A 144,179-nucleotide genomic window follows, 5' to 3' on the forward strand; every position below is an offset into this window, starting at 1 on the left:
AATCTCAAATTAACTTTATGAGGCCATTTTAGGAGAGGTTTAAAACAATGCCATACGAGAAGTCATACTTTTGCAAAAGAAAATGTATTCTATAAAGGCTTTAATGAAGGTATTTGACCTTTCTTGCATCTTGGATTAGTTTAAAATTGAAAGCTACTCCTTAGCTTAGTTTCTAGAAACAGTCCTAAATTGAAAGCTTTACACACATTAAATCCACGCTAGTACTGCCAGGCAGACCAGTGCAATGTGAGAGATCGTCAGGAGTGACACCTGAGATCGTCAGATGTGCTGATACACAAAGCCTGAAGGCGGATGATACCTTAAAGGTTGACTTGCAACAAAATTCACATTACAGTTATTTGGTATCAAAAGGTTCACCATGTCTTACTCTGCTGTGTTGTAAGTGCCGAATATGTGGAAATGTGACTACAAGCTCTTAAAAGCTCAAAAATGAATAGTTAATTGCAGCCTTCACGAAAACGCCATAGATTGGAATCCCTTTGTTTCGACACAAAATGTTAAAGGTTAACTTGCAACAAAATTTCCATTACAGTTATTTAGTATCAAAAGGTTCACCATGTCTTAATCTGCTGTGTTGTAAGTGCAAAATATGTGGAAATGTGCTTACAAACTCTTAAAAGCTCAAAAACGAACAGTTAATCGCAGCCATCACGAAAAAGCCATAGGTTGAAATCTCTCTCCAAAATGGCTCAAATGGGACGTAGTTGAACACGATGTGCTTCTGTTTCACCCTCATTCAACCACATTCATCAAAATATTTTCACAAATATACTTCACGCATTCAATAAAACCGTGTCTATTGACCTTACACACTTATTTTATTATTATTGTAATGCTGTAACTTTGAGCACTGATATCTCAAAACATAGGCTAAAAATTAGTTTAATTTTTCAACCTAAGCTCGAAGGAGTGCATATCATCCGTTCATAAACATGAGGAACCTGTTGGTCCTCTGTGATAGTTAAAAAATGCTGCAGAAGTTGTTCGTGCCGTTTGACGGAAAATATGGATCACATGATCAGATTAGGACTAGATGATTAGACCAAGCTGAAACGAAACTGTAATGTAGCGAGCATCTATATTTGATAAAGGCTTTTTGGTAGAGCCCGAAGTGTTTGTCATAAACTAGTGCTACGAGAAGTGTCATATTGAGCCTTTAATTGGCCTTCCAATTTACGTGATAACATCATGTGTCAAAACAACAAACACATCGAGTTGAATACGTCATCGAAATAAAAGGATTCCAACCTACGGCCTTTTTTAACTATTCATTTTTGAGATTTTAGGAGCTTGTAATCCCATTTCCACATATTTTGCACCTACAACACAGCAAAGCAAGACATAGTGAATCTTCTAATACCAAATAACCATAATGTAAATTTTTTTGCAAGTCAATCTTTTAGGTTTTAGAGTTTTGGGTTAGTAAGCTGAATATAACAAGTTCTAAACCTGCAAAAAGCAAATTTTTTCAACATCTTACTATGAATTCAAATAAACAAACCGACAAGGCTTTTATTGTCGTAATTGGGATATAAAACATGTACAAAAGGAGTATAATATGCGTATTTCTACTTGATTATACAATCGCCTTAAGTTGAAAGCTTGCATCAGATCACTCTTGGCTTTCCAGACGCGCGAAGGATAATGTTATACCTGTATAGCTAGACTATGCTTAAAAATGGGAGTCAACTGACTTTGGGCCACCCAGTGTTCACAGTAAACTTAGGTTATGGTTTTTTAATTATGTGAAAGCAAGCGGTGAGTTTTGATATTAGATATTCGGCAGTCACAATAAATCGAAAATATCTCCCCCCTTGTAGTTTATGATGTCTATAGAACTCCATGAATTTTAATTCTAAACAGAATGAGCTGAATTGTATTACTTTACTTGTAGTTCTATTAATATAATTATTATCTTATTATATTTAAAATATAATAATATATCTTAATATATTATTATGTCTTAGGTATTAAATATCAAACAAAATGTTTCTGTCATGGTGGCACTTAGCATCACTGATTTTACACTGATCCCTACAATCCTGACTAATCTAGATTGTTGGGTGGTCTGCTGCTACTGTTGCATTGTGGTCTGCTTTCTACTGTTGCATTGTGGTCTGCTGCTACTGTTGCATCAGCACTGTTTCAGGATATTCAACTGAAAAAACCTGAAGTCTCACATTTGCTGCCCGGAAAATCACATTCTATAACCACCGAGTTCAGTTCTGATAAAATTAAAAACTAGTAAGGCACTAGCCAGCAGAGTAAAAGTATAATGAATTGGTTTTTTATATAAATATTGTTCACTGAAAAACTATTGCTATAAAAAGTAGTTTTAAAAATTATGTTGATGAGTTATGTTAATTTACAAATTTCATTGCATGTTACCTATATGTTGCCACTGAATTACTTACTAAAACCAACATGTCAATTGATGGTAATAAACCAAGAACTATAAGTTTATTTAATAATTAGCCCTTAATATTATTGCTCAGAAGAAAGCCGACGATTCCTAATTCTACTTCTATACCTTCTAAGAAGGTAATCATAGAATGTGACAACACTAAATTAGCTAGCTTGTTATCTCCGTGATAACAAAGCGCTCTTAAGCCATTAGACTAAGTTTATAGGTTTGTAAATGTACAGTTGTGCAGACTGACAGACCAAGATCAAAGAAGCTGTGCAGTCTGGCAGACCAAGATCAAGGAAAGGTGTTATTATAGCCCTATATTACAAAACAGGCTCACAACTAAGCATATGGAAAACTTCCTTAACTAGCATATATTTTAATAATATTAACAAAATTAAATAGAATAGTTTATGTAAATATTGCTATAGCTATTTATTTTTAACGCAATTGATAAAAGGTCTACAAATATGGTAACATAGTTTTCGGCCAGCAGTAACGATCACAGTTTTAGCAGGTCTGCCAGGAACACAAGCTACTGACTGGCGTATGAAACTTCCTTGATGTACTATTTACTGAAAGAAAATTAGAACAGTTGTATATGTATATACTGTATATAGTTCCAACTTTTAAACAATTTAGCTTTGAATGAGACACCATCAACTCTACAAGATATAAAGCTTTCTCTTTCTCACCCTCTTTCTCTTTCACCCTCTCCCCTTTTTTCTCCCACTATCTCTCACCCTCTTTCACACTCTTTCTTCAGTCGATAGTTTTGACAATGACTGTCTTATGGTTTTGGCTTTATCACTGACTTCCATGCTGATCTGTTTTCCACCTTCTCGTACCATCTGTGTGTGTCTAGTTCCCTCAACTTCATGTTACTCTTAGCTACATCTTTGTATTTCAACCTGAGTTTGCCCTGATTTTACTTTCCTCTGTAGAGCCGTGATTATAAACAACAGTACGTAGGTGAGTCAAAAAAAAATTGAATACATGTATATTGTTATTATATATATATTGTTATTGAATAAATAAAAGTATAGGTAAGGTAAACCATAAGTGTTCATGTGTAACTAAGTATCAACAGCAGAAACCAAAATAAAACAAACCTTTTAGCCCTTGTTTAGTAGCTTGGTAATTGGTATATATGGTTGACTGCTTTCTTGAGAATTCATATTACCTATTTTACTGCAAGCTTATCCTGTCCTGATGGCTATATTTAAATTACTGGGCTGAATACCAGTATTTTTCGACTATGGGGCTTTTAAAAAAATTGTTTACTTTTTCCTAATTGGGCAGCAAACGTAGCAGAAATTAACTTGGAATAACCACAGGCTGAAAGACCAGCAAAGGATGCTTCTAACTGACCATCTTTATAAAAAACATTTTACAAAACTATGCAGGGTAAATAAGGAGAATGCAGTCTGCTAGGCCACCTCTATTAATAGTAGATTTAAGTGAGGAAATGAGACAGCTTCCAACGGTTAGTTTTTCAGAGGACTTTTGCACTATAGCAGAAAGTTCATTTTTTTGCAACAAGTCAACAAGCAAGCAGGACATTTTTGGACTGGAGTTTGTATACTCACAAATTTGTGACTCTGTACAGATATGCCAAGTAGCTTTGGTTCATCTTTGCATACCGAGTGTGTTCTTAATGCAACCTTTTAAAATGAAATCGGGACTGAAATATTATAGTTTATAAACATTAACATAAAACTAAACTTTTCAACCTTTGTAATAGAAATAATTTTGATACTATTCGATTCTTCAATAGCTAGTTAAACCCTATATCTATACACATAATTATATTTATATATATAAAATGTATTTAGAACTGTAAACTTTAAAAACTGTTCATTTGAAGTTTACAGTTTTTACTACATTTTATATAAATGCTCTATTTAAATATTGAGCACTCTGTTTCTAGTGAACTGCAACCTTCTTCATCAGTGTATCTATATATATATATTATATATGTAATTAACTATGCAATTATATATGATGACATAATTGCGTATATAAGAATACATAGTTATACAGTATATACGCATATATCACAAAAAAACATAATTTTTTTACACAGCTGATTAAAAGTATAGAAAATATGTAGCTTAATTACTCTAATTGCAGACTACTTATACTGTGCTGACAACTCCAACAATTACACTCAAAGTATAGAACTTCTACAGAGATCAGGCAGATATGTAGGCTGATTTATGCAAATCAAGTGTTAAATGATTGAACACTTCACATTAGACTGGTAAACAATAACAAGGGGAGACAATTGCATCTATACATGTGTTAACATTATTCGTGTTGATCGAGCTGGCCTGCAGCACTACTACACCTGTCCTAGGTATAGCATAATTCTTCGGATATAAATAATACAGTTAATAATACAGTAATTATAGCCTCTTTAGTACAAGTAGGTATAGACCATCAAACCATTGAATTTTCTTATTTTATTGAAACCTAATGGTGTAAATGACGAGGTATTACCGAAGAATATACGTATATCTCTTGTTTACTGAAAGATAACTGTAGGTGGTGTTGGCTGCTTTTGTTCGGGATATAGACCAGCTTGTTAGAATTTGTTGTCATAAGTGCAGCTATCTTAACTAATCTGTAGCTGGCACAAAATTAATACAGCAAACCAAAAAAATTAAACTTTTAATTTGAATTTTTTTGTTTTCTTTGATTTTGTTAGCCATTAAGTTTTTCATGATATAAAAAGAGCTGACCTTTACATATATGCATGGACTCTGGTGAAACTAGCCTTAACAGATTTTCTAGCAAAGTGGTAGCTTTTGAGGTGACAGAAGAGCAGCAAAGGGAAATGGGAGGAAGTATGCACCGCAATACTGGTATTACCTTTACTCCCCCTAGTTTTACCTTTACCTTTATGACTGGTGGGGGTCCGTAACTGATTAAATGATTCATTGAAACCCACATTTGATCGGATGACGCAAAATATGTAGCATAAGACCACAATACTTAATGCTTGACTGCGACTCCAACCACTATGTGCACAATTACTGCTGGAATTCCTTCGAAACAACCCAGACTTTGCACACATACATGTATATACAATGAAAAACATGTAAATTATAAAATATACAATAATCTTCAGACATGTAAAAACTTATTCAGCACTAAATATATTTAGGAATTGTCCCCCTCTTACGGGACATGTTTTTATTCCTATATAAATAGCGTAATCGTTTGTTCAAGTCCTTTGCCAGTCGTGGTTTCAAAGCAGCCAACTTCTTGCCTGTGAATTTGAGGCGTCGTAGTGTGCGAGCATACTCATGGCCATAGAAGCCCATCAGCCACCTTGGCCCATCATGCGTTTCATAGGGTTTGATGCTGCCATCACCAAGAATATCTGAAATCGAGAGAGACATGACTGAGAGAATGGTTGGGTAATTTGTCTTCTGTGCACTGGGCAGTGCTATATAAAAAGTTTTTCCTTTTCGCAATCAAGTTTTATCGATTTAATCTTGAAACATCCTGGCAGTCAGATCATCTCAAATGTCAAGAACAGTCGAAAATGATCAAAAATACCGATACATTCTGATAAAATCTGCTAAAACTTTGTGTAGGCTCATCGTTAAGAGATGTGCCAACAGAAGACCTATGAACAGTATGGAATTAAAAGTTTTTTTATTATAATCTAACAATGAAAAATAAACGGTTAGCTATTAGACAGTCTGTCATGCTGTCTAAAGGTTTTTTTTACACCAGGATAATTTATGAGTGTTGCTTCCACAATGGCAAAGTCTGTTGCAAAGCAAAATGTTTTTTTTTCTATCGCTAAAACACGCCAGCGATAATGATTGATGCTAACGCTTGTACAATCTGAATGTGACTTCCTAGAGATTGAGTTTACGCATGATCCTAGGAACACGAGGTGGAAGAGTTGCAGCGTGTCACCAGATATTGTTTAATATCTCTCACATGCAAATGCAATTGTCTGCCCTATGTGACATGACAAGTCTCATCTGATAACAGTTATGAAGGAAGGGCTTCTACACATATAACTACCATGATGGTTGAGGACCTCCTGCTATTTATACCCATTTTTAACAAAGAAACGGTTGTACACTTCAACTATATAGCTGTTAATTCTTAGAAACCAATTTATAGAGTTAAATTCAGTTAATTCATAGAGCTACTAACTGAGGGGATGGGAGTGAATAATCGTTAAAGGTGAACTTAAAGCATTGAATTGATGCAAATGAAAATAGTATCGATATAAAGCTAAGACATCAAGTTTATTTTGATTTACTTTTTGTCCTTGTAGACCTACCCAGTCAAGAAATATAAAAGTTTGAAAAAGATCCTTGCTTGGAACACCGGATCTGCGAAGTGCGATTATGCCATCTATAGTTGCACCATGAGAGAGACTAAAAGAATAGAGGCGCGTAACTTAAACGCAATAGCTGATATCAATAATGAGAGAAAGACAGGCAATAGCACAGCTACTAACAAAACTTGATCGCGAATAAAACGCTCAAAAGTAAAATACGTGCCAAAAATTACTTTTGAGCGTTTTTATCGCGATCAAGTTTTGTTGATTTTAATCTTGAAACATCCTGGCAATAAGCGCATCTCAAATATCAAAAACAATTGCAAATTTTAGAAAAATACTGATACTTTCTGATAAAATCTACTAAAATTTTCATTTGTAAAGACGCAAGCAGCACATTAATAATGTAGTCTGAGTCGTGCCGTGACCAGCAAGCAGGCACATTAATAATGTAGTCTGAGTCGTGCCGTGACCAGCAAGCAGGCACATTAATAATGTAGTCTGAGTCGTGCCGTGACCAGCAAGCAGGCACATTAATAATGTAGTCTGAGTCGTGCCTTGACCAGAAAAAATAGCTCAAAACAGTCAACCTCTCACACCATGTACTAAAGCCAAGAACAAAACTTAGTTTGGTTATTAAAGTGGTACCTTTGAAATTATTCTTTTTTGTCACATCAACACGTTTTATTATAATAAATAACTTTCTCAAAATGGTGTGCAATATAGCTTCTAGTAAATACATTCTAAATCTCGTGAACCAGAGTTTTTGCATTGAAGTAGCAACCGATTGTGGAACTCATATAATTCGTTCTTGTACCACCTTCAAGCCTAGTCTTGTATATACAAGCGGATCCCCTCATCCTAGACTATACTAACAACTGTCAATCAACTTTGAAAGCACTTAGGATAGCACAACTCCCTGTAAAGCTCCAAGTTTCTGTAAAATATATTAAAAATTACAGAAATCAAATAGAATAAATATTTGTTATTTCACTTTTAAAAAAACGTGATGCTTTAGATGGAACACAATGGGTTCAGCACACCAAGTCTGATAGAACATAATGGGTTCAGCACACCAAGTCTGATAGAACATATCTGTTACAAATCCTATCCTAACTTGTTCAGAAATTTTAGAGCGCTTTTGGTAATTATGGGAGACTAGCTGAAATATGCTTTGTTTATATTGAATCTTGTTGCATTAGCTAAATATATAAGTAGGAGCGTTCCAATGTATGTCCACTGTGACCACTCATTTCAACGAATCAAATATAGATAAATTATTTTTCATTCAGCTTATATTTTGTAATGCATGTTTGGACACAAGTCTAGTAGATTTCTAGTGAATACATCAGATTTTGCCAAATCTGATGTATTTATTATGAATAGAAAAGCAAATAATTTTAGTGTAAAGATCTTGTAGCTGAGGAGAAGCTTTCTAGCTTTGTCTATTTTTGATCCTCATTACTAAGAATTTCAATCACTAGAAACTAATGTTCTGTTGGCAGCCATTTTTCCTTTCTCAGTCGATTAGAAATACCTCAGTATTTTGGCGATATATCGATAATCGTCCAATCAGCTTAAAACTTCAGAATTATATTGAGAAGGTATCACACACGAAGCGATCAAAATTTCATTATATACAAATCTCAGTGGTTGCCTCACTGTTAAACCCTGTGTCCAGTTATAGCAATCAAAATCTAGCAATTAAAAATCCGCATGGCACTGGATTTGATCTCGGGACCTCCAGATTTAGAGGCGGCAAACTTAACCATTAAATTACATGGAATACAACGAATTCATGGGGCAAATAGTCATTACATTGGTTAAAATACTCCCACTTAAATCCCTTGCGGGGTTAATAACTCACACTGTTGACCATTACGCATAACAATTATTAAACTGGTCCCAAACGCTGGTATTGTTTTAATGAAAGTTTAGAAAAGTCAGATATCTAGCTTTCCCGGTAAGTTACTCAAACTCATTAGGTAATTATTGTAAATACTAATACTAATTACTAATACGCAAGCAACTGGCATTCAACTAGTATATCTATAGATGTGTATCTCAGTGTTTGTCTGTCATTCATCTGTCCAGTTATAGCAAGACAATTATAGCAACAAAAATTCACCTTGGTAATGGACTTGAACTCGCAATATTCTAGTCACAAGTCTACTAACTAGTGTGTGTAACCACTAGGCTACGCCGTTCTTATCACTCCCATCGCTCTTACCATGTGCTGTATATCCTTTTCGCGATTGCACACACCAAATATGCCCTTTTTATTGTTAATTAATATTACCATTTGCGTTTGTTAATTTTTTGAAAATTTGTTTACAAGCTAATTTTTTTACCATTGCATACTATTTTTTATTGTGTAAGTTTCAAATGTGCTGTTTCAATTGCAAGTGTGCCGTTACAGTCATATTTCCGGTTTCAGTAAATCTGTAAAAGCTAATGCTTTTCACGTGGGCAATTGTGATGCCTGGAGTAAGAACTGCTTCTATATTCCCTCTCCGTTTGGTCAGACAAAGTATCGGACAAAGAAATTCTGATAGCTCATTTTTACGTTTTTACCAGTATCGAGAGGTACCAGTATCGTCCATCAAAACTTTCAACACAATGAGCTTTTGCTGCAACAGTGACCTTGCTTGTACACACACTTGCACAAGCTCATTGTTTATTTTTTCTCGTACTCCATTTGAACTGCACAAAAACACTTTTCTCATGATAGGAAGTTTAGAAGTTGCAGTTGTTTAACCTTTGTTTAACCTTAAGCTTGAGAACCTTTACAGATGTTCTATTTTTTCTCTTTATTTATTTGAACTGCACAAAACACTTTTTCTTGATATGAAGTTTGAAAGCTTGAATGTTAACTCCTGTTATACAAAAATAAATTTTTTTGTAGAAAGAGTTTTTCATTATAATTATTTTTTATTATTGAATGGCGGGCATTGCTCTAGTCTTACAAAACCGGAAATGAAGAAAACAAACAGAAACTACGCAGCCGAGTTTTCTTGGGCGTAACAACAGATGGGAGAACAACTCTCCAAATTATCTCAAGCCTAGAGTTCAAAGTGTTAAGAGGACATTTTAGTGAATTCAAACCACCTAATAGCATGTGTCAGTTAGACTAGCGCAGTGCGAGCACATCCCTGCCAGCAAATAGCTTGTACCTAATCAACTACCAACCTATGTAATCATTTTGTCCATATAAAGCTCTCTTTTCACTCCAGGCATCCTTCGGTTTGTATTCAGGAAGAGACTTGATTGGTAGATCTATACGAGGAAGTGGGCCTGAAGAAGAATCCAGAGTGTTGAAGCAGACAAGCCAATGAATCAATTACATATTTTTACAATGATGATGGCACACGAATGCACAGGGAAAAGTTGATCACAGAGTTTCTAAATGCAACCAAAAAAGAATTGACAACCAAACCTGTTTTTAATATTGCTTTAACACCAGAGTTTAATAAGTTAAAATGGAAAAGCTAAAACAAAATAAAAACAAAACGCAAATGGAACACAAAAACAGAGTTATTTCAAGTAAAAGTTAGAGAAAGTCAAGTATTGCTATCACCTCCTCTAGTAGAGCGTCTCTAAAGTGAAGTACAGTAGACGCTTCTATAACGTAAATTTCTGATAACATAAATAATTTACGGGAGTTTTTGCTTCGCACAACCCAAAAGATTTTATACACCGTAAATTTTTCAGTCGGGCGAGTTCTCAAATTCGATTTTAATGGTAACCTATCTCACCGCCTATAATATATACAACTTCCTATAACATAAACGTTCCTAGAACGGACTATTTACGTTGTAAGAGCATCTACTGTAACAATGCTTGTACAGCTTTGTTAATTTAGCTGTTTTACATAAAGTGTAGTTTTCACAGTTTTACACATTTTAATACTATGTGTAATTACCTGCAGTATTTATATATGAGTTCATACAATAATAGGTTTATGGTCAATAGAACAAATTAAATTAATTACTGTGCATTCTAATAGAAATATTTGCTCCGACGTAAAACGGTTTTAATGTACGAAACAGATCTTGGAATAAATAGACATTGTATGCAGAGGCTTGACTTACACAAAATTTTAGTAGATTTTATGAGAAAGTATCGGTATTTGTTTATCATTTGCGATAGTTTTTGATCTTTGAGGTGACCTGACTGCCAGGATGTTTCAAAATCAAAATTGATCAAAATGATTGTGACTAAAATGCTCGGAAAAAAAGTGCGTACCGAAATGACATCAATAGTTGCGCTGCTGCCTATCTATCATTATTGATATCAGCTATTACGTTTAAGTTGCAGTATTCTATGCATCTCTATTCTGTCAGCCTCTTTGCTGAAGTGCAACTATATAAGTCATAAGCGCACATTCGTTTGAATATGAGGATTTGAACTGCGATCAAGTTTTGTCGATTTTAATCTTGAAACACCCTGGCAGTCAGATCACCTCAACCATGAAAAACAATCGCGAACACAGATACTTTCTGGTAAAATCTACTAACATTTGGTGTAAGTTTATTTTTAACCACCAAAATCAATGCAAGCTCTAGTCCACATGTGTCAAACTCACGGCCAGCGGGCCAAATCCAGCCCACTATGTAATTATATCCGCCGCAAGATAATTTTACACTATCATTATTCATGCCCCATCAATATGAAGCAATACGGGTTTGGGCTACAGATCCCTTAATGGAACGCTTCAGCTGCCTTGCTGTATACTTTTCTTGTTCAGTCTAGCTATTAAAAGATATTATAAAGTTTGAAAAGTTGATTCTGAAAACAGAGCCTTTAATAACCGATAGGAGAGTGAGAATATGTTTACTGACAATGCTATATAAATTTAACAGGAAATATTTTCAAGAAAAACAAAATATTAAATATGACTTATTTAAAGTTTAAGTCTGTTTCAGAATGACTGTCCTGTATGTTTTTATTCATATTTATGTTCCAAAAACATTCGGTTTTAGTGTGTTCAATACCCGTTTTTTTCATTCGGCCTGTGACCTTCAGTGTGTTTTGAATTTTGGCCCCTTGTACAATTGAGTTTGACATTCCTGATCTAGTCTTTGCTACATCACTACACTAGTCTTTACGACTCCGTATTATAGAAATAAGACATGCACCGATGTTATTATTTTATGACTAGTACGCTTGCCAATCCCATGCGCTGAGAGATCATCATGAGTACTCGCTATGATTATCCCAAGAAGTGGTATGACGACCGAGTGGTGTAGTGGTAACTCGCTTGCATTTGAATCTGAGGCCCCGGGTTTGATTCTAGTGCGAGGTAATCATTTTTTCCTAATGCTCCTGGCGTGGCTTTGGACAGACAAACAAAGCTCTTAATATTACAAATATTTATATTATTATATAGTGATATAAATATTATATTATTATATTCTATGTTGTTATGATAACATAAAAAGATTATGGTATTGTTTTATATGACTTGTAAGTATCTACCGCCATCGAAGTACGTCTTTGTCCATCCATATCTGGTGGGGATAGGGTTGGTCTTATAGATAGTTGGACTCTTGAACTCTCTTAGACCACTATTGTATCTGTCTCTGTGGTGAGATGTAGACACGTCTCCTGTCTCATTACCAGATGATGATGAACTTGTACTGCATAGTCGTGACAAACTGTTGACTGAGGAATTGTAACAATTTGAAGGAATAGCGGTCATTCTCCTGCACAATGCGAACACTGCGGAAACAGCTGCCATCTTGTTTCTACAGCAGGACAACAAATTCGAGCTGTGAGTGATTTAATATGATAGCAAATGAAATACCGATTGCAAAAATTTCATATTAGTGTAACGAATTATAAATTATCACTATACAATTTTAATACACTATAAAACGCCACCTCTTATTGGCGGCCACTATGGGAGAGGGGTTGAAAAATAGAGCGCTACCCTTTGATTGAACGCCACCTCCATTTGATCGCCCCTTTGACATTCTTGGATCTTTACGAAACCATAATAGCAAGCGATCAGTAGAGAAGTGTCCACAAAATCGTATTAATAATGAATCGTTTACATCAATAACAATTAATTTTCTCCTCCAATTAGTCCAACGCCACCTATTTGAATGCCGCCTCTATTTGACCGCCACTATAGAGGAAGCGTTGAAAAATAGACCGCCATGGCATTTAGAGGTTTTACAGTATATTAGAATCAATTATATTACAATTGAGTACAATGTATTATAATTGAGGTAACTACTACTACTACATCAATTATATTACCAATGATGTAATGTGATATGATGCGGGATAAGTTTTTGTTGTTTGCATTCATTACTGCTTTTTATGTTTTGTATGCATAAAAATATGAGCTTGAAAGGGTTTCTATTAAATAATTTGTGTAGGGAATGATTGGCAAAGAAACATTTTGACGATGCTGAGAAATTTCTTAGTCAAATTCGTTGGTACATCGGTGCTGAAGGCAGGAGTTGTACCATGTGTTTCTACCAATTAGAGGTTTGGCAAGCAATAAAAAATACAATTCTTTGCAGCAGTTGTCAAGTTATGCAAATGAGAGCTCAATGCAGTTGCGCAAGATCAATGCGTACTCTTCTGTCATACCAATGCATACAGCCCTGTTGGTGAGGTAGCTAACAGAGAAGAAGCTAATACCACTCAGACTAGCTCAAGTAAGACATTGTATCTAAAGTTTTCATTTTATTCTCTCAGCAAAATTGGGTTGTGTGCCTCAATGCCCCCCCCCCTGATAAAGCTTAGCCTTGATAATAGAGAGCCAAAAACATTGCATATAGCAACTAAAAATTACCAGTACAGTATAGCAGCCACCCTCAGCCCTTCTGGAGTACCATAGAAATTATTTTATCATTGCAGCCTGTAAGATAAAAAGAAGCCCTATGCTGTCGCTGTCTAAACTGCCCCGAGCAGTCGAGCTGTCTTTTTCTTCCCATCGTTAATATGTCTGAAAATTTTGTGCAGGATTTTAAATATTGGAATTACTTTTTTCTCGTTATCCATAAAAACCTCAAACCACTGTTTTGAAAATCGGAGACAAAGACATCTGTAACATACAACTACCTTATTGTATATACTATCACTACTAGTCAAATGAAAAACAACATGAAGGCACCAGTTTATGACAGTAGTTGGTTGGACACTGCACTACTATAAAGCTGTGGGTAAGGAGTTTCAAAACAGCAAAAGTGAAGAAGAGAAACACCCTCACACTCTGGTGAGATAAAAACCACCGCCATTCATAATGCTTACAACATGCAACTTTGAAAGTCTTTGGTTGCTGAAGAACAGGTGGAGTCAGTTAGGTGGAGAAATATGGAAAAGTCAGTAAAATGACAAAATAAAAATAACAAAATCATCTGGGGTGTGACCAGAATGATTCACTCATGGAGCAGGGCTGCAGTGGCTGTATATACTTACAACTCCGCCATGTAACGTAATCATGCCAAAGAGTAAGAAATATTTGAAAGTGTCAGTTAGTCTCATAATACCATGCTCAGATGTAGCTGAGTCAGTGTTGTCATGTAGTGATCATAGCATTACTGAGTTTATATATATATAGAAGAGCATCGAAGTGATAACTTTATGAATAAGAGTGATTGCGAGGCTATAAATTTGCTAGCGCAAATAATTAATAAAACAAATATCGATAAGTACGAATAACCACTGTACAATGGAACCTCGTTTTTCTCGAACACAATCCGTTCCAGAAGGTTGGTCGAAAACCGAGTTGTTCGAGATCCGAAACAGGTTTTCCCATTAGAATTAATATATATAAGTTTTAATCCGTTCCAAGTCGATTTAACAACCTCGGTAAATTATTTTTTAATATTTTGCACCATAAACTGTACTGTAGACCGCATACTATAAATAAAAACGGGTAGATATAGATCGTGTTTAACTTTAATAAAAGATTTTTTATCTATGAGGATGAAAAAAAAAAACAAAAAGTAAACACTTCATACGCTTTGCTCTTAAAACATCAAAAACATTAAAGGTTACGATACAATACAAAAAATTGCAGAAATTGATAATTAAACAGCAAAAAATGCAACAGATCAGTTATGTCAAAAATCATGTGAAAAAGAAAATAGAAACAGCAATGGCACGTTTACTTCACATCTTTGAAGAAGAATCCTCCTCCAAAACAATTTAGGGTAACTCGACTGGAGGAGTTGTGTCCCTAGAAAATCTCTTAGGTAGAGGCGACGTCCTCCCAGATGGCTCCTTTTTGTAAAGAATTAATGACGTGAAACCTCTCCATTTTTTAGAACCTTCCGAAAGTGGCTCATAACAACGTCGTTAAACGTATAAACATGCTGTTTCCAGAACTGTTCCGAATGTTTAATTCAAATGCGCATGGTCCGGTTCGGTCGAGAACCGAATTTATGGTCGAAATCCGAGACGAACAAATCTCAAATTTTTTGGTTGAAAACCGAGTTGGTCGAGAAGCGACGCGTTCGAGAACCGAGGTTCCACTGTATTACTTATTTTGTGTTTTACGCTTTCGCTGTGTAGCATGTACTTGAAATGGCAGTAGCGTAAAACACAAAAGAAGTAATACAGTGGTTATTGTACTTATTAATATTTGTTTTAGCAATCGTTTGCGCTAGCAAACCTTGAGCCTCGCAATCCCTCTTAATCATAAAGTTATCACTTCGATGCTCTCCCATATATATATAAACTCAGTAATGCTATGATCACTACATGACAACACTGACTTAGCTACATTTGAGCATGGTATTATGAGACCAACAGACACTTTCGAATCTTTCTTACTCTTTGGCATGATTACGTTACACGGCGGAGTTTTAAGTATATATAGCCACTGCAGTACTGTTACATCCCTGCTCAATTACCCTTAAACCAATGGAGCAGCATAACTCATGGAGCAAACTAGCAAAAATAATAAGAATTTGTATAATCCATGACCAAGACTGCTTGCATATTGAACCTCACTTCTCATCACTAGACTGCCTGGATCAAGTATATGATGGGGTTGCCCAGGCTAGAAATGGACGATAGGAGAAACGAGAAGGAAAGACAATTGCTGATATTGAATGACCATAAACCAACATTAAAACTTAGTCCGGCAGCAGAGATCTGAGAGAATTGTTCTGGTTCATATTCCAGTCGCTGACACCCGAGAGTGCTGCCCAGTCACTCTAATGCTCACTCAGGCTCTAATACTGAGCTATCAGAAAGTGCACCCCAGTGGTCAGTTTTGGTCCCCACTCCTGCCCTCTTATTAACAATCATTCAAGTTAGTAAATCTAATAGAGGCAACAAAAGATACTTTATAGTATGTTAATAAAAACATATTACGCAAAAATTTGCTTCTAGTCATTGAAGTCTAAATCTCTGACAATTTCAAAAAGTGATGCTTTGGGAATTAATGTATTTTCAAGAGGAAGTTGCAGTGTATACTTACTGATTACAGTTAAATTTTCACACAAATACCCTTGCACTAGGGTTATACTTGTTTGTAAGTTACACTTGTTTCATATTAACATGTATTATCAGTGTATCCCTATTGTTGAGTTCATGTCATTTCTGCTTTTAGTTGTCAAGTGAACTTTATTTTCAAACTAAAGAAAATGGAACTTCCAACTGCCATGCTGATCATAGCTAGCTAACACATGGCGCAGTTGACGAAACTGTAAAATTATTTTTCTTCGCGGGTTATCGTTAGTGATAATTTTCTGATTAGGGTGTAAGTTTAACGGGTGATTAGACCCTTCACGGGCGTGCAGGTGGGGTGACGTGAAATAGGGTGGTGTTGTGAGGCTGTGAGGTGTTGTAGCGGTGAAGTATCAGTGTTGGAGAGGTGTAGATATTTATTAAGTGTTCGGAGGTGAGAATTACATTAAATTTATACGAGTGGGGTAGAGTAAATTTGTGACGAGAAATATAACGTATTATGTTGAAATGGAGAGTGGTTTTCCGAAGCTGGTGTTTGGTGAGCATGGTGATGGCTCGTGGAAAAGATTTATAGAAGAGATGAATTTGTGTATTGAGAGTGCTGTCAAGAGGAGAGGTTATGTAGCCGATGACGATGGCAACAGAGTGCCTATTATAAGTAAAGCTAGGTTAGTGCCACTATTGAGAGCTATTGGACACAGCGGTAGAGAAGCATTGAGGGGGCAGGGTTTAATGTAGTGCTGGGCACGAGTACTTCTTGGTCAACGGGTTTAAACCCGACCCCTTCTGTTCGGGTTTTTCGAGTATCGGGTAGCTAGTAGTGCTAGGCTCGGGTATTTCTTTGCCTACGGGTTTTTCGGGTATCAGGTTTATTGATATGGATTTTATGTTTAAATTTTCTAAACAGATATATCTTCAAATTTACAAAGCAATTATATTTCTTTTCAATTTATTTATCATTTTTCAGTTTTTATTGACTGACATTCGTACTCGCAGCGTTAACAAGTGGATTGTTAAACAGTCAAGATAGTCTGGGGCTACAGGGCATTTTCGTGTCAACAGGTGGCAGAAGATAGGGTCTATGGTAGCTTAATACTTAAGCATGTTCTATGTACCTCTGACCTTTTGTAGATGGTGCTCCAAATATCATAAAAAACTTTACATTATCGGCTTTTTACGTTAGTAAGGCTTGTTGGCTTAGTATAACTTGGTTATAATGAATTATGTAATCCATAATAGCTAGCTGTGGTAATCAATTTAAACAGAGTTATTAAATTTTCACTGCTACTATCAACGCTGATAGCTGTTTCTAACAAGGCGATAGCAGAAACAGACTAAGGACCTATGTGTTATCGGTGATAGCGAACACGCGCCGCATTAAAAATGGCATAGATTTGCTTACGAAGCCGATTTGGCTAATTGCGCAAATAAAATGTGATGTAAGTATTTCTTCTCACCTTTTAATGACAAGTAATCACTGCTTGACTACAATATTTCTAGTAGGCATAGTAAATAAGGTATGATATATTTTATTCTATCTATTAAATTGAAGACTCGTTAAACTCCATTGTCATGCCTCCTTAGCAAAAATGGCACAGAGATGCCCTGTGGTCCCAGACTAAGAGTGCAGGGTGCAATAGACCGAGTTTTTGCTAACACTATCAGACGGATCCGTGTACCAAAACCCGAACTTGAAAGTCAAAACCCGAACTCGAAGGACCGGAATACCCGAAATCTCTATTACCCGATACTCGAGAGAAGATAAACCCGCGAGTTCAACGAGTATTACTACCCGTGCCCAGCACTAGTTTAATGTAGATGGTGCAAATTCTACTTATGAATAGGCAGTAGAGGTTTTGCAGGGTTACTATGGTAGACAAGAGAGTATGTTTGTAAAGGGGCATAAGTTTCTTATGGCTAGGCAGGCACTGGGAGAAAGTGATAAAGAGTACTTACAACGGGTAGAGAGTTTGAGCAGATATGCTGAGGTAGCTAATAATGATGATAGGGTAAGGTTTGCCCTTATAGTGGCGGTTAACGGGTTGAGGGATAGAAAAGTAAGCAGAGATTTGATGAAGAACGCCAATCTTACTTGGGAGTTGTTACATGAGGCATTGAGGGCTCGTGAAATGGCGAACAATTCGGATAGATTTTTGAGAACTGAGGGTAGAAGTACTGATTTAAAAAGTGAGGTTAAGATGGAGGTAGCAAAGGTGTCAGAATTTAACAGCCGAGTGCAGTACCGGAGTAATGGTAGAGATACAAGCTACGATTCAGCGGGTAGATCTTCCCCTAGAAGCAGCCCTAGGAGTAGTAGAAGGTACTATGGTAATGGTAGTGAGGAGCGTGATACTAGTAGGTATAGGACAAGAGGCCAGGAGTATAACGAGGACAGCGACAGTAGGAAGTATAGAGACAATAGCAGGAAGAGGCATGTCTCTAGATATAGAGCAAATAGTAGAGAAGGCAGTGAAGATAGAGCATGCTACAATTGCAAGCGTAGTGGCCATGAGATGAGGAGTTGTCCCTCCATTAAATGTTTTTCTTGTGGACAGCGAGGACATGTATCCCGTTATTGTAGAGATAAGGGAGATGTAGGTTACGACAGATGAGGTAGCAGCAGGAGGTAGTCGTGATAATAGCTATGAGCGATATGGTAGCAGGGATAGTAGTAGGGAAAGGTACAGGGGCTGAGAAAGCCCCCGCGAGACGAGAGACAAGTTGAGTAGGTACAGGGACAACAGCATGGATAGGCTTGAGGGGGAGAGGTATAAGGAGAGGCGCGAGACGAGCCGGTATGATGAAAGGTACCGAGATAATAGTATGGGCAGAAGTGTTAGATTCTCTGGTTCTAGGGATAAATATGATGATGACAGTTGACTAGGATGGAGAATTGTACAGGTTTTAAAAGTCAATGGGGAGAATGTGGAGTTGACGTTTGATACTGGGGCCAATGTGTCAATAATAACTGAGGCAACAGCCAATAAGTTGAACCGTAAGTTAAAGAAACCGTCGACAGTTTTAGAAACTGCTGATGGTAGTGAGTTAAAAGTGGTTGGAAGTGTAATAGTTCATTTGGAAAGTAAACACAGGCATATGGATGCTGAAGTTCATGTGGTGCAAGGATTGAGAACAAACTTCTTGGGCATAACTGAGTTGAAGCAGCTAAAATTATATGCTGTTGTAAACGCGTTATGCGAAAGAAAGTTTGAGCCTGTTAAGGAGTGTAGAAGTATTAAGCCAGTTAAAGCCGTTTTCGTCGAGAACCACTATTGCTGGGTCAAGTTATGTTTCAGATGATGTCAAGTGGCAAAACCTGACAAACAAGTCCGACAGAGAGCATAATGTTAAGAAAGACTTGTAAGGACTTGTGAAACCAAGGGAGTAAAGAGTAGCAGATACGTAGAAATTGGTAGTCAAGGGGGGACAGCCCAAGGCACCAGAGAGGTGCAAGTGTCTATGGGATATGATAGAGAACGCAGTCATGACGAGGTAAGCGAAGGTGCTGAGAAAGTAGCTGAACCAGTATCTGTAATGGATAAAGTTTGCTCTTTTTTAACTGAGGTGTCCAGAAATAAAATGTTAGACAGAGATGGTCATGAGAAAACGGTAGCAGAGATTGAAAGAGGGGAAAAGAAGATGCGGAGGAAGTAGAAGGAGAAATTGGCTAAGCGAAAAGCTATACGTGAGGCAGCAGTCATGGAGTTGGAAAATGCCAAGGCATTCAGGGTAGTTGTGCAGGAGTTAGCCGAGGTTCAGAGGAGAATTACTGGTAGCAGACCTGCACTGGTGGCAGGCGAGGTAGAGCTAGATAGGTCTGGGCCTATGCCAACTCCCAGCTCTGTGGTGCCATCCCCTGTGCAGCCAATTACGGCCCAGGTGGAGACCTCTCACAGGATGCCTGTCGAGTCTGCCTCTTATTGGGGAGAGCGAGGTAAAGACGGAAGAGAAGGAGATGAAATTGAGAAGTCATTACTGACCCAAACAAAAGACTCCAGGCTAGTCGGGGTTGGTGGAAGTAGTGTTGGAGATGTTGGTGGAAGTAGTGTTGGTAGTGACAGTGGTCAAGGTAAAAGTATTGGTAGCGGCGGAGGTCAGGGTGATGGAAAAGCCAGTGCAGACTGGCAATGGAGCTGGCACTAACGAGGAGAGTATTTTAGACGGTGGCACAGGGTCAGACAAGCCAGAGGCATAGCCTATGGAGACTGCCCTAACGGAGTCAGGTAACGAGCAACATAAGTAAGGTAAGTTACTACGTCTGCCTGTTGGTAGTGATGGGGTGGCCCAGAACAAAAAGAAAAAAACAGAAAGGGCGTGTTGTATTATGGGATCTGTTAGGCTCAGGCTATATTGGTGTCTGAGCTCAAGGCAGTAAAGGTTAGGTTCTGGAAGGATTAGTGGCCCATGCAACAAAGAAAAAGGGCATGTTGTATAATCGGGTTGGTAGGCCTACGCTAATGTCTGAGGTCATGGTAGTTACAGGTAGCTGCGAATATATAAACGTGAGGAGAACCAGACCGGGGCCTTCTTCGCTTCAATCTCATGTAAGTGTTATATTTACACAACACTAACAACATAACACACGCTAAAAAACAAAAGCAACAAATCTGTGTCTATCTGTGTTTCAATCGGTTTTCCTATTAATCTAGTACAAGAGAGTTCTTAAAATCACTGAAACACAAAAAATATACTATTTTTACGTAATGCCAGCTGAATACAATAGCGACCCTCAAAGGTTAAAAAATCAAATAATAAATATTTACCAATTATCAAACACAAAATAGCTAATCAAAAGTCGCCAAGTTTAGCCATAGCACCTACATAAAATACGCTGAACACTGCTTAAAATGCGTATAACACGAGAATTTAATCAATTTAAAATTAATATCAGAGTATTGTTTTTGAACTCAATGGCCAATTAAAGTATGCATGACTACTCCATTTTTAAAATTTACATAATTTTAACCAAACAAAATTGAAGCAGTGTTTATGAGTAACATGTAAGAAACTAAAACTCAATTGCCAATATACAGTATATTTTGTTGAGGTTCGCTTACAATGGGCAAAGCTGACCGGTCTTTAGACGATAAGCAGCGGTCTATGCACATGCACCTGTGCTCAGCAACACCATTTCTATGCATTGTGGCCAAACAATACAAACTCTACTCAAGACTCCCTTATCCTCTTCCAGAAGGCGATAATTCGGTAGTAGAATTAATTGACTCATTCACGCATAGATTACGTGCAAGCGCTGCAAGCCAAACGTGATACCCGGCACATTTCTTGTTACTTGTGACTTCGACCTCATCAGGTGAGGTTGTTATTAGCGGTATATTCCGAATTGTTTTCTTTAAAGAAAGTACTTTATATTGCATTACTTACTATTAGAGTTTGACATTACTTTTATGAAATTGTAATTTTAAAAAGTACATGCACGGATCTTTGTATTAATGGATAAGTTAGCAGTCAGGTCGATGAGTATTTTCACCATGTACGATTTTTCAGTTCGTCTTGTCGACCATAAGCGTATAAATGTCTGGCTTTGCGACTTCCTCAAGCCGGTCTTAAAAGTTTGCTAAAATGTTTTTTTCAACTCGTTCGTTTTCTTTCATATTAGAGTATAACTTTGTTTTCATGTCTGATTTAGCGTTTAGGGTAAGTTGTTTGGGTGTTTATACGACAACCTACATCGACTGTAATACAGGAACTGGAGAATGAAGCTACTGTGACACCTTTGGACTTTTTTAACAATTAACTTTGATATACTATCGCTAATTCTATTGAGTTTCGCTAATCGTATTTAGTTACGGATGAACGATAGTTAATAACAGTGCTTAAAATTGTTTACCAACAAGTACAATAGTGAACTGTTCAAGCTGATTGAATAGGGTTATGCACGGATTGCCCAGTCGGCATGTTTGTTGAGAAGGGAAATGTTAACTCTCAGCAGGACGTAAACTTGGCATTAAGCTGAAGGGCACAACTGCCTATTTAATATGCCTAAATATTGTCTGTTACATATGGTTCGTGTATTGACACATTTGAATCTTAACTTTACCGTAACTTGAGTAGCCTATGCCTTTATATGATGCAAATTCTACAACTTCATATCACAATATATGCATGGGTAGTTAGTTCTTTCATAGTAATGGTTTATGCTTAACTTGCCTCGTTATTATTGAACATTAGGCACAATAGGCCTAATAATTAGCATATCAACTTGGTTAAAACCAACTGTACTCTTATAGAATGAATCTTAGTGGGTGTTTATGTTGTTTTCAGTTTCTTAATTCTATATTTAACTTTGTTTGATATAAGCTCATCTTATATTTTGTTAGATCACATCTACCACCTTTCACAAAACAACACAGTTCTCAAATGGGTCCCAAAGTTGGAATCAATGGGTAAGTTGGCAAATACAGATTTACATACTTTGGGTTGCTCTTAGCTTCTTCGAATTTTAAAGATGTCGAATTAGTAATTGTTTGCAAGTCTCATTTATCTTTTGACAGATTTGGAAGGATTGGCAGGCTTGTACTTAGAGCTGCTCTTGTTAAGGGCCTAGAGGTCGTTGCTATCAATGATCCCTTCATTGACCTTGAATACATGGTGAGGCTACAGTACATTTTCGAGAACCTCATTTTCAGATGGCCAACAGCGATTAACCAATTCTTATTGAAGTCATCTGCAAGCCTCCTTACTCCAGTTTTGTGTTTGCCCTTTTCATGCAATTCATCGCATTTGAAAATGCATAAGGTCTTTTATACTTGTGGAATAAGTCTATTGTCTATTCAGAAATTGTAAACCAAATGGTGATTTTGTACCCAATTACAAAGATCCAAAATCCCTACTTTTTGGGCTAAGGAGATAAGTCAAGAGACTTGAAGATTTTGAACAATGTTCATATCTCAGTTTTTACTACTTTTCCTGTACCACAGCAATAAATCGTACAGAAACTTGAGTTTTTAGCAGCACGAAGTGTAATTGAATGTAAAGGGTTTGGTACTATGTTTGTTCTAAAGCATTACTATAGTCACCATAACAGCTATCAGCTATGCCAGGAGGTATTATTTTCAGTTTACCTTCTTTGAAAGTGACAGTTAGAACTGCTGATATTGCAAGCTGCCTCCTAAGATAAGCTTGGCTTTTGGATTTATCTTCTCTAGTCGGCTCTTTTCCATGATATTTCCAACAGACACACGTGAAATGTTACAAATTCTTGTTAGGTCTACATGTTCAAGTATGACAGCACTCACGGCCGCTACTCTGGTGAGGTGAAGGCAGAGGGAGGAAAACTAGTTGTGGATGGAAAGAGCATAGAGGTGTTCTCCGAAAGAGACCCATCCAACATTCCATGGGCAAAGACAGGGGCAGAGTACGTGGTTGAATCAACAGGAGTCTTTACTACCAAAGAGAAGGCTTCGGTAAGGTCTTTATTTTATGAATGACTCTGATTGGTCGGGTTGGTAAGTCTATTAGTGGCTTCACTTATGTTTTATTGCGTGACTGAGAACTAGCAATAGACTGCTGATCTCTGAAGCATAACATCTGTTAAGTTGCTACATTTCAGCTCGATATAGTCTCATTGCTGTAGGAATATCTATCTCATAGGATTTCATTACTAATTATAGGATTTATGAATCGAGTATTATTAAAGATGTTGTGAGACTGTGCATGTCGATTGAGTGGTGTTTGATTATTTAAGATGCTGTATAATAGGCTTCATTAGCTAGCTTCATCTGAATGAGGCCAATCAAAGGTTTTTGTTATATTGTTAATCTTATGTGTGGCTGTTGAATACATCTAGTATACCGTCTTGAACAATGACAGACAATTAAGAACATTTATTTGAAAAGCATGCTTAATCTATTTGTGGTCATCGTTAGGCACTCAACTGGGACACAGTATTAGTGAATATTCCGCATTGACTGTCTCACATTGACTTTGCAGAATAATGCAGAGAGTGGTGGCTTTTAGAGCATCGAGTTAGTTTTTGGGAGTATTCGTAATTTTTTGGTAAAATCACAAGCAAGCTATATGTGCTCTCTATTTTGGTTTGAAGAACGTGGTATAGAAAAAAAATATACTTCATTTTTCTAGAGATACAGTCGGTTTACTGTATTCATTTGTTTGTAGGCACACGTAAAAGGAGGTGCTAAGAAAGTGATTATTTCGGCACCCTCTGCTGATGCCCCCATGTTTGTCATGGGAGTGAATGAGAAGTCGTACAAGAAATCTGATGACATAGTTTCCAATGCTTCCTGTACTACCAACTGTCTTGCACCAGTGGCAAAGGTATGATTTAATAGTTTGATTTTGCATGTGTGGAGTAACATGATCACAGACAGACGCTCCAGACAGATCCTTATTATTGGCTAATAAACATTGAGGGGCGAGTTGTTGATGAGTTTGCAGTCAAAATATCATTTGATGAAATAAGTAGGTCAATCAATCACTAAAAGTAAACAAAGGGCCTCTGATCATGTGACTTGCTGCACTCATTCATTGTTTATTCCAATCTCTAGTCAATGTTTACTGTTTTAGATTATATTTTAAAATTATATACTCCTTCAATTATTATCAATCAATGTTTGTTAGCATAAAATATTTAAAATTATGGTGACATTTTCATCGGTGTCATTTGTGGTCCCCACAATAGAGGGTTGCCAAGAATTGGGCACTTTCAGATTCTTGGCATTATATTCAAGAATCTAGGAGTTGTTTGCTCGCTGCAACACCCAAAGACATTGTCTTGTCATTCATAAAATGGGAGACATAAATAAAGTGGCCTATATCAATATAGGCTTGCCTGCGTGAAAGTTTTTCACTTTTTCGCTCAGCTGTGCAGTTTTACTTGTTTGTCTTGTAGTCATAACTATATATCCATACAGAGATGCTCGGTTTTTGGTGTAGATATGTAGTGTTAAATAGCAACATAGTGATGATCAGGTCATGTCGCTATGTGAGATCATATATAATGTTAAATAGTTCTCTCATTGTCTCTTCTAGGTGTTGAATGATAAATTTGGCATTGTGGAGGGTCTGATGACGACAATCCATGCAGTGACAGCCACTCAGAAGTGTGTTGATGGGCCATCTGGTAAGAACTGGAGAGACGGTAGAGGTGCCTTCCAGAACATAATCCCAGCAAGTACTGGTGCTGCCAAGGCTGTCGGCAAGGTCATCCCCGAGCTGAATGGGTATGTAAAACTAGACCACTCTACGCTTTGTTCTTTGATATGTGATTCCTTCTTTTTACATGGCGGCAACCATTTTAGACTTGCTAATTCACCTGAAATATTCCTATTTGTTTTTTAAACCAAAAGCAAACCAATTTGCTTTTAGTTTAAAGAAAGTAAATCGGTTATTAGTTGGAGGGATTGTCAGTTAAGCTTTTATCTTACACATTGGAGTAATCAGAGACTGTTGGTTCGATAAATTACTTCCAATGAATAGCACATTCATACTGTCTCATCCTTTGCAGCAAGCTGACAGGCAAGGCTTTCAGAGTACCTGTACCAGATGTCTCAGTTGTTGACCTCACTTGCAAACTCGCCAAGGAGGTAAGCGCTGCTTGCTGCCCTCTCGGGTTGAGAAGTCTTGTTTGGTTGTATAGTCTTGTTTGGTTGTATAGTATTGAATTGAGAACAGTGAGAGGTGAAGTTGTGGTTACTACATGCAATATTAATGTACTAACATGAAGTCTACATCTACTAAATGTCTACATTGAGAAATTATTGAATAACGTTACAAATAGTGTTGCTTGAGCTGTATAACATCGGCTCGTATATTGGTTCAAAACGCCATTACTATTCCTTTTACTAGTTGTAACCTTGACCTAAAACAATCATATACCCTAGGACACTTATGTATTCGCCTCATCTAACGTTCACGTTTTCGCGGAGTCATCCTCTCACGAAAATTTCATGAGCGAAACTAAACTATCATAACGAACGAGCGAAAACGCGGAATTAATTAGCTTTGTTCATTGATAGTCCAAGAAACAAATGGTAGCAAGCGATCAAATTGCATTATCGATGTCGCCACACAATTCTACCTGCGGTTCACAATTACAAACTAGTTCCAAATTGAAAAATTTTTTCTTACCGATGAAGCAAACCTGAGGAATATAATTATGTTTGTTCCACTGCATTTATGTTCACATCATTATATTTTTGCACTCATTAGAGCTGCGAAATTAAGTTGCAGCAAAATTTTACTCTGTATGCTACTCACGAAACTAAATACTAGCGAAATATTAGTGTCCTAGGGTATACATGGATATACATATATTATCTATATTGTATGTTATGTATATATTATGTATATTACATATTATATATTACATATTATATATTGTATGTTTTATAGTATATATATTGTTATGTTTATTACGTATATTATGTTTATTATAAAGTGATACGTGAACATTTGTAAAAACAGAGAGAACCAGACAACCTTTTCTTTCATTTACACATCAACTCTACCTGCAACAAATAATTATTCTGAAAACCTTATTCTGGAAACTCAAAAGGAGATCCAAAGTTAAATTATTTCATAAGCTAATTTTAGTTAAATCAATACGCACAAGAGTTGCTTGGGGCTTCATGGCCATCTGTTGGCGTTTATGGACAGGTGTTTGTCATTGTAAAGAGCTTGCTGCCATTGAACTCTACTCTCTTTGACAGATGATGGTTTGTAGCCGAGATACTGTTGCCTTCGTGGACCAACAGACTCAAGAGTCAATTGTTAGAATATTTCAAGCCAACTCAGTATGATTGTATTTATTTGTTAGGCATCTTATGATGAGGTGAAGGCAGCAATGAAGGAGGCGTCAACTGGTGATATGGCAGGTATACTTGGCTACACGGACGAGCAGGTAGTTTCTCAGGACTTTGTTGGTGACCAGCGGTCATCAATCTTTGATGCTGCTGCAGGTGTACAACTTAACGCTACCTTCCTTCAGGTTGTCTCATGGTGAGTAGATCATTTATTTGCATATAATCTTGCTATCGTAGTTGACGAAGTGTTGATCTAAGATGTGGCTGAAGTAGTTTGTACATTTATTTTGCTATGGATGCTGTGGCTCGATAGGTCAATTAGTTTTGTAAACCCAACAGCAGATTATAACAGATACTATTTACTATTTGAACTGAATCTAAAGTTATAGTCACAGAAAAATGCTAATTCGTTGAAGTAAAATAGAGCAAACACTTGTCTTGACATACAGGTTAATCTCTCAGGTATCATAATGGCTAAAGCATGGTTCTACAGCGATCAAGTAGTATGTAACAGCACTTCCTACCTTCCCGTTTAGGTTTAAAATCATGGATCCAAACTACCACTAGTACAAGTGGTAGTTTTGGTAAATGGATGAAAAACACATTTCTTATGATTAAAACCATAAATAAGAAAAATAACATGAGTACCTTATAGAGTGTCTTAGTGTCTTTGGGCCATTTCTTTACAAATTCTAAGGAAAAAAGTAAGTGAGGTAAAAAACAAAGCCTGAAACTAGTGAAAATTAAAAATTATAAAGAAATGCAGTCATAACTCAACATACGAGAAAATCGAGATACAAGCAGCATTTTGCGCAAGTTTCTTCCTTGAGATTCGAGTAATCTTTGAGATGCAAGCTGGTTCTTGATGGCCACTATATGGCCAAGTACATAAGAGGCAGTTTTTGCGAATAGCATCACTCTGTCTTTTTCCTCAGTGTAAAAATTTTTTTAAAGTTTGGCTAAAAGTTAAGGCGAGACCAAAAAGTCAAACTGGAATAGGATAGCAAAAGATTGAAGCAATGAAATTAAATAATTTTAGCATAAGATTAAAACTTACCTTTAAAGGTTTACTTGCAACAGAATTCACATTACAGTCATTTGGTATCATAAGATTCACCATGTCTTACTCTGCTGTGTTGTAGGTGCAAAATATGTGAAAATGTGATTGCAAGCTCTTGAAGGCTGAAAAACGAACGATTAATCGCAGCCATTACGAAAGCGCCGCAGGCTAGAATCTTTTTATTTTGCTGATGTGCTCAAGCCAACTTGGTTGTTGTTTCGACTCGTGATGTTCTCACGTGAATTGAAAGGCCAATAAAAGGCTCAATATAAAACTTTTCATAGCACTAGTTTATGACAAACATTTCAGGCTCTACCGAAAAGCCTGTATCTAATATAGTTGCTCGCTATGTTACAGTTTTGTTTTGGCTTGGTCTAATCATCTAGTCGTAATCTGATCATGTGACCCATACTTCCTGCCAAACGGCGCGAATAATTTCTGCAGCATTTTTTGACTATCACAGGTGAAGAACAGGCTCGTCATGTTTATTAGAGAATGATATGCACTCCTTAAAGCTAAGGTTAAAAAATTAAACAAATTTTCATGGTAGGTTTTAAAATATCAGTGCTCAAAGTGACAGCATTACAATGATGATGAAATAGATGTGTAAGGACAATAGACATGGTTTTATTGAATGCGTGAAGTACATTTGTGAAAATATTTTAACGAATGAGGTTGCATGAAAGTGTAAACAGAAGCCATTTCGTTCAACTACGTCCCATTTGAGCCGTTTTGGAAAGAGATTCTAACCTACGACGTTTTCGTGATGGTTGCGATTGACTGTTTGTTTTTGAGCTTTTAAGAGCTTGTAATCTCATTTCCACATATTTTGCTCCTACATCACAGCAGAGTAAGACATGGTGAATCTTTTGATATCAAATAGCTGTTATGTGAAATTTGTTGCAAGTAAACCTTTAGGTTTGTGGTTAGTAAGCTAAATTCAATTAAGTTAAATTCAAACTTTTTGTTGCGTAGCATCACAAAAGTTTATTGTACCGAACACATTGCTGTCAAGTCTCTCTCTCTCGCCGGTGTTATTCACTACGTCCGTCTCGAAGGTAAAAGCTCACAGTACTCTACTTAATAATGTAACATTTTGTTGCAGATTTCAACAACTAAATAAGTGTTTGTTACTCTGTTGCGTAGGTACTAGATTAAAACCGTTAAAAACACTTTTTTCACCGCAGTATCCTGTTCTATGTGGTTTTTTCATGGTATGGTAACAGAGTAATTTGTATTTAATTATTTTATATAGGAAATAGTGCATTGCGACACGAGTAACCTGACATACGTGCATGTACGTATGTACATGCACGTATGTCAGGCCTAGAATGCATTTTGCGGGTATCTCGAGGTATGACTGGTTTCAATATAAAAACAAAAAAGAGATGAATAATTTATGTTAGGCTTTACGCAGTTTAAGCCAAACTAGCCCTTTGTCTGTATTGCCACCTCTACTCCTGCACCATCCCTCTCATACATCGCCTGGCACTGTGCTCGATACACTGTAAAGGCAATGGGGCTACAATAACATATTCTCATTGATACAGCAGCTCATGTACTCCAGCTATGTAGGGATTTTGATGAAATGCTCACTGTATCCTGCATTATCTATAAGAGGTTATGAAAACAAGCCTACAGTTGTTGAGGTCACAATTCAACCCTCAGCGATGCTGACTTTATCATTGCTGTACCCTGTATCTTATAATATATGTACATAAACAATAATACAGTAACTATAGTCGGAGACCTGTTCCAACATGTTTAAACTGTCATAAGATTGATCAAATATTCCTATAAGAATTCGCTGTAATTTATTCAGTTTGGGCCACAACCCAAAAACCTATCGAAACTGTAATATATACTGCAGATAATTACATTCAGTAATAAACCAAAATACTACGCCATATATTCTGAGATGTAAAGATGTATGTAAACATCCATTATTAAACAAGTAATCAGTACAAATGCATCTGTTGTTACTGTACGTTAGAGATATGTGAACAGAGGTATGGACCAGGTGATGGCATAGATTCTGAGGCAGGTTGATAGAGATGCACAGCATAGCTTGCTCTACTATTATAGACTTACATATACTTTATAGACAGCATAGCTTACTCTACTATAGACTAGTTGAAGTTTAAACTAACCTACCTCATAACATTTTGATAATTTAATTTTTTCAATTTCATTCTTTATTTTTACTTTTAAGCTTTATTACATTTACAAAATTTTGCAAGTCATCTGTTAAAAGTTACTTGGGATATGTAGTCAAGAATTTATGGGAATTTTTCATTGTTTGTCAGAGAATTCAAATTTGAAGCCAAATCGTGAAGCAGGGTAATTATGCTCACATGTTGGAAGGCTTGGTCTTCCATAGTTACGGTTCAACAATGTAAACTACGATCAATTTGTTATGTAGGCTATATCACTCAAGACTCCATCTTTTACAGGTATGACAATGAGTTTGGTTACAGCTGCCGAGTCGTTGACCTCATTGAGCACATGAACAAAGTTGACAACGCCTAAACTACAGCAATTCTTTTCTCCGCTGAAAGAGAGCATCCCTTTGCTGCTGAAAACTGAATTATTGAGACTAGGCTCCAGTTCATTTATGCGTTGTGTCAATATCACCCTTGAACTATCGTTGTGGAAGCCAACCTCTGATGTGGAGGTGGCTTATTTTGGTAGCATTTATACTTGTCTTTGGTACGATGACCTATTTAGTTTGGTATGATGACCTATTTAGTTTGCATTGGGAATAAATGAGGGTTTATGATCAATGGAAGACGCAGTTGATCATACTTGTGTCAATGTGCAGTGTTGACTTTTAACTATTTTAGATCATTGTTAATGTTTGTTAACATTTTAACAACCACATAAATCTTGGATTACAACAAGTTTAGCATGATTGAATGTTATGGTGTTAACATTAGTCTTTTAGGCTCTCCACAAAACCGAATCACAGAATTATGCTTCACTGTTGGATTTAAGCAATTTAATATTTGGTAAACTCGGAATACGGTGACATTAAAAAACTTAGTGTAATTGGATTTCTTTGTTGAATTTGTTTAACATTGTAACTGTGGTTACGCATCATCTTCTAACATGAAGGTTCATAAACAGCTGTGAAACAATTGTGCTTGAAATCCCACTTCTTCTTGAAGAAAGTTCTTAGTGTAGAACCACATGAAACATGCAGCAAACATTTATAGGTAAAAGATTTGTCTCCTTGAGAAAAAAGTAAGCAAATGTAGGTAATCATTAACTAAATGAATTTCTAACAACTGGTAGCTGCAATAGCAGATGCCTGCACTGTTCTGACAGAAAGTTGAAATTGCAACAACATGCAAGTGTGGAATAATTACATTGTGTTGTATATGGATAATGCGCTTTGAACACAAGACCAACAAAATTTACAAAATCTTAAGGAGAACTTTGGTCCAAAAGTCTGATTTATGTAGTTGATATGTCATCATGTTTCGTTTTTTGTCACTTTTTATGTATTGAATGAATGAAGAGCTTCTCTGTAAGGAGTTGCGTTGTATGTGTGAAGTTGTGTGTGTAAGAAAACTGCTGTGAGTTTTGTAACAGCTACTTCATACATAGTTGTTTTTATTACTTCTAATTTTATATACCATTGTGACCACCACATTTAAAAAAAGCCAAAACAGTGTTCTGTATGACATGCATTATTTTATTAAAATACATGTAATAATTATACAGATGAGTAGCTAAACATCCACAAAATGGGAGTTTTGTTACCCTTAAAAGCTGTCATACATTTGCTGAACTTGATCGACTTTTATTGGTCTATTACAAAATATAGGAGTTGTCGGACCTTTAAAAGCAACATTTTTGTCATGTAAGAATAACAGTTTTATAAGCATCGTTAATAATTTCATCATTCTGCAAATGTAGGCTTTCTGTCAATTATTAAATTACTGCATTAAACTGAAACGTTGAATACCTAGATTGCACGTATCTACTTAGAATTTGTACTTCTAAATAATTTAATATAAGAATTCTTGATAGCTCTGTACTTACGCTAGTACAACCTTGCCGTGGTCATTTTCTTTCAATTCGATTACCGCTTGGGAAGTTAAAAATTCACTATAATATTTTTACTTTGGCGACGATAAATTCTATACACCTTCCATATTTAGTGCCGTCGGCTGTTTGTTACGACTTTAACAATGTCGGAATCAGAACAATCACATTTATCGCAACAAGATGTTTCGACATTGGTAATTGCTCCTATTCTCATACAAACAAGATAACTTCAACTTAGCTTTTCATTTATCAAAGTATCGCTTCAATTTTGGTTTACTTTTATGTGTTCAATTTGTAATAAACGTGTTTTATTCTTTAGAATTTCTGCGTAAATTATCATTAAATTTTGATTATCTTCATTTTAACAAGTATTAAAACGAAGCAACATGATAGTTATAATTTCCAATTTTATTTTACTTCATTTGCTTGATATATCTGGCTTTAGATTAAATTATGCAAGAAACTACCTTGAACTTTTTTATTTATAACATGCGATTATTAGCCTGGTTAGGGTAAGTAGTAACCTGGTGAGTGTCATAACACTCATCTTTTGTGAGTTTCTAAAAGCCTGTAAACGGAAAGTGTAATTTATACTAAAAGAGACAACTTGTTAATCGAAGTATTAGTAAGTACAGAAAATATTTTCTATTCGCTCAATAAATAAATGAGAAGGATGTTCTGGATGTGTCACCTGCTTCGTGTCATGTGTTTATCAACTGGGGTGCATAGCAAAAATATCTAAAAATCTCATACATTTTACTGATACCTTAGTAAATATAAACACAATTGTTTTATTAATGTAACTGGTGCAACCATAAACTGCCTTCTTTTGAAGTCAAAGTGATAGTTAATGGTGTAAGTAACATTGAAAGTTATTTTTTGCAGAAACAAAAGTCTACACCCGCCTACAGCTTCTTGATTAAACAAAGTTATAAGAATGTTGTCCAATGTTTGAATGTGTTCTTTCAAAAATCTGAATTTTACTCTAATTGTTAGTTCAGTAAAAGAATTGAGAAAATATTCTTTGTAACTTCTGAGCTGGCAACTCACAGCTTCTGCATCTCAGTATGCATATTCTCTTCGAAGTGCATTTCGGTTCAGAAAAGAAGAGTTTATGATAGCGTTTAATGGAAGCCAAAATTATTTTTACTCAAGTGAAACAAAAAAGTGTAGGTTTTTAATCCTCAGTAACCCTATTAGGGCAACTTACAGATGGAAACATCTAGGTTTTAATTTAACAAGCATTAGTGCAAACTTTTTTGCTGGACTTGGTAATTCCACCATAGCTAATCAATCACTTACCTACTTTAGAAAGTGAATGAGCTAACACCACTTACGCCAGATGTGATCAGCAGACAGGCAACAATAAATATTGGCACTATTGGACACGTAGCCCATGGTAAATCGACTGTGGTGAAGGCTATATCTGGAGTGCAGGTTTGTGCTTGCTCTGCTCATTTGCATTCACTGTCGTCATCAAAATCATCTCCTGCTTATTGTTGAATAATAGTTCATTTGCTAGACATCCACGTTAGTTAATACCAGGACAACTTGTTCTACCTATGCTATATGAGCACAACTGCATATAGGTAAATTTTTCTGAGTACTTGTTCGCAGCTTATTGAACTAATAATTGTATGGTTTGATTTTATTAGTTCCCTGATTTATTATATGAATGGCTATGTCTGACTTTGCCAAGGCCAATCTCATCATTTATTTGATTGTACGAATGTTTGTTTGTACGATACAGTTCCAAAGAAATGTGGTTTCTGTGTACATATGCATGGTGTTTTTACAGACGGTGAGATTTAAAAATGAACTTATAAGAAACATCACAATCAAACTGGGCTATGCCAATGCAAAGGTATGTTTGCAGTTAATATCACATTTGAACCTCATTTGAATACAAAGTTATCCCATTCCGATATTTGCTTTGCCTGTTGGAGCAACTATTCTTTTAAGAATGTGATGAATTTTATTCAATTTATTCTGCAGCAAAATACTTAGCCCTAAAACAATAAATGTTTCAGGTAATTACATATAGTGTTGAAACGGATGCATTATGTAAAACCATATGAAAACTAAATTGTAGACAAGAATCTAAATTGATTAACGTGAAATTCAGAAAAAGTAAGAAAGATTGATCAATAAAAGAGGTTCTTTTTGCTGCATGATATTTATGATGAGGATGGGACTAAAGAGAGACGGTATGTAGGTAGATGTCAAAACAGAAGTAGAGACGGTACGTAGGTAGATGTCAAAACAGAAGTAGAGACGGTACATAGGTAGATGTCAAAACAGAAGTAGAGACGGTATGTAGGTAGATGTCAAAACATAAGTAGAGACGGTGCGTAGGTAGATGTCAAAACAGAAGTAGAGACGGTATGTAGGTAGATGTCAAAACATAAGTAGAGACGGTGCGTAGGTAGATGTCAAAACAGAAGTAGAGACGGTCCGTCGGTAGATGTCACACTAGAAGTAGAGACGGTACGTAGGTAGATGTCACGACAGAAGTAGAGACGGTACTAGGTAGATGTCTCACTAGAAGTAGAGACGGTACGTATGTAGATGTCAAAACAGAAGTAGAGACGGCACGTAGGTAGATGTCGAAGCAGAAGTAGAGATGGTGTGTAGGTAGATGTCAAAACAAAAGTAGAGATGGTACGTAGGTAGATGTCAAAACAGAAGTAGAGACAGTGCGTAGGTAGATGTCACAACAGAAGTTGAGACGGTGCGTAGGTAGATGTCACAACAGAAGTAGAGACGGTATGTAGGTAGATGTCACAACAGAAGTAGAGACGGTACGTAGGTAGATGTCACTGTCTTTGAATTTTAGTTTTTTTCAAATACTGAATTTATTTATATATTACCAAAACAGCCCTCACAAAATCTTCCATTTTTAGCTTCAATAAAATTCAGAACAGCCTAACTTTTTAGTTTATATGCGTATATTATGAAGTACTTTATTGCGTTTTCAGTAGTAGATAGTATTTCAACATAAGATTGGTTAACAAGCAAACCAAGGGAGGCAAATCTTAATTGACATACTACAAGCATGGAAATGTACTACGGTAAAACTTGGTAAAATTGTTGAGTCACATCTTGAAAATTCAACTGCTCTCTTTGTGTTACAACCATAAAACTCTGCATGTGAGTTGGGTAAGAAAATGCTAATTAGTAGGAGATATCCTTGCTAGAGAATGTTTGTTCTCCTGGCACAACTGACCGACAAAATGTTTATCTGCAGATCTACAAATGTGATGGAGCGGAATGCTCTAGACCCGGATGTTACCGAGCCTGCAGTAGCGGTACTGCCGATGTTTTCCCTTGTCCATGTGGTGGCAACTTCAAGCTTGAAAGGTATAGGCATTATTTGTGCATCGAAGCTGGGCAATGGTTTTGCTCGCACCTTACTCACCACAAATAGTTTCCTGTCTTGGATGGAAAGTTGGTTTGCCTTGCTTGTTATTGATACCTCCCACCTCTTCTCTTAGTTATAAAAAAGTGATTTGATTATTGCGAAAGTACATGTGTATTTTAACGTTGTGGTGGAATATAAAATTGCTGAAAATCTTTTTCTGTTATCAAAGTAATGCTTCAGAGTAAGTTCTGACAAAACTTCTCTCCGTTTGTGAGAATCTTCACATAGCATTGAAATGCATGGCAGATGCTTTTGAACCTTTCCAAGCACAACTTGATTGTCATTGAAAGTGTTTAAACCTTTTCATATCCCAAAAAGGAGTCAATATTAAATTTTACTATATAAAGATTTTTACCTTGTTTATAATTTGAAAAACATGTTGCTAAGCAAAGAGACAGAATAGGTGTTGTGTAGATTACCTCTCTGTGAATGTACACTTTTGAATTGTTTATTTCTATGGAAATATGCAAGTAAGATCACAAACTAACCATCAAGGATTTTAACTCGATATCAATAACCTACAAGTAGTTTTAGAATGCTGGTCTGCTTTTAACTCTAAATCAGTTGCTACTTCAGACATGCAAATTTTTATAACTTATTTAACTGAAATTCAAAAGGTTTTCTATCATATTACACACTAGCTGTGCTACCCGGCATTGCCGGGGTATTAAAAATCAGCTTATAAACAATGAGAGGTAATAAGAATTGCCTGCCACTTGTTATTAGTCTGGCACATTGCCTATGGCTAATTTGAGTGAGCTTGCTAATAAGAGCTACGACTTCTCATGACTTTGCGTCCTGACCGAAAGCGTAGCGTATTTGCTCCCATATAGCGACATATATCATCTAGCGAATCTATCAAGATCGTGTGACTAAATTTGTAGGGCGTCGGACTGGCAAACCGGAGGGTCTGAGATCAAATCTGTAATGCAGATTCTTTATTCCAAGATTTTAATAGCTATAGCTGGAAATACACACATATCCAAACACAAACTTTGAGAAATATATATATATATATAGATATACACACCAAATTTATAGACAGCTCCATTCTATGTTGTTCACACACTTTATATTCGTAAACAGCTTTCTATTCTGTTCAGAAACTTGATATTTATAGACATCTATCCATTCTATTAATTTTAGACTTAATAATCATTGACAGCGATCCATTCTTTTTTGCAGACACGTCTCCTTTGTCGACTGTCCAGGACACGATATTCTTATGGCCACCATGTTGAATGGTGCAGCAGTTATGGATGCTGCTTTGCTTCTCATAGCGGGTCAGTTTCTTCTCTCAACCTAAACTACCTTTTAGAGTGTTTGGAGTTGCTTCCACCTGTCTGATGTGCACCTGAATAGGAAGCTACTAGTCAGTTGTACAATAGAGATTAAAAACTTTGGATATTATTTTCTCTTTTTTCGTAGCTCCCACAGTTTAACAAGTGTTTGTGCAAGACATGCAGTACCTCGTCTCCATATTCATGTTTTGCAAATTGAAACCATAAATTTGCTTTTTTAACTGGAATATGCATCTGATCTCTGTATGCGTGTTCTCTGATAGTAGGTTTTGGGTTGATGTGTTTTGTGGTGTGCAGGCAACGAGTCATGTCCTCAACCGCAGACTTCAGAGCATCTCGCCGCCATCGAGATCATGAAGCTAAAGCACATTCTCATCCTGCAGAATAAGATTGACCTGGTCAAGGAGAGTCAAGCCCGTGAGCAGTATGAGCAGATACAGAAGTTTGTACAGGGTAAGAGCAGTCTGTCCCTCTGTCTCTTCCAGGGTTGGCCGATTAAAATCAAATGACTTAAATCATGATTTAAATCATCCTAAAAAAATCAGGATTTTTTGAGTTTTTTTGATGATTTTTTCTTGATGAGTTTTTTTGATGATTTCTTCTATGTCAAATAAGGGACTTATTGAGGGTTTACTGTGAATATGAACTGCATCATGAACTGCACAACTTGGTCAAAGTTAAAATAAAAACAATTTTTAATAAATTAAAGTGATGCAAAGTTGTTTTGTTACGTTGCTAATGTTTTCATGTGGCACACTTCAACCAAATAAAATAATATTATGTTAGCGGTTATAAAAAAGCTGGTAATTGATGTTTTCAAAAGATCTGATTTGAATAAAAAAAATCTGATTTAAAAAATCATGATGTTTTCAATCCTGGTCTTTTCACCCTTAAGGCGTGGTCACACGAGCACCGAACCGACGTAGGATCGGTTTGGAGGCTGGTTCGGTTCGTGGCACATGTCACACGGCCAGCGAAGTAACTTCGCTTCCTAGATACCATACGTATAGAGACAGGACACGGTTTCATTAGCAGTTGTTATGTATTTGAGTTAAATATTTCTATTGTAAACAAAAAAAAACTTTGAGGAACAATTATAAATTATAATTACACAGCAGATTTATCAGAAGATCGTTCGGCTGCTCAAAATAAATCACTCGATACAAATATTTTGCTAACCCTTCCCATCAACATAATTATATTTTTTTATTAACATATGAATGTTTTTCTATGCTGAGTACATAACAAACAAAAACAGTCTTTATCATAGTACTGTGGTTTTACATAAATAAATCAGTCAACGATACTTCATCAGGATGAATATGACACATTACTTATATTCTACACGAAAGAAAATCACAACCATTCCCTTACATTTATGCAAAACTTAAAGTGCAACATCTTACATTTATGCAACCCAATCACAAGTCTGGGTGAACCTTGTCGTAAATTGCTTCATGTTGTTTATTTAACGAAATAAAAGTATCGTCCCATTTCTTTTTTAACTTTACTCACACGCACGTAAGAAGAAATGTGACGCGTGCTCGCTAGAATTCTAGAATTTTAACCAGCCAATAAGAGCAAGGGTTCGGCACGAAATTTCGAGCAGTACCGAAATAGTTCGTTTCGGCCAGAAATGTCCTCAGCCGAACTTTTTAGAGCTGAAAACGACGTCGTTTTGCGTCATTTAGTTCGGTTCGGCGCTCGTGTGACCACCCCTTTAGACACCTCTTTCAGTCTCCATTTCTGACTTCCTATTCGCCTCTCCTTGTTAGACTCGTTTATACATCCTTTCTTACTTGATGTCTTCTTCTTATATTCCTCTGTTATTCCTTCTCTTCCTTCTGCTCTTCACCTTTCTTGGAAGGAATTTTCTGCTGAAAAACAAATAAGAATTGAGACCCTGATTTGATTGGGCAGTTCAACAGCAATATTATTTACTCCGTCAGTTTTGTAAGTCATAGGCAGCTTTTAATCTAATAAGTACAGTTTATAGATGTTAAAGACACAGTTCTTGATCTATTAAATACATATTATAGATTGTAAAGACACAGTTCTTGATCTATTAAATACATATTATAGATTGTAAAGACACAGTTGTTGATCTATTAAATACATATTATAGATTGTAAAGACACAGTTCTTGATCTATTAAATACATATTATAGATTGTAAAGACACAGTTGTTGATCTATTAAATACATATTATAGATTGTAAAGACACAGTTGTTGATCTATTAAATACATATTATAGATATCAAGGAATCTAAACACATCACTACTGCAATTCTGTAGCTGGACACAAGATGTGAAACTTACTCATAACTCTCTATTGTTACCTTTTTCTGTTGATGTTGAGAGGTCAAGGTTAAATAAAGTCAGCATTGTTTTACAGGCACAGTAGCTGAGAATGCTCCCATCATTCCCATCTCTGCACAGCTCAAGTACAACATTGAAGTGATATGCGAGTACATATGTAAAAAAATACCCATTCCTATGAGGGACTTCACATCTCAGCCTCGACTTATTGGTTGGTTTTTTCTATTGTCGCTGTTAAACCTGCTTGCTCTGTCAACATGCCAAGTCATTTTCATTCATGTCTTGCCAGTGTTTATGGGTAAAATTTTCTGTGTTTGTCATTTATTTTGCACTTATATAAAAATTTGTAGTTTATTTCTTTTTTATTGTAATTAAAAAATAATAGTTAATTTGCTAGTGAAAAGTAGGATAAATCCGCTCCTACCTTTTTAGTCAAAGGTCTTAGCTGCAACTTGGCAATCACTGCTTTTCTAGACACTTATAACAGTTGTGACTACATCATTGCAGTCTGTAGACTAAACTACTTAGAATAACTTAACATAGAAAGGTGATTTAGACTGTTATGGATACACGCTGCTTGTTGCAAATGGTAGCTGCTCAATAGGTGCTTGATCACTTATCCTTTCTGTTATACTATGTTCAAAAAGGGTCAGTGTAGTGTGTTGTCGGTGTTGTATCTTGTCAGCGTGGCGTGTTGTCAGCGTGGCGTGTTGTCAGCGTGGTGCGTTGTCAGCGTGGCGCGTTGTCAGCGTGGCGCGTTGTCAGTGTGGAGCGCGAAGAGTGAGCAATGGGAAAAAAGGAAGTTACAAGCAAAATAATATTATTTTGCTTTCATTTATGTAGCATTTATTTGAAAATAGTAATCTTTCAAGACTTTATAAGGTTATGACTTTTTTACTGTCTTTATTTTCGTTGTAAAATTCATTTTGGCAAATTTGGCCCTTAGTGACATCAGCCCATGCTTCCCTGTGCTGACATAACCCTATATCTCCGGAATGTGAAATTGTTCAGCAGAGACGATTTAAGAGCGCTTGTTGTCTAGCCTTACCATATGAATATGATAAAAAAAATTTCTTTCACAATGTTTGTATGATTATCTCAAATATAATTATCAATTGAAATTTTGATTCGAGTTAAACAATGAGATAAACAATGGGATAATTGGTTTAGTGAGCTAATATTGTCATTTGTTGACTAAAATTATGCAGACAAAACCCTTTACCTAGAGATATAGGGCTTTGTCTGCATTTGATTTTCAATTATTTCTGATATTTAGTTATTTCTGATATTTGATGATCTCAGTCAAATATAATCATTATACCACACCAATTATAAAACCTCAGTAACGCTATATAATAATTGAAGGATCACTTGCTTAACATATAGTTATATGGGTCTACTCAAAGTCTGTGACCAAGACTACAGCATTGCTGACTACCAAATTATTCCAAAATCGGTGACGGCTCGGTGGCATATGTTTCTCAACCAGGTTCTTGACCAGTCCCTGCTTCTTCTGCTTGCTTACTCCCCGATGTGCTGACTGCATCAGTCCTCGGTCAGCCGAAGGTTTATACCGTGATTTTAGAAAGTCGAACTCCAGCCATGGAGTGTCATTTTCATGATTAAGTTTGTAAGAGAAGTTTCTGCTTCCTCTTGCAAACTTTATCGCATTAACTTCACTGAGCATTGGACGGCCAGCTGCTTGCAGCTTAGTTTGCAATTGGTGGCTCTTTTAGTTAACAAATTGAGTAACCTCAGGCACTGTAACCTTAACTGAGACTGCTGCCACATACTTTGTGAAGTCATCAAAGTCGTAAACATTTACAACCTTATTCAATATCATGCTGCCTCTTTGCCTCATCTGTCCTCCTACACTTTGGTGTGGTGCCAATATCATTTTGGTTTCCTAAAACGTAAACCATAAATTAATTATTGTCACTGGAATATACTAAAATATGACCAGATAAATATGCTATATCATATTAATATAGGAACAAGTTTATCGCACAAAATTTACTCATGGTGGATGGATCGCAATGATAAAATAGGCATACCTGCTGCTGCTGCTGGAGCTCCGATATCAAGTGGTCCGGCTTCTCCATCCATTTGGATATGAGGAAATATAAATTAAAAGTAGTACTTAGTTGTAAAGTTGAATATATCTGTGAGTTGTAAAGTTAAATATATCTGTGAGCTCTTGCTGTTGGTTGACTAGCACTCACTGGTGAAATTAGTCTGCCAGCAAAACTTATATCACACAACTTCAGACAGTGTGATAGGATTCCATGAACTCAGAATATATTACCATTCTGCAAATCCTATCCATGAAGCCTTGAATTGAAAAATTGAAGAGATATAGGGTTATGTCAACATAGGGCAGCATAGTAGAGTTGTGAACAAGGAGTGACTGCTTGTACACTTGGCACGAGGTGATAACTCCAACCAAACACTAGGTCAACTTACAAATATCCAAATTATGGTTATTAATTTGGTAAGATTTCTTTTTAATCAGAAGGAATTTGTCCATTTGAGATAATAAAGACAGGTGGAGGTTAGGTGTAATTTAGGTAAAATTTTTCTATCTGCCCCAATACCTATTTTTGTGTAACTATGCTGCTAAAACAACAAGCGCAAGATTACATCCCATCAGGTGAGAGTTGCCTCATCAAGGGCTTGCTATTGTTTGAATGGTATAAACCTTTTTATAGCCTTAATCTTAGTGTACACAAAAGATTTGTAGATTTTATCAGAAAGTATAGGTATTTTTCTATAATTTACGATTGTTTGAGGTGATCTGATTGTTAGGATGTTTTAGGATTAAAATCGATAAAACTTGATCACGATTGAAACACTCAGATTCACCGAAAGTGCGATTATGACGTGTATCATTGCAAAGAGAATGATTGAATAGACATGTGTAATGCTGCAACTTGAACATAATAACTGATATCAACTATAGCAATGATAACAACTAGTGACAGCATTTCGTACGTTTTTGTCTCAGTATTTTAATCCTAATCAAGTTTTATCGATTTTAATCTAGAAATATTCTGGCAATCAGATTGCCTCAAGCATCACAAATAATTTCAAATGATAGAAAAATACTTTCTCATAAAATCTACAAAACTATTGTGTAAGTTCATCTTTAATGGATATTATTCACCTTTGACCATGGACAGACGATTCCGAATTCTAATGCTTTCTCTTATGAGCAGGTTTTCCAAAATCGCAGCTACTTTCAAACATGTACGTGTAGTCTCAAGTAGTATCTCTTACAACATTTGTATCGTATGCTTTACAGTGATACGATCATTTGATGTAAACAAACCCGGTTCAGAAGTAGATGATCTTAAAGGAGGTGTAGCTGGAGGTTCTATTCTGCGCGGAGTTCTGGTGGTAGGCCAGGAGATTGAGGTCAGACCTGGCATCGTCTCACGTGACTCTAATGGTTAGTTATTTTCTAGACTCTTTCCTCCGTCTACTTGGCATTCTGGTTAGATTGCTTGTTTACCATAGAGTGGTGAGGCCTTGTCGGTTAACTCATTTGCAACCATCACCAGTATACTCGTGTATTTTGATCGGTGCTTGGTTACCAACACGAGTTATCTCACCTTTGAACTTTACCCATTCCGAGTATTGTCATTTCTAAATTATAAAAAAAAATTTTTGATTATGTAAAATAAAATCTCGCTAATCAGAAAAATCAAAACTTTGTTTCAATGATATTTTCTACACTAGTTATATTGAAAATCTTAAACAAAAGTTGACATCAAACTTAACCGGAAAACATCAGGGCGACTTCAAACTTGATTGCGATGATTTTTCTGTTGAATCTGGAACTGAATATGCAGAATCAGGAAAGGTAAGACAATAAAGGACTGCTTAAATGAATTGAAAAAAGGTTTTTTTTCTTTTTTAACATTATTATTAATATTTAATTCTGCTGATTTGAATTGTTATGTTCTAATAAAAAATGCCCTTTTTAGGGAGTGAGTCACAGGTATCTGGGGTAAATCGCATGGAAATCAGACGATTGCGAATGAGTTAATATATGATAGCCTCCATTTCCTTTCACAATGAGTATTAGGAGGTGGAATAGAATGTTCTACTGAACATTTCTTAGATGGATGTGATATCTTTTGAGTTTTTAGTACAGGCTACTGGCTTTTGTTAACGTTGTCTGCGTCACAGCAATTGTCATATAGGTATCGGATGTGTGTCTCTACAGGTACCCTGACATGCACCCCTCTTCGGTCAAAGATAATCTCCCTCTTTGCTGAGCACAATGATCTTCAGTACGCTGTACCTGGAGGCCTTATTGGTAATCCCTTCCTATACATTTTACACTCTGTTATTGTTCTATGAGCTGGGTACATTTGACTAAACTTTTTCTGCATGAGGTGATAACTCTAACCAAATACTGTAGGCTAGCTTACAAATATCCATAATATGGTTATTAATTATGGTAAGATTTCTTTTTAATCAGAAGGAATTGGTCCACTTGAGATAATAAGGACATTGGCGGAGGTTAGGTGTAATTTAGCTATTAATAGAATTATTTTGGTATTTGTCTTTCGTGAAAAAAGAAAATCAATCGCTCAATCTGTAATGCTATCTACAAGTGAGTGAATTTCTCATGGCTAGATAGAGTAATATGTAATAATATTAAATAAATCATTAATAATAATATATAGTAATATGTCATTATACTCTGCTCTGATTTTGTCAGGTGTCGGCACAAAGATAGACCCTACACTATGCCGAGCTGACCGGCTGGTCGGGCAGGTGTTGGGTGCTGTTGGAGCGCTGCCAGATATCTATACAGAGTTAGAAATTTCCTTTTTCCTCCTCCGTAGACTCCTTGGCGTTAGAACTGAAGGTGATAGGAAAGGTGCCAAGGTTTGTGAGTCGTCTTCTCTTTATTTTCAACCTAGCGCTCTTTGTTCTGACTCTATTGCTGTTCCCTGTTAAAAGCTGTAGCTAATGAATAAATGGTCATGGCGCATCTGTGGTTAATCAGAAGAGGTGATTCCCAACAAACAACCATTCCATTTTATACGAGTTCCACAGCAAGTTGATATTCTTTAGGGTTCACTTTCTAACGGCCAAACCAAGGCTTCACACAATTAACTGTCAGCATTTTCACGTGGAGGAGGTATTTTAAAATACTAGTGTAAATTGCAACTGTTCATGAAACCTTTGAGATAATTCTTCAACTCTTGTCATATCTGTACTTAGACGAAGGGAAACATTTATCTGCATGCATTGAGCCAATAGAAAATATGTTTACAACTCATCCTGAGTGTAGTTTCACTTTGCAAAAACTTTAAAGCTATATTAATGTAGATAAATCGTCTGACCCGGGCATGCTCGTGGTCGTAGTGAAAATGGGCGAAAAAGTGTGTGAGCTCATTTTACAACACATTTTTGTCATTTTCTATGGCATCAGCTGTTGATAAATTTTATGCTAATTAATTTGGTATCAAAATTTTCATAGGCAATTATGGTTCAAAGGTTAGGACGACGTATAGTGCCCTTGTCAAATATTAGGTTTTACTGAATTATGTCCTGTCAGAGAAATTAATTTGGTAGTGAAAGTGTTTGGACTATTAAAAAGGTTTTCTAGTTTGATTTATTTCATGAAACCAGTTTTTTGTACTAGACCGATCTTTAGTGTGTAGCATTTGTTTTAGTGTGTAGCACGTTCTCTTTGTTAAAAGGTGTATCAGTAGAATTATCTGTGCAAACTTCATTGCCATCACAAATTGTAGATAGCCCATGATTTTTGCTTTTGATAATGATGGAAAGTCTAGCAAGGATGTTATGGGAGTATGGATTCTCATTAGGCAATCAAGTCATCAAAACATCACATCATTTAACTTTTTGCGTACCACGAACTGCGTAGTAAGACTTTGGTATTCTTCGTACAAAACGTTTTTGATTAGCGAGTTGTTAATTAGCCTATCATATCTGTACTTAAACGAAAGGAAACAATCGTCTGCCTGCAGTGAGCCAGTAGAAAATATGTTCACAGCCCATTGAGAGTTTCACTTCGCAAAAGCTTAATTTTTTTTCACAATGACCAGCCATGTCAGATGCTTTACAGCTACGAGATTTCACTAATTGTAGATCAATGGATTTCTGGTGATTACTTGTTGAACAATAGTACTACTGAGAGTGATTCATTTATTTTTAGCTATATCATAATAACATAAGCTATAATAATATTGATAACTCTTCTGACTTGGAAATGTTCAATGACTTATTGAACATTAGTACTACTGAAAGTTATTATTCTATTTTATCAGTAGTAATACTGCTGCAATAATATTGATCAATCGTTCGACTCGGACATGCTCACGATCTTTTACAAAATGGTCGAAAAAGTGGCCGAGCACATTTAGCAAATCATTTGTAGCCCTTTTATGGCATCAGCTGGTGTAAAGTTTCACACTGATTAATTTGGTATTAAAATATTCTTCATAGACCTTTTGGTTCAAATGTTGTGACAACTTCTATGCACTCTCATCAAGTAATCGGTTATGCCGAATGTTTAATTATACCCAGGTAAAAGATGTAAATTTCTTAGCGATAGATTTAAAGCAGCAGATGGCGGCTACATACCTCGGAAGCGATGCATTTAGGAGGTATGAGTGACCAAGCCTTTCATATAATGCATTCACTGTAATGCTAACGTGTAGGGCTACCAACAACCATCTCATCCAGAGACTTCATATGTTGGATTACATATGAATTCGCTAACATTTTGCTATCAAACCTTTCTTAAGCGTGTTACATGAGGTCTGTGCAGACGGTTCATGATGCTGTCATGCCTAGCTGAGTGCTTGCAAGTGTCTATTAGTTTTTCATATCAAAGAAATTCTATAGTTTGCTAAGTAGTTGAACATGTTTATTCTTGGTTCCTAAGAACTGTTACATTAAACGTGTTTTCAAAAGATGTATGCGATTTGTAATACTAGTGCCTTCTGGTTTTTAAGATTGAAGTTAATTTGTGCATTGACTTTCACAGCAGAGTGCAATTCTAAAACATTCTTCAGGTTCAAAAGCTCTCTAAGAATGAAGTGCTCATGGTAAACATTGGCTCCCTTTCGAGTGGAGGTAGAGTACTCGCTGTGAGAAATGACTTGGCCAAGATTGGTCTGACAAACCCTGTGTGCACTGAAGTTGGTGAGAAGATTGCTTTGAGTCGACGAATTGACAAGCATTGGAGGTGAGTGCTCATCTTGGACGGCTTCTTATTTGTAATTGACTTGTGGCTCGAGAGTGCTTTCGGATTTCCTACGCATTCGCTAGAAGCCAAGCTTAAAAAATGTCTTTAGTGGAATTTCCTGAATATTCATAAACTTGGATTTATTCTCTCTATATAGCTTTCAGTGATTATTGACTAACTCTCCAGTTAATCCATAGTCAAAGACTGGCGAATGAACCCAAAAAACATTATGGACACACCCTGAGCGTTTTCAGTGACCATAGCCTAAAACAATGATATACAAAGATCTAAGGCTGCACCTTTTGATGATGCTTTGCTTCACATACCCTCAACGAACCATACCCGACTTGGCTGTCATGTACCCCCAATCAAGGCAAAAACTCAATCTCCCACTATCATCTACCCTCTATGAGTAGGAGTCCAAAAGCACCTTCACTTGTGATTTTTGTAACAGGAAAGCAATATCCTTTCAAAACCTGGTAATACAAAACTACTTGAGTGACTATCACCTGTTTTAGCTAGCTGTTGTAACATAGCTGGAGACTGGTGCCCTTGCAATAAGTGAAAATCGCCCAAATAGAAACTAATTAACTCATCTACTAAAGTTTTTATCATTTGTAAACATTTCTCTCTTTTTCTCAGGTTCATTAGACAATTTTAAGGGTCAATAGTGTTTATTAGGCATGATGAAGGGTGGCACAAACATTTTGCACTTTCACTTTTAACAAAACAGCAACCACACTAGGCCAAAAGTATAGAGATATCTAGTTTAGTTTCTTATTTGTAACTTGTTGAATTTGCTTCAATGACTATTTTTCACTCCACGAAGTACTGAGGAATCACTCTTTATCATAATATTAAAAAGATCATAATTCTATTTTTTTACCAGTGTATTAATATTATTAAGGTGAGAAAACAACAACAATATTGTAAGAGTTTCAGATAAGGATGCTGATTGTTCAAATTTTTGATAAGATTGATAAGCAACAAGGAACACATTGATTTCACATCCTTGATGAATCCATCTCACTATTTAGGTTGATTGGCTGGGGACAAATAAGACGAGGTGTTACAATACCACCAACTGAGGACTGGTGACATACCCACCCCACCTCATCTAAGACGTCTGGAACTGAATGGCAATAGGAACTCTATACTTTTTGTCTTTAGCAAAATATCCAGAGTTATATTTATTCAAAAAGGCAAGAGAAATCGCTGCTGTTTTCTATAGATATTTTATATAAAGAGCTCATCACACGTGTAACATCCAATATTTGATGGCTATTAGCAAGATGAATGCAGAGGAAATAAATATGACTTATGGATAGAGAGTAATTTTGCGATTGGCTCAAATGGAAGATATGACATAACAAGATAGTTAACAGCGAGTATGTAAATAACAGTGGAAAGTTTACAAATCTTTGTTGAGTTAGGCGCAGCACGATGTCGCACCCTTGATTACAGCATCCCTGCAAGAGACAAGGGCTATAAACTACAGCGTCATTGCTATGAGTAGGCAAGTTCCAATTTAATGTGATTCACTAACAATTGCTCAAATTATGTTGCTGTCTATGCCGTTGAAAGATACATACACGCAGAAATTTATTATAGCTGCTAGTTTTAGCTCTAGTCTAAACTCTGTCTCTAACAGCAGGTTCAGTGCAAATTTAAGTAGGTGAAGGTCACCGCAACGACTCGTTTTTTGGAAATGTTTACAGCCACACTAAACTATTTATAGTAAAATATGAAATGTGAGTCAAACTGATACATCTTCAATAATGCTAACTAAATCTATCTAAAAAATGTCAAGCGTTCTATTCATTTTAAGTTGGCCAATGAGAGATATGTCATCAGAAAGATGTCACTTATGTTCTCATTGGTCACGAGAGACCAATGAGAAAAAAGATATTGGCAAAAATAAATTTTTTCTGTTTGCACAGTATGACAATATTACGCGGACATTCACATTGAAGTCCAATGCACCAATGATGTTCTGTGTAAAGTTTTAAACTATTAGATGTCCTTGACCTATCCATTGCGAGCAATTTTATTTTACTATAGTTCAGCTATATTTTACTATAGTTAATTTACCAATAGTTCAGCGAGCAATTTTATTTTACAAAGTTGGATGATAATAAACACTACATTATCATAAGGTTAGAATAGTTGTCCTCGAAGAAACAGAAGTTTTTTTTGTTTTATTATGAATTAATTTTAATCGCATCTGAAATCATACCAAGGTTTAAGTAAAAAATCTGCAAGTATCTACCAAAGATATGGTGGAGTATAAGCACACTAGTTATGAAAACATGAAGTTTCATTTCTCAGAGTCGGTAAGACAGAGTTGGCACAGAGTGTGAAGAGTGAGAGAATTTGAGTTGACTGATGATGATAGGTGATTCTGGAGCTGCGTATGTGGTGTTTGCTAGTTGGTAGCTCAAAGTGCGTTAAGCTGTAGCCTGGCCTGTTCTCAATCTAAGTAATTATTGAAACCTTTGTGTGATCAGGAGGTATCTACTATCAAGATCAACGCCAGTATCATGCCATTCCACCAGGAATTACCAATAGAAAAAGATTGTGCTTTTGAGTCTAGTTCCACTGATCGCCATGAATATACCAGATGAGTAGATGTGCAACGCTTGATAAGAGTGGTGCGTAGTATACGAAAACAGAGTTGAAGATGAGGCAGACAGCCACAAGCCCGGATATGAAAATCAGAGAGGAGCGCTGGTATAGATCAGAGAGGGTGTTCAATATGGCTTCTCTACTGTAATCAGCACAACCAAATTGGTATAAATGAGTGAAGCATATTTTGACACTTTTATAACTTTGGATAATAATTTTTTCAAATGGAATTAGATTGGTCAAAAATTATGGAAAAGAGAAAGTCACAAACAGAGTATGGAAAAGCTTGACGTTAGATATTTCTCAACCGAGATTATTCGTTTTGAAAAAGTACAACAATATAAAGCTTGGAATTTCCATTATCTGTTTTTCTTATTTGCGAGTGTTGATAAGCAATTCTCACACTGCTGTGTAGCCAAGCGAAGTCAAGTGTAAATGTTTACACGAAGTCAAGTGTAAATGTTTACACGAATTGAATAGGATCACAAAAGCTTAAATAGAATAAGTCTGAAATGATGCAGCTAATACTTGAAACAAAAAGAAAAAAAACTGACTTGAAAAAAAATTAATATCAACTTTGTTTGATGTCACAAAAACTGATTAGTTGTCAATGAAAGTAATTTGTAATTAAATCAAAATTTGATTCACATAAAAATAATCAGTTTATATACCATTTTAATAACTGATCTATTGTTTCAAGTTCACCATTTTGGGAATATTTAGTGCACCAAAATTAAAGAATGTCAGTGTATTTCAGCACGTAACTGTATATTACATTCGTATGCAAGTCCATTGATGGAACTGCTGGGCTTCATGAGTAATGTCTCTTGAGAGACATCACTCATCATGATTCATGATCACTCATGAATCCAATCATGACTCAAATGATGGCTCTTTCGAATGTCATAAAAGATGGAATATAAAACAATATGAATGTAGGATGTGAACAGTCAGAGGCAAATGACATGAGAGCTAATGATGTCATAAGCCTAGAAGGTCATGATATATGAGATAATACAGAGAGTAGATAGCTGATGAACTCAGCAGTCAAGGATGTAATTATGGTGTCATTTGGGTGGCTGTGTGACCGCTTCATAGATTACTGAAGAACTCTGGTATGTAAATATAATGCTATACCATATACAATAGTAGATATAATGCTATACCATATATAATAGTAGATATAATGCTATACCATATATAATAGTAGATATAATGCTATACCATATACAATAGTAGATATAATGCTATACCATATATAATAGTAGATATAATGCTATACCATATATAATAGTAGATATAATGCTATACCATATATAATAGTAGATATAATGCTATACCATATATAATAGTAGATATAATGCTATACCATATATAATAGTAGATATAATGCTATACCATATATAATAGTAGATATAATGCTATACCATATATAATAGTAGATATAATGCTATACCATATATAATAGTAGATATAATGCTATACCATATATAATAGTAGATATAATGCTATACCATATATAATAGTAGATATAATGCTATACCATATATAATAGTAGATATAATGCTATACCATATATAATAGTAGATATAATGCTATACCATATATAATAGTAGATATAATGCTATACCATATATAATGGTAGATATAATGCTATACCATATATAATAGTAGATATAATGCTATACCATATATAATAGTAGATATAATGCTATACCATATATAATGGTAGATATAATGCTATACCATATATAATAGTAGATATAATGCTAAACCATATATAATAGTAGATATAATGCTATACCATATATAATGGTAGATATAATGCTAAACCATATATAATGGTAGATATAATGCTTACCTGGCAAATGGTATGTAGCTAATAGAGTACCATGCAAGAGCCAAGAACTGGATGATGCAGAATATTATTGCGAGTGGAACACTATCCCACTAAAACAGACATAAAAAACAATCGAGAAAGTTCAACAAAATAGGCAAAAATGATCGATAAAAAATAAAGCGAGAAAGTTTTAGAGAAACAAGAATTACATTATAATCATCGCGTGAGCATCGAGGCTGTCAGAGTAAAAGAGAGACACTAATACTCACCAGGAGTGCTGAGAGTATAGTGAGAACGATGCAGACCTGCAAGAATAGCAATATCAGCTATATGTATGTTGATTGCTGTATATTCATAACAATCATTGTACATGTATGTGATTTCAAGTTGTATAAACATTCTAAGTTATATAAAGCAGACCTGCAGAAAGGAACAACTGAACAACCAACTTTACCAATACTCATATAATATATATATATATATATGCATGTATACGTATACATTCTTATATATACATTGTATGTAACAATATATATACACATGCGTATGTATACATACATACACGCATGCACGATAACTAGTGCAAATATGCTACTGCTCTCCGTTACGACGCAACGTGATGGAGGGCAGTAGCGTAATTTTATGCTGCTCAATCATGAGAGCAAGCAGTTGGCTCTTACTAGTCGACTTGCTCAAACTATCAATTGGCAATGTGCCAGGCAAATTGGCAGGCAACTACATTACCCCTAATTGTTTATAGGCTAATTTATTAAACACAAGCAACGCCGAGCATCCAGTTAGTCTATATATATATATAATGCATATATATAATGCATATATATATATATATTTCTCAAAGTTGGTGTGTCCGTCTCTGTGTATGTCCAGCTATAGCTATTAAAATCTTGGAATTAAAACTTCAGATTCTGATGGATTTGAACTCACATATGATTACAACCACAAGTTTTGAATTCGCGCGCTCTACCACTGAGCCATACAAGGTGTACTGATTAATTAAATTCATCATCATATACCGTAGAGTGTATGCACACGCTAAATGACATAGGTATATAAATCTGTGTTTGCTTGTCTGTCATCTGTCCTTGTGTCCAGTTATAGTGACTAAAATCTAGGATCAAAAAACCTGCTTCACACTGGAATTGAACTCGAAACCACCAGTTCTGCACAAATACAAGCTAATCACTATGCTACGCTGTCATTGGCCATACTATAGAATAATAGTGCACATAATTATGCAGCGCTTGCATAAATATTATTGGTTACTACTAGCACACTAGAACACTAGCGTAACGTAATGATAACAAGCTGGCTTCACGGCTCTTATTATAGTAAAGATTTAGACTAGCTTATGTTACTAGCTAAGTTACTCAAATTCATTGTGTAAAAAAACTTAGCCAATGGCAACTACATTACATGCCACCGTTTATAACCCTTTTTTTAGTACCCGTGCGGGAATTCGTCTAGTATATGTATAGATACTAACTGTACTACCCGGCGTTGCCCGGGTAATAACAAAAATCTTTGGACAGAAAATCGATTTGTATTTAACATATAACAACATTTGCCATTTAAACTTTTAAACTACATATTATGAAAATAGTGTTTTGTGTAATTGAAATAAATTAAGGGATAAAATAAAAACAACTGTAAAGGTTTTTAAACTTTGTCAAACAACTGTAACTTTCAAACTTCATATCACGAATAAAAGGTTTTGTGCAGGGCAACTAAATTAAAAATAAATAAAACAACTGTAAAGGTTTTTAAAACAACTGTAAATTTGAAATTCCATAACTTGAAAGAAGTGTTTCAGTGAAATAAATTAGAAAGAAAAATGAAAATGTAAAGGTGTTTAAATGTAAATGGGAAATCATTAGCAAATATGGCTTAAGATTGTCTATTTCGCTACGATTACAATAAAAAATTATTTGGTATACAATTATATGATTTCAGTTCGTTCCAATGTTGGCATGCAAAATTTGGCATGTAGGCTAATATCGTAGGCTACAGACGTACATAGAGTAGTGTAGAAACCCATAGTCTGGTCTCTTGGTAAAAATCATCATAATTAAAAATAGTACCAAAATACTATGTGAACTTTAGTAATTATAGGTACCTACAATGACTTAAGTGCATTTTGTGGTTATGATTTGCAAGATAGAACATTACAATGTACTACGTGGAGAATTCTTACCTTCGAGACAGACGTGCAACCTAAATGATGAATTAAACTTAAATAAATTCAATTTACTAAACACCTACTTGAAGGAAGTTTTAGTATGTATTTTAATAAACTTCACACTTTTAAAAGAAATTTCTTATCATTTACGTTGGTAAATCGTTTATATATACATAAATACATACATACACTATGTTTCCATGATGCGCAGTACTTCGGAATTGCGCTCTCTCCGAATCATGGAAACGGCGTCTTCGCACTGAAATCACTGCACACTGATCAGTGTAAAGCCAGTGCAAATTCGCAGCAAGGAAACAGCAATTGCGCAGTCGCTGCGCATAGCTCTCATGCCGTGGAGACAGATTCTTCGAGCGCCATACACTAGTACAAAATTTATCCTGCTTATCTTGTTTTTGCTATTCTTTCGATATTTTTTCACTTAAATTTAATTATGGTCTGCTCCTACGAGAATGATGAAGTGATTACTTTCCTGGACTTCGTTATCGATACCAAGACTTTTCAAAAAATAGGTGACAAGTCCGAAAGTAGCATTTAAATAATCTACTACTTAAATATTTATTAAAAATATGTTATTTGTAAAAATTGTGTTAAGGCTTGTAAAACATTGTGAATGTGTATTGTAAATAAAAGTATAATGATGATAAAAGCATAAAAAGACCGTTTCTAACAGTCGGTATCCATGATCGATTCCATGTATCCATCCAGCGATTCGATTTATACAATTTCTCTTCTCTGGCTACTTTGCTGAAAACCACTGCACAGCATGTAAACGTACAATCCCCTCGACTTCGGAGGGGGCTGCATCGAAGCACTGCGCATCATGGAAACAGTGATATATAGACGCTGGATATACTGAATACGGATAATTCGCTATGGCGAGTTCAGTGACGCATATCTTTTAATATCGTATATAATCGGCACACTGATATCCAAATTTCAAGTTCGAGATAAATTATTGTTAATTTCGTGGGCTGAACACATTTGCCCTAACGACTAAAACACTAAGTAGCATCGCGTTGCATATACTTAGGTCCCAAAATATTTCTGAACAGGGAGATCGTAACGCGCAGACGCCAGGCGAAATAATTAGCATGCGCATGGGGTATACGGTATATGAAAACATTGCTGATTGCTATGCCATTATAGTTCAGTGGTAGAGTGTCCGGATAAGAAACTTGTCAATGCATTCGTCGCGAGTTCAAATCCATATGAGTGTGGAATTTTAATATCAAGATTTTAATAGCTATAGCTGGAATGACACCCAGATCCACAGACGGCGTACTTTGAGAAATATATGTATATAAATTGTAGTCCAACAATATACAGTCATACTTCGACGTACGAGTGTCCAAACATACAAGAAAATTGAGATGCGAGTATAATTTCAAGCAAATTTTTGGCCTGAAATGCAAGACAAATTTGAGATACGAGAACACAAGCCAATTCTCAATAGCCATTAAGTGGCCAAGTATGCAAGAGGCTGCTTTCGAGAATAGCATCGCTAAGTTTTTACTTGTTGGTTCAATTTGAAAAAGGTTTAAAAAGGCCAGCGAGAAGTCATAGTGAAAGCGAGGCAAAAGCACCAAGCTATAAAAAGAATATAAAATTCAAACAAAGACAAAATTAGAGTTTTAGTAAATGATTCAAACATAGCTTTAAGTAGGTTAAGTAGCTTTAAGTGGGTTAAGTAGCTTTAAGTAGGTTAAGTAGCTTAAAGTGGGTTAAGTAGCTTTAAGTAGGTTAAGTAGCTTAAAGTGGGTTAAGTAGCTTTAAGTGGGTTAAGTAGCTTTAAGTGGGTTAAGTAGCTTTAAGTGGGTTAAGTAGCTTTAAGTGAGTTAAGTAGCTTTAAGTGGGTTAAGTAGCTTTAAGTGAGTTAAGTAGCTTTAAGTGGGTTAAGTAGCTTTAAGTGGGTTAAGTAGCTTTAAGTGGGTTAAGTAGCTTTAAGTGGGTTAAGTAGCTTTAAGTGGGTTAAGTAGCTTTAAGTGGGTTGAGTAGCTTTAAGTGGGTTAAGTAGGTTAAATCAATTTAAGCTAAATTGCTAGTGTAAGCCCATGTCACAAAGTCACAAAAGTATAGTGTACCAAACGCTGTAAAGTGTCTCTCACACTGCCATTAGCCGCTGCGTCTGTCTCAGAGGTAAAAACTCCATAGAGTACTAAACAGAGTAAGGTTACACAGTTTTTGCAGATCATAACGACTAAACAAGTATTTGCTACTTGGTGAGGGTAGGTAGTAAACTACAACAATTAAAAACACATTTTTCCATCATAAAATCTTGTTTTAGGTGGTCTTTTTGTAGTAGAGCAATAGATAACTTATATTTGAATGCATTATATAGGAAATATTACATTGAAATACAAAAAATTGACATACGAGCTCAATCAGAGAACGCATTAAAACTGTATGATGATGTATGCCTATATATATATCTCTAAATTTTTTCACTAATAATCACTAAATTTTCTCTCCATTCATTCTTGCTCATATCACATGAAACAATTTGTAGTAAAGTGTGCTTAGCGGTAATTTTTTACACTTTTTATTCCATCTATTTAAAACTACAACTTTGCCTCGTCATTAAGGAAATATACAGTATGTGACTGCGCTCTCATTGATAGTTTATTGTTCACATAGTTATGTATGGTGTTTTTGAACGAATTAGTAAAACTACAAAGAAACAAAAACTCTTCAAACATAATTGCTTATCTACAGTCTCTAAGGTAAATTACGTGTTCAAAGAAATACGTTGAAGATGAGAGTACCTTTTAACTCTCTCTGGGGATGGGATATGGTCAATGTTCATAGGAATATGCTGCTTTGAAAAAAAAAACAGTTTTGCAGGGGTATAGAAGGCGATGAATGTTGATAAGAAGTGTCTGCCAAACCAGTGTACATGTATTTCTTACAGTGCACTAGTTTCCCTGTACTGTAAGTCATTGTGCGAATGCTGAGAGTCGCGGATATTCCTTTGGTTCTAAATTGGCTGTTGCTTCATGGGTTATGAAGGTTGTGTCATATTGGGAAAATAAGAGCGCGTAGATCAACAGTTTTGCTTTTATCAGTGTTGCATGTAACCCAGACTGGCCAAATCATTGATGACATCTCACATACACTGTCTTCTAATATAGTATTGGTAATAGCTGTTGACTGCTATATAAACTATGAAATATCTGTAAACTGCTGTGAAGTGTCTCCTCAGGTGTGCACTGAGCATTCGCCATCTTTCTGAATAAAACCATGCGCAATTGTTCTGATGAGAGGTATGGATGGAGTTAGTCTGTAAACCCTTTGAACCGGTTGAGTAACTGTGAAAAAGGTGAGGTGGCATACCTAAAGGCCCATCTTGTTGAAAAAAAAATGTGGGCCTTATTGTTTTGTAATTGTACCTGATCTGGTGAAGGGACTCCAAAAGAATATAATCTTGTGCGATTGAATTTTTGGGAGGCACTAGTGAAGTTTGGTTGTAAATCCTTGGTACTGGTTGATGAGTAGATCTGTGAGGGCGGTACGATAGCATGATAACTGGTTGACCCTTTTGAGAAATAACTTGAGCCATTCCGTTTTGTAAACTCACCTGTTCTGGTTAAGTGACTGCTCCAGACATCTGTCTGTGATTGGGAGCCAATTCCATCTCTAATGTCTCGGGGTATATTATGTCAATCACCATAAGTGGTAATACCAAACTATTTCAGGCTGTCGGGCATCATCCCCATCATGACATCCATTGTTATGCTTTTAGCTAAGAATACGTTGCTCAACCTTAAAAGTCCTGTATCATGCAGAAAAGTTTCAGTTTCCCTGTCTTTGGAATACTCTTCTAGACCACCAGGCTGACCAATACCAGTGGAATTATCACCATCTGTAGGGCAGTTTTAATCATCTGCAGTACCATTTTCTTTATCGGTAGAATTGCTTTCATCATGAGTACAATCGCGCGCTTTAGCTACAGGATACTCCTTGTCCCTCATGTGTTCCTGTAGCCGTATCATAAGCGCTGCTTTATTACCTGTTGTTGAAAGTTTAGCTTTAGCCAACTTCCTTTTGAGCTCGGGAATCACTTGTTTGTAAAGATCAGACATCTTGTAAAACAAGTTGACAAATAGCAGGCCAAGTCTAGAACTTTACATGGTGCACTGTAACTAGATTACAGTGCACCCGATTAATTTGTTTTACACCAAATGCAAAGGTAATGCAAAGGCTTTTGCACAGAACATTTATTTTTAATCAACATATACAACATTTCCCATTCTAACTTTTAAATGAAGGTCTAGGATTATTTCTGTGTGTGATATCAATTTAATTAAGTTTATGCTATAAATAAATATATTTATAGCATTTTAGGGAAGTCTGAGCACGTATTTTTTTCTAGTAGTTCCAATGTGCTAGCAAAACAGTGAAGCAAGCGGATTTCAACCAATCCTCATAAAAGATTGGCAGATGTAATAAGTATGTCCATAATTATTCCATAGTATGACAAGGTGGCAAAGTTCAATTATACGAATGATATTAGAGGTCTTACCAGGATTACAATGGTACGGATGATCCAAGAGGCCTTACCAAGAGTACAATGGTATGGATGATACAGGAGGCCTTACCAGGCGTACAATGGTATAGATCATACAAAAGGCCTTACCAGGAGTGCAATGGCACAGATAATACAAGAGACTTTACTAGAAATACAATCGAACTGTTGATACAAGAGGCCTTACCAGGAGTACAATGATACAGATGATACAAAAGGCCTCACCAGGAGTACAATTGTACAGATGATTCTTGTTGGATCCGCCATTCGCTTGAGCTGTTTAAGAGGGCCCAGAAGGAACATTGTGCTGCACAGCGAAAGTATGGTGCCGATGGAATAAAGAACAACAAAAGCTGCGACGCTCCACACCCATAAAAAGGAACTCTGGAACATGATGAAAGTTTAAAAAATATATGAAGGAATGGAGTAGCTGGCTGTGCTTAACAAACGCTGCAGAGAATCGACCACAACAACTTATCACATTTCATTGTCAATACAAATGCCCAGTATACGTAAGGCTGGTTCCCACTACATCGCCGTATTTCGACGTTGATGCCACAATACTTGGGTGATCGTTGATGATAACAAGATTCACACTATCACAAACCCATCCGCGTTTGCATCAGCAAATACTCCATGATGTAGTGTTCTCTTTTTTTTCAATTTTTCGCGAAGAAACCTCTTTGTTTTCGTGCATTTGAATCAAATACTAGTCCCGCAATGACTATCGTAAGCGACAATAAAGAAATCACACTATTAGGATTCGCGAATCACTATCGCCGAAAGGGTTCACACTGTCAAGGTGATTGTCGATGCTCGGCAAAATATTGGGAACGTTTGATAGCTGCGAACCTTCCCGACGTATCAGCATTGCTTCGTCGATGCAATCGGTTTACAGTTCACATAATCGACGATGAAAGCCGAAAGGAAAACCCCGACATCTGGCAATATAGTGTGAACCAGCCTTTGGATCGAATGCTTTAGGTTCGGTAGGTGAAACACATCTATGGAATCAGGTGCGTATAATATATGGTAAGTTGAATATATCTATGGAACTAAGCCCAGTACATCCAGTTTATATACCTTGACAAGATTCTGCAAAGTACAGTGTACTTAGCTCGAATACATCATGGAATGATCACAATACATATGTTGAATATTTTTATGGAATTATGCATAATACATATAGGTTGAATACATTTGAAAGATCATGCACAGGGCACCCTTTTGTATAGCTTCATGGAATTATGCAAAGTGTATTTAGCTTGAATACATATATGGCATTATCTACAATAAATATAGGTTGAATACCTCTATGGAATTATGCATAATACATATAGATCGAATACATTTACGAGATTATTCACAGTATATTTAGGTGGAATGCCTATTTGGAACTTGGATGACTACAGATGATGAACACTTTTAGAGAAGTTATGTTTTAGTATGTACAAGTTAAAAAAGGTTGATAGCCCAGGAATTTATTCCAAGCAATAAAGTACAGAGATATACTGACCAGCAGCGAACATACGATTCCTGCTACAAAGCATGCAATGAATCCCTTTATCCTGGTTGACCATGAGAGAGTAGTGGCTGAGGATACCTACAAATAAGAGAAGATAACTACAGGAAAATGAAAACAATTGGCGATGGAATTACAAACTATTACGTAAATAATCCATTCCAGGAAGTCTACGTTATAGGGATTTTACATTATACGAACAGTAAAATACATGAAAATTGCCTCATCCATTCCAAAATCTTTCTAAACTCACCCCTTTCGCCATACAAAAAGGCAAAACTAGACTTAACATTGTAATTAGTTAACTGTACCGCAACTGCAGTATTATTTGTTTGCTCGACAAATTTTCTCCTTTTTCTGAGCAACTTTCACTGGATTTATCGATTATTGCGATTAGTTGATGAGATACGCACATCTTCGACGTTCATTTACAACGGTTTGCTTATTTTTTCTAGACAGCAAAGTATATTCTGCAAAGTAAAACTTATAACAAATATTTTACACGTCTACCTGTTCGTCGTATATCTGTATCCAGGGGATCAAGGTTAAGATAAAAGATAACTTCCGACAATAATCCAACTCGTGACATTCAGATTGGTAGGCCGACGCTGTAACAAGTGCGCCAATCGATCGCCTTTAAGTATTTATGAACAGTTGCACTACCTATTCTGCGTTTTGTCGATACATCTGACGATATATCACGCCGAACTAAGATATCATGGAAGTTGTATGTATAATGTATACAGCGCTATATGTACGTCATTGTGCAATGAGATATGTTATCATTCCAATCGAATCTGAAAACTTTCTCCGACTTGACACTTTACATTATATGGATTTTTTACGAAGTAAAAACTGCATAAATTCCTTACATTGTCTAGAATTTACATTATAGGAGATATGTTATAGGAGCATCTACTGCACAGGGTACTGTTATGAAAACATTTGCTTAAAAATACAACACTTTTTAAGACACAAAGAAATTCCAAGAGTGAAGTAATTTGGTAGATATGTTTGATTTTGTTTCTCCATGTATATTGTTATCTTTTTTTGCATTTACAGTAGCTACGGTTTGTTCTATGTTTGTTTTTTGCAATAAGTTTATTTTGAGCGCCGATTCCATCTTGATTAATAGACAACAAACGTTTAATATGTTCTTCTAGTTAATTTATTGGCTAAAGTATTACCCATTTCATCAATATTAATCAGCTTTGTCAACATATATGTGTATCTGTTAGTCTGCGTAAACTGTGTGTTTTCACATTTTTTTGGCCAATTTCATCCAAACTTTATGCACATATGCTCTGTGCCTTCCCCAAGGTCGCTAAAAATACAGTAGACGCTCCTATAATGTATACCTTCTATAATTTTAATTCCAGATGACATAAAAAATTCATATTATGGTTTTGTTTCCTACTATGTAAAAAATTCCATATAACATAAGGGTCAAGTCAGGGCAAGTTCTCAAATTCGATTTGAATGATAACTTATCTCGCTCCACCTGTGAGGGAGAAAACGACGTACGTATAGCACTGTATTTATTATATATACAACTTCGGTGACAAACATAACTCAGAACTGATTGGTGTTACTCGTCATCAGTTGTATAAAATATGCGTTAGTGATATCACAATAATATCTTTAACTCAGCGTCAGTAATCTTGGTGCTTTTGGTTTTTTGTCTAAGCTGACATTCTTATGAAGATAAAGATGTGTTTCTTCTTTAAAGGTTGACTTGCAACAAAATTCACATTACAGTTATTTGATATGAAAAGATTCACCATGTCTTACTCTGTTGTGTTGTAGGTGCAAAATATGAGGAAAGATGATTACAAGCTCATAAAAGCTCAAAAATGAACAGGAAATCGCAGCCACACGAGACCGCCGTAGTTTGGATTCCCTTTCCAAAAGCGGCTCAAATGTGACGTAGCTGTGTTAGATGGTTTCTGTTTACACTCTCATACAACCTTATTCGTCGAAATGTTTCACAAATATACTTCACGCATTCAATAAAACCATGTCTATTGTTCTTACGCGTCTGTTTTATCGTCATTTTAATGCTGTCACTTTTAGCAGTGATATCTTATAACTTATCGTAAAAATTCATTTAATTTTTAGCCTTAGCTTGGAGTACATATCATTATCTGATAATCATGACGAGCCTGTTGGTCACTTGTGATAATCGAAAAGTGCTGCAGAAATTATTGGGTCACATGATCAGATTACGACTTGCCGATTAGACCAAACCGAAACAAAACTGTAAAGTAGCGAGCATCTATATTTGATACGGGGTCTTCGGTAAAACCCGAAGTGTTTGTCATAAACTAGTGCTACGATAAGTTTTATATTGAGCTTTTTACTGGCCTTTCAATTCACGGGAGAACATCACGTGACAAGACGATAACCAAATTTCATGACTACGCCAGAGAAATAAAGAGATTCCAATCTACGGCAGCTTTTCGTTTTTGAGCTTTTAAGAGCTTGTAATCACATTTCCACATATGTGGCACCTACAACACAACAGAGTAAGACATGGTGAATCTTTTGATACCAAATAACTGTAATGTGAATTTTGTTGCAAGTCAACCTTTAAGTTTTTTAAATGGTAGGAGTCTACTCATACCGGGAGAAAGTGTCTCGCTAACCTATTCAATATAAATAAACTTGGCAAATAATGACATTTACGCAACCATGCTTATGAATCGCCATAAATTAAGTAACAGTTATGAGCATCTTCCGCTACTGGTTAGCAAAGTTCATTGTCTTTTTTCTGATCACGAAAAATTTGTGTAAATTCACAGCTTGAAAAAAGCTAAAATGGATAGTTTAACATTTCATTAAAATTATTGCTGTGATTCTTTAGCTATATGGATCTTAAACTTCACATAAACATTTAAAATCGGTGAAATAGAAGCCTAGTAGGCGAGCTTTCTAGTAATAACTTGGACATCTTCACTTCTAATCTTTACTCATTCAATAATGACAACAACTAGATATGGTCCATTTCAGCCTTTCTAAGCAGGTAGAACATTTGTGTATGCTAAACCAGGCCCGTATTCCCTGATGCGGCTGAGCCGCCCCAACCTTTTAGTGATTTTCGGCAGCTAAGTACTAACAATTGCAGTCTAAGCTCATCCACTTGGAACTTCCAACAACTAATTTACTAGCAATTAGCGTTCTTTATGGTGATCGTGATCTTTATTTAGCATTCGTAGTGATCTCGCCAAATGAGTGGTCTTGTGAGACTTTTTTAAGACTTGAAGACTGAACTTTATTGCCTATAGTGGGGGTGTGAAGAAAACCTCAAACTCGCATTTTCCTTATCATATAAAACTTAATCAACTTAGAATTAAAAAACATCGATGAGGAACACTATGGAACAGGCTCATCTAAATTATCTTCTAATATTACACATATGGATATACAGATGTTGAAATAGATACAGACACAGTTGTGAAAGATTTCTGTCATGAACACATTGACAGAACAAGAGCTATAAAAGAAAGCAATAAAAAAGTAATAACTCTTGTTCTGTCAATGCCCCTTACAGAAATATGTAGTGTCATGAGTTTTACATCGTTCGTTGAATAAAGAAAAGGTTTTGCTTATCGTGAACCATAAACAATATATTTAAATGTATATTTTGATGCTTAAAATTGACTGCATTTATGCATAGTTTGAAAGTTGTTGATGCTTAAAAGGTTTAGAGCTTCGGGGCGCTGCCCCAAACCCTGTTGAGGGGCTTACACCGACTCCAAACCCCCAGGTGTTCATAAATAGTCGCCTAACATTTGCCACTCCAACTTGCAACTAGGGAATACAGGCCTGCACCGAACCCAAAGTATAAAAAATACAGCCACTTAGTTGTTATCACATAAATACAACAATTGGTGATCCAATTTTCTTTATAAATTAGACATTTTTAAATGATCAGATTTAAACATATATAGACAAATCAGAAGACGATTCCATCACTAGAGGCTAAAGCCTGTTCTGTTTCATCACTAACAAGCCGTTCTGATGGTATGTTTCAAAACATACACATCCTTCTCTACGACAATTTTTAACTTAGCAATAGTCATGACACGGAGACAAAATTAAAATTACCCAAAACCGGGTGATGTCAATATTTAACAGCAAAACATTTAAACCCAACCATTTGAACACTTAAAACAAAAGAGTTAGCAGACAACTAATGAAAACCTGAGTAAGTATTCCATCGTCATCTTCTTCCTCCTGACCATTAAGATATCGTTTTAAACTCGTCAACCCCATACATAAATTGAAAATCTTCTGATTCTAAGAAAAGGTGACATATAAAGACGGAAATTCGTCGTTCACTAAACTTGTAAGTGTACTCGCTACGACGGAACTGAGTTCACCCAATCAAGTTCGCCCTTGCTACTAATCTTTTGCGCTACTAATTTTGCTGCGCACGGTTTTAGCTATTGCGAGTATTAGCCGTAATTATTCGTCGTCAAGGTCTGCGTGGTCCGATAAGATTAATTTTTCACATGGCATCGAAGACCGCGTGTTCAAATTGCAAGCTACAGTACTGTACATGCATTTATCTTACACCAATGCGCTACCTTTTGCTAATTAAATCTGTCTAGGTTTGTACAGAGCAAATACAATAATCTACTCTATTCCTATGCTGCATTAACGATCTACCTGATAGTTTATCCTGCAATTGTTAGCCTTTACGCTGACGACACACTAATTTACCAAGTAGTTAATAGTTCAGGGGATGCCAAAATATTCCAAAATAACATTAACGAAGTTTACAACTGGTAAAAAAAGGAAAATGCCATTCAATGAGAAAAAAGTGCCTAACAATATGCTTTGGTACAATGAGCCAGCAGTTTACGTATAACATAGGAAACTCGCCTCTTGTCTGGACAGACATACCGGTACCTGTGTGGCAGATTTGTTACTCATCATATTATACAGCTCATTGCAAGTGCATGCTTACTTACATTATTAGTCAACCCCGCGTCATTAACCCATATATGGTCATTATTACCATATATAGTCATTATGCCCTTATATGGGCGAGCTGCAACCTATATAAAGGAAGGCATAGCCCGCAGTGGGGGCAGTTGTTTTGTAGTCTAGTCAATACAATTATACACACACACACACTCTCTCTTCATTTCTCGCTTGAGCGGTCAGCAAGAATTAATGCAGGATAGTTGACCAGTATAGGCATCATCGGTCAGCTGGTTGACTACGGGGGTCAGCAGCTAAAGGTGCCCTGACTGGGTCGACCTAATTAGTAGCAGAGAGGTCGACCTAAGCTAATCAGACGACGGACCTTAGGGTTGACGTGGTCTTCTATAATCACATACAGTTATAGGCACGGCAAGCTAATGTAAGCCGACCTGTCGGGTCGCCATTAGGTACACTGGTAGACCAAGACAAAAACCAGTACACTGGTGGCAGCAGTGGGATCATCTGACCATGCCTGGAAGGCGGTCAACTAGGAGAGAGGCAGCTGAGGCTGACCTCCATCAAGCTGATCAGTATGGGCGGATGGCTGACGCCATAACTGAGGCTTTACGGCAATCTCGACCAGAGAGGGACTTCAAGCCCCCTAAGTTTGATGGCAGTGATGATGTTGAACTGTTCATCAGTCAGTTTCAGGAAGTAGCTGAAGCTAATCAATGGTCTGCAGGGTCAGCACGTCTGCACCTCAGAGAGGTGCTGAAGGATGGTGCTAAAAGCTGTGGCAGGGGAGAAACTACAGATGCCATCTTTGCAGCCTTGAGAACTAAATTTGGTCTGACAGTTAGAGAGGCCAGGAGTCGATTAAACCTCAAGAAGGAAGTCAAGGTTAGCTTGCAAGACCATGCTGCGGAAGTAGAAAGACTAGCCAATATAGCTTATGCTGATCTGCCTGAGCACCATCGTGCAAATATGGCATTAGATGCTTTCTCCATGACATTGGGCAACACCTATCTACAGAGGCATCTGTTAGCGGTGGGAGCACAGACTTTGGGAGAGGCAGTGCAGGCTGGAAATGACTTTCTGCAAATTCAGCCATTTAATCCTCGGTTGACCCAAAGGTCAACCATCATGGCTATAGAAGGGGAGGAAGAGGATGACCCCAAGGCAGCCCAGGTCGACCTCCCACAAGCTACAAAATCGGCTACGTTGGAAGATGTCCTTGTAGCCCTAAAGGAGCTGACCACCTTGACGACAAGACTGGCGGTCAATGGTAGCCGACCCAGAAGCCAAGGTCGGACTACTCCAGAGCCGCAGCAAATCAGAAGGGCGACCAGCTGTTGGGAATGTGGAATAGTCGGACATGTCAGACGACAGTGTCCTCAGATGGCAGCTACCCAGCCAGCAAGAAACCAGCAGCAGGGAAACGAACATCGTCCACAGCAGTAGGGGGACATACTGACTGTGGACCCTCAAACCAGAGAAAGCCACCTTGGCAAACCCCACGTCGGACAGGTCGACCTCAGACCCCCCATGGGTCGACCTCAGTCCTACTAGAAAACTCCTTTGACTCACTAACTGAGCAGCAAACAGAGGAAATCCAAACCCCAAACCCAGTGGTTACAGAAAAGCTCTAGACAAGGAGACGGCGTAAGAGGTGGCAGCACACCGGTCGGACGACTCAGCAGGTCGGTCCTGAGAGAGTGGCTGCGGACACCCTTTGGAAACCGTACAGTAGTAGCTATTTCTTACCTGGGAAGATTATGGGCCGACCTGCTCATTTCCTGATAGACAGTGGATGCACCTCCAACCTACTCAGCCGTCATGTCTTTGACCGGCTTCCCGCGGGGTTGAAGGCTCAGTTGGTAGAGAGAACAGACTATGGCACGATGGCTGACGGGTCTCACCTAAACTTTCATGGCATGTTGACCGTACCCATCCGAGTCAGAAGTGTACAAGTGACTGTATCACTTCTTGTATGCCCCCTAAAAGAAGATGCCATCATCGGGATGCCATTCTTGACAGACCAATGCTGTGAGATGAATTTCCAAGAATCCACATTGGTAGTGAATGGTCAGAAGCTGATCTGCACAGATCGGGACGGACGACCCTTGGTGAGCAAGGTGCAGGTTGTCCGTACCATGACACTTCAACCTCGGTCGGAGATGGCGGTTACATGCCGCCTCACGACCCACACCTACCAACCCTTAGGAATGGTAGAGGGATCAGGAGATCGGTACATGGTGGCTGCCAGCCTCCACCTACCTGATGAGAAGGGAAGAGTGGCCCTGCGTTGTTTGAACCCGACAGATTCCCCTGTACAGGTAGCGTCGGGAACTGTGATTGGCAGCTACACAGGAGTCGATGAAACTGAAATCGGCCAGCCCTGGACAGAAGGGGGGCCAAAGGGAGCGAAACCAAGCCAGGATACCCGGCCTGACCCAAAGGTGGCTCCTCACGTGAAAGAGCTGTATAGCCAAGCTATAGTGCACTGTAGGAGTGACTACGACAGACAACAGGTAGTTAGGCTCCTTGATCAGTATGCCGATGTTTTCAGTAAAGGGGATGGAGATGTGGGTCGGACTACCTTGGTCCAACATGAGATACCCACGATAACGGATGCTCAACCCATTCGGCAGACCCCATACAGGGTTGGCCCTGAGAAGGAAGCGGAAATAGATCGGCAGGTCTCTGAGCTGGCCAAACAGGGAATGATAGAGCAGGCATATGGAGCTTGGAGCTCTCCTGTGGTCTTGGTCAGGAAAAAGGATGGAACCTGGAGACTGTGCATTGACTATCGGAAGTTGAATGCGGTCACTAAACAGGACGCATATCCACTTCCTCGAATCGATGACAGTCTGGATGCGCTGTCAGGCAGCAAGTTGTTCAGCACTCTCGATTTGATGAGCGGCTATTGGCAGGTACCCCTGTCGCCGGGAGCGCAGGAGAAATCAGCCTTCATCACGAGAAGTGGGCTTTGGAGATGGAAAGTGCTGCCTTTCGGGCTGACGTCGGCCCCTGCCACGTTCCAGAGGCTTATGGAGCGAATGCTGCAAGGGCTCCACTGGAAGACGCTCTTGCTGTATCTGGACGACATCATAGTCATGTCAGCCGACCTCCAGAGTCACCTGTCTAGGCTGTCAGAAGTACTAGACAGGCTTCGACAAGCCGGCTTGAAACTAAAACCATCTAAGTGTACCCTCATGCAGACAAAAGTGAAGTACCTCGGACATGTGGTGAGTTCGACTGGGATAGCCACGGATCCGGAAAAAGTGGAAGCGATCCACAGGTGGTCAGAGCCAACCGATGTGACTCAGCTGAGGGCTTTTCTCGGCACTACCGGTTACTACCACCGATACGTGCCCGACTACGCTTCGGTTGCCAAGCCCTTGACACTACTCACGGCAGAAGGGTCCACCTGGAAGTGGGGTCAACCTGAACAGGAAGCTTTCAGTCACCTCAAGTGGCTCTTGACGCATGCCCCTGTACTAGGCTACCCAGATCCGACCTTAGAGTACACCCTTGACACAGATGCCAGCAACGTCGGAACTGGGGCCGTATTGTCCCAGGTCCAACAAGGACAGGAGCGAGTTATCGCCTATCACAGCAAGACGCTCTCCCCTGCGGAGAGGAACTACTGTGTCACGAGGCGAGAACTCCTGGCGGTGGTGTTAGCCGTGAAACATTTCCGGCCCTATTTGTACGGTCGAGAGTTTGTCATCAGGACCGACCATGCTTCCCTAGTCTGGCTGCACCGGAGGAAGGAACCTTCCTGTCAGATAGCCCGGTGGTTGGAAAGCTTGTCGGAACACAGATACAAGATTGTGCACCGAAAAGGAGAGAAGCATGGAAATGCTGATGGCCTGAGTAGGCAACAGTGTGAAGACTGCAAGCAATGTGCCTCAATAGATAGACGAGATGGTGGGCCTCCCCGCTCGGAGATCTGTAAGGAATTACAGGAGGGGGCGATTCCATCAAGTCGAGTTCCCACGGGAAATCTGGATGAGATTGAGTGGCCACTTCTGCCCCAACAACCCCAGAGATGGAGGAACCAAGCAGTGGGCGTCCCGGCAGATGTGGAGATCGACCAGGTCGGACCCAACAGCGGGCCTCGGAGGGACAAGGAGGCCGGGCCGAGGCCAATCCAAGAGGGCGACCCTAGTGTAAACAAGAAGGTCGACCAAGGCTTAGGTCAGCCCCCCCCTATTATAGAAAAACGGCCCTCCGCACAGACGAAAGCTGGCGAAATTGTTGCGCTACAAAAGAAAGCAGAGACGGCAATCGGGAAAATTTACCAGGCAGTGTTGACTGGTAGACCCATAGATGCCCAAGTTTTACAACTAGGCGACCCAGAGTTGAAGAGGCTAGCCAACATGTTTTCACAGCTACGGATCGATCCCGACGGGGTCTTGACAGCGACAATCCCAGGAAATGGTAGAAGCAAAGCAGTCACCGTCTGCCCTTTGCCTGTGCGGCAAGACCTAATCTGGGAGACACATAGACAGGCCCACAGTGGCGTAGATCGGACACTAAAAAGGGTCCAGTTGGACTGGTATTGGCCAGGAATGACCAGTGACGTACGTCGGACGGTAATGTCCTGTGAAGTATGCCAACAGGCCAAACATGGCACTGGTGCAACAACCTCCAATAGACAGAGGCTCTACGCTGGTCGACCGTGGCAGAGATTGGCTGTAGACCTGGTCGGCCCCCTACCCTTAACCACCCGAGGAAACATCTGGGCTCTTGTGATGACCGACCACTTCACTAGGTGGTCGGACGCTATCGCAATCCCAGATGCCACCGCGCCTACCGTGGCCAGTACGCTGGAGGAAAGGGTTTTCAGTTATTTCGGATTGCCAGAAATAATCCATACTGATCAGGGGGCCCAGTTCGAATCCGACCTATTCCAGGAGCTGTGTCGACTTTGGGGAGTCGAGAAGTCAAGGACGACTCCATACCGGCCTGAAGGTAACGGTATAGTCGAACGAAATAACAGGATACTCGGAGACTCCCTGCGAGCCCTCCTTACTGGAAGAGGACAGGAGGAGTGGGATCTCGTGTTACCACATTTAATGAGAACACTGAGGGGGATTCCCCATTCAGCCACCAAAGAAACTCCAAATTACATGATGCTCGGTCGGGAGTTGCGCCTCCCTGACCAACTCCAACATGGGAGTTCGGTGGAATCTTTTCAGAGTACAAATGAGTACGCTATTGAAATCCAAGATCGGCTCTTACGAGCCCATGAGATTCTCAGGCACAGGCAGTTAGAAATCGTGGCTGAAGACACCACTGAACCACCACTGTTCAAGGCTGGTGACCTGGTCTGGATGACCCGCAGACGTCGACGGAAGGGGGAGAACTCCAAGTTGTCGGCCAAGAGAGTTGGGCCTTACCGGGTAATCCAAAGCTTTCCAAATCACACGTACACAATCGAACGCCGGGGACAGCGTTCTGTACAGTCTGAACACCGGTTGAGAGCTTACAAACCCTGCAGCAATTATCATGGAAAAGCCCCAGTCTTGCTTGAGCCTAGTAGAAGGCCTAACATGCGTGGAGTAAGAAAAAACAATGGAAAAACTCAGGCAGAGCCCGTCTTAGAAGCTGAAAAGGCAAATAGGAAAGACAACTCCGAAGGGGGCGATGGGACAACTCCTAAGGAAGCTTTTGACAGCCCAGAGAGCCAGCCTTCCAGTGGACAATGCCGAGGTACAGAAAACTGCACTCCAGCAAGTGCGGAGGCAGGAGAGTCAGCTGTCCACCGACAGCCAGACAATGTTAGCAGGCCTCAGAGGAGTAGGAATCTGCCTCCGCACCTGCGGGAGTATGAGTTGAACAGTATCCAATTAAACAATTCGGGAGCGATTACGTCATCGGCAGCGGCTAGTTTAAAATGTGCTGCCATGCCTCAATCATTCAGTCAACACCAGCCTCAGATTTCCGTTCGGACTGTGAGTGTACGTCCAGAGAGGTTGGAAATCTCGATTCCAAGGAAGACAATGTCGGCCGCTGACCGGTTGAGGTTAGAAGCTCGGCAATTGTGTAAGACGGCCGCATATTTAGAAAAGCTGGCCGACCAGCAAGAGGCCAGACCGTAGCTACGACGGTAACAAGTAGTTGGAACTCATTTCCTTCGCTATTTTATCACCATTTCTATCCTTTTTTTATTATTATTTTATATATATGTATATATAGACGGATAGCCGTCTATAGGGGCGGCGTATGTGGCAGATTTGTTACTCATCATATTATACAGCTCATTGCAAGTGCATGCTTACTTACATTATTAGTCAACCCCGCGTCATTAACCCATATATGGTCATTATTACCATATATAGTCATTATGCCCTTATATGGGCGAGCTGCAACCTATATAAAGGAAGGCATAGCCCGCAGTGGGGGCAGTTGTTTTGTAGTCTAGTCAATACAATTATACACACACACACACTCTCTCTTCATTTCTCGCTTGAGCGGTCAGCAAGAATTAATGCAGGATAGTTGACCAGTATAGGCATCATCGGTCAGCTGGTTGACTACGGGGGTCAGCAGCTAAAGGTGCCCTGACTGGGTCGACCTAATTAGTAGCAGAGAGGTCGACCTAAGCTAATCAGACGACGGACCTTAGGGTTGACGTGGTCTTCTATAATCACATACAGTTATAGGCACGGCAAGCTAATGTAAGCCGACCTGTCGGGTCGCCATTAGGTACACTGGTAGACCAAGACAAAAACCAGTACACCTGCCAACTCTCACGCATTGGACGTGAGACTCACGCAATCACCCCAAAGAAAAAAATGAAACCACGTGAGATTTTTGCCCCAATTTCCACAACTTTATATATACTATCGATACATCCATTGCCCCAAAACCAAATCTTTAGCATTGCCCCACTCTTGGGTTGGTAGGCCTGTGGACAGAGTACACAAAATATCTAGGTGTGATCATCCAGTCGGATCTGAAATTTGATCAACACATAGGCCTACAAAGCAAATGTAGTAAATCAAGGAAGATACTGGGGCATTAAACATCTGATGTATAGCGCTCCAAAGTAGGCTAAACTACTCGCATACACAAGTCTATGTAGACCGATTCTAAAATATACAGATGCAGTCTGGGACCCAACCAATAAAAACACAATCCAATGCATAGAGCTAGTACAAAATGATGCTATACGGTTCATAAGTAACATGAGCGGGCGTCGGGAAAGTGTTTCGGAAGCAAAAACCAGCTAGGTATAAAATCACTAGAAGACAGGCGAAAAAGCCACCGACTCTTTCTGCTCATTAGAATCCTTCAGGATGATGAAAAACACCATTCCCTCTCTGAAGCATACGATGAAATCAACCAAGACAGAGAAAATATGGCAATAACAAGAAGAAGAGCTTCCAGGGAAGAACTTAACTCTGTAACAACAAACAACAATATCTACCACAATATCTTTTTGCCTCGAACAATTCGAGACATCAGAGGGCACACAATCAAAACTCAATAATCCTAAGCAGCAGTGTGCTGCTCTCCAAGTTATACCCTAACTCAAAACAAACCCAATAAATAGAGGCTTCCCTTTAGATTTAAAGTAAATCGCTAGGAAGTTCTACCTCGTCTGAGTTAAGAGTCAGCCAATTCGGATACATCATTGAAACTTTACATATGCTAGCTTTTTGAATTGCTCATATTCAGAGACCCTTGTGCCAGCTGCTAGGCCTACTGGTTTATCTGAACACATGTGAAAACATCAACAAACAGCATGATGTTCGAAGTTTAGCAAACAGCTAATGCAGGACAAAATTCTTAGCGTGACTACAAAATCAAAATGTTTGACAAAATGAAATTAGTGCTACCAGCTAAGCAGAAATTTCCAAACTACCGAAGCTAGCTTAATGGTAACTTTTTCAATTTACTTTCTACATATTCGCCACAATAAAATTTTAAAACAGTAAGTTTTGGCTCCTATAATGAATGATAAACAACTAGAACAGCTAAGCAATGAACACATTTGATTCATAAAAAACCTAAAGTGAATGTCATGCCATACATAAATATTTGAAGCTGCCATGTGCAGCATTAGAGACCATTAATCCAAAAAATCTAGACTATGACATACCTATTGAGTCACTACCCAGCTTTAACTATTCAAATAAATTGCTTCCAAAAATAGTAACAGAAATGCAAAACACTGCAGAAAATGCCGTATTTTGCATTTCTGTTACTAAAAAACTATTTCCAGTTCTGAAAAATATTGCATCAGAAATGCCTCTTTCTGAAGCAAACGTAGCAAAGAAAAAAACAAAACTTTGTGGTTAAATACTCGATCTCATAATGCAGGAACAAATGATGCCAACATTGAAAACTTTTATTTACACATTTAAAAAGAATACTTTTAAAAATAAATTTAGAACACAGGCTATGACATAGGTAACCACAACCAAAGACAAACGCAGCCAACTACCAGACACTCTGGCCTTTAATTAATGGTTCCCTGTTCACTATGCGTGTTGGTTCAGATTTCTTTATGACTATGTTTGAACTTTTTGATTTTGTTTCTGCGACGGCATTCACTGTAGACGGTGATGCCGACTGCCAGTTATATTTCCAAACTCGATCGATGGGAGATTTGATAAACTTGGGTTTATAACCAGCCCAAGCATCATCTTCCGTGTCTATATAAGCCCTTTTTCTCTTCAGCTGCTCCATAGTCAGCCTCCTCATATCTGTAACAATTTGAAAAAATCCCTTGTTTTAGACGAGCTGACTTCCAGCAGTGCAAGTAGTCGGAATAAGTGATAACGAGGTATATTATTACAAATCTATTACAAGTCTTTAGGCTCTGCCACTTTAACTCTTACAATTACATGTGTGATTAGAGTAACCATCAGAGTAGGATGGTCATAAACATACATGCCCCGACTTGACTCTTTACATTATATGGATTTTTTACAAAAACTTTGGATAAATTCTTTACATTGTCTAGAATTTACATTATAGGAGATATATGTTATATGTTATATATGTTATAGTTATATGTTATATGTTATGTTATATATGTTATAGTTTATGTTATAGGAACTTCTACTGCAAAAAGTACTGTTATGGAGATTTTCAAATGTAGAAAAAATAGATAACAGGTTGTAAATTTGTCTAACGCAGGCTTTGAGAGCATTTGAAAATTCTTTTGACCTAGACCACGTTGGTTCTGTACTCAGGGAGGCATGTAAACTGATGTATAACAGAATTCAGTTTCGATGTTCAGACTTTTTCAATGTCCGGACATGCCCCAGCCTGTATTAGTCTGAACAAATGAAAGTTGTTAAGAAACGATCGATGTTAAGAAACAAAAGTCATGACCATAAAATATGTATAGCTGGGAGACACAGGCTACTAAGAATATTTACGAATCGGTACCAATATTAAAATAAGGTTTCTCTGTGATCGAGGCCTCTCAAATTAGACAATGAAATTTTTTAAAGTTTCGTTTAGGTAACACAAGTGCTTTCAAGTGTTTAGGATGATCAAATAAATCTTCTTTTTCAACCAGTGCATTTCTCCAACCTGTCATATATAGAACACACTTGTTTGTTACATTACTGTTTGACTATGGTTCAGTTCGTATCTTGCTATTAATCCTGCAAAATCCAGGTTTTTGACTTTAAAAATTTGGTAGCATTAGACACAGAAAACTTGCTTGACTAAGTGTATCAACATTTACACTAAAACAAAAGTAGAAAATTATTTTTGAACTCGCAACAATCCCCATCCTTTATATTTTTGCCTCTATGTTCACAGTTAATTTAATGAGGCTATGCTATGACATCGTAGCATGATATAATATGCCTATATATACTTGTCGAATAAACCTATGCTACTACAACAGGTTAGCCTTATAGCGTACATATTAGAACTTAAGTTAAGTCTAAGTGCAAACGCTTTTTTCAATAGACTAGTACGATTCATTCATAGACTCGTGCTGGCCTTAACCTTGCTCTTTATTTGATTGCAGTTGTCTACTACAGCAATGATTCTTAGCTTGGCAGAAAATAAAAGCTGTTCAGTTCATTGCTTGCCTTGGTGCAGATTTCAGTATGAAGGACCAAAGGCTATAATAACTCGATAAGCTTCTATTGACTGAGTATAGCAAGAGAATGTTCAACTTTAAACCCTCAAATACAGTATCCGAAACTTACATTGACTAGAAATATTCCTGTTGATCGCTAGTATACTGAAGTTCAGTTTCGAATCAAGTTTAACAATGATAAAGCAAGTCGTGAAACAATCTTTAGACAAGTACACATACTGGTCATGTGAACTAATAACAGTTGTGCAACACAGGGATTTGTCTGCTCTTTTCTTAGCAGGAATTAACATAAAAGAGGAAACAACTTTTAATTCTGTAATCCTTAGGTAGTGCATCACATCTGTTTGCAATTTGTTCAAAATCGTTAATTAAATGGGTACTTAGATTTTCTCCCCAAAAGATTTGCTCAGCATCCGACAATATTTTGAGCATTTCGCTGGAGATTCTGCAATTTTATGTTGAGAGTTTCAGACTTCATAGCCACAAGGAGTTTGTGCCACAGAATACCGGTTTCAGCCGGTTTACACAAGAAAAACAGAAACAAATTATGTTAATCTTGCAGAGGAATAAAATTATAGATAAATTATGAATGCCTAATGCATAATTTTGTGCAGTCAACTCTCGTTTGTTCAGACTAATACAGACTGGGGCATGTCCGGACATTGAAAAAGTTTGAACATTGGAAGCTGAATCCTGTACAGTAATGTGCGTTAAACAGCTTATTTCGTCTCGCATAAATACTCTTAGGTAACAATATGGTACAATATGCATGTACAGTATACATTAGAAAGGAAAATATGGTTATAACTGCATTAGGGTACAGTATGATATTCATAACAGTAACAATAACAAACTAGAATTATGGTACAACACTGGCGAGAAATTTACGCATCATCTGTCACGAGACTCATCTATTGGTCAAAGTTATCATTCTTCAGACAGACACGGGTGCGTTGGATAATCATTCGGGCAATTATCCGACGCTGTTGAAGTCTGAAAAAGTTGCATATGTACTGCTAAGAAAGTCGAATACTTACCTGCTGTAGTCAGTTTGACGTCATCATCCTTAAAAAGTTGAATTCGGCTATCGTGGTGGTTCGGAGACACTTTATCCTTAAACTTCTCACGAACAAAATGAAGTGGGGCTCTTTTTGGGAATGGTGGTGAGTTGAAATTTTCGTAAGGAAATCTGCAAAGATTGTAGCAATTATAAGCGTGTTTATGTAAAGTGCTATCAAATCATCCTGTCTAGAAACAAAAGTATGCTGATAGTTTGAAAGAGGACATAACTCCAACATAACTCTATTTTTGCTGACGAACTAATGCTTGCAGGCAAAAGTTGATCTTCATGATATTTGTATGTTTCATACCTAAATTCTATTGGAGTAAAGCATTTTTAGTAATTATTTTATCTTTGTATCATTGAAAAGTTCAAACTCACCGTAATGGTTCTACAATCGCGTAACAATATGGAGGGAAATTGTAATAATTTTTAACTGCAAAGTCTTTGTCACCTCCCATTTGATTACGATATCCATATTTTGCTTCTTTTAAATAATCATATGGTTTCTTCTTCTTGAGGTCCAGATTTGTTGGTATCTAAAATAGTTTAAATCAGCCTAAACAAAGGAAAAATCGAACATCAAAAACATTCAACATATATTATTTTTGAGTATTATTAAATTATTATATTATGTTATTTTTATTGATTTTTGTAACCAAAGATAGTTTATTGCAGCATGAATAATTGGATAAACACCTAGCATTTATACTGAGGCGAGAGGTTGAAATTTTATAGACCAAAGCAAAAAATTTATTTGTTGGGTCTCAGCAGTCTTAACGTGCAGATTGGTAACGGAGAAAGTACCCGACTATAAAATAAGTAAAATTATGGCCGCTATAAGACAATAAAACCCTGCGGCAGCTAAAAACCATGACAGCCTACCTAGCATTTAGCAGAAGTGAGCAAAGGTTAGTAGAAGCAAGGGTAATATGAATGTAGTTGGCAGTGGCTTTCATTTTCAAGCTTATAATTTTAGCATTTGGTTCAAACATGAAGCATAGTTTGAACAAGAGTTTAAAAAAAATTGTGAGGTACCTTAAATGCTAAAGCTAATTTTCTTTCAATAATAGTGTAATTCTTTCGTTTTACTTGACACGCATCGTGACCCATCTCACTGCACTCGGCTTTAAATAAACAATTATTAAAATAGTATTTGTGACTGTCTGTCCGAAGACACGCTAAAAGCTTTTGAAAAAAATTTGCACAGCACAGGGATTGAACCCACATATTAGGCTTTTCAGCCACCATCTGCACCACTTGATCTTCCTTCCTCTACTAACCATATCTGTGCAGATAGTTATTACTCATGACAGTCTCTCATAGTATATGCAACTGCCAGTGTCCCAATAATCATAATAGTGTGAAAATATATTATAATGATTGGATTGTACTTACAAGGACCCATTTAAAAGGCGGAGTTATATAATGTCTGTGGTCAACGATTGTGTGTTTTTCATTATCCGGGGCAAACCTTCTGTATGACCACCTACAGAAAATAAGATGTCCGAATAGAACTTTCTTCTCAGATATGTACTCTCACCCATTCACTAGAGTGACTAGACTAACTGATGACTTCAGCACTATAATTTGACAGAGTTTGACAGAATTTGTCAGTCTATAAAAAGGCATTACCCCTTTTAAAGCTGATGCTGAAACAAGTGTATGCTTGAAATTCATACCATGACTAAAAGCAGCACTATACAACTTGTGATGCTCCAAGGTGAGACAACTCTAATAGGTAAAAATTTAGGCTACATCACGATATTAATTTTGATAGGATATATTCAAGTTTTTGTTTGTAATGAATGCTAAATAGAGTGAAGGGTTTGGAGGACAAATTTCCGAAGTTAAAAAATAGACTGCATGAAATAATTTAGTTTCAGCACGAGGATAACAGGCTGTGAATTTCTTTAGTACAGGCAGCTTTGAGAGCAACTTGCTAAGTAGTTTCAAGTTATCTACCAAAACAGGTAACTCAAAGTTATCTGCCCACACTGCAAAATACAGTTATAGTGCTTGTCAGAGCTTATTAATACCTTTAATGCTTAACGAGTGAATATCAAATTAAGAGTTGCCTCTCCGTGGTATAAATGTCCAATACTCTGTATTATTAGAAAAAGGACATTTGGTAGATCCATCCTATTCATAGACTTATAACAGCAATATCATCAATATTTACTTTTAAATTTATCAACCAGAATGAAGAGTTGGAGGCAGAAAGGAAATGCCAAAAAATTATAATATTTGGGCAAATTCCAAATTTTTGGATGTGGAAGATAATACAGAAACTTTGTGGTTTAGTGTCTGCTAGAAGGCGATGAGAGATGGAAGCTGATAAAACAACTAGAAGTGACAGCGCTCCAAGCAAACAATAAACCCAACTACATAGAAATGCTGTGTTCTGCAATGGAAGGGACAATAGTATCGCAATTGTTACAAAGTTGAGAAGGCAACTTCTACTCTAATCTTTTGATGTTTTTTGAATCCATATTCACTTATAAGAACTCTATATTACAATAAATTATAAATGTTTATTTCTTTAGTAAATTGAGCAAACTGACCAGTTTTGGAGTTTTTGCTATCAGAGTTAGCAAACAAATAAACAAGCTATCATAAAATCACTGGATTTAACTGGCTTCAAGATAACTCCCACGGTGTCAGCTCGCATTTATAATGCATCTGATCTTTTAGTGTTGACGTTACAAAGAAATCATAGAGAGCACATATATGCTCAACAAACTAACAAAAGATGAGGATTGAAGCATGTCAAGTGATTGTTTCGTTAGAATTCGTAATACCATAGATGCGTAATACCATAGATGCGTAATACCACAGATGCGTATATGCATAGATGCGTAATACCATAGATGCGTAACTGCAAACATGTGTAATACCATAGATGTGTGCTACCATAGATGCGTAATTGCATGGTAACACGTGCTGAACCTCGTGCTAGTGTACTTGCAGGCAAGGGTGTTTATTTGAAGTGAATGTAATGACATTAACAGACATATTAGTAATAACCAGTCTGTTTCACATTTCTGCTCAAGATGATTACCTCTGGGTATTGCATATCAAATTAGTTAGCTTTATATATGTAGAATTTTCTAACCACAAGATAACACAAATTCTAAATATTTTCAGCATGATTCTCATAGACTGACAGTTCATAAAGGTCTATCAGATGATTTTATGTTTCAAAAAGTTGGGTGTTTTTTGCATAAGCTATTTTATCTTATGGATCTTAAAAAACCCTTTGTTTAGCAACTGTAGTTAGGGTTAAAAACAATTAAATAAATCTAGGTTACAGCATTCAAACTTATAACTGAGTTGTACTAACCACTTTATCAAACAGAAATTAATGCTTTGAATATTTTTAATCTATAAAAAATCTCGCCAATTAAAGCAGGGGTTCCCAACCAGGGAGAAACTTTCCCTAGAAGGAATTTTGAATATACAAAAGGGAAAAAGAGAGGTGTCTGATTTGATAAATTTTTAATTTATGTCCTGCAGTGCTGTGTGAGTTTGGGTTTCATCAGTTAACATTTTGGTTTTATCTATAACACCAGTTGCTAATAATGAGCTACTAGTCATAACCCAGATATATGTGAACACATCCATCCAGATTTTGATTGGATAGTAGGTTAAGAAATTTATTTTGTCGTTATATGTTTAGAAATGTACAATAAAGAAAGGTTTTATTATAAGTTCCTCGGTCACTGACCTAAAAATACGTAAAAGGTCATATCAACTCTCCCAGAGACGTACATTTATTATGATTCTTTTTTTAGGCGTTACAGTAATTGGAAAACATCAGATTGTCCTGGGAGAGACACTTGATAATTCTAATTAGAATTCAAGCTTTGCATGAGTCGCGCTGGCAGCTGGTAATTACACGTGACAGCGGCACTTGAATGATGACAAACAACACTCAAGTCAGCCTCATTGACCTATCTGGTCAGCTATAGGCTAAGTAAGTTATCACTGACAGCTTTAGCCATCAATCCAAGGTGATACAAATGACCAAGTTCAACGTTACTAGCTTACGTGAGCAGAGCATAAAAATGAGCCAGGCATGCGATAAAAAAGTTTTACATTTAGAATCTAATTCTTGTTTACAAACCTCCTTAATGGTCAGAATATATTTTGAATTATAGGCTAATAGATCTAGAGCAGTTACAATCAAACCTATATATAACAATTTAATTCATTTCAAGATCTGCTTCACATGTTGAAATATCATATGCAGATCAGAGTTTCCATAAAACTATCTTGTAATTTATATTATTTATTTTATAGTTATAGTAAACCTAGAATAAATACTGATGATAATTACACATAACACCAAAACAAATGCTTTTTATACAGCCGTCTTAAAAATATACATTAAAAACTGAATTATTAAAATAGTAGCAAATAAATATTTTTATTATTTATTTATTTACTGTCGAAACACACAAAATAGAATTGAAGGTTTGAAAATGGTGAGGTTAGGAGGTGGAGATGGGGCTAGATATGACTTGTCTATGTTAGACTAAGTAAGGTTTAGGCTAACATAGTGTAGATGTTTTTTCTATTACCTTAAAATCTTTCATGTTTTATTTTCAACTTTGATCAGCCTCTTTCACTTACACTTACACAACTACAATAGTTTGAGAAGCTCCAAACTTTATATTGAATATTACTCTAGGTGCTATGCTGAATATTTGCTCAACTCTCATGTCGTATGTTAGATAGTTTACAGTTTCAGGAGATTGTGACTAGAGGTTTGACTGTAAGTGCAAGTAAGCCAAGTAAGCCAAGTGCAAGTATTATCATACTATCAAAAGTTTAAAATTTCATGATTCTCTAAATATTGGTTAAACGAAGCATTTGTTACAAATGCAATAAAATAATTTGAATAGTATGATATTTTGTTGCGGAGGGCACATTGAAAGAGAAAACAACTGCTAATTTTGCACATCACGACATTCTAGAAAGGTGTTGCTACTTTTAAAGCTGGTGCTGAAACAAATGTATGTTTGAAATTCATACCATGACTAAAAAGCAGCACTGTGCAGTGTTATGTTCCAAGGCAAGACAACTCTTGTGAGTAAAACTTGAAGCTGCATCATGATATTTATTTTTGTGTAGGATGGATTTGAGTTTTTATCTGTAATACTAAATAAAGTGAAGAGCGTGGAAAATAAATTTTCAAATGTAGAAAAGATAGATAACAGGTTGTAAATTTGTCTAACACAGGCTTTGAGAACATTTGAAAATTTCTGTATTCAGGGAGGCATGTAAACTAATATGCATCATTAGTTTGGGAGAAAGCAATTTTTGGTCAGGTAAGTTTTTTGCTGCCATCATTGGCCCTTTTGGGAATTCAACCCCAAATCGTGATTCACATGTCAAACTTGTAAACCTTGGCTGCTCCTAATGTCATCTGTTACAAATTACCAATTTATATATTGTTTTGTGTACTTCCGGATCACATATTTTAGCTCACCACACTTCTAACAATCACATCACAAAATCTTTGAACATGTTGCCTCATCCCAAACTTGCTCATATCTGCATTTGTGTTACATGTTTCATAATCCTTTGCAAACTATACCCAGATATTTGAATTTATCCTTCCACACATATGAAAGCATCGTTTTTTATTCCACCAACATACTACATCCACCATCATTTGATATGTTTTAGTTTATGAACTTTCTGTTACTACAGCCTACAATCACTGTTCCATCTCCTCTGCAATGCTATTAGATTATGAACTCATGAAACGTGTCTGTTCAACTCACTCAATAATTCCTCATTTCTGTCTTTTCATTTTTGTTTTGACGTGTAACAACAAACATTATTTTGTTTATGATTACTAAAGCCAATAAAATGTTACTGCTGAACTGCTATTTACATATTAAAACAAAACGAAGCATTTAACGAGTAGGTCATAAGACATTATTTTTGTTAAAAACCTAATGTGAAACCTCTAAATGAACGCAGTGGCGGTCTATTTTTTAACCTTTTTTTTCTATAAATGCGTTTTAATAGAGGTGGCATTCAAATAGAAGTTTTACAGTATTTTAAATTTGGTATTGAAAGGGGACATCTTTTTTACAACTAAAAGTTGATTAATAGGTAGACACGGTCATACCTGTATCCAAGAGGAGGTGGCTGCAGAGGCATTGCTATTTTAGAAGGAGGTGCCTTCAATGACCTACATCTCAGTCTATGTGAAGGAACTCTCTCAGGTTTTGGTCTGGGGAGTCGACACAAGCATTTAACATCATCCTTACACTCCTCCCATTTGCGTGCAAACTCCAACCACTACAAGGAGACTCACAACATTCAGTGCCTTTTTGATTGAGCTGCAAGCAAGGTAAAAGATTTATGTTTTAATTAATCCTTGTGCTGGCTACTGGAAAGCGGTTTTGTTTGAAGGTTGTGTATAATAGAATACTTGCAGTGCCCCAAATTGGTATCGCAAGCAATTTTAGCTCATGTTTGCTCTAAAAACTGAGACAGGTTCACAAAAGTTCAGGAAAACCCAACCTCTTAGAATTCGATTCATCCGAAAAGTTTTGCTGCTTAATTTATAATTGAATTCTGTTACACAGCATAAATTTTTAAGGCAGAATTAATATGGTTTATAAATATTCTATGCTATATATATTGCAAACGACATACGAAAGAAAATTTTCAAATTGCACCACTCATTCAGACTCTAAAAGAAATGTGGCAGTTAGCTGTAACTTCTAGTCCTAGTTGCTGTTGGTAAAAATTTAATTAAATTTAATAAATTTAATTAAATTTAATAAATATAAAATTAAAAATTTTCATTAAAATTTAATTATATTTTAATGGATACTAATGCACCAAAAAAAGTTTGAGCAGGTGAATCTATTTTTGTGCTGAAGTAACAAGATGTGACAACTCCAAAAAATAGTGGGTTGAACCAACTTTATTCAGATCCTCAAACCATTTTGTGACCATAAAGTAGTTGCTGAGATGCTGGTATATAATCCCATAGCTGTGAATAAGCAACTAGCTTACATATGAGTTACAATACTTACAGTGAGTTAAATGAATTCTGCAAGACAGCAACTACCTAGCTGGTTAGGGTTAGCTGAACTATGCCTCATAGTTACTCTATGAGGGCAAGTTAGTATTTATAGTTACTAGTGCCAACTACAGCCACATTAACATATGAAAGGAGTTAATATTGTATGTTACCTATAAATTACATAAACCAGTGATTACAAAAAAATTCTTATATCAGTGCTTGCCAATTTTTACTAATTTTTGAAGCATACAAGGTGATAGAAAAACAAAAATGTGCATATATTGTTTAGAGTTTTCCATATTATGCTACTAATTCACACTTTTAGAGATTTTATTAATAGCTATTATGATGATTCATAATTCACCTGATAAAAATGTTTCTCTTAAAAACTTTTTTTTCAGAATACTCATAGTATGACAACTCCTTGATACACACTATTAGCGCACCTTGCTCTCTGGTGATTTTGATTTTGGCACTTTAGGAGGAGGCGGTGCCTCAGGTTCTGCTACCAGTTTCTCATTAGATGAGCTTGTTTCCATTATTACCTTTTTTGATGTATCATTTTGTTCGCCGTTTGCATGAGGTGCAGTTCGCCTGCTCGACTTCTTCTGCATCGAATCAAACGCTTTCCTGCTCGGGATCTTATCTGCTAGCTCCTTCATCTTCCTTTTGCAAAAACCGACATAAATGTAATTTCATTTGTTTTACTGTCTCGAGTCATTCTATTTAGGCTAAATATATTTCAAAGGAAGTTTTAGCCGTGTCCAAAATCATATAATGATTTACTAATAAGACCCAAAAATTATCACTCATTGCAGGTACATGAAATTCAGTAAATCTGCCTTGGCGTGATGCCAATGCCAGTCAGTGTCAGTACAGGTCTAAAAGGTCGTAATTTGCTAAAATCGGTGAGTAAATGTGTGGGCTAGTAACCTACTACTATGAATCTTTAGCCTTGCACCCTATATACAGTTATTACAACGGGGAGTAGACCAACATGGTGTGAGTCACCGAGTCGGCCATATGAGAAGGAAGACTTCTGGAACCTTCCCTAGTAAGCAGGTCATCTGGCTCACATTAGAATAGATGCACCGCTGTTGCGCAACTCAATGTGAAAAAGAAAGACTTTACACGCTGCAGTTGTTTAATTTGTAAAGCAGTTCTGTTGATGACCTTGTGTCATTTTTTTTGCAATCAAGATCAAAAAACCGTTGAACCTAAAGAAATAGCCAAAATAATGGCATCAAATTATTATGAGACGGCGCATTAAACCACAAGGCCTAACGGTAGCTCAGTTTTCTTTACTCTTTGAAAAATTATTAGTGGCTTTTTAAAATTTTTTCTAATTAATTTTTTCTAATTAATTTTTTCTAATTAATTTTTTTAATTAATTTTTTTAAATCTAATTCTTACTATGCTAAATGTTTATTTTACTTCAATTAAAGATTTCAAGATTATTCATTGATTTATGTGCTCGTTTTTTACATGACAGTCACAGTTTCTCAACTCATTTCAACTTACGGGATATGAAAAAATCGCATACAACCGCTAACAATCATTTTGAAAATATCATATCTAGCTGCTTTAACGATCTTTCACCTAATATTCGTTCTTCTAGCAGAGAAAGGTATTTTAAACTCTATTTGTCTAACTATTTATTTGATTTTAATGGCCACTGTTGCCCTTTTTTCCTTTTATATTATTGTTGTATAATAATAGAAAAACATTTCTATTTAAAATGAAATTATTGCTAATGAAGTAATATAGATATATGTATATATCATTAGTGGCTTGGTCAAGAACCTGTTAGTTGGCGTAAATGTTTTCAGAACGATGAGCCATATCCACTACCTATCGCTAATAATTAACAAGCCTGATTAATTAGTCTGATAATTAAAACGTTGTTCAAGCATTCCTTTAATATCACTGACACGCTGACGCTTTTGTGTATTGTAATGAGGAGAAAGCTATCAAGTTGTCAAACCCACGCAGACACACGTCTTTTAACATCTTTGTATTTTCTCTAAGCATACACATGGTTATTATGTAATAATACTGGCCATTATTGCACTAAAACAGTAAACTCTACATAGTAGTACCAACCATTGGGTAAACAGTTTTGTTTGGAATCTTATTTGTTTAAAATGCCTTTTTGAATTTATATTGAACAATGTTAATTTTAATAGATGGGCTCGTATTAGTCATATACAGTGACATTATTCCTGACCATCATATAAAAGTGAAACTTACACCAATTTTTGTAAATTTTATCAAAAAGTAGGCCTCGCGGTGTTTTTATCATTTGCAATTGTTTTTGACGTTTGATGTGATCTGATTGCCATCATATTTCTAGAATAAAATCGAATACGCTCAATCGAGATTAAAACTCTTGGAGGAAAAATAGGTGTGATATGAGATCATTAGTTATTATTGTATTATTCACTAGTTAATATCAGCTATTATGTTCAAGTTGCAGTATTACGTCTCTATTCTGTCAGTCTCTTTACAGCTATAGACATCATAATCACTCATTTGATTGATCTGAGCATTTTAACCGTGATCAAGTTTTATCAATTTTAATATTGAAACATCCTGGCCATCAGATAATTTAAAACATCAAAAACAATTGCGAACGATAGAAAAACACCGACACTTTTTGATAACATCTACTAACATCTTGTGTCAGTCTTTAATAATACGTTTATAGCTATGTTATAAATAATCTAATTATCAAAATATATAGTAATATAGTTGTTCGTATTAGTATAGTAATAGTATAGTTGTTCTTTTTGATAAAAAAATAACAAGAATCAAAATTGACCAATCACAATGAGCCAATTAAAATAATCCAATTAAAATAATCCAATTAAAATAATCCAATTAAAATAAGTCTTGTTCAGATACTGAGAGCTCAAACATGGGAATTAGTATTCACTTGAGTCTTGAGAGAATAACAGTGCCAAAATTTTGCAAAAAAATTCAAAGCAATCTACACAAGCCATAAAAATATGACTAAGTCACCCGCACTGAAAGCAAACTTGACAGTATAAAACCTGAAAGAGGGCACAAGACTTTCCTCTAGTCGATGTAGCAGCATATCTCTATTACTGAGGTTGTGGCTACAATGTATACCTTGTTATAACATACTAGGTTTTGTTAATGGTGATGGAAGCTCATCAGGTTTTATTACGTCAAGTGCTTGCCTTAATTATTCTTTACATAGTAATTACATGCTATTCTGTTTGTCAGGGTGATTCAAACTCTTTGATTTTGATAAGAAAGGCTTTCTTTCTCTACCGTGTCATTTCTAACCCTTAGCCCCAAGTGTCAAGGTCAAATGTGTACAAGATGGATACATACAATATTGGATGTACATTCATTCACAGCTTATCCAAATACGTTTATGTCCAAACCTGACTTTATAATTTGCACACACACGCGCACGCACCGATGGACCCATAGACCTATTAACTATACTTACATGTACATACATATAGTTATACTTATATACGTATATATTTAATAGGTCTATGGTAGACCAAATAAATTAAACTCTAGATTTTACTGCAAAACCTCAAGTTATTATCACCTCAACATGAATCTTTCGATGTAAAATGTAAAATTTAAGCAAATATTTTAACTGCAAAATTAATTTCCAACTTAGAAGCTTCTCATAGCATCATAGTTGTGTAGGTTTACACTGAATCATAGCCTTGTATACCCGAGTGAGCCACGTAAACTAATGCCATTCCTTTTGAACTGAGTATCATTCTGAAGCTCTAAGCTTGTAGAACTCAATGCAACAAACAAAAATCGTTAAAAGTAAATAATTTTTTTTCATTTTTTCAACGATGTGATGTAATAGAGGTAACTAAAAAAATGACGGTTTATGTACAGCGAGCCAGATAAAGTGTATATTTTTTATGAATAGAAAAGCAAATAATTTTAGTGTAAAGATCTTGTTGCTGAGAAGAAGCTTTCTAGCTTTGTCTATTTCTGATCCTCATTACTAAGAATTTTCATTAGCATGGCATTAGAAACTACTGTTCTGATGGCAACCAATTTTTATTTTTTGGTCAGAAAGAAGTGCCCTCGGTGTTTTGGCAATATCTCAAGAACTAATAATTCAATCAACTTGAAACTTCTGAATTATACTGAAAGCCTACTACATCCACAAAGTGATCAAAGTTTTGTAATCCTACATGAATCAGAAGTACAAACAAACAAAAACTACCAAACTGAGTTTACTCAGGTGTAGAATCAGATGAGAAGACAATTCCCCAATTATCTCAGGCCCAGGCTTCAGAGTGTTAATATACAATTACATGTAGGTTTTGAGGGAGTTCAAATAATATTTAACATGCTGCATACTTTTTATAGTTTTAGATTCGTGGGTCTCCAGAGACTAGTTTAATAAAGTTAGTAGTAGCAGTAGTGATAGTAGTAGTAGTAGTAGTAGCAGTAGTAGTAGTAGTAGTAGTAGTAGTAGTAGTAGTAGTAGTAGCAGTAATAGTAGTAGTAGCAATAGTAATACTAGCAGCAGTAGTAATAGTAGCAATATTAGTAGTAGTAGCAGCAGTAGTAATAGTAGTAGCAGTAATAATAGTAATAGTAGAAACAGTGGTGAAACACAAAAAAATGAAGTTTTTCCTAAAGTTAAAACAAAAACTAATAAAGAGTACGGGCAACCATCATCAAATCAACTATTTAACTAATTTACAAAGTTCTGCAGTAGTCAGCGTGAGACAAACCAACTGTTGTGCCAAAAAAGTCTCAAATGTGTGAAAAGTGGATACTAGATTTAATAAAAATAAAATGGAAAGACTTTTTAAATATAAAAATCAAAAGTATAGATAAAATTATGTTAATTTAAAGTACATGCAGTCAAAGTTAGACTAGTTCTATATCTCCATCATCACCTCTGCTATTGTTGAATTATTCCTGGTGTGTATCACCAAGGCTACACATTCATTTACCTTCTTTTATAGAAACATGTAATGAAAATAAAGCACTTCTTATTGTTTATCACTTTATTTATTTAATTTTTATATAATTTTTGCATTCATGTTAATTTTTGCATTCATCTGTTACATGGTTTAATAAAATGCTTTTGTTTTAAGGCTATAATATAATGTAGCATTTGCATTGCAGGAAAAAGATGGAGAATAGTTGCAAGTGGAGATGAAGATATGGAGCTAGACTAAACATAGACTGTGAACTTTAACTTATCACAATTCAAAATAAATACTTTGACCAATCACATATTAAGCAATTACTGTAAGTAATCGTTCTCATGTGTTTTTGGCTCTGGAAAAATTAAACAACATTCAGTGCATTTACATGATATATCTGCAAGGATATAAGACAGGTTGTGTGAAGTGAATAATGGGACGGATTAGGTTTTTTTGGTAATGTCACACGTTGATAATGGTGATCGTACTTGTGGAATCACTTGAAATAAACTCGTTATTTGTTATTAATTTATTAGTTTAAGTATTTATAAGTTATAGCAATATGCACATTAATAGAAAGCTAAGACTGTTATACACATGAATATTATTAGATAGTAGCTGTTATTTGCCTTTTTAGATTATCATAACATGCGGTATAAGCACACAACCAAACAAAAATAAAACTAAGTTTATATTCGTCAGCAAAATTGACTGAATTTAACCTGGTTTTTAAACATAGATATACATGTAACTATATGAGAGTAAGTTGGTGACCTTTAAAGTATTAGCAGCGCTTTAATATTAACTTGGCCAGTTCTTATTGTCAATTACAGGATAGATAAAATGGGTGCCCAAACAATGGATATTATTCTTTAAGAATACTTTTGGTATCAGACAGAGTGTCAACAAAACTTGCTTCTCAGACGAGTAGAGTGTGTGTGGTCTGAGATAATAAAGAAGTTGCGTTTATGTCATGAACTAAAAGGAGGACATAAAAATTAATAAGTGGTTCCCTTCTTGCGATTACTGTAGGATGCATATAGAAAGTCTGAAATCAACCCAAAGTTGCCAATAACAACTTAAAACAATTGAACATGTATAACAATACAATTGTGAGTTCCAGGTCGAGCATCATGTCAGATTTTGGAATTTATGCTGCTGCTCAATCATATTCCACTAGTCTTTATGTTAAACTAACCTTTTTCGATGCCAGTCGGTACCACCCATATGGAGAACCCCGTTTATGGCTGTCCTCATCACTTCCTCCTCAACTTCTTGATTTCCAGATCTCTGCACATGCCTGTAGAATAATATATTTCTACCAATCATGCTTGAAATCAATTGTATAGTAAAATTAATGTTATTGGTTCAATTTGATTCGAATTTGGCCAGTTGAAGCATTTTACCGGGTCAACTCGGGCATTTTCAGCTTTTAAAGAGAGCTTCCACTGTGAATTTTAAGTGAAAAGGCTCAGTTTTTGAAAGCTTCTTTCTGTCAGAGCATTTTAAGTAAATATTCGGTAAATTCAGTAATAAAATAAAATAAAATTGTGGTAAAAAAGCGGTATTTTGTTTGCGACTAGAATATACACTTGTTACAAGACACCATGCATTGAATGCTGTCTATATTGTAACTACGATAAACCAGTGGTTGGAATAACGATGAACCAGTGGTCGGAATAAAAGCAACATAAGCCTAAACCTAAAAATACAACCCAAAAGGCTGTTATATTTGTTATACTAATAGGTGATAAAAAATATAATAATATTTCAATAATAATAAATGAAAAAAAAATGCATCAGATTATTTTAGCACTTTGGGTTTACACTGCTTTCCGTTCAAAACAGTACTTGCTTGTATTTGTATTCAGTCAAATGCCTATATCCAACCACAATATTTCTAGCTTCAAGATATTTGTGTACCGGAAACATTGAGTTCTTAGATGATTTAATTGTTGAATAGCAGTTGATAGCTGATATTAATTATGCTATGCTACAGATGATAGTGTTTCCATGGCAGTGATTAATTTTAATAGGACAACAATTATTCTTTTTATGTGCGACTAACGTTTTAGTCGTTAGCAATTGGAGTTTTTTGTTTAATTTTAATAAGTTTAAATTATTATTTATTCTAAATTAACTTTTATTTAATCCGATTGTTATCAAATACTGTGGTAGGGATTGCAAAGCTTGCTCTTGAAAACAAGCCATATAGTAAATAGTATTTCAAATAGAACTCGTTAGGGTTGACAAATAATGACTAACAGAACCTTTCTTTGAAAAATAAAATCCACAAAAAAATATTCTGTAGAATTTTTAAAGTGATCGTACATTGAAAACTGCCATGAAGGCCCAGGTTAGCATAGAAACAAAAGCATATTGGGTGCAAAATAGCAAAATTTTTATATTGTATTGTTAATATGAGGTTGTTGTAACAGAGTAGATTGAGGATTGTAGACAGAGGATAAGTACATGCCCGACCTGAGATCTCCATAAATACTTTAATGATTTTAGGCTATGATAACTAACTACATGTCTTATAACAAACGAACTCAGTCTATACTAAAATATTTTATTGCAGTCATTTTTTGGGTCATCAGTAGAGTAATTATCATGTCGGCCACAAATTATTAGAACAGCATGCTGAGGACAACTCCAAATTTATAGATATGCTCAGTGCTTACTCCATTCTGCCATAAATATTTTGTTCCATAATATTATCTCCATAGAAAAATTTGATGCTTAGTTTGCACAGTACTCCAAACATTCCTGGCAATTGGTGAAGCCCTACACGGTTTAGTGACATGATTGAGCAAAAAGATATTCTATGGCTTTTACCTTTATCTACATCATTATTAGGAAGATTTATACAGTGTCAGCAAGTTAGGCTAATATTCTCAACAGTATATTCTAGTTGCAACCACGCTAATCCATGTCACATTATATAGCAAACATTGATAGTCTATGCCAGACAATATAGCACACATTGATAGTTTATGCCAGACTATATAGCAAACATTAACAATCTATATCAGGCTATATCCTAAGTATTGTTTCTATGTAATTTGGTTTAAAAATAACCACGCGCAAGTGATTACTATGTGATAACCATAAATAGGTACAAGTAACAACTGCTTCCTTCACAAATCTATAATATTAACTAACTGAGTTAACTAACGACGGGTGGTATGTTCCCAGCGCTTACTTAGCCTGAGAGCCTAGTCTTTCTCAGGTCAAAAGTATATTTCCATGCTAACAAACTAGTCACAGTGAGACCTCTAATCGAATGCCATGGCGCTCTATTATTATATAAAAATGGCGTTAAATTAGAGGTTTTACGGTACTTTGTTTGTTTTGGGCTGATTTAGATTGATCTGAGCTACTAAGCAGACTAAAGGAGAAGAAATATTTTTTTAAAAAATTGTTTTGCGGATAGCCACTATCAGACTTGATTTTAAACATGTCTCCGAATGAGAACAATCTGGTGCATACCACTTGCCCATGAGTTTGTAAGGTAGCTTTATTGACAATCGCATGACATTTTTATCTGTAATCACAACCCTAAGTCTGAATTGCTGCCGAATCTAAACCAATAGTAAACATAATAACCTAACAGCATTACAATGGAAAACTAGCAAAGTATTTTTCACCCGTAATACCTAACGTTTACAGTCCTCATAGCTTTGTTTTTCAGTGGTCTTATGGGACCAATTTAGCTGCCTTGTAAAAGTACCCTATCTAGTGATTTGGACCCAACCATTCCCTGCAACAATGTAGACAACAGTGAAAGAAATCTTTGAAACATGAACTGTAGATATTGAGAGAGAACTGTAGATATTGAGAATGAACTGTAGATAATGAGAATGAACTGTAAATATTGAGAATGAACTGTAGATATTGAGAATGAACTGTAAATATTGAGAATGAACTGTTGATATTGAGAATGAACTGTAGATATTGAGAATGAATTGTAGATATTGAGAATGAACTGTAGATATTGAGAATGAACTGTAGATATTGAGAATGAACTGTAAATATTGAGAATGAATTGTAGATATTGAGAATGAACTGTAGATATTGAGAATGAACTGTAGATATTGAGAATGAATTGTAGATATTGAGAATGAACTGTAGATATTGAGAATGAACTGTAGATATTGAGAATGAACTGTAGATATTGAGAATGAATTGTAGATATTGAGAATGAACTGTAAATATTGAGAATGAACTGTAGATATTGAGAATGAGCTGTAGATATTGAGAATGAATTGTAGATATTGAGAATGAATGGTTGATATTGAGAATGAACTGTTGATATTGAGAATGAATTGTGGATATTGAGAATGAATTGTAGATATTGAGAATGAACTGTTGATATTGAGAATGAACTGTTGATATTGAGAATGAACTGTAGATATTGAGAATGAATTGTAGATATTGAGAATGAACTGTAGATATTGAGAATGAACTGTAGATATAGAGAATGAACTGTAGATATTGAGAATGATCTGTAGATATTGAGAATGAACTGTAGATATTGAGAATGAATGGTTGATATTGAGAATGAACTGTTGATATTGAGAATGAACTGTTGATATTAAGAATGAACTGTAGATATTGAGAATGAACTGTAGATATTGAGAATGAATTGTAGATATTGAGAATGAACTGTAGATATTGAGAATGAACTGTAGATATTGAGAATGAACTGTAGATATTGAGAATGAACTGTAGATATTGAGAATGAACTGTAGATATTGAGAATGAACTGTAGATATTGAGAATGAACAGTAGATATTGAGAATGAACTGATGATATTGAGAATGAACTGTTGGTATTGAGAATGAATTGTAGATATTGAGAATGAATTGTAGATATTGAGAATGAACTGTTGATATTGAGAATGAACTGTAGATATTGAGAATGAACTGTAGATATTGAGAATGAACTGTAGATATTGAGAATGAACTGTAGATATTGAGAATGAACAGTAGATATTGAGAATGAACTGATGATATTGAGAATGAACTGTTGGTATTGAGAATGAATTGTAGGTATTGAGAATGAACTGTAGATATTGAGAATGAACAGTAGATATTGAGAATGAACTGTAGATATTGAGAATGAACTGTAGATATTGAGAATGAACTGTAGATATTGAGAATGAACTGTAGATATTGAGAATGAACAGTAGATATTGAGAATGAACTGATGATATTGAGAATGAACTGTTGGTATTGAGAATGAATTGTAGATATTGAGAATGAATTGTAGATATTGAGAATGAACTGTAGATATTGAGAATGAACAGTAGATATTGAGAATGAACTGATGATATTGAGAATGAACTGTTGGTATTGAGAATGAATTGTAGATATTGAGAATGAATTGTAGATATTGAGAATGAACTGTTGATATTGAGAATGAACTGTTGATATTGAGAATGAACTGTTGATATTGAGAATGAACTGTTGATATTGAGAATGAACTGTTGATATTGAGAATGAACTGTAAATATTGAGAATGAACTGTTGATATTAAGAATGAACTGTAGATATTGAGAATGAACTGTAGATATTGAGAATGAACAGTAGATATTGAGAATGAACTGTTGATATTGAGAATGAACTGTAGATATTGAGAATGAACTGTAGATATTGAGAATGAACTGTTGATATTGAGAATGAACTGTTGATATTGAGAATGAACTGTAAATATTGAGAATGAACTGTAGATATTGAGAATGAACTGTAGATATTGAGAATGAACTGTTGATATTAAGAATGAACTGTAGATATTGAGAATGAACTGTAGATATTGAGAATGAATGGTTGATATTGAGAATGAACTGTTGATATTGAGAATGAACTGTTGATATTAAGAATGAACTGTAGATATTGAGAATGAACTGTAGATATTGAGAATGAACTGTTGATATTAAGAATGAACTGTAGATATTGAGAATGAACTGTAGATATTGAGAATGAACTGTAGATATTGAGAATGAACAGTAGATATTGAGAATGAACTGATGATATTGAGAATGAACTGTTGGTATTGAGAATGAATTGTAGATATTGAGAATGAACTGTTGATATTGAGAATGAACTGTTGATATTAAGAATGAACTGTAGATATTGAGAATGAACTGTAGATATTGAGAATGAACTGTAGATATTGAGAATGAACTGTAGATATTGAGAATGAACTGTTGATATTAAGAATGAACTGTAGATATTGAGAATGAACTGTAGATATTGAGAATGAATGGTTGATATTGAGAATGAACTGTTGATATTGAGAATGAACTGTTGATATTGAGAATGAGCTGTAGATATTGAGAATGAATGGTTGATATTGAGAATGAACTGTAGATATTGAAAATGAACTGTAGATATTGAGAATGAATTGTAGATATTGAGAATGAACTGTAGATATTGAGAATGAATTGTAGATATTGAGAATGAACAGTAGATATTGAGAATGAACTGTAGATATTGAGAATGCTCACCCATTGATGTCAAATCTTTTGTGTCCATGATACTCCTTTATAGCACCAATTGTCTCTGCACCGATCTCTATTACGTTCTGTTCAGATTTAGTTAGGTTTCCGTTCCCTGCATCAATAAATTGTAACTGAAAACTTCATAGTTTGGCTGTCAGCCAGTAAAATAATAGTAATGCTTTTCAACTACTATGACTAACCAAGCAATATATCTATTACTAACAATTTATTTTATATGTTTCAACTGTTAAAAATAATATTTTGCAAAAATTTTAAAAAATTGGCCATGTGGAATCAAACACAAGACAATTTCTTAACCCAAAGAGCATGTTGTTATGAATTCCGATAATAGCTAGCAATAAGTAAATCAGCCAAAAAGCATTGCCAAAGAAGTAAGGTGATTTCTTCCATCTCTTGTTTTTGTTTTAATAATACTATACTATCAGAAGACGATACTATACTATCTTGAGACAATACTGTTCGTCTAAAGACGATAATATACGATCATAGGACGATACTATACTATTTTAAAATGATACTATTCTATCATAAGATTTCTCAATTTTAGATTGCCGCAGTAAACTAAACTGCTGGGGGATTATTAGAAGAAGCAATTATAAAGTGGAAGCAAATTAAGATGTTACTAACACGAGAGGGGGGGGGAGGGGTGCATTTTTGGAATCCTTACTCAGACTCAGTTCAGCTTATTAAACAGGCTAAACCAAATCCTTAGCTACATGTTTCAGTTCTGAAAATTTAAAAATCAATTAAGGAGCTTTAGAGCTTAATTAATTAAGCCACTCAATTGTCAGTACATCGTATATAACCATGTTGACTACCATGGTTATACAAAATTAACAAAGTTCAAAGCAGGCCACCTAGAGCATCTATGAGTGAATAGAAAGCTCATGGCTAGCGAATTTAGCAAACGATTCCTGTTCTTGATGTCAGACAGCAATCATAACAGACTTCGCTACAAGATTTTTGGAACGTTTCCAATGCATACGCAAACTGAGCAATTAAATCTACTACGTCTTTGCAAATGCGCCAGACAACAAATCCTATGGGACAACAAAATTATGTCAAAGTTAAATATCTGCTGCCATCTGGTCCCAGCTGGCCTCTGATGACGGTGCAGTAGTTTATTATTGGTTTAAGTTTAAGAGTACACCTTCCGAGGGCTAAAAAAATGTAAATGTTACACACAGATTCATCATACCTATTCATTCCCAGCTGCCTCAATCGTTAATGAATGGCTCTAAATTCCCTGCTGACGTACTGCTTGTTTTTTTAATTTAATGTGTGATTAGCAGGTACCGCAGGTAGTTTATCTTGATAAAAGGAGAACATGAAGTCTTTTTTGCAGCTCATTTTCAACCGACAGTTTTACTTGATACCAATATTTTAACCTCCACAAAAGACCAGAATAACATTATCAGCAAAAAAATTATGTCTTAATTTTCCAGAACTTTACAAAAAGTGTGTCACATGTATTGAATCAGTATTAAATGATCTAAATCTTAAACTCGTATAATAAAATAATCAAAATGCACATTTTATGTTGAATGTTATTTGGGTGGTTTTTTGAGCTGTAATTATAAAAAGCTGTAATTACACTTTGCATTTGATCGGTTAGTCCACGCTAAATATAAAAAATTAAAATCATTAGTGTGAAGATACTGATGTTCAATTTTTTTGTGTTAAAAGTGCATCATTGACATAAAATCAACGTTTGTCAAAAATTAAATTTGCGCCTATAAAGTTTTTTTTACTTTTGGAGAGACAATGGGAACTGCATGTACTTTGTATACACAATTTTTTCGATTAGAAAAATGTTAAATGAAACTTGATTGGTTAAGTTTTTGAATAGTAACCAATTATTGAGCGTATTATTGAGTTATCATTTACAGCTATTGCGGATTATCTAATAACATAATTGTTTAATTAAATATTTATGTGTTATTAACTTTTTGCTGCCGTACTTAAATACACAAATAAAAATGATTATTTCTGCATTTTTTATCAGATTTGCACTTCCCTTTTCTCATAGCCATATTCATTCATGTAAAAAGATAAATTAGCCATAGCTTTTAGATTGTCATCACATCACAACTATAAGCCATAAAATGACTTTGGGTAAAGTTTAAATTTTAAATACAGTAATCGCTTCTATCTAGATAACGTAAATAATTTATATGAAGTTTGTGCTTTGTACTACGTAAAAATTCCATGTAATGTAAAATGCCAAGTCAGGCGAGTTATCAAATTTGATTTGAATGGCAACTTATTTCGTCGGACTTGCAAAAAAACGACATGCGTATAGCGTTATATCTATTATAAATATAATTTTTGTAACATTGTAGTTTATCGTAATATATCGTCAGATGTATTGACAAAATAGAAAATAGATAGCTGCGCACTTGTTTATAAATATTTATAGGCGATCGATTGGTGTAGGTGTTACAGCTTCGGTATACGAATTTGAATGTCACGAGTTGGAGTATCGCCGGAAGTTATCTTTTATCCTAACTTTGACCCCTGGATACTGATAGATGACAAACAGGTAGTGCCGCTCTTTTTATAGTTAAAATATTTTTTGTTTTGCTTCATTGTAGACGCATAAAATATTTGTTACTAGTTGTACTTAGCTGAATAGACATTGCTGTTTAGAAAAAAAAAAGCAAAATTTTTATAAATTAAAGTCAAAGATGTGCGCTTTCCGTTCACTCACAAACACTAGCCTACACATACATACAAATATCAACTAAAAATATCCTCTGGAATTATTGGAAAATCAGCCAATGACAAAGGAGAACATGTTTTTGTAGAAAAGTACCAGTGGATGAACTTTATTAACACAGAAACTACCTTGAACAAAACAAAACTCTATTTTTTAGCCACAGGATACAACATTAGCTCGCTTAGAAACGTTTCGTACTTTACTGAGACCAGTAGCGCAAGTAGTACTTCAGGGAATAGTCATGGTAGCATATGAAAGCACTTCGGGTCATAAAAACCTATAATGACCTCACAAAAGACCACACCTAGGACTTCATCAAAACCTACGCAACCCCATACATTTTAGATTATTACCTAGGGCTGTTAACTCAACTGGTGCAGTGAAGAGAGATGACATTCATTGTGGGAGTCTTTGTACCCAGGGACCAAAACCACAAATCCATAACACCACTAATTACTTGAGCTCAAAGTTATTTAATAGTATTGTTTTATATTTTTATCATCTTAATAATGATGGTATCAGCAAGATTAATCTTAACTATATTAAGATCAATGTCTGTCTGTATGTCCGAAGTCATGGCTGGAAAGTGAAAAAATATTGTACCACACAGGATTTGAACCCACGACACATGGATCATCCCTCAATTGTACCGATGTTCAATTGTTTGTCTTCAAACAGTTTAAAATTATGGTGCATATACCGTACTTTTCAGACTATCAGCCACTACATTTTTCAGATGTTTTGAGTCATGCGGCTTATATGAGGGTGTGGCTATTTTGTGGGTTTTTCTTTCACCGCTAGGGCACATTAACCGGAATCACCGGATTGTGCACTTTTAGTGGTGAAAGAAAATAAGAAACAATGCCTAACAGTACTGTTCCGTTAAGCACTTGGTTAAAAAGCGTGAGTTTATACGGAACAGTGCCTAACAGCACTGTTCCGTTTTAACTAGCAAAGTTGCTGTCGTGTTAAAAAGCACCGTCTTGAGTTTTGCGGCCTATACAAAGATGCGGCCTATGTATTGTTTTATTATCGGTTTAAAAAAAAAAACAGCATATGCGGCTTATATAGGGATGCGGTTAATAGTCCGAAAAGTATGGTAATTATTTTCTGAGCTTTATTGAAACTCCTGATGATCTCTCACAATGCACAAGACTACCAGAGTACTAGTAGTAGTAATAACAGTAACAAAGTATCAAACAAAAAAATTGCGAAAGTTATGCCAGACAAAAAAACGCATAATATAGACAAATATAGCTGTTTGCTTACAATTTATGGACATGCTTTTTTTTACATATAATGTCAAAAATACAATTTTTTGTTCAACATAATTCTAGCATGGGAGTTTTTTAACTTTGATCAAACTTGTCCAGTTTTCTCTAAAACTTCTGAAACTCAAAGTTCTCCAGACAGCTGATACCAACTTAGCACACTGATATGGAAGCAATGTAGGTATGACTTACTTTAGCCACTTAAAGAAACAGACCTTAAACCTTAACAGAGGCACTAATAACATCAGGGCACAAACAAACTGTCAACACAAAATGCAATGAAAATAATATACACTGCAATGACATCTGCTACAAGTGCTGACTATATTGTGGTAAGAATGGGACAGCACAACGCATAGTAGAAAGAAAACATGCACTGCTGTGGGCATAATGATGCAATGACAATAGTTGAAGGACAGCATCATAGAGCAGACCAAGAATTGGTTGGAACATGAACCCAAACAGAAGTTAAATACAGTAACATTTGATAGAATATAATACATATTATAAACTATAACTATATATACATGTATATTATAATATTATATGCATTATAATAATATATTATTATAATATTTGATAATATTTGATAATGTAATATATTATCAAATAAATAATATATATATATTATTATATATAATAATATTTGATATAATATAATACATAATACAATTTATAATGATAAATATATAAAAATAATACATATTATTATAATATTATGATAATATCATATATAATACCATATTATGTATAACACTACTATAAAATATTATAGTATAATAATATATACTATTATAATGATATGACATATGATATGATATATTATTATAATGATATATACTATTATAATGATATATTATTATAATGATATTTATTATTATAATATAATATTAGTAGGGTTTTGCATGACAAAAAATACGTGCTAGCTGTGATGAGAGCAAGGAGACCAGGGATGGTGAGAATATATAAATAGTCTAGACATAGGCCGCCGCTATGCTATCATTGTACATTAAATGCAACGGAAAAAATTCTTTAAATACCAGAACCTAAAAAAAGAAATAGAAAAAGATTTGAAACAAAAGACTTGGTGTAGCCCTTGTGGTTATTAAAGCCCTACGAACAGTGACCCATTAATTATTATTGCATTTAACATTTAGTGAATGAGAACATATTTGTACCATCAGCAGAGAACTTACATCTTTGGCACAGCCAATGGCATAAGAACTCAACAGCTCTCTTGACCTGGTTAAATAATGAAGCTATAGAGGAGAACCAGCTGGTTTGGCTGTGATTCTAAGACTGTATGAATATTATTCATAACATAGATAAACTAGCCGAATACCCGGCATTGAAGGGGTAATAGAATAATTACCTAATGAATTTGAGTAACTTACCTAGAAAGTTAGATCTTTACTAAAATATTTACTAAAACATCACCCGCGTTTTAGACCAGCATAACAATCGTTACGCATAGCGGTCAAAAAGGCTAGTTTTTAACCCCGAGCAAGCAATTTAAGCACAAGTATCATAACCAATGTAATGACTATTTGTCCCGTGAATTCATTGTATTCCTCGTAGCTTAATGGTGAAGTTTCCATCCTCCAGATCAAATCCAGTGCGGTGCAGATTTTTCAGGGCTAGATTTTACTTGCTATTCCTGGACATTTACTCGCTACAACTTGGCAGAGGGTTTAAAACAAGACTGACTGAGATTTATATATACATGTATAGATGTAAAGGAGGTTCCCAGGAGTTTGGTGATATAAAAACTGAATTGGTACCTCAAAAAATTGAACTAAAAGCATTTTTTTAAACTTAAAATGTAATTATTAACTAGCGAATTTCTCAGCCGTGCACAAGATGATAAAGATGGATTTTTTATTTGTTGAAAGTTGAAACACTACTTCCTGTACAATCAATATTTTTTCATCTGAACTTGCGAAAGCTATCATAAACTAGTACCCTGGCAGTCTCATGTGCTGCAAGAGATTATCAGGTGAGCTAAGAAAGCACAGAGAATAACTATATGAACTCTTCTTTAGCAATGCTTAATGTGGCTGACTGTTGCAGGTGTTATTGCAATGGACTAAGATGCCCAAAGCTGAGAGTTCGAATCCCATACGATGCAATGTTTTTTCAAAGCTGTATGACAGGATAATTCATTAATGTGCACATTTGCATGTTAGGCAAAGTAACATGCAGGTATCTTGTTTTTACCCAGCTTCTACTTCGTATTCATCTTAGACATTCATGAAGGTTGGAGATAACTCCTATGAGATACCTGACGGTCAACCATGATTTGAAAAAGTACGTTTCTAAGATTTCAAGGACTTACTGTTTATTTCACAACTAGAATAGTATAAATGACTTACTTGCACTGTAACCTGGGTTGGTTCCGTGTAGTGAGCAGCGGATATTGCTAGCTCCAGGCTCGCAGGTGCTCTCACACGTACATTGCTCTTTAAAACCACTTTTAGTAACTAAAATTTAAAATTACTTGGTTAGCCTTAGAACCTAAAGCTGGCAATAATAATATAAAACAAATTATCAAAAAACTGCTTATATGAATAAGCAAGCTAAGACTGTGAAAAACTATGAAGTGACATTTATATAACATTTACAAGCTGAAATAACATTTGGATAGTCTTTGGACCTAAGGCTATAATAATAACTACGAAACTATGTAACTAAGCAAGCTCAGCGAGTACTATGCAGACAAACATGACATTACATGCATAATATATTTGTTGGTTAGCATAGATATATGTATAACTTGTGTTGAAAAAGTTGACAAAGGTTAAAAATGATGATGATAATAAGAGTAAAAATTGAAACCAAAATCAGTCTGCGATCTTAGCTTACTAAAATCTAAAAATCAGACAGAAACCCGGCACTATCATATCTGAGACACAAATAACAAGCGCCAGTTGCAATCATGAGAGTTTGACCAAACAGCCTTTTCTTGTGAACCAGGTACGGCATTGTGTGAATTATTTTGCAGTTTTGAGTTGTCCGTGAAGAGCGCTAAGTAAACATCAGCGCTCCACTAGTGTTGACTTGAAAACAATAGATCTAGAGAAAAGGACAAAGCGAGCAATTTTCACTTACCAGCCTCACCGGTATGGACTATATTGCTAATGATAAATTGTACAAAGATAGGCTGGACGTGAGCTAATGATCTGTAGTGAGTATTATAGGCCAACCCTTTCCCTACTTACTACCTCCTTCGATGAAGAGTGAATAAGCTCTTACTGCAGGAGTGAATGTCATCTTGACATTTTGATAGTTGCATGTTACACTTGAATTGTGTAAAAATACTTGTTACGTGTTTACGCGTTTATGACAAGCATGTAAAATGAGTAGCCATTTTACAAAGTGCTTACAAAATATACTCCGATAATACGTTTATACCCCTACAGTCATACATCAACACATGAGTAAAATATCAAGCAAATTTTGCCTTGAGATACGAGACAAATTTGAGATACGAGCATACGAGACAATTTTCGATGCTGCCACTAGGTGGCCAGCAAGTGAGGGGCAGCTTTTGAGAACAGCATTGCTTTGTCTTTTTTGTCAAATCAGTTTATAAAATTCTTAAAAAGGCCTGCTCAAAGTGAAGGTGAAAGCAAGGGAAAAAATCAAGCCGAAAGAACGAAAAAGAAAAAATGAAGTTAGAATTAAGTTTATTGCAAGACTAAAACTTAACTTTAAGTGTATGTTTTGTTAGATAAAATCATTCGAGTTAAATTCAAAGTTTATATTATGTACGTAGCATTATAGAAGTTCACCGTACTAAACATGTTGCTGTCAAGTCTTGCTCACACCGCATTAACCACCACCGACTGTCTCTAAAGTAAGAACTCCATACAGTACTGTACATAATAATATTACATGTTACTCCATATTATAACCACTTGGTTGGTGATTGTTACTTTGTGAGCATATGTGGTGAATTAGAACAAATAAAAACACATTTTTCTATTGTAATATCCTGTTTTTAATTGGTATTTTCTGATGGAATGAACATAATATTATGTATTTAGTTATTTTATATAAAAAATAATTTGAGTTACGAGAGAATTGAAATACGATCGCGATCTAGGAATACGTTAAGCTCGTATGTCGAGGTATGACTGAGGATACATCTGGTACACATTTGAACTCTCTTGTTCAGATCATTTGAGAGAGAGATATGAGATAAACGTACACGCAGGAGCAAAAACGAAAAAAACAAAGGGAAATTGAGTTGGAGAAGTTTGACCCAGCAAGAACCTGAGGCTATAAGAAAACTTAGGCTTACATTTTAGATTTGGGCGTTTACTTGTCTGTCTCCCCTTTCTTCCTTCTACAAACATTTAATGTGTATTGTAAAATCATATTTTATATTATGGTACATCCAGTTAAAGTATATTTGATCAAACTATGTTATATTACTTTAGGCCATACTATATTGTACAATATTATATTAAATTAAATTACATTATACTATATTAAATAATAATATAATCAATTAAATTGTATTATGTTAAATTGTATTAAATTAAATGATATTAAATTATGTTACATTTTATTAAATGTAATAATATTATAATAACCTAAATTATTATAATTAATTATTATACTGCATTAAATTATACTGTATTAAATTGTATTATATTGCATTACAGAACAATGCACCATATTATATTTTAATATTGTCTATTATGTGATGTCATCTACATTATACATCTACATCATCATTAGGCCTACATCATATTTGATTACGCATATACTATGCTAACATTATAAATAGCGATTTTCAATATCTTTTGCGATATTTACATAATATTAAGCTTTATTACCATATAATGTTAGTTTAATACCTTGTGCATTATTACACCATATTATACCATGAGTACTACCAACTACTAAATAGTCTTTATGTTACATAAAGACTATTTAGGAGTTATGTAACATAAATAGCTATTTATACACATAGCTATAAACGACCACCAACTTCATCTCGGTCTCTGTTTGTTCAGCTGTCTGTGTTGCCTGTTGATAAACTTTACCAGTATAAAATTATTTTGATAGCTCATTCAAAATTTTATTCAAGCGATGACAAAACAGAAAACGATTCACACTATAATACTAGATTTTTAGAAACCAATCTGCCTTTACCATTATTTTATACTGCTTCATGTAAAAAAACAACCAAAAACAGCGTATCATCACGATGGAACCGTCTTCCAATAAACATACGCAAAACTTCTACATTTACTAGTTTTAGAGTTAATGTTAAGCCATTTGTTAAGCCTAGATTAATTCAGACCTCCTGTTTAAGTTTACCAATTTCTGTGGGCCCAGTGCCTTGACTAGCTGCAGTGCTACTGCACATGTGAGCCTCATCGTGTCTTAATATGTAGAAATTAGGCTTTCATTTATTTTGTTTAACTTAATCAATACTATAACTAAATTATATCTTTATTTTACTTATTGTTATATTTCTACGAATTGATGAAATAAAACACACACATTATTTAAATACTGCATTATATAGAATTCTAAAACAGCGTCAACTACTAGATGCATCTTTTAATGCTACATTGAGCTTCGCAGAGCAATAACCATTTTTATGATAATATTGTGTTATGGGATTTTCGTGCGCAACTACATGTAAATTGTTTTATTTTAATTTTAGTGACCAGTAATTGAAGTCACAAAATTCAATGAATTATGGTTTCTTGATTATTAAAAAAAACATATATTATGTTAAGTTATATATTCTAACAGGATGTTGTTTAGTTCTTGTTAAATTTTGTTCCGCTAATTTCACTGATAATAATGCATTATAAAACAAATGATATGAAAAAAATACTGCAGCTTGTTTATATTTTATGAAAATATCTTCTTTAAACACAATTTTGCTTTTCTTAGCCTTGTTTTCTAATTTCTACTCAACTGGATGTTAAATTGCTCCAAGTTAGTGTAAGCTCCATGCGATTAACCCGGTATCAAGTTTGATTAGCCAAATCTCATGTCCCACTGTTGCATCACCGGCTAAAATGCATTTGATCTGAAATCTTTTGAATTTGATTGCATTTGAAGTGCAATCACATGCATTTGATTTGAAAAGTGTAGCCTCTGGCCTCTCATTTAGAACTAATGGTGTTGAAGTCTTTCAATTCATAGAGCCGATTCACCCAAAGCGATTTATAACACGACTACATAAATATTGACGAGAGATGACAACTCCTTATTGAAACTATATTTAAACATAACATTGTTAGTTGTTTAGTTGATATCTCAGGGTTGGCTGGAACAATGTAAATGAATCAGTGCAGAATCATGAGGTGGCTACAGCAGTCAATGGTTTTTGCGCAAAAGAAAACAAACTCAAGTCACTCAAATCACATTGGATAATTATATTGGTGACATCTCATTGAATAACTATATTGGTGACATCTCATTGGCTAACTCCATGGTGAAATCTCATTGGCTAGCTATGCTAGTGACTTCTTATTGGCTAACTCTGTTGATAAATTCTCATTGGCTAGCCATGTTGGTTACCTCTCGTCGGCTATGTTGGCAATCTCTGATTGAATAGCTCTGTGGTAGTGACATGCCATTGGCTAACTCTGAGGCGGTTAAATCTCATTGGCTAACTCTGTAAGTGAGTTTTTATTGGCTAACTATGTTGGTAACTTCTCATTTCTCCATCCTTTTTGTGGCATCTCATCGGCTACCTATATTGTTCACTAATCATTGGCTAACTATGGTGATGAAATCTCATAGTCAAACTATTTTAGTGTTAAGAGAAACCTTTTAAAAACTTTTAAAAATTTGAGACAGCCATTGCAAAAATTCTGCTTGTGTTCAAAGAGCAGTCAAAGACTGCTGTTATACAATAATTTCCTACCTATAATCTCCATAATGTCAGGTCCTTTGAAATACAAGTCTTGCTGTAGCTTACTAAAATGTACATACTGGTTTGATAGCAACTTAAAAAGCATCTACAGCATAAAATAATTATTTGATGACACGCTACTGTGTCTGGCAGTTGACCAACGAATTGGCAGTGTGCCAATCTTAAGTTTAAGATAGATGGGTGAAACTGAGAGCTGAACTTGAATGTCAGGAGTTCAAATCCACTACCAAGGCAGTTTTCTACTGCTAAAACTTTTTCGCTATAACTGGACAGACGAATGACAGACAGACAAACATAGAGGTTTATATATATGTATAAAAAAATAATAGAAAATGCTAAATCATTGTAGTTGCAGATTTGAAACAACTTTAAATAACACAACCTCTTCAATGAGTTTTTAAAATTTTATAAACTGTGATATGCTTGCGGTGAGGTTTGCTTTTCAAGACAAACCTTGAAGGCGTTCTACCAGATCATTTCATGCTGTTGTTGTTATTAGTTTATTCCTGTTCTGATGGTAAAAGTAACGACTGCATGTATTTCAACAATAGATTAGCATATGTCACCGAATGCCTTATCAAGACGTGGATGTTCTACAAGCTGTTGTCAAAAAAGCATGTTCATTTTGGTAAGTTACAAACATATTATTGCTTTATATTGCTTTATTATTGCTATTATATTTAAAAGATGCTGATGCATAGCAAGTCATTAACAGTTTAAGTAAATATTTTTATATAGAAAAAGTCTTAGTGGAAAATAATGATTTCATATTCACCTTGTTAAAAAAATTTTGTACGTATGTTTGGCTAAAGTATAACCACAGCTCTCCTTGCTGACGCTCAAAAAATCAATCTTGTCAGCTCTTCACCCATGGACATTATGTCTTTCCATGAACAAGAGTAACCTAAATTCCCCTATTTAATATGGTTAAACGTAGAGAGAGATCAGTGATAGCCTACCTGTTGAAAGAGCGGTAGTAGGCTTGGGTTCCTTGCCAGAGGCTACAACAGATACATTGGTTTAGAGAAACCATTCTTAAACACAGTTTAAGTTGTTTAAACATAAACAAGGGTTAATTATACATGTATATGTCTGCTTCAACCAATACAAGCTCAAAACAGGCCTTATCCTTTCTTCATAACTCGTACTTGCCATAGTTATTAATCTGATATCTGTTGCTATACAAAAGGTGAAAACAGAAATTTTCTCATTGCAGCATGCAATAATATAAATCTATATTAATCATAATATGTTATTAACATACCATAATGCCTTATTGATTTCATGTTATATAACTACGTACTGGAAATAACTAAAGTTAACAAAACACCCTATAGCAGTAATAATATAGTATAACTATAGTACTATAAAAGCACATTATAAAATATTATACTATTATATTGTTATAATATTGTACTATCATGTATAGTATGTAAAATTATTGTTATAATATTATAAATTCATATAAGCTTTACAAACTTCAGATTGGTAGTGATATTTTTGCTATTTTGTTCATTTTCATACGAGCACTATGAATGTATGAAACGTTAACACCAATAAGTTAGGTTTAAAGCGCTTAACACTAACAGGTGGTAAAAGTGACAGCTCCGACAAAAGACATCTGTATTAATACGTGTATTATATATTCTCGATAGGCTACAATTTTTATCTTAACTCAGGAAAGTTTATATTTTTCTCAGAAAATCAGAGTGACATATTAATATATAATATAAATATATAATATAAATATATAAGATATATTTATATGATAAATATACTTATATATTTATATTATATATTTATATTATATATTATTATGTCACTCTGATTTTCTGAGAAAAATATAAACTTTCCTGAGTTAAGATAAAAATTGTAGCTTATCGAGAACATGAAATGCAACAGTTTTTTAATATATTATTTTTAATATATTATACACAAAGTAACTCACGGTAATTATCTGCCTCTTCTGCATTCGAGGCTGACAGCATAGATAAACTGAGGGCTACAAACCAAATAAGTTTTTTTAACAAATATGCAGAATCAAATAATTATGATGAATGAGCAAATTTTAACAAGCATTATTTGCAAGTAACTTACACCTTGAGGCGGAGATGTTTAGTACTTCAGATTGGTTGAGTTCCATTGCGATAACGAAATGAACAAATAGTGTAACAAAAGGAATCACTGATCCATCCCTGGCCTGCCAGTAGATTGGAATGCTTGCTAGCTTTGTTGTGTAATGCCAGCTGGCAAGGCTTCTATTGTTGCTGCATATAGTCGGTTTTGTCTTCTCATGTCCTTTTCAACTCATGAAGCAGTCAGTCATGATATGCACACGCAGGCGGATAACTTTCAATTCTTTTGGAAGCTCAGCGACTTAGTTTAACGACGATTGCCGAAATTGAATCTCATCGCCTCATTTAAGAAAAAAATAGCAAGTTTGCTTTTGTAACGGAAGATGAAAATTTAAAGTATTTTTGTGCATGTTGTGAAACCAGGAAATAGCGATTTAACAAAAACTGAAAAATGAGTAAACTTCTGTTTACAATTGCATTGACGACCAAATCGATTCAAGCAGTTATGACTCACATATAGGATGTGATACAACAAAAGGACAAAAATCAACAGACCTGGACTGCTGTGTTATCTATAGTTCAACATGAACATAGCTAAAGACGCATGACCCAAAAACAATCGTATATGACTCAAAAACATATGACATATGCCTCAAAAGCATATGACATATGACTCAAAAGCATATGACATATGACTCAAAAGCATATGACATATGACCCAAAAACAATCGTATATGACTCAAAAGCATATGACATATGACTCAAAAACATATGACATACGACTCAAAAGCATATGATATATGACTCAAAAGCGTATGACATATGACTCAAAAACACATGACATACGACTCAAAAGCATATGATATATGACTCAAAAGCGTATGACATGTGACTCAAAAGCATATGACATCTGACCCAAAAACAATCGTATATGCCTCAAAAGCATATGACATATGACTCAAAAGCATATGACATATGACTCAAAAGCATATGACATATGACCCAAAAACAATCGTATATGACTCAAAAGCATATGACATATGACTCAAAAACATATGACAGATGACTCAAAAGTATATTATATATGACTCAAAAGCATATGACATATGACCCAAAAACCATTCGCATATGACTAAAAAAACATGACATATGATACCAAAACAATAAACACGAAACCTTGCAAACTACTTTTTCAAACCTTATTTCCGTTATCTGACATTTCCTTGCTCAGCCTGCAGGTTGACATATACGTACGTGCATGTACTCTGGCAGCGTCCTTAGAGAGATGCTGCTAACTATAACCTAATTGTATGGCAACATTATTTGTAAACAAGAGCAGTAGTAGTGATGGACTTATTGATTTGTGCTGTCAGGGTGCATATAAAAAGATTCGACCACAGCGAGTCATTAGATCTCATCACATCGCGGAGAAAAAATGAAGTTTTCTCATTTGCAAGTTGTTGTCAGTTTTCTTTTGCTTGCCAAAATGTTGGCTCTGCCGTTAAACAAAGACGACATAACTTTACAATCGTTACAAAGTGAAACTGATGGGAAGCTTCCAAGTATTTCTGATAAATTGTGCAAAGAATTGTGCAACGATTTTGAAAAGGAACATCAGTGGCAATTGTGCCTGCCTTGCGCTGAAGGTGAGCATTTGTCTATCTTCTGCTAGCACTGGATAGTGCTTGTTATGCAATGTTTAATAGATTATTTAAAATTTTGTAGTTATCTCTGTTCTTACTGAAATGAATTCTTAATTTTCAATAGAAACATAAAAAGATTTAAAATATTTCAAGTAACATACAAAAAAAATTCATAGTTTCAACATATTTGGGATTTCCGCTGCAATTATTTGCAAGCTATCTAAACACAAAATATATCAACTTGTACGTAAATCTCTAAGCTTTCATATGCATGTTAATCTATGTATTTACCACTTTTCTGATGTAAGTTACTGCAGTTTTATGCAGTCACGTCGAAAGCTCAAACCGCCCTATTAATTGGCTAGGTACGCTGGGGATTTTCCGTCCGTCAGCATTCGGTAACCAAAAGGTTATTGATCATGCAGATAATTTTACATTTTGTCAAACTATTCTTGACTGATCAATAAATGTAAGTGTTATTTTATATTTCAGCAATTTTCAGAAGAGCTAACTTCAACACCGTCAAATACGCAGTTCCTAAAGCAAAGCAAACCAGAAACGCTCAAGACAGATTTATCCATTTTGGTTAATCATGTCGTTTGCTTCCTCTGAATGCGGGAGAGGAAAACTCTGTATAGAACTGAAAGCTTTCTTTTGAATGTGATTATACAACATACATGGCTTATAGCCTTAGAGCAAACAAATATGTAAGCCTATCACAATAATGCTGACTTGACTTTTATATGAAACTGACACAATGTGATAAATTTGTACTACTCTTATAATAAAATGCAAACAACCAAAATGCTCCATTTAAATCTTTGTTCAGTTGTCCCTAATGTTACCTTCTACTTAATGATATCTTACATAATAATTATTATAATAGATCATAATGTACTAGCAATATTAATAAAGAAAATATGCTATATTATAGTAGAGTATATTGTAAAATAATATAATATATTAGAATATAAAATAGCACACTAGAATTATAGTATAATATATTACAATGCGATACAAAATAATAAAATATAGTGGAATATACCATAACATAATGCTTTACGACACAATTTAATATAAAATATTTTTTGACTCTGAATAAAGCATCACAAACCCAAATACATTATTTAGCTTTATGCAATTTCTAGGTTCGAGATCATTTTAAATTAGCATAAATTTTAATTTTATTAGTTTATTATTCAGTTTAAATTACAATTTTATAATTTTAAATTTGATAAATTATAGCATTTAATATAATCAATCACATCATATCATACTTTGTGCTATATAAAATATATTCTCTAATCTATAAACAGGTATAATATAGTATATAATATAATTTATAATAATAAATTTTCCAAATTTTTCTCAATTTTTAATTTATTATAAATAAATTTATAATATAAATAAAATATTATATATAATATAATAATGTGATAATATTAAGGTTCTGCATGTCATGGAATTATGTACTAGTTGTCATAACAGCAAAGATACTAGGTATGATGAGAATAGACAAACAGTCTGAACATAGATATAGGCTGCTCCAGTAATACCATTATATATGAAAATAACTAGAATATTCTCTAAATACCAGAAACAAAAAACAGAAATAGAAAAAGATTTGAAACAAAAGACTTGGTGTAGCCCATGTGGTTATTAAAGCCCTACGAACAGTGACCCATTAATTATTATTGCATTTAACATTTAGTGAATGAGAACATATTTGTACCATCAGCAGAAAACTTACATCTTTGGCACAGCCAACAGCATAAGAAGAGCTCAACAGCTATCTTGACCTTGTTAAATAATGAAGCTATAAAGAGAACCAGCTGGTTTGGCTGTGATTCTAAGACAGTATGAATATTATTCATAACATAGATAAACTAGCCAAATACCCGGCATTGAAGGGGTAATAGAATAATTACCTAATGAATTTGAATGTCATATTATATACTTGAGAGGAAATATCCAACTGATACTGCCGATTAGTGATGCTGACATTTTGACAACTTTTCACACGTAGCAGACATAACTAATAAAATATATGAAAAACACCGCAAGATTTCTGATTGAACTCGTTAAAATATTCATTCACTGTAGAGAAGTTCCATGTTATAGCTCTGACGCTACACTGCAAGTTTAGAACTCTAGTGCAAGGGGGTTCTGAATATATATCTTCAAGTTATGTTTGACATCTCGTGGCTAATAGGCAAAGGTTAATAGGGCTTAAAGGCTGTTCGGTCAACCATCATTTGCACCAATGAAAAGGTTTCTCAAGATAGATCGATATTAGCAATAGATAGGCTAATGTTCTACAAAGATGAGCTTTTGTACAATATTAGCAAAAAGTAAACACTTGATTTGCCTATTTGAACTATTGATACATTGCAATTGAGCGTGAGTGTTTACACAGCTCATTACCTTGACCTTCTACAAGTACTGACCTATTAATTTTTCAAAACATAAATCCATTTCATGCAGTTATGTATTTTGGTAAAAAGAGCTGGTATTTTCAACAGAGCATAAATTGGAATCGATGAAGACATGCAAAGCACATTTAAACAGTAGCTTAAAATGTTGTTTTCTTGACTGAAGATGGTTTTGGCATTTTCATAGATATGCTTTGTCTATGAGCTCTGTTACGAGCGTCTACGAGTTTACGTAGTGTTGTTTGCTGGGTGTGACTTGAAAATCATTCTCGATTGGACGCGGCTCATAAATTTTTTTAAAGGAGTGTGGCTTATAAATCCTTGTTGAAGGGGTGTGGCTTATAAATCCTTGTTGAAGGAGTGTAGCTTATAAATCCTTGTTGAAGGGGTGTAGCTTATAAATCCTTGTTGAAGGGGTGTGGTTTATAAACCCTTCTTAAAGGGATGTGGTTTATAAATTGTTATTGAACGGCTGTGGTTAACGAATCTTTCTTAACAGCGGTGTGGCTTAATAACTCTTAGATAGGTGTGGCTTGTAAAATCTATATAAGTGGGTGTGGCTTATGAAGATTCTTTAAAGATAGGTGTGATTTAAAGAAGAGTTTCAATTCTCCACTCTTTCTGCAAAAGATCAGAATAATTTTAATAAAATCAGTTACATACATGACGGCGTTAAACTCTAAAAGGAACCAAAAAAGAAGAAACTGGAGAGACCGATGCCAAGCACCCAAGGTCTATTTGTGATTGGTTAGATGGACTTACACTAAGTATTAGTAGATCTTATCAGAAAGTATTGATATTTTTTTATCATTTGAGATTGTTTTTGTATGTTTGAGGGGATGTAATTGCCAGGACGTTTTAAGATTGAATCCGACAATTCATTGAACTTAAGATGCTAAGATAAAGTGAAAGTGTGTTTATGACATCTATAGTTGCAAGAGACTGACAGAATAGAGACATGTAATGCTGCAAATTGAACATAATAGCTGATATCAACTAAAGCAATGATAACAACTAGTGATGTCATTTTGCACGTATTTTTCTGAGTTTTTTAATCGCAATGAAGTTTTATCTATTTTAATCTTGAAACACCCTGGCACTCAGATCACGCCAATCAGCAAAAACAGTCTCAAGCTATAAAAAATTATCTATACTTTCTGATAAAATTTACTAAAATTTTGAGTACGTTCATCTTTAAGCTTTTCTATTCCTAGAGCTTTGCACCCATGTTTCAAGTAATAACTAAATTATTACATTTTTTATCAGCGTAATTAGAAATGCACAGCTCAATTATTGCCGCCTAACATTATTGATTATTAGTTTTAAAAAATAAATAAATAATTTTTTTACATCTTTTTGAAGAGAAGTCGCTCAATTTTAAATGCTTAATCGTATGATATTCAATTTATGCTTCTTGTATCAGCTTTGTATCACAGGCTACGAAAAACCCTTTTAGAGATTTTTCCGGTTTTATAGATATTTTTAGCTGCCAAAGGATGAAAGATGAGAGCAGATGTAAATGAGTCAATGTTAAAGGTGTGTAGCTGAAGTTTATATCCAATTAGAATTGAAAGAACTTTTTGTAATGCGACTATCAGTAGCTATTTACCATAATGTTGCTGTTCCTATGACGAAACAGAAAGTTTCAGTACTATATTATTGTAACCGCCAGCCAGACTCTACTAAACATGGCTTACACTCACTATGTTCTCATGACATGCATGATTTGGAAATTTGAGGCAATTCGCAAGTTGACTGCATCATGGAAACGACATAAATCCGCAAGCTAAGCAAGTTTTGCGGTTCGCAAACCTTTATCGAATTCATCATGCTTGCGAATAATGAAAACAGCACGTGCGAATGATGCGCATTAAAATACCGCTCTGGCAATTCAATTTTGAACATTTTCACACTTCCGTCGTTTTTTACGATTTGAGCATTATCAATGCGCCAATGTTCCGAGCGAATGCTGCTAAGCTTAGCGGGACAAAACTGTGTAACTATTTATAGGGTCATTAAGCCTGGTTCCAATACCGATTGCGAGACCCCAGTGGTAATCGCGCGTACCAAAACACTTGCGACGCTAGGCTTGGCGGCTTTTGTTCACATAAAGCTGCATCACTAATAATCGCATAAAAATGTTCGCTCGCCATGCTGTTCCAATAATCCTGACCTTCACCTATACAGTGCAGTTTGTGAAGGTTTTGCCTGCGGCTCTTCGTGAAATTTGAACAGTGCTAAACTCTTGCGCTGCTGCTGGCAACTACCGGCGGTACTCAGTGCGTAGGTTCACATTTCACCGCTGATAGCCTGTGGTACTGTCGCTAGTGCTGGCGGCATATATGGGAACCAGGCTTTAATTAGGTTAATACTTGACATATGGTGTCAAGCGCTGGCATTAAATGCGCATCGGCGATGTTTATTGAAACACTCAATTGCAAAGTAAAGTCTGGTTTCCATATGACAGAGCAATAATCGTGCGGCGGCCCAGTGATCGTGCGCAATGCATTTCTTGGGCTGCGATGCAGTGTTTCCATAGCCCGCGCAGGCGCCATGCTTGCATCGGGCAGGGTGGGTAGTTTCCTTACTTTTTCCACGGGATACCGATTTCTTCGGAAACCAGCTCTCCGTTGCGACCTTGCGCTGTCATATGAAAACCAAGCTTACTCTTTCGTACGAGAGACCGATTTCATCGGAAAACAGCCCTCCGCTTGAATTGTGGGGTAGGTTGAAAAGGTTGAGCGGTGTATTGTGGGATACATTATCGCGCGCACCCGTCGCAAGGATCCATTCTGTTGGATCCTTGCAATCAGCGTACGCAGGTCGCACGATCGTCGTGCGTTGACGCTTCTACATCACAGCTGGCCTACGCACGACATCAAGCGCCTTGTTGCGCGCCTTGCGCTGTCATATGGAACCCAGGCTTAACTCAACTTGGGCACAGCTTCAAATGCGCATCATGCAGTCGATGGAAACGTAGTGACTGACAGCAGTTGACAGCAGTGACAAACCAGACCAACTATTTATCTTTGTTAGTGCTAGAGTGAAGAGTAAACTAATACAAATGACTTCTTGAAAATGCTGTAAGATCTCTATTAATGTAGCCAAGGATAAATATAAACTTACCATTGAACGTTCGATCACCACTATTCAATTTCTTCGATCTCTAAATTCCCATGAGCGATTCGAGGTATTTCTTCATCTGTCGGCAGCAGAAACAGTTGCATAATATTAGCAAACTCTTCGTCTCTGTCAAACCTGTGCTGATGAAATACTCCATTGGGAATGTGAAGGACTAAATTCCTCGGCGCTCGTTGTCTCCGGCCATAGCCAGGCATTCGTCTATAAAACACTCGGCCTTGATTAGAAAAAACTGGCACAAAATTCTTCGGCGGCTGGCTGCTCTCTGATATGTTCCGAACTACGTGGTATTTTCCAGCAACTATTGATGTGATTGGCTTTTTGCTCGTGGGTGTGAGGTCACGTGAGTTTGATTGAAGGTATTTGGAACGATTGTCAACCAGGTGCCGATAACTTCCGCTGCTCACCGCCGCGTGCACAATTCTTTCTATGCTTGGGGGTTCGGCGCTTGCTGTGTACTCTTCCTCAGAGCGAATGATTTCACTGTTGGATCTTAGGCTCAGTCTCTGACCATCATTTGTGTAAAGTCTTCTATGACGCCGAGGCTGCAAAAGTACAGAAACCTGTATTTTTATTTACTGTCAAAGATTTTTTGTATATATGCAAGGTTTATGATGCACCGAGTACAACATAGACCTATATTCTTTTATCTGAAGAGTAAATTCTCATGTCTCAAACAACATAGTTTCTGAACTTTTACAGCCACAAACTTATGAGCTCTCTTATATATATAAAGTTGCGATGAAATACGAAAAGTCAGTTTAACACAAATCACGTATCCATGAGGCGTAAATAAATGATTACGGTGAACAGGAAGTGCACTTTTAACAAAAATATTTTGTATATTACGCAAAAGTATACTCTGTTGCACCTTTATTACAAATTTTTGTTGAGGCTGACAAAAACGAAGGACTGTTTTTGGTGTCAAAATATATTTTTTCGAAGGTTATACTAAATCCTTGCTGTAGTATGTTTAACTATATTATATGCTTGTTTTAAAATATTTATAAACATTCTTATAAAAATATAACCACAAAATACTATTTGCATTGCAATGTTTATATCAGAATATAACAGTTTACTTTTAGAGTTACCTTCTCTTGACACAAAAAAATGGCAACTCCCTATTTAAAAACATCAGAAAATGTATACAGTATATCACACACAGTTTGCTTGAATTTTGTCAACTAATCTACTAGAACTACTATGTTCTTAACTAACATGAGTTTCAGCTTCTGAGACTCGAAATGTTGGTAAACAAAGAAAATTGTCTTAAAACAGGACATTCCACTAACAATAAAAAAAAAAAAATTTCAAATTTATTTGAGCTTATCATGAAGCAAAATTGAAAATAAAGTGAAGCACAACTGTCATGAAATTAGGGTAAACACAAAAACGCCCTTTGTTGTATATTTCCTTGTGGTAGTTTGATAACATATTGATTATAAATGAAAGCACTTGAATAAGCACAAACCTTTTGCCTAAGGTTCTTGCTCAACAAAACTCACTTCGTAATATTGAACGCCTGCCAATAAACTGTTCAATAAGGCTAAAACTCAGCACAGGCGCAGCTGTAAAGAACTGTATAGAACTTTCTAGAAATATTATAATAAATGATGAGGAAGAACTATTGACTAGAGGCTGATAACTTCAACTGAAAACACTGACTCACAAGTTGATGTTCTGCAGGTGTCACGCGGGGAGTCGGCCTAATGAACCTGTGCCATAGGAGATAAGTGCCACAAGCTACAGCAGTCACTAACGCTGTTACTCTTACTACATTCACGTGTAGATTAGTTTCAGAAAGGAACTCTGAGGCCATTTCTGCAAATGAAAAGCAAAAATCGGTGACTATCATTTTCAATAATTTTAGCCTTAAACCTTTTCATATAGTTGTTTACTTTATACTTGCAAATTTATTGTTTTACTATGTCATAAAATATGAAAAAGAAAAAATCAAAGCATATAAAGTGATAGTAAAAATATCAAATCATTTTAGTTAAAGATTCCCTGTTTCATAAAAGACTATTATAGTCTCCTTTGACGTCTTTATTCTCTTCAAGTTGATATATATGTATTTTTTTACTTTATGTATATCTATATTTATGAATATATTTCTCAAAGTTTGTTAGTGTTTGTCCAGCTATAGCTATTAAACTATTGAAATAAAGAATCTGTAATGTAGAAGATTTGATCTCCATTTGATTTCATAGATAAGATTGCTTGCAGAAAAGCCTGGCTGCAATTGCTGAAATAAGAACACCCGCCCATTACCAGACAATGGCCTAGCAAAATCAGTGATATACCAGGCAAGCATGACAACCACTGATAAAAAAAACCTACAACAGGTCTACGTATGATGTCTATGTATGTAGGTCTTTAGTTTTCAAATTGTAGTATTCCCTGTGTGACCTTGACAGAGTTGTATTCTTAGCTCCAAATAAAAAACATTGCCTTGCTCTGCATGCTTTTTGAACATACGCTGTTTTTTTTGCATATTTGATTTATATTTAGTTTTGGTACAAATATGAGGCGCTGCTACCATTGCAGCCAAGAGACCAGTTTCGGATCTCACTTATACAAGCCTAATCTACAGATTGTGCGCTTAGCCACATATTTCATTTCAACAGCAGAGCAGGGCTGTTCATTAGTCTGCTGGCTTTGCCTTGATGGACAGATGCTAATTTTACACAATGTAAGATCAGCATCATACCTGTAAAGCATCATGCAAAACAAGCTTATTATGAAAAAATAGATAGCGTACACGTTAAAAACGAGTACGAGGTCTCATAAGCGGTGTAGTTGTCTACACTTGTTATCATAGCGGAACAACTCCTTTACTCATAAAAAAATTAAGCTTATCAGGGGACACAGACCTTCATATCATTGTGGGAAAGTAGAAGTTGCATATGTTCTAAAAAAGTAATGATGACTCTGAAATCCCGCAGACAGCATAGCGAGCTGACCAATCACAGTAAAGTAGATAATATTGAATAGCGTATTATAGAGAAAGTGACTGGTCCTATATGACCTTATGACCTGGGAGAACAGATTTGAGGAACCCAAATAATGAACAAGCAGCGTACACACAAATAAGCAATGAGTTGCTTATTTCACCAAAAGTTTTGATAGACTTAGAAGTGATTGAGAAAACCATGTTAGCAATGGGCATAATAGGAAGAGTTCAAACATAGATAGGCCAGAGGTCAAGTTCCAGACAGACATTGTACTGTTTTTTACTGGCTACATCTTAACTATACCGTAACTACTAAACTATTAAAACAGAAAGAGAAAAAAAACTCCAAATTATGCATTTACCAAATTCAATTGCTTTTGAGAATTTTTCAATTAGCCAAATTTTTTAGCGACAAAGTTTTTGCAAAATCATTGCGATAAAGTTTTAGCTACAAAAAATCTCTGTTGTACTGAATTTGAACTCGCAAAATGTAACTTGCAAGTTTACGTAACCACAAGGCTATACCATTCCTATCATTCCCATTGCTCTTACCATGTACTGCATATCCTTTGCACGATTGCTCACACTAAATGTGCCTTTTTTATTGTTAATTAATATTACCTTTTGCGTTTGTTACTTTTTTGAAATTTTTGTAAAAGCCAATTTTTTATCATTGCCTATTTTTTAAATTTGTGATTTTAAAATGTGCCGTTTCAATTTCATTATGCCATTTCAATTTTAAATGAACCATTACACTCATATTTCTGGTTTCGGTAAATCTGTAAAAACTAAATGCTATTCATGTTGACAGTTGTATTATCTGGAGTAAGAATTGCCTCTACATTCTCTCTCCATTCAGTCAGACAAAGTACCAGACCAAGAATGTCTGACAACTCATTTTTACGTTTGTATCAAGAGGTATTAGTATCGTTTATCAAATTTTGAATGCAACGAGCTGCAGCCGTCATTTTTATACACATTTCTATGATCTCAATGTTTTTTCTCTTAATTTATTTGAACTGCACAAAAACACTTTTCTCATGATATGAAATTAAAAAGTTAGAATGGTAAATGTTGGATATGTTAAACACAAATAAGTTTTCGGTGCAAAAACGTTTTTAATTCTTGGGCAACGCCCGGCATTCACCTACATGTAGTATATTTATATACGTGTATATTTAAATCTCATTGTTTGTCATTCGCCTGTCTAGTTATAGTGATAAAGTTTTCAGAGAAAAAAATCCACTTCTTACTGGATTTGAACTCTAGGTCTGCAGACCTGCACCTAATTCAATGCACTACGGGGGGCCAATGACTACGCTGTCCTTGTCATACTATGGTCCAATAGGGCACATATTTATGAAGTGCTTGCTAAAATACTACTGGCCAGCTTGATATTACGCACATCATTTCGCGTAACGTCGAGCTGGCTTCACGGTTATAATTATAGTAAAGATTTAGACCAGCTCAAGTCACTAGGTTACCAGGTATATTGTTCAATTCATCAGGTACTTATTTTAACACTTATGCGTTGTCGGGTATTCAGCTAGTATATCTACATTGTTAAATACCACTTTTCCATTGTGTGTGGGTTTGTGTAAATGCTATACGCCTCCGCATGTTTTGGCCAATACCATTCAAACTTCGCATACCCTAGGACACTTATGTATTTGCGTCATCTAACCTTCGCGTCTTCGCGGAGTCATCCTCTCGCGAAAGTTTCATGAGCGAAAGTTTCATGAGCGAAAGTATCATAACGAACGAGCAAAAACGCGAAATTAAACAGCTATGTTCATTGATATCTACAATAAAACTGTAATATAGAGGAACCTAGACGCCATTGATAGTCTAAGAAAAAAATGGCAGCGAGTGATCAAATTGAATTATGGATCTTGCCCACACATTTCTAACTGCGGTTTACAAATACAAACTAGTCCCAAATCGGACAATTTTTTTTACTAGCGAACTGGACCTGAGGAATCTAATCTATTTGTTCCACTGCATTTATTTTCACATCAATATATTTTCGCACTCATCAGAGTTGCGAATTTAAGTTGCAGCGAAATTTTACTCTGTTTGCTACTCACGAAACTAAATATTAGCGAAATAAAAGTGTCCTAGAGTACATATGCCCTCTGTCTTCACCTTTATGGATCAAAGACTATTAGTTATACTGAAACTAAAAAGTAAAAACTTACCCTTGAACTAAAGTTCTATTAAGGGCTGCAAACCTTTCTTTCAAGTTGTTAACTCTATTAAAGATGGTTAACTTTATTACCAGAGCCAATAATTCTATTATAAGTCATAGAGTTATCATGTTTATTATCATATATGCCTGGTATGCCTCTTATATTTTGCCTGGTAATGCAGACTGACTTTTCACCAACGAAAAGAAACTTGATTGTAAACAAATGTAATATTTGTAAACGATTCCTGTTCCTAGCTATTTGGCGTTTTCAATAAACTTATAAGTATGTGTGCAAATAATCGCGCTCTCTTATGAGCTTTCTGAAGAGCACTAACAGGTGATTTTTATAACTGCATTGATCAGCATGAGTTATAAATATGAAGACCTTTCCTTTGTGCAGCATATACACATATACACGTATACTCGTATTTATGTATACATGTATACGTGTGTACATGTATACAGGTATACATGTATACACGTATACATGTATACACGTATACATGTATACAGGTATAAATGTATACACGTATACATGTATATGTATATACAAGTATACATGTATACAAGTATACATCTATACGTGTATATGCTGATGGCACAGATAGTGTCAAATGACCTCTAGCAAAACTTAATGAAACAATTCATGCTTTCTTTGACTATCTCTTTATGAATTTACGGTTGCATTGTAAAATACTAACAAAAGATACAATAGCAAGATATTTGTAGTCAATGGTAGCGGTTGCCCCATCATAGTAAATGGCACCCGTCCCCTAATGCGAGGTGCATGCTTGAACCCACAGCTAAACAACACATAAACATAGAGATAATAATGATCGAAGCAGGTTATTTTTAGCACGACTGACAATAAATGGATCTTCAGTAGCTGAGCCACATTGCACGAGCTTCTCTACCAGGATTAGCCATGATCATAAAGTAGAGACTCTCTTTCAGTCTACTGACCCTGTTCTGGAAACACCGTAATGATCATAACACGATGGATGATCTCGATGGTAACGGTTACTATATTATAATATTAATCTTTACTGTAATAAGAGCCGAGTCCGTTCATATGCCCGAAACCGCACTAAGAGTGTTGATTAAAAAGATTCCCCTATGTAGGAGTTGAACCAAGATACTCAGCTTCTCAGCTAAACACACCACCTACTGTACCACCCGATCACCTATCCACATTTAAGATTGATTGATCATTTAGCTATTATGAGTGACGTTTTCTAATGGTGCATGGGACTGCCAGCATATTACAATAATAATAGTTTGATGGCTTAATGAGAAGACTAGACTTTATGTAAAGGATCGAAAACTAAATACAATGCGTGAAAATAGGAAACAGAATGATGAGGAAGAAGCAAGATTTCATATCTACACAACTTTAACAACACAACACACGACTTCAACAAGTTGGCAGCGACTGAGTACAGAACACAACAAGAAGTGATTAAACATAAACAGCCAGGCTTCCAACACCTAGCGTTTTAACTTTTAAAATAGCGTTTTATTTCACTGCCTTATGGTTCCTTTTTAAGTTTTTGCAATAAATAGGATAGAGGGATTAAGTATTAATAAAAACAATCTGGTAAATATTTCTTTTTAAAAATGCCTAAAAGGTTATTTATCCTTGCTTGCATATGCTCCATGCCTTCTGCCAGGTCGCCAAAAATATTTGGTTGCAAGTCTGTCTAATTTCTGAGAAACAGTCACCTAAACATCCACCTGCAGACTATCTGATTAAAAAAGGAAGAAATTCTTGGGGAAACGCCGGATTTACTGCTAGTTTCTTATAAAAACAGATATACATACGGGATACATATAGGTGTATATCAACAAGAGCTCCTAAGCAGACGTGAATGTTGAATTGTGGAATGCCCTGTCTTTACTCACCTTGTTTAGTTGTCTCTCTTTCTTCATTTACACCTAAAGTATTTTTACATTATTTTTGTTTCTTGAATTAATATAATAATTTATATTTTTATTGCTTGAACTTTTCATATTTTCTTTTAGTAAAATATCTCAACAATGTTATGCTTTGCAGAAAAAATGCCAATTATGTCAAAAAAGCATAAATATATATTCATCTAAATACAGTTTTGCTCATAAAAATTACACAGTAGAGAATAGTTTAAAGTGTAGTCAGTTTTATGTATTGTTAAAACAAATATAACTCTGACAGATCTAAGCAGGTGCTTGGTCGCTATACTAATCTTCAATTATCTTCTAACCAATCGTTGTCTATTTAGAAGAACGCATGTGAGGGGAGACAAACCCCATGGTTATGATGCGTCTAAAAAGTTGGTGCTAGCGTCTTTGTTCAAAACCAATGCATACATCTTTTCTACGTATTGCAAAATAGTTTTAATTTTGTTTAAAAATTAATTTTTAAGAACCACTTGATTTAAAAGCGATGATTGAGGAAACTTGCAAAAGCATGAAAGTGGCTCGAAGCTTTCCATAAGTAACCAATTTTAAATCTTCTTACTACAACAAGAGCGGCGTCTGTCTGCCGGTCTGGCTGAAGCCAGGGTCAGAGGTTAGAAAAAAGATAGATTCCAACAGGATTTCAACTCTTAAGTTTCAACTTGGTAGACTAACACTCTAACACCTGCACCAATCACTCACCTTGCCATACGTGAATACTTATGCAGACAGCTACTGTACTTGACATGGTACACCGCACTGCCAGGGGACTAGTTCAGTCTAACGAATATATCACTTTCTACTGAAAGTTAAAAACGTCTAAATCGTAGTTAATACCAAGTACATGCACTGTTTTTTAATTGGCATGATTATCTGCTGAGGTTTGAACCTAGTAAAATATAGCAATACTTACACAGAGTCAAAAGACACGTCAATATAAAACTATTTTAAATATTTCATCCAGCGTTATGTCAATGGCAGTTGCATCTATTGATACATCTATTAAAACTATTCTTAAACTACATTTAAGTTTAAACAAAATTTTCAAAATTACAAAGATTTCATATTTACACAACTTTAACAAGTTGGCAGCGACTGAGTACAGAACACGACAAGAAGTGACTAAACATAAACAGCCAGGCTTCCAACACCTAGCGTTTTAACTTTTAAAATAGTGTTTTATTTCACTGCCTTATGATTTCTTTTTATTTTTTTTGCAATGCATGAGATTGAGATGTTGTGTATTAATGAAAACAAGCTGGTAAATGTTTCTTTTAAAAATGCCTAAAAGGTTATTTATGCTTGCGAAAAAAACAAATATTGCTGGTTAAGTTAAAGCAGCCAATATGGAAGATCAGTTAGCATGCTGCATGCAACAAGCAACCACTAGGCAGTGAAATAAAACGCTATACTTTCTGCTGACAGTTTTCTCAATTCATAAAATTCCCACATCTCAGTCACATACTGTCAATATTAGTTGAACCAATCTTTCCGTACGAACAGCAAAAGTTAAGATAATATTTGATGCCATTGTTACGATAATTTTTTCTTGTTGCCTTTTATGCCAATCAAGCGTACGGTCAATCTTGAACAAACACTCAGGCCTGAGAAAATTCCTCCTCTCTATCGGTTTTTATGATCAGACTATCTGGGAGAGGATGAGAATTTTGGGCTCTTATTGTGTGACAAATAAAACTTCTTTGTCTAGCGCCCAATCAATCGAGTTGATACTGATTTAGCTTTTTGTTTCTTACCAACTGATGATCTCCGCTCTCGCAATTGTATGGAAACTTTTGTTACTCAGAGACCTGTTCAGTCAAAACATGACGATGTTGACAAATTGGTTTATAGCCGGTTCCCACGCCAAAGGTAGATAGAAAGCATTGATGAACAATAGAAGTTATTGATTGAATATTGCGTTAAGCTAAAATGACCGCAACAAGTCATTGTTTCCGACCAGCTCATCATTCAGTTATTTCTGTTATGTCGGCTTCGTCAATCAGTCTTTCTAAGGAGCCGACGGAGATGAGATTGAATTAAATTATCTTGCTCGATAGCGTAAGGCATGATTTTGGGTGCAGGGAGGGAGTTGAAAGCAAATAAAAAACCAAATATGTCAAACTATTAGCAACAACTGCATCTAGAAACGGCCAATTAGTTGTTCAACTGCGGTCTTGAGGTACAACCTAAGAATTCATCATTGATGTAAAGTTGATAAGCTTAACTAATAGACAAGAACATTTAGTTTGAAAAAAAAGTATATTAATGAATTACATTCTTAGGCTAAACTGGAACACTTATTTAATACTAACAGTGAGCTTTGCGATGCCTGTGATTTCCTTCATCCTCAATGAGATAGCCTGCAAGTTCTAAGAGGCTGGTTCTCGCAGAGCAGATGGAGTTTTAAAAACAAATATTTTGGCAACCCGGTGGAAAACACCGAGCATGTGGGTGAAGTTTGGATAAAATCGATCAAAAAATCTGATAATGCATACAGTTTGTGTGAACTAACAGACAGACAGACATGCACACATACACAAAATAAGATTTATTTAAAAGAATTTTTTACAGAAGATCAAATTTAGCTTTTGAGCAAAAAATTCTTCTACTTAGTTTGCCTGCTGATATAGCTAGTGTTTACGCACTGTTTGACACCTTGTCACGGCCTATCAAACGCTATAAACAGCTTCCATTACAATCATTTCAATTTAAATCTTTATTGAATAAGCCTTCATAAACCAAGGTTTCATCCAACTTAAAAATGAGATTTCAGAATCAGTGACCAACTTTATTCTCTCAGTTGAACAACGAAATACTGACAATGAAGTTAAGGTATCATATTGAAAACGCAGAAGAGAGCTTGTTATAACAGCGTTTGTTATTCTATTTGCAATAAAATAGCAAATATTATATAGAAACTGTTCTGTTGCTATAACATTTGCTAGTTTATTTTCAACTGTTAGGTTCTGAAAAAAAATTAGCACAATAAAATAAAGATCGCAATAAATAAATAGCACAATAAATAAAAATATTCGAAACCGTTAGGTTGCGAATATTATAGCAACCGTTCGGTTGCTATAATATTCGCAATCTAATGAGCCTATGGTATTATACTAGAGTTTTAAAACAAACTTGTTCTTCATTATTTTAAATTATATTTAAATAAATCACAAACATTAAATTTAAAGATAGAATAATTTTGAAAATATATGTAATTTAAAAAACATTTTGTTGTTAGGCTTAGTTTAGATTAGCCCAGTTTATAGCTACACATTACAGGAGCTAAGGCTAGCAATTTAAACGCTTGCTGATTATATAAAGACAATATTTCAGCACAAAATATTGAGGTATGACTACAAAACAAATTGCATTATATCACATATTGCATTCTCCTTATGTCCACAAAAGAGAGGCAAAACTAGAGATCGCTGGTGAAACTGCATGACTACATCAACTATCATCAACCAATTCTACGTACATAAAATAAATATAAACTTTGTTAACATCAGTCACTGCCATTCAAAGCAAATTAGACCATGTGAAAAAAATACAATAAAAATTAATTAAAAAGTCAAGCAGAACCTTACAATAGTAAATATAGTAAATTATGAGTATTAAAAGACAAAACTCTTTTTGCCTAACGCTGTTCAATAGTAAGGATTGACAGTGTTAGTGTCTGGTATATTGTGTGGTAGATATTTTAGGAAAGTAGGAATGTAATGGATGGTCAGGCAGATTGGAGATCTGATTTGAACATTTTAAACAACAAATATATAAAAACACAGTTAGCTCATCACCATGAAGGGCATTTATGCACTGATCATAACTGTCATATCAGGTAGCAAAGTCCTAAAATATAATACTTGAAAATGTACTCATTTTTCTTTATCAGTATTTGACACATCAGGATCAGTGCACTATAGCAGATAAGTATATTATAGCATCCAATACTAAACATCAGTATGCTATATAGATCAGCTATACCAAAGGGATACAAAGGGATACCAGCTTATCAGACTCACTGTTTCTGGCTGATAGTAAAAATATTTTAAGTATAATTTAAACTTCAAGCTCAGATAGGTGAATATTTTGTGCCAGATTGTCAATTTGCAAATTTGACAAAGCAAATATCTAAAAACATTAATATCTACTACAATAAAATCTAATCGATGAATATTATATATTAGCAGATGAAGCTAATCTGGTAGCCTATTGTCATTCATAAGCTATTTGTGTGTTATTATTATTATTGATTACGAAATAAACAGTCAACAAATGATAGATATTGAGCTTCGCTGTTTAAAGTGGTATCTTTATGGAATATTTTCAATTGTAAATATATTTCTCTCTAAAACTTCCCCTTTTCTTTTACAAACATTTAAATTAAAATTGAATTTATTAATTTATTTGCTTTGCGGGTATAGCTAACTTTTAAGACACAAGCTTGTAAATCGTTGAGTGTGCATGATTTGAGCTATTTCACAAAGAACTAGTCCAAATTTTCCTTGTTTGCCCAAGTAGCAGTGCATCGCATGAATTGTGATTGTGGTCATCAGCTGTGATCTATTCTTATTAAATTTATGTATAACATGACTATTATTTTGTATAGCCAATTTGCAAATTGAAAATATGTCAGAAATGCTTTTTAAAAAGTAGATGAGAGTTATTACTAAGTTTGTTTACAGAGATAGTGTAGTGACACCTAGTTGTACCAGTGAAGTGCTTTGCTAGGCCGACAAGCAGATCATGTTTCCATAGGGCGCTATAGTACAGTGATGTCAAGTTTATGTCAAATGGTACAAAAATGGGGCATTGCATGGGCATTCGTTTTGCTTCAAAATAGTGACACTAAACAACAACAGAATGAGAGTGAAATGGCTGCTTCTATGATGGCATTACAGCACCACACGGGGGTGTATGTCGCTACCCTATCACTGCATAGAAACTTAGTATGTGACGGAATATGAAAGTTTAGAGGCAACACAGTTTTCTTCTTGATTTTGGCTAAATTTTAATGTCTGTCTTTCATACAATTGAAATGCAGTTTAATTGTAAACAAACTTGTTTTATATAAAATTGATGGACATACTTAACTTACTAACTATCCCCTCAAATAATTTAAATAAATTTTTAACTGGTCAAACTTAGTTTTGTTCAAATATAAAAATAACATTACATAGGTTTACAAATCTGTATATTTGTTTAGAAAGCCAAGGTTTCTGACTGACCCTCAAAACTGTTTGTACGTCTCGGTCACTACAAAACAAATGACCTCATGACCTCTCACTTTATCGCTTCATTCATTATCTTTAATTTCAAGATCTTTCATGGCTTGTGTTCTCATTTTTAATTGGACAGTCACATGGTTTCAACTCATTTCAACTTACATGTATGTGATGTGAACAATTTGTGTACAACATCTAACAATTATTTTTAAAATATAATTGCTAGCTGCTGTAACAATCTTCTACTTAATATCCGTTCTCTTAGCAGAGAAAAGTATTTAAACGCTACATGTCAAACCATTTATTTGATATTAGTGGCTGTTGCCTCTTTTTATTTTCCTTTTATGATTCTTGTATGGCATGATTTGTAAAATTATTTTGATTGAAACAAAATTGTTGCCAGTAAAGTAATATACCATATATATATGCCATGTTAGTGCAAGTTTTTTCCAAAACATTGTCATTAGAGCTTACAGGTTCGATAATATTTTTTCTACATCCAAAATTTTTACATATATAATTTCTTTGTTTGAGTTATAATAAGAATATTTTTTGAAAATTGACAATAAGGATATTCTATAAAAACATTCTGAGAAACATGGAATCTTATACTCATTTGGTAAAACTAATTAAAACACAGGATGTGGCTAGTAATCATGGCTGTCTTTGGTTTCAATTAGACCAAATAAACAGCTGTAGTTGTACTGACAGCAAATCATGCTGCCGACCACGTATGCTGCGTAAGAAACTAATCCATAACTTTATTAATTTACTGTCTTGTAGAACATATTTTGGCTTTGTGATTGTGATAATGCATGGGAGTCACTGGAAGTCAATGGCTTCTCTTCTCAAATGTTTACTCTGCATGAACACGATAGCCAGCCATCTTCCTATTGTTTGTTCTATAAACAAACGCCTATAGCTTTCAATGTTTTACATAAATATTCCCAACTCTGTGAAAAATATGAGCCATTCTTCATTCAAACAAAGGGAGGTTGGTAATGAAACTACTGTAGGAAGAACAGGGGTGGATCACAGCATGTTGCCACTATTATGTATTTATTATGCTGGAAGATTTATCTGTTAAAAAAGGTATATCCAAGGGATTATATAATAACTCTTACAAAAACTTTGTGAGTATACTATACTGGTATTAGCAATATAACAGTGGCAACAACAAAGATGGTGAATGATAATACTAATAATAATTATGATGATAATAACACTAATAAAAATGAAGATATTAAAATGCAAATGTGCATACTGTTGCAAAGACTTATTCACTGCACAACGAGTATAAATAAATCTTGTTTACTCCTGATATGTTTAGTAGGTTGCCTATCTTTTGGCAGCACCAAATCCTCATGTGTGTGAAAAACCACTATAATACATTTTCTCTAAAGCAAGCAACAATGAAATGTCTATCCTTAGTGTTGTGATAATTGTAACAGAATTTGCATTTTGGAAATAACAACTTGGGCAAAAGTTCCACAAAAATCTGAGGGATTGGGGTTTGACCGCACAAAAGAATGTGGGGGAGAGTCTGTGAAAACATCCAGTCTTTAATGACTTTTTGCTACCTAAAGAGTATACAAATAAAAACTATCTACTTCAATCAAGTGTATATATATATATATATATATATATATATAGACACATTTTATTGAAGAGTTCATGATCATTTTTATAGAAAAAACACTTTACATATGAGGCCTCAAAATGAAATAAATAAAAGGTATTGATTGACATGTAGCGTCATGAACACAAAAACAAAAATTTATACAAAAAATACTTGAAACTACTAAGTTTAGGTATATTTCTTTTGACAAAATATTAAAATAATTAGTAATTAAAGTATTTAAATAGTGACAAGCTTTTATAATGACTTAAATAATTTTGGTATGACCACATTTTCAACTTTTACAAACTTGAAAGCTTTATTAATAGAGCAAGTGCCCCTGATTGTTACAGCTAGTTGGCTGCTCTACACTCCTGCTAAATTTCGTTTTACTCTCCATTATCTCCCCCGCCTTTCTCATGTCTCATGTTAATCAATATTACGTCAAAGTATATAATATTTGATCTCTACTTTTCTGCTCAGTGATATCTTCAACTCGAAGACGGAGCATTATCGATATCAAACGATACAAACATCCGCTGCCGTTAGCAGATAGTTCATAGTTTTGCTGACAGTCGAGACGAAAGGTTGTGCATAGCAGCAAATAACATGCAGGCTCTTCTTGAACTCTCAGCGCAAGCTCAAAGCATGCATCAACAACTAGGTAAGGCAAACTCAAATAAATAAACGAATTACATGTCTTTTAAAGACTTCTAATTTATTCTATTTAGCAATGCAATTTAATTATTTTGTTTTATTTCATATTTTATATAAGCTGGGTCCGTATTATAAGCTTTGTTCTATTAAAAATGCGCTACTTCTAATAATTTTATTTTATAATTTTGTTAATTACCACCAAGCTAAAAAAAAGTTAAATCTACTTAAAACCAGTTGTCATATTTGTATGACCTTACAAAATCATTGTTTTCCTGTTTTCCTTTATTGTAATAATTTATAAAACGATACAATAAACGTTGTTAATAAACAATAACTTATTTGTCAAAAATAAAATTTTGAAAATTAATAAAACTTGTTTGATTACTTATTTAAAATATTTTTTATTATTTCGTTTATTATGGTTGTCATTTTTTTATTTATGCTTGATCTTTTTACTTTTTCAATGACATCTTTTATTAAGAAAAGAACAAGCATTGGTCAATAAACATCTGAGGTCGTTAGCTTGTGTCTCGAAGCTTGGTCACCAGTAGATGAGGGAAACACCAGAAAATCAAAAGTGATGAATATTTATTTTATAACAAAATTATATTAAATAATAAAACTGAGATGTAATTATTTAATTGTAGGTTTAAATATTATGTACATAGTTATATAACTCGCTTGTGCTGGTATTGTCTCAAACCATCAAGCCAGTCAGCAAGACCTACCTTCAGATCAAACAGCCTTTGATTGGCAGCTCATATAACCCTTAACACAACCCTCCTTTGAAATCAATTATTAATAAAGGTGACTTTAACATAATGAAAGTCACTTTGTCTGAATAAAAAAGTCTGGTGTGAGTGCGAAGGAAATATAATCATATATCAATTCACTTATTCTCCACTTCACAGTCACGAGATGGTTTACCCAATGTATTAAAGATATCAAATCACTCTGAAATGTCTCTCCTCCGCGTGTTACCAGCTCCTTGATTAATTATTTACCTGACCTTTATATCATCACACAAGCTTTCAAGTTTTGTAGAATATTTATATAACTACTGTGATATAGATTTACACGCCTCCTACCATTGTCCACAACTTCGCTTCATAAAAAGTTGTTTTGATGTCGTGTTTATTAAAATCCAAAACTGAGCTTACACTGTGGTTAAATTTACTCTTTAGCAGAAAGGCTCGCCGATGTGGCGTGTAAAGTTTGTGGTGACAAGAGCTCAGGAAAGCACTATGGAGTATTTACCTGTGATGGTAAGTGTACACATACCTGAATACCATACCATACCATTAACTGAATAAGCTGTTTTCAAATAGATATTCACATGGTTTAGACAATTTTGCAAAGAAACCAATAACACTTCATGAAACAGATACTGGTTTTAAACCATATTATTTTGTTTCAATAATATTTGCTTTTTTTATGTTTCACAAAGAAATTATATGTTATACAGAATATTTGTTAACATATGCTTTGAACCAACTTGTTTTTTTCTCGTAGGTTGCTCTGGCTTTTTCAAGCGAAGCATTCATAAACAGAGGCAGTACACTTGCAAGGCGCAGGGCTTGGGAAAAGGCTGCTGCCCTGTAGACAAAACCCATCGAAACCAATGCAGAGCATGCAGGCTAGCCAAGTGCTTCAACGTCAACATGAACAAAGATGGTAAGCTGATTCCTTTGTTATAAACAGACGACAAACATATTTTACAAACTTTAATTGAATAATTTCGCTTTGAGTTAGCGTTATTCAAGAAAGACCTTTTAAGAAATTAAAAAAATATAATTCTTCTATCTTTTTTTATAAAAAGCCATTTCATAGCGTTTAAATCCAACTGATTGGATGTTTTCCATAAAAAATCAAAGATTCAAAACCAATTGTAAACAATGCAGACACTTTATGTTGAACGATGAAAAAGAATTTGCAACCCAAACGCTTAATTATTTTATGAAACTGTTTTCACAGCTGTACAACATGAGAGAGGTCCAAGGAAAAGAAAAAGTTCAACTCCATGCTCAGAAGATTCCGGAAGTTGCAAAAGAGAAAAGACAACATCGAAGATGGCGGACATGAAGTGGACAAAACCAGAAAGACAAATTGCTATACCACACTCGGCAATGACCAACTCATTTTCATCCATAGGACAACCCTTTGTGTTTCCCACTCCAACCAGTCACAGTCATTTGGCAGCCAATTTACAGAAACAAGCACTGCAAGCAGGATTCATTCACAGGTAACATAAGCATGCATTTCTTCCGGAAAGTTCTACTAGTTAAAAAGCCTTAGCTATCTGTAGTACATGCGTTCTTAGCTGTAGGATGTAGTTGCCCAATCAGCTTTCTTGTTTGACTCTTCTATGACTTGATATATCAGTCTACAGCTAATATTAAAATAATACGTATAATTCCTGTAAGTGTATGAAACCCAATATATATATAAAGAAAGTAACTAAAAAGAATATGACACAAAGTGTGATTTCTTACAGTTTGCTGCTGGCTGAGCACTATCAAGAGTTGTCTATACGTTCAGAGATGAGCCAACTGGTAGCAGGAAGTTCTGGAGAATGTGCAGTCAAGCTTCTATATATAGCAATCAACTGGCTGCGTCATTTACCCTCCTTCCGAATTCTTCCGGCAGCAGATCAGGTAAGAGTTGGACTGATAACAAATGTAGGTCATCAGTGAGTAAATCTAGGTCATGTGTGCGTGTATATCATGAGAAAAAAGTGTAACTAATGCAGAAGCGAGAAATTGTGGTATTGTGATTTGAGAGCACATGGCACCTTATTTTATTAGTAAACTGCAGAAAATCTAATGTTTAAACATCAAAAAATATGCTGCTAAACTACAGGTATTACTAGAAATGATTAAATTAAAATGATGTATATGCTGACTATTTCATCCGTAGGTGGCTTTATTGGAAGACAGTTGGGCTGACTTGTTCGTAATCTCATTGGCACAATGGAAGCTGCCCTTCAACCACCTTCCCATGCTTGCCAAGAACATGGGCAGCCTCACCCTTGACCTCATCAAAATTACCAGCTTGACCTCAAAGATAGACTTGCACAGACTCGACAGCACAGAATACGCTTGCCTCAAAGCCCTCGCTGTCTTCAAGCCGAGTAAGTATAACAAGCTCTGTAGCGATTCTACCTTGTCCACCTGTCATCTACTGCCACATTGTCTACCTGTCATCTACTGCCACCTTGTCTACCTGTCATCTACTGCCACCTTGTCCACCTGTCATCTACTGCCAATCATACTTGTCAGTTTACAAACCTTTATATAGAAATTTACCTATTGTTTACACACCGATTATGATAAAAAAATCGCTCTCTCATTCTGTAGCTAAAAATGCATTTCTTCTCGACTGCACAGCGTCTAATAAATGCACCACTCAACTTTTGTAGTCTACCTTGAGACAATTTGATTGATTCACTTGATAGCCTTTGTTCTCAAAGTATGCTATTGCTTTATTGCAAGATTGTATACATTTTAGGTTGCAGAAATCTGTCAGAAAGCTCACGAGTTCTGGTAGAAAGAGTACAAGACCAAACACAGTTGGTGTTGTCCCAGTATATGACATCATCGCAACCGATTATCGATCCCCTCAGATTTGGTCATCTCCTTCTTATGCTGTCTATGGTCAAAGAGATAAAAGCGACAACTGTCAAGGAACTGTATTTCTCTAATTTTGGTAGCGAACTTCCAATAGAGAAAATGTTAGTAGAGATTTATCAGAGTGAAGCTTTTACTGCATTCTAATTTTCAATAAGTATTTATTTTATTTTAATAAATTATTTATTTATAAGGCAAATAATATATTTTTAAATCTTTTATTGCATAAATTTTTTATATATGTATAATTTATTATCTGTAAATAAAATACAGATTTTAAAACTTAACTCCTCGTCTTAAATTTAAGGTTAATTGTTGCTGCCAAGAACAATTAAACATAAACAAATGCAAACACTCAAGAAATCGAAAACTGCAGATTTCTATACTCAGTTTCCATACAGCGATAGCATAGCGACACTGCCCCATATGCTGCTGCAATGCACATGGCTCTGGATCATTGGCTCCGTTGCGACGCGCCTTGTTTGTGCCACGGAAATGGTTTAGCAACCAACAGTGTCGCACTTGCATGTGAGCAAAGGTCTTGCTTTCTTGGTGCTCCATATGCAGACACATGCCTTGGCATAAGGCATCACACAACCATCGCGCTACTATACTGCCCTATGAAAACATGGTCTACTTGTTGGCCCAGTGTAGCACTTCAACACTGGCATACTCAGTGCAACCGGGTGTCACTCTGTTATCACTTGCATAGAAACTTAGCATCTGTCAACAAGTCTCTGTACCAGAATGGCTCTGATGGCATTCTGTTGCCAGTGGTCTTTACTTATATACAGTGTTTATAGACTGACTTGTACTTGCATGACCTATATGAAAATTTTGACACAAAACAAGTAAATACAGAACCATAAGATGATTATCTAGACAGTATTTTTTACCAACATACAATGTGTAAAACAACACATAATGTAAAAACTTGAACAATAATTTATTATTCTTAATGTTTGTTTTGGTGAACAGAAACTCATGTGAGCATTAGGAAGGGTATCAATAGCCTTATCGATGCTTGTTATAGTTATCTGCTGATTTCTATAATAGGCCTATGAATGTATTTACACAAGGATAAATATAATCAAGTTTTTAATAAGTAATTATTATGATAGGAACTGTGTCTACTCATCTGTCTGGAGCCCTGCGTTAGGTAAAAATATCGCTTTTAATGAGATTTGAAATCCCAACTTCCAACTTGATAGACAGCCACTATACCACCTGGGTCAATCGACCACCTTGCCATATGTTGGAATTATTGTGCACTTAGTTATTACACTTGACAATCTTTGACAATGCATCAGAATGGTCTGGCAAGATACTAGTAACAATAACGGCAATAAACAATTCAACTTGCAGCAGACACAAAATGGCATAATCAAATGCTCAACTAACTGTTGAAACAAGAAAAGACAACTCTTTAGCAATAGCTTGTAGCATAAGCTCTAATCAACTGTTTTCAGTAGAGACAAATAATGACACTGACCAATACTGACATCAGTGACTTATCAAATGCTATGAATAACAATGAAAGTAAAAATAATACTAGTAATATGATAACTGTATTGTGAAATAACAGCAAACATAGTGACAATAGTAACGATGATAGTAATAACAATGGAAGTAATGAAGATAAATAGTAATAGTATTATTACTGCCCCTGATCTATTGCCCAGCTTCTACTGAATACTGAACTTTTATCTGTTTAGAGCTACTCAACTTAGATACACTACCATTTCATCATTACTGTTCTTATTACTATTATTATGTGTAATAACAACTGTAAGAACAAATGCAATAATATTATTGTAGTGAAATAAAATGGGACGAGTGCCCCTGCCTAATGTAAAATATGGTGTGGATGTGCTGGCGAATTGCTGGAGCCGGCCTTGCGTTGAACACAATGTTTTACCATCTGAGCACACACTGCAGCTTTCACACCTTCATTGCCAGCTAATTAAATATTTAAACAACTGATAATAAAGATTTATAACATCACAAATAGAATAGATAAAATAGTGAAATGTATTACGTTATTAGTATTATTATTATACATTATTATTAGGTATGCAATTATCTGTTTTTTTTTAATGATTTAACTGGTGTTTTGTACTTGCATACAAAACACATTGTAAATTGCAGTTGTCGCAATTAGAATCATCTTTGTGATTTTTAAATTCATATTTTGCGTGTTATTTTATGATTAAGTACCACTTGCCAGTCATAAAGACTTCAATGTATTTACTTGTTATTTGAGTTTTAACAGTTATTTGGTTGGTTGGTCAAGGAGTTTGAGTTTGTGACGACTGAGCACAACAAACCAGTGAAGATTCAAGTCAAAAGGCTCCAAATACAAATATACGAATACAAATATAATAGCAAATAAAGAGTGAATCGGCAGCAACTGAATTTAATAATAGTTTATTTAGTATATAAGAGCAGATAACAAGAAACTCTGTTTATATTAACTGCACACATGCCAGTCACAGAATCTTTATGAATATAGAAATAGAAAATCTAGCATCTGATTGGAATTAAGTCGGACAGGTATTTAGTTTACACGGTAATATATCAGCAATAAATATGGTGGTGTAGAAATTCAAAGCTTGTGCTAAACGTTATGGAAATCTAGTGTGAGCTCAGCTATGTTTCCATTTGACAGGTAGAAAAATTGTCTTGACTCTGTCTTTGCAGTTACAACCTATAGAACTGCGGAGCCATGAAGTCACTTTTTTTAATCATATAGATGTAAAGAAGGCAAAAGCTTATCACAAATATTTGGAATATTCAGTCGAAGTTTACATCAAACGGGTCCAACTCATCATCAGTGTCCGGAGAATAGTCTGGCTCCTCAAATTCTGTCCTGCGAGCTCTCACGTTGTACGATGTTTTATGTCTGTTTGATCGCGAACCATCAGGGGCTGAATAGAAAATAGAAACAGCACAGTCCTGTTAATTTGTCTGTTACCCAACTCCACATAGATGACTGCCTGCCTGCACTTACAAGTCGAATTTGTATTTGGAAAGCGATTGAGAGTAAAAGGCCTTTCCTGCCTTCTCTAGGAATCGAACCTCAACTTGTTATCAACAGGTCTGGTGCTCTAGGTATATAAGTCCAACATACAAGTTAATAGAGGGCTTAGTACAACCAGTCATATGGAGTTGTCATCGCATGACAAGAATTGTCTCATCATTCTCCAACATTGTTTTCAAAGTCTTCACCATAATAAGAACTGTGCCTGTCTTTAGCCAGAAGCCAGACTTTAAGGTCAGGAAAAAATATTGTTTTCAACAGGTTTCAACTTTTAGCTTGCTAGATCTGCGCCAATCAACTGCCTCGCTGCTTGTCAGAATAATTGAGCAGTCTCGTGCAATAATTGTCTTCGGAATAATTGTACAGACCTGAGGATCTCTCATGGCACACAATACTGCTCTGGTTCTTGATGGTCATACAATATTTGCTATAATAATTGCCATGCCCATCCGTCTGTGCGGAGCAACAGTTAGAGACTAAAGAAAAAGATTGCACCATATGGGATTTGAACTCGTTGAAATAAAAGTGTAACAATGAGTCGTCTATCACTGATGTTCATCACATCAGTAGGCAGTAGTAATTTAGGTTTGGTTTGCAAAATACTGTATTCTGTTCTGCCAAATGCAAATGTTTTAATTAGTGTGGTTAGGATTGCAAAAAATGAATACAGGATGATGGCCATTGCATCACGCGTCCTGCTTAGAGCGTATGATGAAACACCTCTGGTTATATGGTCGGGAAAGAATGCTACACTCTCAGGCTAACAGTGCCAAGAGCCATGGCTATTTTATTGGAAACAAATATAAGGGAACATTTAAGAAAACAAGTACAATTTTGAATATCTTTATATTGTCATTACCACTGATTTTGCTAAATTCTTTCATACTGATGTTTAAGTTATTCAACCATTTGAAATTTAAAAAATGAATTTATCAAAATATTCTTGATACTCTCAAGTTTGACATTCTTATTACACATACAATATTTTCTAGATATTGTTAAATTTATCTGAGCAATATTATAAGATTGAGTTGAGTAATAAAAGTTATAAACATTTTATAATATATACAAATAAATTTATACATTATTTATATTTGTTTTTAAATTCAATTTAGCTAACTTTTCATTTTATTGTAATTTATTTATATATTTATAATTTATTTATATAAATCTCAGTGCCTGTCATTCATGTGTCCATTTATAGCAATTTAAATCTAGCAACAAAAACCGCTTCAGACTAGATATGAACTTGGAGCCACCAGTTCCACAAACAGGCGTGCTATTCAATATAATACGCTGTCCTTGCTATTGTCCTGGATAATTACGTACCTACCTAGTGCTATCCATTCCACTACATGGCTAACTGGCCATACTATAGGATAATTGTGCACCTACATGTACCTATGCAGCACAATTACAACAAGCTGCACATACTTATGCAGCTCACTATTAGTTACTGCTAGCACGCTTTAAGTTACGCTTGACATGTAACTTGACCATTATAAACAAGTGGGCTTGAGACAGTTTCGAACGGCCTCTTATCATGGTAAAGGTTGACTTGAAACAAAATTCACATTACAGTTCTTTGGTATCAATAGGTTCACCATGTCTTATTCTGCTGTGTCGTAGGTGCAAATAATGTGGAAATGTGATTACAAGCTTTTAAAAGCTCAAAAACGAACAGTTAATCGCAGTCATCACGAAAACGGCCATAGGTCAAAATTCCTTTCCAAAACGGCTCAAATGTTATGTAGTTGAACATGATGTGCTTCTGTTTACACTTTCATGCAACCTCAATCGTTGAAATATTTTTGTAAATAAACTTCATGCATTCAAGAAAACCATGTCTATTGTCCTTACTTGTCTATTTCATCATCATTTTAATGCTGTCACTTTGAGCGCTGATATCTCAAAATCTAGCCTAAAAATCAGTTTTTTTAATTTAGCTCGAAGGAGTGCATATCATCCTTTGATAAACATGACGAGCAGGCACAGTTAGTTACCTGTGATAGTCGAAAAATGCTGCAAAGATTGTTAGCGTCATTAGGCAGGAAATATGGGTCACATGATCAGATTATGACTAGATGATATAGCTGAAAGCTGAAACAAAACTGTAAAGTAGCTAGCATTTATATTTGATAAGGGTAGAACCTTCCGGTAGAACCACTCCGGTAGAACCTGAAGTGTTTGTCATAAACTAGTGCCACCAGACATTTTATATTGAGCCTTTTATTGGCCTTTCATTTCATGTGATAGTATCACATGTCAAACCAATAACCACATCGAGTTGAATACGTCATTAAAATAAAGGATTCCAACCTATAGCCGTTCTCGTGATGGCTGTTATTAACTGTTCATTTTTGAGCTTTTAAGAGCTTGTAATCACATTTCTACATATTTTAAACTTGCAACACAGAGTAAAACATGGTGAACCTTTAATACCAAACAACTGCAATGTGAATTTTGTTTCAAGTCAACTTTTAAATTACTAGCTAGCTTGAATTACTAGCTTGAGTTACTCAAATTCATTGGTTGAAAAAACTTAGCCAATGGCAACTAAATTGAGCAACTAATGCTAAATCTTCTGTGCAAAAACTTTTTTTTATTACCCATGCAATGGCAGGCATTCAACCAATCTACTATATAAACGGCAATCGTTGTCTGTCTGATTGATTGATTGTCCGCCTTATAGAGCGGTCTTTTCTTTTATCGTCGTACGAATTTCGGTCGTACGAAGCGAACTGAATTAATATGTGTAGTAACGGTAAATAAATTATAGAGCGGTCTTTCTTTTTCCATTCGGTCGAACAAAGCCAACCGAATTAATATGAGTACTAATTATCGTAATTTTGTAATATGGACTATTAGCCGCTACTTTTCTCTGACGATTTGAGCCAAGCGGCTTATATAAAGGTGTGGCGATTCTGTTGTTTTTCTTTCACCGCTCGAGCGCATTAACCGAAATCCCCGGTTAGCACGCTTTTTAAACGGCAAATTTTCTGCCGTGTTAAAAAACACTTTTCCTGAGTTCGGCGGCCTATACAAAGGTGTCTATACAGCTATACAAATGTACTATTCATTAAATAAAATAAATTAATGAGTAGTTATTTACATGCAATTAATATTTACTGCCAACGTGTACCGAGAAGGTCACGTAAACGTTTGTTTCTTGGAGCCACTGGAAAAACGCATTTCTCACCTACTAAATTTCCACATCAAAAAGGTAAGTGTTTCTTATACGACGTTGTATTGTCTATGAATTGCCACATCTCCACTACTTAATAACGTTGGATTTGCCGCTGTTCGTGAAAGTGGGTCATGTTCATTTCCTTCAGCAGCCGAGTTACTAATTTTTTTTCCAGCTACGAGTAGGCCTACTGTAACTTACTATTACAGAACTTTCACGAGTACTCCGAGGGTTGCGATACGCTATTGTGAAAAGAAAGAGAGCAGCTGCTATCGACTTACTGTCACCCTGCATCAGCCATGACCAGCTATACGTCGCCTGCTCAAAAGTAGGCACACGCCGAAAACTGTTTCTTCATACGCCCGACAGAAAAACCAAAAATGTTGTCTATCCGCATGTGTTGCGTTGAACTAAGGAAGAGAGAGAAAGGGAGAGAGAGGGAGAGAAAGAGAGAGGGAGAGAAAGGGAGAGAGAGGGAGGAGGAGAGTGGGGGGGAGAGAGAGAGGGAGAGCGAGGAGGAGAGGGGGGGGGAGAGAGAGAGGGAGAGAGAGGAAGAGGGAGGGAGAGGGAGAGAGGGGGGAGAGAGGGGAGAGAAGGAGAGAGAGAGGGAGAGCGAGGAGGAGAGGGGGGGGGAGAGAGAGAGGGAGAGAAAGGGGGAGGGAGAGAGAGAGGGAGAGAGAGGGAGAGAAGGGGAGAGAGAGGGAGAGCGAGGAGGAGAGGGGGGGAGAGAGAGAGGGAGAGAAAGAGGGAGAGAGAGGGGGAAGAGGGAGGGAGAGAGAGGGGAGAGAGAGAGAAGGGGAGAGAGAGGGAAAGCGAGGAGGAGAGGGGAAGAGAGAGAGAGGGAGAGAGAGAGGGAGAGAGAGAGGGGGAAGAGGGAGGGAGAGAGAGAGGGGAGAGACGGAGAGAGGGAGAGAGGGGAAAGAGGGAGAGAAGGAGAGAAAAAGGGAGAGAAAGAGGGGAGAGAGAGAGGGAGGGAAGGGGAGAGCGAGGAGGAGAGGGGGGGGGGGAGAGGGGGAGAGAGAGAGGGGAGAGACGGAGAGAGGGGAAAGAGGGAGAGAAGGAGAGAGAGAGGGAGAGCGAGGAGGAGAGGGGGAGAGAGAGGGAGAGAAAGAGGGAGGGAGAGAGAGAGGGGGGAGAGAGGGAGAGGAGAGAAAGGGGAGAGACGGAGAGAGGGGAAAGAGGGAGAGAGGGAGAGCGAGGAGGAGAGAGGGAGAGAGAGGGAGAGAAAGAGGGAGAAGAGGGAGGGAGAGAGAGGGGAGAGAGGGAGAGACGGAGAGAGGGGAAGAGGGAGAGAGGGAGATGTAACTGCATATTTGGAGTTGTTTTACGGTATGAAAGCCAACTCTCAATAAACCTTATGCTGCCCGTGAATCTGCTCCTGTAGACGGGTAATGCAGCTAGTTAATTATAAATTTAATTATTTACAAATATCTAATTATTTAAATATGTGTTTTACAAATAAATTTATATAAATTTTTGCACATAAATGTGCATTCAGCCCTCTGGTACATCTGGTGAGTCATGAATGCTTACACCGTGTTAGAAGTTTTACAGTATTTTCCATACAGGAAGTTGTGATTACCTGGTTTTTGTCGTGCCGAGACATTCTCGCCAAGTCGTATCTGATTCAGTTGTTCAGTCATGCCCCTTAGTGTCTCTTTAAACTCTTCCTTTCGCTGATGTACTGTCATCCATAGTGGTCGCTTTGGAGGAGTTCGTGGATTTTTCAGTTGTTGCTCTTTGGCAGTTAGCTTATTTGGCTCAACTTGTTTAGATGAAGCTGAAAAAGATATAACTAAAGTTCCTAAAGTTAGCTATCATTTATCAACAATTTGCGTTAGGATTACAGCACTTTGTAGAATTACTGAAGATGTGTGTTTTAAAAGATGAACATTCTGTTTTTAAAGATGAGCTTGCACTAAATTAAGTAGATTTTATCAGGAAATATCTGTATTTTTCTATCATCTGCGATTGTTTTTAATGCTTGAGGTGATCCGATGTTTCAAGATTAAAATCAACAAAACCTGATTGCAGTTAAAACACTAAGGAGAAAAATATGTACCAAAATGACGTCCCAAGATGCTATCGTTGCTATAGGTGATATCAACTATTGTGTTTAAGTTACAGCATTACGTGTCTCTATTCTGTTCGTCTCTTTGCAACTATAGATGTCATAATCACACTTTCACTTAAATCTGAGCGTTTTAACTGCAATCAAGTTTGTCGATTTTAATCTTGAAACATCCTGGCAGTCAGATCACCTCAAACATCAAAAACAATTGCAAATGATGGAAAATACCGATACTTTTTGATAAAACTACTGCGACTTTGCACAAGTTCCTCTTTAACACAGAGTATTACAATTTTTTTACGTTTGCATAAACATATTAGTAGCTTAGGAAGCTATTGAACATACTCAATAAAAACTGTTGAGATTATTTTTGTGCAAAAGTGATAGAGCCACAAGTACAACGTAGCTTAATTTCTGAAATACTAAGGAGTGAACTATTTTCTAGACTACAAATGTTAAATGGAAACTATAGTAACACACTCTAACTCATTTGCCTAAATTTGAAAGTGAATTTAAAAATAATTTTTCCAGAAGTTGTGTGATGTATAAGTTGAACAGCTTTAATTATTAACAAGAATAATATAATTAATCTTTAATTGGTCTAATACTGTTAGATTGATTTTTAATTGGTCTAATACTGTTAGATTGATCTTTAATTGGTCTAATACTGTTAGATTGATCTTTAATTGGTCTAATACTGTTAGATTGATCTTTAATTGGTCTAATACTGTTAGATTGATTTTTAATTGGTCTAATGCTGTTAGATTGATCTTTAATTGGTCTAATACTGTTAGATTGATCTTTAATTGGTCTAATACTGTTAGATTGATCTTTAATTGGTCTAATACTGTTAGATTGATTTTTAATTGGTCTAATACTGTTAGATTGATCTTTAATTGGTCTAATACTGTTAGATTGATCTTTAATTGGTCTAATACTGTTACATTAATCTTTAATTGGTCTAATACTGTTAGATTAATCTTTAATTGGTCTAATACTGTTAGATTGATTTTTAATTGGTCTAATACTGTTAGATTGATTTTTAATTGGTCTAATACTGTTAGATTGATCTTTAATTGGTCTAATACTGTTACATTAATCTTTAATTGGTCTAATACTGTTAGATTAATCTTTAATTGGTCTAATAATGTTAGATTGGTTTTTAATTGGTCTAATACTGTTAGATTGATCTTTAATTGGTCTAATACTGTTAGATTGATCTTTAATTGGTCTAATACTGTTAGATTGATCTTTAATTGGTCTAATACTGTTACATTAATCTTTAATTGGTCTAATACTGTTAGATTAATCTTTAATTGGTCTAATACTGTTAGATTGATTTTTAATTGGTCTAATACTGTTAGATTGATCTTTAATTGGTCTAATACTGTTAGATTGATCTTTAATTGGTCTAATACTGTTAGATTGATCTTTAATTGGTCTAATACTGTTACATTAATCTTTAATTGGTCTAATACTGTTAGATTAATCTTTAATTGGTCTAATACTGTTAGATTGATTTTTAATTGGTCTAATACTGTTAGATTAATCTTTAATTGGTTTAATACTGTTAGATTGATCTTTAATTGGTCTAATACTGTTAGATTGATCTTTAATTGGTCTAATACTGTTAGATTGATTTTTAATTGGTCTAATACTGTTAGATTAATCTTTAATTGGTTTAATACTGTTAGATTGATCTTTAATTAGTCTAATACTGTTAGATTAATCTTTAATTGGTCTAATAATGTTAGATTGATTTTTAATTGGTCTAATACTATTAGATTGATCTTTAATTGGTCTAATACTGTTAGATTGGAAGCAAGACACTTAGAACTGTCAGCAAGTAAGTTTAATAACAATTTTGCACAGCTCTTACATGTTTGCAGTAAACTTTATACAGATAACAGCTGTAATGGATTTACACAGATACAGTCATGTAACTCAATACACTTTACGTACAGCATGATATGAATTACTTACGCCTGTCATAAATTGGTTTGAAATAATTTGTCCTCAATTAAAAGAAATAGAACTTGATTGCGATTCTCATTTACATAGCGCTTGCTAAAGACAGTTTTAGTTGAAAATATTTTCATTCACAACTAAAGTAGTTTATTCTAGAGAGAGATAACATATTAGCGTAAAACGAATACTTTGTTGTGGTTCTTTGACCCACTGGTTCAATACTGATATCTGGTCTGTGACATCGGAGATAAACGCCAGTACAAGCACACAGATGCTGTTTGCCAATTTACCTAGTCAAACTTTGACCTCTTTAGTCAAACTTTGACCTCTGCTGCCCAAGAAATGAGTACACATAATCTGCTTATAAATCAGCATAACTTGAATAAAAGCATTTGCTTCGAGCTCATACTAACTTGTTGTTTCAGACAAGAAAAATATTTTTAGAATTACTTGCAGTCAATATTTTACATTAGTATTATTGACCTCCGCTATCTTTTGTATCACAATTGTGCTTATAGTATTCTTAAGGTCCCAGGGCTATATGTTTAGGATGCGTGTGCGTAGTTTAGATTCTCATCGCATACCTCCCACAATTGCACAAGTATTATGGTAGCCTTAACCTTGACTAACACGATAACTGAGTTGGGTGGGGGTTGGTGACAGTGCGCAGGCACATGCATGACAATGCGTCATTGAAACCACCCAGCGATCTCCATGAATGTTCTTTTTGAAGCTACTATAAATGAATGCTTGTTTTGTCACCTTGTTGAATGAAAACACATAAATTTTAAAAATGACATATCTATCTATATTTTATAACGCACATGCATAAATTAATAAACTGCTTTTATTTATTTTGCTCAAGTGAAACTTTCTTTATTATATCATAACTAATATATAAATTGCTGATTAATTATAAATCTAAAGATAAGTATGTTTATATATACTCTATATTATAAATTAATTGTTTATTTTCAAGTGTATTATATTTAATTTCTGTTTATTTTTTATAAATAATTTATAAATTTATAATTATAAATTTAATTGCAATTAATTTATATATATTAAATTCTTCCAAAATAAGTAGTAGGTTATCTTACCTTCATGTTTAAAAGTAATTCAGCCTATGCTAAAATATTTCTTTAGATCTTTGATAGAGTTATAACTGTGTTAGTCACGTATTACTGAAAGTAATACGAAGAAGATAACTCCAAGAGTAGATAGCTCCAACGCACATGTAAGACTAAACAAATGCTTATAAAATGCTTGACTCCACGATACATTGTTTGATCTGAATACCCATTGAATTGAAGCTCACCAGTTGAAGAACTAGAGGAACGCCGATTAGTCTGGTCTGAGAAATCGCTGTTCTGGTTATTATGTCTCTGACGCCACCCAACACCTGAATCCAATTGTTGTGACTGAGTATCGTGTGAAGGAAAGACGAAGAGTTCCGCTGCAAGAGAATTTTCAAGCGCTGTCTTTGAAAACCACTTCTGATGTGATGGTTTGTTGTTGGTTGCCTTATTCTCCATCTCTAGCTCAATCTTGTCATCCAACTGTACTGTATGGCTCCCTGGAGTAACTGGTCGAATTCTGGACATATATCTGTACGTGTTCAACAGAGGCGTTCCACAGCTCAAGTAAGGACAGAAAATCAAAGTCTCTGGATCCGCTCCGAACACCAAGTTGTGCATGTACTCAGCCTACCAAAAGGTACATACATATATAGCAATATCAATATTCAGTTTATTTACAATAAGATAAGATATTTTTGGTGACCTGAGTTGGTTATTTTAGTCACAAAAGAAATTTATGTCAACAGCTCATTTTCCACAATC

General features: G+C 35.6%; 6 protein-coding genes across 6 annotated transcripts in view; 3 read left to right on the forward strand and 3 right to left on the reverse strand.

The window, feature by feature from the left end:
* Window positions 1-4,519: 4,519 nt before the first annotated feature.
* Window positions 4,520-21,314, reverse strand: LOC137403689 (large ribosomal subunit protein mL51-like). The gene is made up of 4 exons (XM_068089694.1): window positions 21,233-21,314; window positions 12,219-12,487; window positions 9,930-10,034; window positions 4,520-5,816 (listed from the first exon to the last, which is right to left on the reverse strand). Exons 2-4 carry the CDS (start codon window positions 12,478-12,480, stop codon window positions 5,584-5,586), a joined length of 600 nt encoding a protein of 199 aa, XP_067945795.1. The 5' UTR covers window positions 12,481-12,487; window positions 21,233-21,314; the 3' UTR covers window positions 4,520-5,583.
* A 62-nt stretch (window positions 21,315-21,376) lies between these two features.
* Window positions 21,377-30,927, forward strand: LOC137403688 (glyceraldehyde-3-phosphate dehydrogenase-like). The gene is made up of 9 exons (XM_068089693.1): window positions 21,377-21,486; window positions 22,514-22,579; window positions 22,688-22,784; window positions 23,402-23,599; window positions 24,312-24,470; window positions 25,185-25,375; window positions 25,660-25,738; window positions 26,971-27,152; window positions 30,470-30,927. Exons 2-9 carry the CDS (start codon window positions 22,554-22,556, stop codon window positions 30,543-30,545), a joined length of 1,008 nt encoding a protein of 335 aa, XP_067945794.1. The 5' UTR covers window positions 21,377-21,486; window positions 22,514-22,553; the 3' UTR covers window positions 30,546-30,927.
* A 1,170-nt stretch (window positions 30,928-32,097) lies between these two features.
* On the forward strand, window positions 32,098-47,670 carry LOC137403687 (eukaryotic translation initiation factor 2 subunit 3-like). The gene is made up of 12 exons (XM_068089692.1): window positions 32,098-32,263; window positions 33,381-33,506; window positions 33,868-33,933; window positions 35,317-35,429; window positions 36,676-36,773; window positions 37,089-37,244; window positions 39,187-39,321; window positions 42,412-42,558; window positions 43,339-43,431; window positions 43,840-44,009; window positions 46,169-46,341; window positions 47,379-47,670. Exons 1-12 carry the CDS (start codon window positions 32,213-32,215, stop codon window positions 47,437-47,439), a joined length of 1,389 nt encoding a protein of 462 aa, XP_067945793.1. The 5' UTR covers window positions 32,098-32,212; the 3' UTR covers window positions 47,440-47,670.
* LOC137403690 (vesicle transport protein SFT2B-like) lies at window positions 47,556-63,408 on the reverse strand. The gene is made up of 6 exons (XM_068089695.1): window positions 63,272-63,408; window positions 59,063-59,149; window positions 57,772-57,930; window positions 51,076-51,111; window positions 50,828-50,916; window positions 47,556-47,810 (listed from the first exon to the last, which is right to left on the reverse strand). The coding sequence occupies exons 1-6, from the start codon at window positions 63,341-63,343 to the stop codon at window positions 47,771-47,773; spliced, it is 483 nt and encodes a 160-aa protein (XP_067945796.1). The 5' UTR covers window positions 63,344-63,408; the 3' UTR covers window positions 47,556-47,770.
* A 64,978-nt stretch (window positions 63,409-128,386) lies between these two features.
* On the forward strand, window positions 128,387-132,219 carry LOC137404909 (nuclear receptor subfamily 2 group E member 1-like). Its single transcript, XM_068091136.1, has 7 exons — window positions 128,387-128,453; window positions 129,631-129,711; window positions 129,959-130,120; window positions 130,421-130,688; window positions 130,941-131,100; window positions 131,363-131,576; window positions 131,954-132,219. Exons 1-7 carry the CDS (start codon window positions 128,399-128,401, stop codon window positions 132,217-132,219), a joined length of 1,206 nt encoding a protein of 401 aa, XP_067947237.1. The 5' UTR covers window positions 128,387-128,398.
* Window positions 132,220-134,524: 2,305 nt separating this feature from the next.
* Window positions 134,525-144,179, reverse strand: part of LOC137404910 (NFX1-type zinc finger-containing protein 1-like) — an 89,522-nt gene continuing 79,867 nt past the window's right edge. The window contains exons 29-31 of the mRNA XM_068091137.1: window positions 143,657-144,044; window positions 139,882-140,079; window positions 134,525-134,999 (exon numbers count right to left, since the gene is read on the reverse strand). Coding sequence (XP_067947238.1) covers window positions 134,866-134,999; window positions 139,882-140,079; window positions 143,657-144,044 — 720 coding nt within the window. The 3' untranslated portion in view covers window positions 134,525-134,865. The remainder of the gene's footprint in view (window positions 135,000-139,881; window positions 140,080-143,656; window positions 144,045-144,179) is intronic.

The sequence above is a fragment of the Watersipora subatra genome, chromosome 9 (assembly GCF_963576615.1).
Source record: "Watersipora subatra chromosome 9, tzWatSuba1.1, whole genome shotgun sequence".
Classification (NCBI taxonomy): domain Eukaryota; kingdom Metazoa; phylum Bryozoa; class Gymnolaemata; order Cheilostomatida; family Watersiporidae; genus Watersipora; species Watersipora subatra.

Coding starts and splice junctions, on each gene's coding strand:
- LOC137403689 (XM_068089694.1), bottom strand. CDS start 12,480: ATGGCAGCTGTTTCCGCAGTGTTCGCATTGTGCAGGAGAATGACCGCT. Junction 10,035..12,218: donor AAAGACGTACTTCGATGGCG/GTAGATACTTAC, acceptor ATTCTTCTTCAG/GCCCACTTCCTCGTATAGAT. Junction 5,817..9,929: donor TGGACAAAATGATTACATAG/GTTGGTAGTTGA, acceptor TCTCGATTTCAG/ATATTCTTGGTGATGGCAGC.
- LOC137403688 (XM_068089693.1), top strand. CDS start 22,554: ATGGGTCCCAAAGTTGGAATCAATGG. Junction 25,739..26,970: donor CTTGCAAACTCGCCAAGGAG/GTAAGCGCTGCT, acceptor TTTATTTGTTAG/GCATCTTATGATGAGGTGAA. Junction 27,153..30,469: donor TTCCTTCAGGTTGTCTCATG/GTGAGTAGATCA, acceptor CATCTTTTACAG/GTATGACAATGAGTTTGGTT.
- LOC137403687 (XM_068089692.1), top strand. CDS start 32,213: ATGTCGGAATCAGAACAATCACATTTATCGCAACAAGATGTTTCGACA. Junction 33,934..35,316: donor TGGGCTATGCCAATGCAAAG/GTATGTTTGCAG, acceptor GTTTATCTGCAG/ATCTACAAATGTGATGGAGC. Junction 42,559..43,338: donor CGTCTCACGTGACTCTAATG/GTTAGTTATTTT, acceptor GTGTCTCTACAG/GTACCCTGACATGCACCCCT.
- LOC137403690 (XM_068089695.1), bottom strand. CDS start 63,343: ATGGGGTTGACGAGTTTAAAACGATATCTTAATGGTCAGGAGGAAGAA. Junction 59,150..63,271: donor ACGATGGAATACTTACTCAG/GTTTTCATTAGT, acceptor TCTTATTTGTAG/GTATCCTCAGCCACTACTCT. Junction 50,917..51,075: donor CTATACTCTCAGCACTCCTG/GTGAGTATTAGT, acceptor TGTCTGTTTTAG/TGGGATAGTGTTCCACTCGC.
- LOC137404909 (XM_068091136.1), top strand. CDS start 128,399: ATGCAGGCTCTTCTTGAACTCTCAGCGCAAGCTCAAAGCATGCATCAA. Junction 128,454..129,630: donor AAGCATGCATCAACAACTAG/GTAAGGCAAACT, acceptor TTTACTCTTTAG/CAGAAAGGCTCGCCGATGTG. Junction 131,577..131,953: donor CCTCGCTGTCTTCAAGCCGA/GTAAGTATAACA, acceptor TATACATTTTAG/GTTGCAGAAATCTGTCAGAA.